General features: G+C 41.5%; 5 protein-coding genes across 6 annotated transcripts; 3 read left to right on the top strand and 2 right to left on the bottom strand.

The window, feature by feature from the left end:
* Positions 1-24,224: 24,224 nt before the first annotated feature.
* On the bottom strand, positions 24,225-47,760 carry LOC131947851 (retinoic acid receptor gamma-like). Its single transcript, XM_059309222.1, has 3 exons — positions 47,725-47,760; positions 27,505-29,855; positions 24,225-25,158 (listed from the first exon to the last, which is right to left on the bottom strand). The coding sequence occupies exons 2-3, from the start codon at positions 29,688-29,690 to the stop codon at positions 24,972-24,974; spliced, it is 2,373 nt and encodes a 790-aa protein (XP_059165205.1). The 5' UTR covers positions 29,691-29,855; positions 47,725-47,760; the 3' UTR covers positions 24,225-24,971.
* On the top strand, positions 32,465-70,499 carry LOC131947823 (coiled-coil domain-containing protein 1-like). The gene is made up of 5 exons (XM_059309160.1): positions 32,465-32,567; positions 33,887-35,041; positions 41,349-41,593; positions 69,613-69,882; positions 70,488-70,499. The coding sequence occupies exons 1-5, from the start codon at positions 32,465-32,467 to the stop codon at positions 70,497-70,499; spliced, it is 1,785 nt and encodes a 594-aa protein (XP_059165143.1).
* Positions 70,500-70,551: 52 nt separating this feature from the next.
* On the top strand, positions 70,552-79,233 carry LOC131947824 (uncharacterized). Its single transcript, XM_059309161.1, has 3 exons — positions 70,552-70,610; positions 74,309-75,004; positions 78,096-79,233. The coding sequence occupies exons 2-3, from the start codon at positions 74,318-74,320 to the stop codon at positions 79,131-79,133; spliced, it is 1,725 nt and encodes a 574-aa protein (XP_059165144.1). The 5' UTR covers positions 70,552-70,610; positions 74,309-74,317; the 3' UTR covers positions 79,134-79,233.
* Positions 79,234-80,079: 846 nt separating this feature from the next.
* LOC131947845 (ras-related protein ced-10) lies at positions 80,080-87,394 on the top strand. 2 transcript variants are annotated; one of them, XM_059309210.1, is made up of 8 exons: positions 80,080-80,517; positions 82,987-83,084; positions 83,589-83,660; positions 84,047-84,142; positions 84,251-84,272; positions 85,108-85,170; positions 85,853-85,954; positions 86,291-87,394. In XM_059309210.1, exons 2-8 carry the CDS (start codon positions 83,023-83,025, stop codon positions 86,465-86,467), a joined length of 594 nt encoding a protein of 197 aa, XP_059165193.1. In that variant the 5' UTR covers positions 80,080-80,517; positions 82,987-83,022; the 3' UTR covers positions 86,468-87,394. The 2 variants fall into 2 exon arrangements, with proteins under 2 accessions (XP_059165193.1, XP_059165192.1); XM_059309209.1 differs by lacking the exon at positions 84,251-84,272 and having other exon boundaries at positions 80,082-80,517; positions 84,047-84,164.
* A 2,140-nt stretch (positions 87,395-89,534) lies between these two features.
* LOC131947825 (rho guanine nucleotide exchange factor 1) lies at positions 89,535-110,204 on the bottom strand. Its single transcript, XM_059309162.1, has 20 exons — positions 110,119-110,204; positions 109,167-109,278; positions 107,905-107,947; positions 107,051-107,076; positions 106,749-106,888; positions 106,333-106,479; positions 105,443-105,522; positions 103,658-103,783; positions 103,145-103,262; positions 101,868-102,046; positions 101,009-101,142; positions 99,774-99,874; positions 98,145-98,232; positions 97,726-97,788; positions 97,171-97,355; positions 94,641-94,819; positions 93,526-93,653; positions 91,356-91,444; positions 90,863-90,968; positions 89,535-89,920 (listed from the first exon to the last, which is right to left on the bottom strand). The coding sequence occupies exons 1-20, from the start codon at positions 110,156-110,158 to the stop codon at positions 89,794-89,796; spliced, it is 2,211 nt and encodes a 736-aa protein (XP_059165145.1). The 5' UTR covers positions 110,159-110,204; the 3' UTR covers positions 89,535-89,793.
* Between the last annotated feature and the right edge of the window lie 33,975 nt (positions 110,205-144,179).

Consider the following 144,179-nt stretch of genomic DNA (forward strand, 5'->3'; position numbering starts at 1 on the left):
GCGCAGCTATAAAGGAATAAATTGAGACCATTGCGCAGCTATAAAGGAATAAATTGAGACCATTGCGCAGCTATAAAGGAATAAATTGAGACCATTGCGCAGCTATAAAGGAATAAATTGAGACCATTGCGCAGCTATAAAGGAATAAATTGAGACCATTGCGCAGCTATAAAGGAATAAATTGAGACCATTGCGCAGCTATAAAGGAATAAATTGAGACCATTGCGCAGCTATAAAGGAATAAATTGAGACCATTGCGCAGCTATAAAGGAATAAATTGAGACCATTGCGCAGCTATAAAGGAATAAATTGAGACCATTGCGCAGCTATAAAGGAATAAATTGAGACCATTGCGCAGCTATAAAGGAATAAATTGAGACCATTGCGCAGCTATAAAGGAATAAATTGAGACCATTGCGCAGCTATAAAGGAATAAATTGAGACCATTGCGCAGCTATAAAGGAATAAATTGAGACCATTGCGCAGCTATAAAGGAATAAATTGAGACCATTGCGCAGCTATAAAGGAATAAATTTAGACCATTGCGCAGCTATAAAGGAATAAATTGAGACCATTGCGCAGCTATAAAGGAATAAATTGAGACCATTGCGCAGCTATAAAGGAATAAATTGAGACCATTGCGCAGCTATAAAGGAATATATTGAGACCATTGCGCAGCTATAAAGGAATAAATTTAGACCATTGCGCAGCTATAAAGGAATAAATTTAGACCATTGCGCAGCTATAAAGGAATAAATTGAGACCATTGCGCAGCTATAAAGGAATAAATTGAGACCATTGCGCAGCTATAAAGGAATAAATTGAGACCATTGCGCAGCTATAAAGGAATAAATTGAGACCATTGCGCAGCTATAAAGGAATAAATTGAGACCATTGCGCAGCTATAAAGGAATAAATTGAGACCATTGCGCAGCTATAAAGGAATAAATTGAGACCATTGCGCAGCTATAAAGGAATAAATTGAGACCATTGCGCAGCTATAAAGGAATAAATTGAGACCATTGCGCAGCTATAAAGGAATAAATTGAGACCATTGCGCAGCTATAAAGGAATAAATTGAGACCATTGCGCAGCTATAAAGGAATAAATTGAGACCATTGCGCAGCTATAAAGGAATAAATTGAGACCATTGCGCAGCTATAAAGGAATAAATTGAGACCATTGCGCAGCTATAAAGGAATAAATTGAGACCATTGCGCAGCTATAAAGGAATAAATTGAGACCATTGCGCAGCTATAAAGGAATAAATTGAGACCATTGCGCAGCTATAAAGGAATAAATTGAGACCATTGCGCAGCTATAAAGGAATAAATTGAGACCATTGCGCAGCTATAAAGGAATAAATTGAGACCATTGCGCAGCTATAAAGGAATAAATTGAGACCATTGCGCAGCTATAAAGGAATAAATTGAGACCATTGCGCAGCTATAAAGGAATAAATTGAGACCATTGCGCAGCTATAAAGGAATAAATTGAGACCATTGCGCAGCTATAAAGGAATAAATTGAGACCATTGCGCAGCTATAAAGGAATAAATTGAGACCATTGCGCAGCTATAAAGGAATAAATTGAGACCATTGCGCAGCTATAAAGGAATAAATTGAGACCATTGCGCAGCTATAAAGGAATAAATTGAGACCATTGCGCAGCTATAAAGGAATAAATTGAGACCATTGCGCAGCTATAAAGGAATAAATTGAGACCATTGCGCAGCTATAAAGGAATAAATTGAGACCATTGCGCAGCTATAAAGGAATAAATTGAGACCATTGCGCAGCTATAAAGGAATAAATTTAGACCATTGCGCAGCTATAAAGGAATAAATTGAGACCATTGCGCAGCTATAAAGGAATAAATTGAGACCATTGCGCAGCTATAAAGGAATAAATTGAGACCATTGCGCAGCTATAAAGGAATATATTGAGACCATTGCGCAGCTATAAAGGAATAAATTTAGACCATTGCGCAGCTATAAAGGAATAAATTTAGACCATTGCGCAGCTATAAAGGAATAAATTGAGACCATTGCGCAGCTATAAAGGAATAAATTGAGACCATAGCACAGCTATAAAGGAATAAATTGAGACCATTGCGCAGCTATAAAGGAATAAATTGAGACCATTGCGCAGCTATAAAGGAATAAATTGAGACCATTGCGCAGCTATAAAGGAATAAATTGAGACCATTGCGCAGCTATAAAGGAATAAATTGAGACCATTGCGCAGCTATAAAGGAATAAATTGAGACCATAGCACAGCTATAAAGGAATAAATTGAGACCATTGCGCAGCTATAAAGGAATAAATTGAGACCATTGCGCAGCTATAAAGGAATAAATTGAGACCATTGCGCAGCTATAAAGGAATAAATTGAGACCATTGCGCAGCTATAAAGGAATAAATTGAGACCATTGCGCAGCTATAAAGGAATAAATTGAGACCATTGCGCAGCTATAAAGGAATAAATTGAGACCATTGCGCAGCTATAAAGGAATAAATTGAGACCATTGCGCAGCTATAAAGGAATAAATTGAGACCATTGCGCAGCTATAAAGGAATAAATTGAGACCATTGCGCAGCTATAAAGGAATAAATTGAGACCATAGCACAGCTATAAAGGAATAAATTGAGACCATAGCACAGCTATAAAGGAATAAATTGAGACCATTGCGCAGCTATAAAGGAATAAATTGAGACCATTGCGCAGCTATAAAGGAATAAATTGAGACCATTGCGCAGCTATAAAGGAATAAATTGAGACCATTGCGCAGCTATAAAGGAATAAATTGAGACCATTGCGCAGCTATAAAGGAATAAATTGAGACCATTGCGCAGCTATAAAGGAATAAATTGAGACCATTGCGCAGCTATAAAGGAATAAATTGAGACCATTGCGCAGCTATAAAGGAATAAATTGAGACCATTGCGCAGCTATAAAGGAATAAATTGAGACCATTGCGCAGCTATAAAGGAATAAATTGAGACCATTGCGCAGCTATAAAGGAATAAATTGAGACCATTGCGCAGCTATAAAGGAATAAATTGAGACCATAGCACAGCTATAAAGGAATAAATTGAGACCATAGCACAGCTATAAAGGAATAAATTGAGACCATTGCGCAGCTATAAAGGAATAAATTGAGACCATTGCGCAGCTATAAAGGAATAAATTGAGACCATTGCGCAGCTATAAAGGAATAAATTGAGACCATTGCGCAGCTATAAAGGAATAAATTGAGACCATTGCGCAGCTATAAAGGAATAAATTGAGACCATTGCGCAGCTATAAAGGAATAAATTGAGACCATTGCGCAGCTATAAAGGAATAAATTGAGACCATTGCGCAGCTATAAAGGAATAAATTGAGACCATTGCGCAGCTATAAAGGAATAAATTGAGACCATTGCGCAGCTATAAAGGAATAAATTGAGACCATTGCGCAGCTATAAAGGAATAAATTGAGACCATTGCGCAGCTATAAAGGAATAAATTGAGACCATTGCGCAGCTATAAAGGAATAAATTGAGACCATTGCGCAGCTATAAAGGAATAAATTGAGACCATTGCGCAGCTATAAAGGAATAAATTGAGACCATTGCGCAGCTATAAAGGAATAAATTGAGACCATTGCGCAGATATTTAGGTCATTGAGTTCTGCATATTTTTCTTGCTCGAAAGCGCTTAAGGGAGTAATATTTTTCGGAGTAGTAACATCTTGTATATATATATATATATATATATATATATATATATATATATATATATATATAATGGGGACCTGTCCAACGTTAGGGATCGTAAAGCTTGCTGGGAATAGTGCACACCATCCCTTCATACGTCATGGTCGACCAACAAATGAACTCTACTGCATCTACGCTATGAATGGTTCGGTTAAAAAGATTCGCATAATGCATTTCATCATTGGTCATATCCCATAAGTCAGACCCTCTACAGACCTGAGGTTGTTGACACCTGGACCAAAACTAGGTCGGAACGAGCCAGGTGCGAGAACCTTGTCACGAGAAGTTCCGAGGGTCGGGCCGATGGTCCTGGAACCTCCCAAATGAATCAGCAATTTGACAAGTCACGAGCCAATCACGAGGTTCGTAGTGTGACCACGTGATCACGTGATGAACCCATGAGCTGGCTGTGACAACAGACGACAGTTCTCTAGCAGACGAGATGACGAAACCTCTATCCCGTGACCTACAGACGTTGGACCAACGATGCCACGTCTAGAACTGATGAAACAACTTTTCCCGTGACCTTTGACCTCACGGCTCTATTCATTCTTTAATTCCACAATCATGTTTATTTTTTGCTAAGTGTGGGTTTTTTCTTCTATGCTCTAGATTTAGATTTGAAATCATTCATTTCATAAGTTAGGTGGCGTGCGATAACAGCCCCGGCTAAAGGGCCAGCGACAAACGGACCCCGGCATTTTGGCTCCCGACAAAATGGGTCCCGGATTATTTTTACATGATTTTATGTTGTATAAAGCATGTTGTTTCAATGTAGCTGTCGTCTAGTGATGACTTGCAAATACGTGGTGTGTGGGGCACAGGTTTAACCCACACATGTGGGAAGTGGTGTGTGGGGAGGGGTCTGTGGGCAGTGGTGTGTGGGGAGGGGTCTGTGCGGAGGGGAATAAGCCATAACGTTACATTTATCATCAATATGTTAGCATGTTCTTAAAAAATCACAGCCTTTAAGTCGTGATCATTTTGACTTAAGTCAAAATGTCGGGAGTCCTTTTTTTGGAACCCTTTTGTCTTAGGCTGTTTCTTGGGGTGCTTTTGTTACAAGCCTATAAATTGTGCAGCTGTTGGTTGTTCATTTACATTTAGTACAGTCACCAACTTAAAAATAGATTGTGTAGGGTTTCTAGTTCATCAACATATTCGCTAACCTCATTATTGTTTTCGCTTTTAAATCAATTCACTCTGTAATTAATGACGCTTGCAGCAATTAGTGAGCTATTTTAAGAAAAATTGTGTTTTAAAATTGTAATGTGTCAGTGTTATGTCAATCTTAAAGCGATGAATGCTTTCAGATTTTTTTTCTTACATTTTTTCGCCGAGTTTCGCCTTTCTCTGTTTACTTGGGCGAATTAATTAAAACTTGGATCCGATTACGTCAGACTTAATGTAAAACCGTAAGCGTGGTCCCGACGTTAGATTGCACGCGCTGGTTGTGAGTTGTGGGAGGGTGGGGTGGGGGTGGGGAATACACGTGCACTGGCCCAACTCTATCTCTCAACTCACCTTTAAGTAAAAAAAAATATTTCGCGTTTTCTAAAAATTAATTATGTTTTTCAATTTGTAATTTATCTTTTATTAAACCGTAAATAAATCTTTCCCTACAATATTTTGTTCACAAATCCTTTTGAATTTCTTTCAATCAGATTTGTAGCATTGGGACCCAGTGTCAATTGTCATGAGGTATACACATAAGGAGTCTTCTTAAAACAGCAACACCGTACACCTCCCACCTTATCCCTCCCACCTTACCCCTCCCACCTTACCCCTCCCACCGTACACCTCCCACCTTACCCCTCACACCTAACCCAACCCCCTACAATCATACCCTCCCACCCCACCCCACCCACCCCCTTTCCGATAAGTCACCCATCCTCCGTGTGATCAACCCACATAGTCCTGTAGCAGAGGAAGGATTTGTACGACCTGGACTCGAACCTACCTCCTTAATCTCACATCATCCAACCCTTCAAGTTAACACCAGTTTCCTTACCTACACAAATTAAACGATCGGCCGTTCAAATCAAGTGGAATCTAAGATCATCAATCCCTGTTGGTAAACGGTAAACGTAGGCCTGGGAAAAAAAGTAGGCCTTATACACGTAGGCCTGATAAACGTTAAACGTAGGTCTGATAAACGTCAAACGTAGGCCTGATAAAGGTCAAACGTAGGCCTGATAAACGTTGACCGTATGTCCACAACAAACTTGACCGCTGTCTGGCGACTGATGCAGTAACCCAATATTTGAGTTACAAACTCGCGGACATAAAGATTATTGAATGTAAACAATGGCTGACAGACGCTGACGTCATTCGGGCTTTGATCAATAACAGCTCGTGGAAACACGAGCGTCGTGACGTCACGTGGAGTGAGTAGCGTGTCCAGGTATAGACAGGTGTCTGCGGGTGTCTAAGTTACAACAGGTGGGATGTGTCTAAGTTACAACAGGTGGGATGTGTCTAAGTAACAACAGGTGGGATGTGTCTAAGTTACAACAGGTGGGATGTGTCTAAGTTACAACAGGTGTGATGTGTCTAAGTTACAACAGGTGGGAGTGATGTGTCTAAGTTACAACAGGTGGGATGTGTCTAAGTTACAACAAGTGTGATGTGTCTAAGTTACAACAGGTGGGATGTGTCTAAGTTACAACAAGTGGGATGTGTCTAAGTTACAACAGGTGTGATGTGTCTAAGTTACAACAGGTGGGATGTGTCTAAGTTACAACAGGTGGGAGTGATGTGTCTAAGTTACAACAGGTGGGAGTGATGTGTCTAAGTTACAACAGGTCGGATGTGTCTAAGTTACAACAGGTGGGGGTGATGTGTCTAAGTTACCACAGGTGGGATGTGTCTAAGTAACAACAGGTGGGATGTGTCTAAGTTACAACAGGTGTGATGTGTCTAAGTTACAACAGGTGTGATGTGTCTAAGTTACAACAGGTGGGAGTGATGTGTCTAAGTTACAACAGGTGGGAGTGATGTGTCTAAGTTACAACAGGTGGGGGTGATGTGTCTAAGTAACAACAGGTGTGATGTGTCTAAGTTACAACAGGTGTGATGTGTCTAAGTTACAACAGGTGGGAGTGATGTGTCTAAGTTACAACAGGTGGGAGTGATGTGTCTAAGTTACAACAGGTGGGGGTGATGTGTCTAAGTAACAACAGGTGTGATGTGTCTAAGTTACAACAGGTGGGATGTGTCTAAGTTACAACAGGTGGGATGTGTCTAAGTTACAACAGGTGTGATGTGTCTAAGTTACAACAGGTGGGAGTGATGTGTCTAAGTTACAACAGGTGTGATGTGTCTAAGTAACAACAGGTGGGATGTGTCTAAGTTACAACAGGTGGGATGTGTCTAAGTTACAACAGGTGTGAGTGATGTGTCTAAGTTACAACAGGTGGAAGCGATGTGTCTAAGTTACAACAGGTGTGATGTGTCTAAGTTACAACAGGTGGGAGTGATGTGTCTAAGTTACAACAGGTGTGATGTGTCTAAGTTTCAACAGGTGGGATGTGTCTAAGTTACAACAGGTGTGAGTGATGTGTCTAAGTTACAACAGGTGGGATGTGTCTAAGTTACAACAGGTGTGAGTGATGTGTCTAAGTTACAACAGGTGTGATGTGTCTAAGTTACAACAGGTGTGATGTGTCTAAGTTACAACAGGTGTGAGTGATGTGTCTAAGTTACAACAGGTGGGATGTGTCTAAGTTACAACATGTGTGATGTGTCTAAGTTACAACAGGTGTGAGTGATGTGTCGAAGTTACAACAGGTGGGATGTGTCTAAGTTACAACAGGTGGGATGTGTCTAAGTTACAACAAGTGTGATGTGTCTAAGTTACAACAGGTGGGATGTGTCTAAGTTACAACAGGTGGGATGTGTCTAAGTTACAACAGGTGGGATGTGTCTAAGTTACAACAGGTGGGAGTGATGTGTCTAAGTTACAACAGGTGGGATGTGTCTAAGTTACAACAAGTGTGATGTGTCTAAGTTACAACAGGTGGGATGTGACTAAGTTACAACAAGTTGGATGTGTCTAAGTTACAACAGGTGGGATGTGTCTAAGTTACAACAGGTGGGGGTGATGTGTCTAAGTTACAACAAGTGGGATGTGTCTAAGTTACAACAGGTGGGGGTGATGTGTCTAAGTTACAACAGGTGGGATGTGTCTAAGTTACAACAAGTGTGATGTGTCTAAGTTACAACAGGTGGGATGTGTCTAAGTTACAACAGGTGGGATGTGTCTAAGTTACAACAGGTAGGATGTGTCTAAGTTACAACAGGTGGGGGTGATGTGTCTAAGTTACAACAGGTGTGAGTGATGTGTCTAAGTTACAACAGGTGGGATGTGTCTAAGTTACAACAAGTGGGATGTGTCTAAGTTACAACAAGTGTGATGTGTCTAAGTTACAACTGGTGTGATGTGTCTAAGTTACAACAGGTGTGATGTGTCTAAGTTACAACAAGTGTGATGTGTCTAAGTTACAACAGGTGGGAGTGATGTGTCTAAGTTACAACAGGTGGGAGTGATGTGTCTAAGTTACAACAGGTGGGATGTGTCTAAGTTACAACAGGTGTGATGTGTCTAAGTTACAACAGGTGGGATGTGTCTAAGTTACAACAGGTGTGATGTGTCTAATTTACAACAGGTGTGATGTGTCTAAGTTACAACAGGTGGGAGTGATGTGTCTAAGTTACAACAGGTGGGATGTGTCTAAGTTTCAACAGGTGGGATGTGTCTAAGTTACAACAGGTGGGATGTGTCTAAGTTACAACAGGTGGGATGTGTCTAAGTTACAACAAGTGTGATGTGTCTAAGTTACAACAGGTGGGAGTGATGTGTCTAAGTTACAACAAGTGTGATGTGTCTAAGTTACAACAGGTGGGAGTGATGTGTCTAAGTTACAACAGGTGTGAGTGATGTGACTAAGTTACAACAGGTGGGATGTGTCTAAGTTACAACAAGTGTGATGTGTCTAAGTTACAACAGGTGTGATGTGTCTAAGTTACAACAGGTGGGATGTGTCTATGTTACAACAGGTGTGATGTGTCTAATTTACAACAGGTGTGATGTGTCTAAGTTACAACAGGTGGGAGTGATGTGTCTAAGTTACAACAGGTGGGATGTGTCTAAGTTTCAACAGGTGGGATGTGTCTAAGTTACAACAGGTGGGAGTGATGTGTCTAAGTTACAACAGGTCGGATGTGTCTAAGTTACAACAGGTGGGGGTGATGTGTCTAAGTTACCACAGGTGGGATGTGTCTAAGTAACAACAGGTGGGATGTGTCTAAGTTACAACAGGTGTGATGTGTCTAAGTTACAACAGGTGTGATGTGTCTAAGTTACAACAGGTGGGAGTGATGTGTCTAAGTTACAACAGGTGGGAGTGATGTGTCTAAGTTACAACAGGTGGGGGTGATGTGTCTAAGTAACAACAGGTGTGATGTGTCTAAGTTACAACAGGTGTGATGTGTCTAAGTTACAACAGGTGGGAGTGATGTGTCTAAGTTACAACAGGTGGGAGTGATGTGTCTAAGTTACAACAGGTGGGGGTGATGTGTCTAAGTAACAACAGGTGTGATGTGTCTAAGTTACAACAGGTGGGATGTGTCTAAGTTACAACAGGTGGGATGTGTCTAAGTTACAACAGGTGTGATGTGTCTAAGTTACAACAGGTGGGAGTGATGTGTCTAAGTTACAACAGGTGTGATGTGTCTAAGTAACAACAGGTGGGATGTGTCTAAGTTACAACAGGTGGGATGTGTCTAAGTTACAACAGGTGTGAGTGATGTGTCTAAGTTACAACAGGTGGAAGCGATGTGTCTAAGTTACAACAGGTGTGATGTGTCTAAGTTACAACAGGTGGGAGTGATGTGTCTAAGTTACAACAGGTGTGATGTGTCTAAGTTTCAACAGGTGGGATGTGTCTAAGTTACAACAGGTGTGAGTGATGTGTCTAAGTTACAACAGGTGGGATGTGTCTAAGTTACAACAGGTGTGAGTGATGTGTCTAAGTTACAACAGGTGTGATGTGTCTAAGTTACAACAGGTGTGATGTGTCTAAGTTACAACAGGTGTGAGTGATGTGTCTAAGTTACAACAGGTGGGATGTGTCTAAGTTACAACATGTGTGATGTGTCTAAGTTACAACAGGTGTGAGTGATGTGTCGAAGTTACAACAGGTGGGATGTGTCTAAGTTACAACAGGTGGGATGTGTCTAAGTTACAACAAGTGTGATGTGTCTAAGTTACAACAGGTGGGATGTGTCTAAGTTACAACAGGTGGGATGTGTCTAAGTTACAACAGGTGGGATGTGTCTAAGTTACAACAGGTGGGAGTGATGTGTCTAAGTTACAACAGGTGGGATGTGTCTAAGTTACAACAAGTGTGATGTGTCTAAGTTACAACAGGTGGGATGTGTCTAAGTTACAACAAGTTGGATGTGTCTAAGTTACAACAGGTGGGATGTGTCTAAGTTACAACAGGTGGGGGTGATGTGTCTAAGTTACAACAAGTGGGATGTGTCTAAGTTACAACAGGTGGGGGTGATGTGTCTAAGTTACAACAGGTGGGATGTGTCTAAGTTACAACAAGTGTGATGTGTCTAAGTTACAACAGGTGGGATGTGTCTAAGTTACAACAGGTGGGATGTGTCTAAGTTACAACAGGTAGGATGTGTCTAAGTTACAACAGGTGGGGGTGATGTGTCTAAGTTACAACAGGTGTGAGTGATGTGTCTAAGTTACAACAGGTGGGATGTGTCTAAGTTACAACAAGTGGGATGTGTCTAAGTTACAACAAGTGTGATGTGTCTAAGTTACAACTGGTGTGATGTGTCTAAGTTACAACAGGTGTGATGTGTCTAAGTTACAACAAGTGTGATGTGTCTAAGTTACAACAGGTGGGAGTGATGTGTCTAAGTTACAACAGGTGGGAGTGATGTGTCTAAGTTACAACAGGTGGGATGTGTCTAAGTTACAACAGGTGTGATGTGTCTAAGTTACAACAGGTGGGATGTGTCTAAGTTACAACAGGTGTGATGTGTCTAATTTACAACAGGTGTGATGTGTCTAAGTTACAACAGGTGGGAGTGATGTGTCTAAGTTACAACAGGTGGGATGTGTCTAAGTTTCAACAGGTGGGATGTGTCTAAGTTACAACAGGTGGGATGTGTCTAAGTTACAACAGGTGGGATGTGTCTAAGTTACAACAAGTGTGATGTGTCTAAGTTACAACAGGTGGGAGTGATGTGTCTAAGTTACAACAAGTGTGATGTGTCTAAGTTACAACAGGTGGGAGTGATGTGTCTAAGTTACAACAGGTGTGAGTGATGTGACTAAGTTACAACAGGTGGGATGTGTCTAAGTTACAACAAGTGTGATGTGTCTAAGTTACAACAGGTGTGATGTGTCTAAGTTACAACAGGTGGGATGTGTCTAAGTTACAACAGGTGTGATGTGTCTAATTTACAACAGGTGTGATGTGTCTAAGTTACAACAGGTGGGAGTGATGTGTCTAAGTTACAACAGGTGGGATGTGTCTAAGTTTCAACAGGTGGGATGTGTCTAAGTTACAACAGGTGGGATGTGTCTAAGTTACAACAGGTGTGAGTGATGTGTCTAAGTTACGGTCATCACGTGACACATTAGGTGTGAGAATACTGGACATGCCATCAGGTCATGTCATCAAGCCATGTCATGTGGTCATGTCATCTGGTCATGTCATCTGGACATATTATTTGTCATGTCTTCGGATATGTCATTTATTTATCTCATCTGGTCATTGTCAACTGTCATATCCCCCTGCCATGTCATCTGGTCATGTCATCTGATATGTCATCTCATTAAAACTGCTCAGTTGAGTGATAATTTTTGTTCATATATTTTTAAAGTCTCCTCTTTTGGTGTTTAATTGCTCTTTTTTTGGCTGCAGAATTTTTGGTTCGTTAATTAATTTTGTGATAAACTCATCTCCATTTTAATTATTAACATAATTAAATTCCCATTTTTTTGTTTCATGTTCGTCTACCTACGTGGATTTAATTTATTTAAATGTAGAGCTGCTCTTTAGTCAGCAAAAAATTGTGTTTTTATAGCAAGATAAGGCACTCGTTGCGATGTTTAGTTTTGTCAACTATACTCTTTGTTTTACTTGGTTTAGTGTGTTCCAACATTTAGATCTGTCAACTGTGTCTATTTTACAACATCGTGCCTAGACAGCTCGCTACCTGCGACCTGTTTGACCTCGCTACCTGTGACCTGTTTGACCTCGCTACCTGTGACCTGTTTGACCTCGCTACCTGTGACCTGTTTGACCTCGCTACCTGTGACCTGTTTGACCTCGCTACCTGTGACCTGTTTGACCTTGCTACCTGTGACCTGTTTGATCTCGCTACCTGTGACCTGTTTGACCTCGCTACCTGTGACCTGTTTGACCTCGCTACCTGTGACCTGTTTGACCTCGCTACATGTGACCTGTTTGACCTCGCTACCTGTGACCTGTTTGACCTCGCTACATGTGACCTGTTTGACCTCTCTTAATTCCCCAGCTTACCAACTGTTGCCATGGCAACCTACAGCCACCCCTACCCCCGGCAGGCCGAGAAAGTTCCAGAGTTCGAGGTGTCCTTCTGTCAGAGTCGTCATGTGACCTCACAGCTAGACAGCTGCTCCAGCTACAGCTGTGGCGCCGGCTATGTGAGTGTGTGTGGTGTGGTGTGGTGTGGTGTGGTGTGGTGTGGTGTAGTGTGGTGTGGTGTGGTGTGGTGTAGTGTGGTGTGGTGTGGTGTGGTGTGGTGTGTGGTGTGGTGTGTGGTGTGGTGTGGTTAGACGTACCCCGTTGTTGATGTTACTACGCTAGGGCAGAACTTGGTGTGGTGGGAATTGTGTGAGGGGGTGTGGTTGTGGATTGTGGGTGTTGTTTGAATTGTGTATATGTGTGTGGTGTGAATGATGTATGTGTATGTGGTGTGAAATGTGTATATTTTTGTATATGACGTTCCTGACGTGTCAATGCCACAATGACATTGACACATATGTCATGTCTGTCAGCAGGAGTGTCAAAATGTCAACATGACCTCATCAACCTTGACCGACTGGACAGGTCAGAGTGTCAGACCTTCTGGAACAATCCACACCCCTGGGTGAGCCAGACATCCATCTCACCTATCACGTGATCTCACCATCTCACCTATCTGGTCACATAATCTCATCACCTCACCTATCTGCTTACAAACGTCAAATCCAATTAACCGCATTCAAATCTTTCCATTTCTTAATCGTATGTGTGTATTCAACACATAAAAACATGTAAAGAAAAGATGGAATTTCTATGTATTTACCACATTTGATATGTGAACATATAAACTTCAGAACTTTATACCACATATAAATATAAACTACATCACAGTTACACCCCTTAGAATATGTTCAGTATATAAATAGACACCCATAACCCATATGATTACATATTCAAACATATAGAAACTTGTAAATGGCCTGAAGTTATTGAAACCAATTTTAAAATTGTCTAAACATGATTAAATTTAATTACGTTGTCATAATTAATGTACCTAATTAGTGTATGCATATGTAAACCATGTCCATCACTGTAACCGCACATCTGCACATCTGCACATCTGCACCGTTTTACCATGTACATCTGCACCATTTTACCATGTACATCCTTATAACCGCACATCTGCACATCTGCACCATTTTGATCTCAGACAGCCCCGCCCACAAGACGTGCAGACGATGTTCCCTCACCAGATCTACAACACGTCGGTGACGTCACGTCATGACGTCATCAACAGCAACCACGGCCTGAGCAAGGTGACGTCACAACACTACTACCCTACTCACTCTCCCTGCTCCCACGGTAGTATGACGTCATGTATGACGTCCAAACGGAAACACGACGAGATGACGTCATGAGTATGAAAAAGACGCGAGACAACTGACGCTGCCCTCAAAATGTCTTGTCACATGCCACATCTGCCCGGCATCTCCACGTCAACAGCGTATGGCATCATCAGGTGACATGGGTAGAAAATTGAACATCAAATGACACGTTGATGACATGTACGATCTGATGACATGCAGATGACATGAACTATTCGATTAAATGATCTGTTAAATGTAAACAGGTGTCCATACCCTGGACTGAGATGTGAACCATGGGGTTTAATACGGCAGTAGGGTTGGGTTCGGGTTCAATGCCAGGGTTAGGACAAGGGTTCTGTATGCCTTGAGCGTACTAAAAACTCGGATTAAACCCGGGGAATGACATGAATTGTTTTAACCCGATGTGTTAACTGATCGTGTCTAAACGATGGCAATTATATTTTTTTTTTTGTTTCATCGAAATTATTCTCTACAAAAAATATGTTTTTTTCTGCCTTTAAATTGGTTTCCTTAACTGTGAAAAAAAAAAAAAAAAAAAAAAAAGGTGCAAAATGCAACTTAATCATTCACGCACAGGAGAATCTCTTCCACTTGCCTGTTTTATTCAACTGCTGCAGTAAATCTTGTAGACTAATTCAGTTGGTGCGTGCTACATTCTGTACGGGATTGACCTCTGACAGACGACCTTGAGAGGTTAAATGTCAACCTCGTGTCGGCTGGGACGTCTGTTGAGAAACTTGCAGGAATGAGCGAGACGTGCACATAACCGGAAGTGATGGGGGAGATTAATGACGTCATTGTCAGCAGTGCATCATAGGGTGGGGGGGGGGGGGAGGCACTTATGTGTCCTCGCTTTACTCTACTGCAGCTTGTAAAATCTACCAACATTTGTTAGCTGCTTGTTCCAAATGTTAGCATCAATAAAACATCAAATTTTCAATGTAACCAATTTCATTTTTTGTTGTATGGGAGTGTGTTGGCCGTCCACACAATGAGTGGGAGTGTAATGGCCGTCCACACAGTGAGTGGGAGTGTATTGGCCGTCCACACAGTGAGTGGGAATGTAATGGCCGTCCACACAGTGAGTGGGAGTGTATTGGCCGTCCACACAGTGAGTGGGAGTGTCGTGAGTGAAAACGTCGTGACCTAAAGCCAAAGGTCAGACCTTATATCGTGACCTTACCTGATCACAGCTAAAGCCCGTTGAGCGCCCCAATTCACTCAGCTGTAATTGGTACCCTAAATAGGGAAATTAGAAGCAGCATACCATACCTTTAAAAAGCTACCGGTGAACTCTACTTTACCTACCCAATAAACGTTATACCCCCGTTTCGAAAAAAAAATTAGAAGATGTATCCGTGCTTCAACATCTGGTGAGCGTATACCAACAACTATTACCACTATACACACAACTATTACCACCGTAACACTATATAAAAAACTATTACCACCGTAACACTATACAAACAACTATTACCACCGTAACACTATACATACAACTAGTACCACTATACACACAACTAGTACCACCGTAACACTATACAAACAACTATTACCACCGTAACGCTATACAAACAACTATTACCACCGTAACACTATACAAACAACTATTTCAACAGTAACACTATACATACAACTATTACCACCGTAACGCTATACAAACAACTATTACCACCGTAACACTATACAAACAACTATTACCACCCCATTTCCCATTCCCACACTAATTCAAGTTTCATCCATCACCACAACACAGAACCAGCCGCGGAATGCCAGAAAACAGATCTGAAGGAATCGCTCAACACAACGTACAATGGAGGGGTGGGGCACTGTCCCTGGGCTCCACCCGGCACCCACACAATGGAGGGGTGGGGCTGTGTCCCTGGCGGCACCCACACAATGGAGGGGTGGGGCACTGTCCCTGGGCTCCACCCGGCACCCACACAATGGAGGGGTGGGGCTGTGTCCCTGGCGGCACCCACACAATGGAGGGGTGGGGCACTGTCCCTAGGCTCCAGCCGGCACCCATGGGGAGGTTGACGTTAGACCACAGCTGTGAAATAGAAAACTAATTAAAATAAAATTTCATGCTCCAGTAAACATTGAAAGGATTACAGGGGCCTTCATATAAGGTGTTCGTCAAATCAATGGATTAAATTATATTACTTTTCCCGAACCTTTGATTAAGCAGTTCTTGAGATTATAATTGACTGATACAAAAAGGGTTATTGAAAACGGGAATCAGAAAAAAAAAAATGTTGGGATCGCTGGATACGTGTGAAGTTTGTGGTGTGGCGACTTTTGGTGGGGCGTCGTCACCCGATCATAGGGGCGTATTGTAGGCCAGCCTTCTATCCCACGGCCAGGGGGGGGGGGGAGGGGGGGTTGGAGGAGACCTTCAGTCTGTGACATACCACTGATTGGGTGACGTCACCTTAGACACCATTGATTAGATGACGTCACACCAAACACTACCATTTGGGTGACGTCACACCAGACACTCTACAGACCGGATGACGTCACACCAGACACTCTACAGACTAGGTGACGTCACACCAGACACTCTACAGACTAGGTGACGTCACACCAGACACACCCCCTGACAACATGACAGCTGTGTGACACTGTTGTTCGAATATTCGTCGAATTTGCCATTGTAATCGATTCTTAATCAATACCTACACAGAAGTCATAATTGTCAATAACCGAAGGATCGATACGGGTTTTCCACGGTGCAAACTAAATAATGCACGAGCAACACACTAGAAGCAACTTGTCCCACGACCTTGAACTTGCTGATACACTTAACTACAGTTAACCCTAACACTTATCCTAGATCCTGGGTCGATACCACTTATAGTATCGATTTGATCAAGACATCAATGAACACTTTGTTACAGTAGAGTACGATTCATTCTTTAGAGAAGTTTCTAGACTAGAATCTGTTCTCGTGTTTGTTTTATATTTATATTGAACGAGGGGGAGGGGGGGAGAGGGGGTTAGGCGGGCACTTTGTAAAATGTATGCAAGAGTGGCTATGTACACAGTGTGACATTTCCTTTATGTAAATAGTTATAGGGGCCTGTATACATATATATTATCAATGGGCTGTGTAGGAATATGTGTATATCCATGAATATGTTGAGTGCTCAAAAATCAATAAGCCACGAATACATTATTAGTAAATGTTAACGTAGCTACATCAAACTGTACTCTAACACTAATTTAAACCTTAAACCTAACTAAACTAAGCAGTTATCTGAGCGCCATACCCCGCCCCACCCTTCTTATAATCTCCACCACATTTTGCCCAGCAAACTATTTCAGTTCACCACACATTAAAATCCGTGTTTTTATTCAGTTCAGACGGCCAACAGAGGACGGCCGACAGTAGACGGCCAACAGCAGACGGCCAACAGCAGACGGCCAGCTTGTGAGCGGTGACGTACATACCACGTGACCCTCTAGGCTGACCCAGATCTCAGCCAGGTCAATGTAAGCAAGGTCACGCTCTGACCTACTTCTTGAATGCGCGGCTTAAAATAGAACACTTTGTCAAAGGGCTGTGTTTACGTTCAACACGGTAGAATAAAACTTGTTCTCTGTTAGCCTAAGCTCAATCTTTTTAAAACCGTCTTCTCCGTTAGCCTAAGCTCAATCTTTTTAAAACCGTCTTCTCCGTTAGCCTAAGCTCAATCTTTTTAAAACCGTCTTCTCCGTTAGCCTAAGCTCAACGTATTTTCCCCAATCAGAGTTTAATTTCGACTTTAAAAAATGGAGCTCAGCAGAAAATCGATAGCCGTGTTGTATTGTTTTCTTGGGGCTTCCTTGTTTATTTATAATCATCAACTCTTGTATTGATTGTAGCGTGGGCATTTCTTGACATCTTCTTAGTGGACATTGTCAGTGTTGGCAGTGGACAGTGTCAGTGTTGACTGTAGACGATGTCATTATTGACATAATGACATAATGACAGTGGAGAAGGGATGTGTCAACATCTTAGGGGTGGTGTTGATGGTGATGTCCATTGTTACATACCAAAACTGACATATGTCACTTATGACATACCAGCACTGACAAATGTCACTTGTCACTGTCTTGTTACATCAGTTCTAACTGACATTTTTGTCAGTCAAGGAAATCTGGCCAGTCCAGGTCTAGTTTTTGTCAGATAAGAAAGTCTTCACGATAAAGGGAAGCTATCTAACATTTCGCCAGCTGTACCAAATTAAAAAAAAAAAAACTTTCCGTCAAAGTTAACCATGAATGAATGGGATGGTATATGAGGTCATTGATTTTAATTTAGTATGGTTTTATTGATTGGGACTGCCTAGAGCGGTGGTGATTAGGGTTGTCTGTATTGTTGTTGACTGAGATGTATTGGGCTAAATGTAAGCAAGATGGCTGCTGATTAGGACACGAGTTCAATATTGGCTTAACCATGTCACCATAGACACGACTCTTATAACACATGGCATCAAATCTGTGGGGGATCGATCCCTCTGAATAACACATGACATCAAATGTCACATGACATCAAATGACACATGACATCAAATGACACATCACATCGTCACTTTCAGAAAGTAACGAAACCTTTAAATGGCCGAATACATCAGGCATTCAATGACCTTGAATGTTTGGAAAAGAAAAACTGCAAGATGTTCCACAATAGCATCAGTAGTATGTTAAACCGGACATACTGTCACGGCCAAAAAAACTTCTGACGTCATATCACGGCCAAAAAACTTATGATGTCATGTGGTAATTGAAAACGTCTGAAGATATGTCAGATCCCAGAAATTCCTAAATTCCCTTAAAGCTGCTCTAAAGGCACCCGTCAAAGCCTGACGATTTGAGACTATTCCAGATTTTGTAATGTGTGTGTGTGTGTGTGTGTGGGTGTGTGTGTTTCTGTGTGTGTGTGTGTGTTGAGCTTGATTGACTGACTAAGAGTTCTTAAATGTTTTTAAAATAAATGTGAAATATTTCTTTTAACAGACCTAATCTCTTTAAGTCTGTCTAAAGTCTGCTGTACCAAGTCACCCTCACAAACACAGACAAATAGACCAACACACTAACAAGCAAACATACAAACACTCGTACAAACATGTGTATAACACCCCTGTCTAGTCTAAGCAAACAACAACAAATGTGTATCACGTGATAGAGGTATTTTATTCAACAGCCAATGAAACAAAACTTTGAGATCTCTAAACTATCACCATAGCAACACAACCCTAACGGCCATTTTGTTTTCTATAAAGAGACGACAGTAGTATTTTAAAGACCTGACATTTCTAACCAAAGAACATTCGAATTGTATTGCAAACACCAATTGATGGGAACAGAGCAGATAAATTTGTTTCAAATTCCTAGAATTTGGGGCAGAACACGCAGCTTCACGATACCGTGGATACAAACTCTCTCGCCCCACCCCCACCCTCCCATCCCCGGGGTGAGAGGTAAGTACACTGTCGCTTCCTGTCTGTCTCACAAGTACCGGAGTTGGGTGGTCTAAAGGGGGAGGGTGCCATAGTCTTCACTATCTCTCTCTCTCTCACTCTCTTTTGATATATATATATATATATATATATATATATATATATATATATATATATATATATATATATATATATATATATATATATATATATATATATATATATATATATATATATATATATATATATATATATATATATATATATATATATATATATATGCGTGTGTGTATCAAGAAAATCAATTTAGACTGCATTGTGATCCAATAAGGCAATAAAAAGGACTTAACCTAGCAAGAAATATTCTCCTACCTCCCCCACCCTCCCCCACCAGCACCCACCATCCATGATCTACTCGGCCTCTTTGTTTACCCTCCCCCCCCCCCCCCGTCTCTTCCATTTAAGCTCTGAGCTAACTGTACGACAAACTCACAAATTGAAACCCGATATGTTTTCTTGACATGTCAAAGTAGTCATTAAGGTGGGGGAGTGTGTGGGGCGGCTACAAATTAAGTTAATTAACTAATTAATGCAAATCGTCGCTGGGCGACAGACATCGTGTCTAAACACACGTCAAGCTGACACACATGGATGACATCACTGCCAAATGACATGTCATTCACCAGACATTCAGCTGTAGGTCAAGGTCACTTACAATTTCACATGTTTACAGCCCACATGTCACAATTAAGATGTTTGTTAATGGGAAAAAATAATTTAATTAAAACATTAATGAGCATACCTCGTAATTCAAAACCGAATATTTTATTTGTCGCGATGGTTTAACATTTAAAACATACCTGCTTCAAAGTCATAAAAACAAAAGTCATAGATATAGGTCTATAATATAAGTCACACTTTTCAATAATACTAGATCCATTTATAGCTTGTGATAACATACGTGATTTATATTTTTATTTTGTAGTCAGGCAATATCGATAAATTTAAAATATATTTTAGTATTTTAATGTAATAAATATATATAACATATAAAAATAAACATTTCCTTCATATACAACCATGAATCTTTAAAATTGTGGTTGATTTTGGAGGCGAAGTAAAAATTTCAAGGTTCAAAAATTTCAAACAAAATCGGACTATGACATACACATAAATAAATAAGTCACACGACGTTAGACTGACAAAATTACTGACAAATATATTTCTACCACCATTTGACAAAACCCATATTTATAACATCAATCATCTTTTAGTATACCCACGAATTATCAGATAAAAATATATAATATAATCAGATAAAAATGTATAATCTAGATACAATGAATTATCAGATAAAAATGTATAATCTAGATACAATGAATTATCAGATAAACTTGAAAATGTGTAAAGTGATAACAAAGTGATAACAAAAATGATCTTCACAGGTTTAAAGCCAATAATAGGCTAAATAAAACAAAATCTTAACGAATCAATAGGCTAATTATAACAAAATCTTAACGAATCAATAGGCTAATTATAACAACATCTTAACGAATCAATAGGCTAATTATAACAACATCTTAACGAATCAATAGGCTAATTATAACACGATCTTAACGAATCAATAGGCCATGAATATTTCAACATTGGAATACATGCCATTGCTTTGTTTATATTATTTATATTATTTATATGTATATCATATGTATATCATATGTATATCATATGTATGATATATATTCACAGCCACATCGTGTGGAGATGTCAGCTTGACCAACGCTAACATGTTGACGCGGTCACGTGATGTGTTGTTGGCAGCATGTGTCTGACATGACAAAAGGGTTTACGATAATAGGCGCCCCATGTTAATCTAACAGAGTTCCCTTTTTATTCCTACTTTTAAAAATCACCTCAAAATGAGCTTAATTTATCTACATCAAGTAAAGTCAAGATTGGTCAAGTCGATAAATTTGAATGTTCTGTCAGAGACTTACGCTACTTGCACCATCACCGTCAGAGCTAAGCCTGATAAATATTTACATAATTTTTTAGCTTAGCTACTTCATGATCTAAAGTTAAGTCTTATTATTAGATCATCAATAGTAATCAAACACGGTTTAATGTTAGTAAAGTTAAAAATCAATGGACATCATTTTAGTTTTACTGCTAATATTCCTCATAAAGGCACTGAATCCAATGTCTTCCCCAATCACTCTCTAATAAAATGTGACAAGCGAAAATTAACACGATTGAAGGAGGGCCGTGTCTAATTGCCCTAATGAGTTGGGTGATTACCATTTATCGATAGGAAATAATGTGTACACAGATATTGGAATGTCTGAAAAAATGTAGTCGCTACACGTAGAGAAACAAAACTTTATAGCTGCATCATTGTGTGGGTCTTAGGGTACACGCTAGCTGGTACTCAGTGCTAGTCACGGTGCTAGCCACGATAATAGGTGCTAGTCACGGTGCTAGGCGCTAGTCACGGTGCTAGTCACGATACAAGGTGCTAGTCACGGTGCTAGTCACGATACAAGGTGCTAGTCACGGTGCTAGGTGCTAGTCACGGTGCTAGGCGCTAGTCACGGTGCTAGGTGCTAGTCACGGTGCTAGTCACGATACAAGGTGCTAGTCACGGTGCTAGTCACGATACAAGGTGCTAGTCACGGTGCTAGGTGCTAGTCACGGTGCTAGGTGCTAGTCACGGCGCTAGTCACGATACAAGGTGCTAGTCACGGTGCTAGGTGCTAGTCACGGTGCTAGGTGCTAGTCACGGCGCTAGTCACGATACAAGGTGCTAGTCACGGTGCTAGTCACGATACAAGGTGCTAGTCACGGTGCTAGGTGCTAGTCACGGTGCTAGGTGCTAGTCACGGTGCTAGGTGCTAGTCACGATACAAGGTGCTAGTCACGGTGCTAGGTGCTAGTCACGGTACTAGGTGCTAGTCACGGTGCTAGTCACGATACAAGGTGCTAGTCACGGTGCTAGGTGCTAGTCACGGTGCTAGTCACGGTACTAGGTGCTAGTCACGATGCTAGGTGCTGTTCATGGTCTAAGTGCTAATCACAATGCTCATAGCTAGTTAAGGCGCTCTGTAAATAAAACCAGGCCCCCATTTATGAATAGCGAATCAGGTAATTTAACACGTGTATAAAACTGACGAATCACCGGTTAGGGCAGGGGGGGGGGGGGGAAGGCAGTGACCGTGGGGCATTTGGCTACCTTTCAACTCGTGTAGCCATAAAGTAGCCACACAGCCGCGTCATCGTGGGTCAAGTCAAACAGTTTATCATTGAATGCGGCACACAAACACGACACAAACACGACACAAACAAGACACAAACACGACACAAACACGACACAAACACGACACAAAACATGACACAAAACGCGACACAAACACGACAAAAACACGACACAAACACGACACAAACACGACACAAACACGACACAAACACGACACAAACACGACACAAACACGACACAAACACGACACAAACACGACACAAACACGACACAAACACGACACAAACACAACAAGACACCGGTTTAAATCCTTGTCAGCGCTACATTCACACGTCATCGGTATCGCCATCTCCACAAAAAGTTATCACACCAAGAGAACAACATTGCTCACATATGCCATGTTACAAGGACAGTTATACATATTATACGTTAATGATTTCGAGATTGAAGTAAACAATTAAATAAAACAGAATTGAGCTTTTCAATAGGCGATTCTAAAAATAGAATCTCAAGTAAACAACCGCACTGTCTTTAAACGAGTGTGAGGTAAAACAAAATATATCACCCAGATTCCTGGCGTCATTTCTAAAACACCTGTTGGGTAAAAAAAAATTATTTCCGGAGGCAAACAGATTTCAACCATTTTCTTTTCCTTACTTCCTCCTCGGCTTGATTTATTTAGGTCAGTGACGTCACTAGAATGGTAGCACTTGATAGGTCACTTGATTTTTTCTGAGTGCGTTCTTACATTTTTAAATAGCAGCGCTTAACCTAGGTGTTTACCTATCTCTATTTAGCTTTCCTTAGCTGAGTAACTTTACCTAGCTGAGTAAATTTACCTAGCTAACTTTACCTAGCTGAGTAACTTTACCTAGCTGAGTAACTTTACCTAGCTAAGTAACTTTACCTAGCTGAGTAACTTTACCTAGCTGAGTAACTTTACCTAGCTGAGTAAATTTACCTAGCTGAGTAACTTTACCTAGCTGAGTAACTTTACCTAGCTGAGTAACTTTACCTAGCTGGATTACTTTACCTAGCTGAGTAACTTTACCTAGCTGAGTAACTTTACCTAGCTAACTTTACCAAGCTGAGTAAATTTACCTTGCTGGGTAAGTTTACTTAGGTCTAGTCTAGGTAAGTCTACCTGGTCGGAGGTAAGTTAACCTTCTACCTGTGCCCCTCACCCCCTCAGGTACCTACCGTCTACAACACACAGCGCCAATGTCACATGACCAGTTTGTTTACATCCAACATTAGAACACGTTGTTGTAAACTTGCAACAAACAAGGTCTGTCGGCTTATTTTAGAAACATGGGTCTTAAACTAGAACAGTGGACAAGGCGATCATACCACGCTAGAGACCTGAGTTCAAATCTGAATGAGACGAAAGCTAGAGTGGCAGTAACTTTAACAGCAGCAAAGGATTCAAACCCTAACCTTGAGCATATAAACTCGAGTCTGTAATGGTTTTGTTACGTAATTTAACCTACGTGTGGCTGTCCATTTAGAAAACAAATCATGCGTGTCACCAGTAATTGGAGCTGTAATGTGTGGGTCACACCCTGCTCAAACAACTAGACCACACCCAACCTACCACACCCAACCTACCACACCCAACCTACCACACCCAACCTACCACACCCAACCTACCACACCCAACCTACCACACCCAACCTACCACACCCAACCTACCACACCCAACCTACCACACCCAACCTACCACACCCAACCTACCACACCCAACCTACCACACCCAACCTACCACCACCCAACCTACCACACCCAACCTACCACACCCACCCCACCACCCACCCGATTAGTTGACAAAAAGATAGCCAGCCGAGTAAAGTAGACAGCAGTTGCTAGCAGTAAACAAACAGGCATCCGTTAAAGCCACTTTAAAAACACGTGCAGGCTTCACAGAGTTCAAGGTCACAGGCGTTGGAATGCTATTTCTAGCCAGACAAAAATCCTGGAGAATAATTTAACCCGGGCTAAAGTAGGCAACATTCCTGTGTGGAGACACGTCGACATGTGTCACGTGATGTCATCTGATGTCATGTGAAGACTTGACCCTTCACGTAAAAAAGGTGACGTCATATGTAGACGACGTTGACAGATTGTGAGTTTTTTTTTTGAGGTGTCGTGTTCAGTGGGGCGTGACGGTCCTACAGTAGGACGTAGCAGGACATGTTGGTCCTATAGCAGGACACGGTGGTCCTATAGCAGGACACGATGGTCCTATAGCAAACAGGTTCGCACTTTACCATGGCGTGATGACCTGAATGAACCAACACGCCATTTTGATGAAGTTTCTGCTCACACGATACCACAGGTCTGCCCGTCGTGTCACGGTGACCCACAACATTGCTAGCCTTGAAGTCGTATCGAGGTTGTTGAAGGATTGGGCTGGGGGGGGGTGGTTTCTGCTCCAACATATCTGACGCCCGCGCTTTAACCAGACGCTTAATGTAGGCTCACACGTTAAGAATGCATGCACGAGCATTTTCCGCTGATAACCGCGTGAGTTTGGCACGTGCAGAATTCACATGGCGTGACAAAAACCGTGTACATGAGGTGGGCGTGGCCCCTGTCACGTGGAGCCTGTTGTCGCGGCTCCCTGGCTTGGTGACGTAGGCTTGACGTCATCTTTGGCTGTGGCGCTGCTGCTGACGTAGATGGTCTTGGTGTCAACCATTTCGCTGAGCAGGGGGCAGTCGGTGTCGTAGTCCCGGTAGATGGCGTTCTTGTGGGCCTTCATGGCCACCTCGTTCAGGGACCTGAGAACAGATACATCAGTAAGTCAATCAATCAATCAATCAATCAACCAATCAATCAATCAATCAATCAATCAATCAATCAATCAATCAATCAATCAATCAATCAATCAATCAATCAATCTATCTATCTATCAATCAATCAATCAATCATTAAATCAATCAATAAATAAATAAATAAATCACTCAATCAATCAAGATCAATAAATCAAAACAATACATTAATTCAATAATCAGTCCTTCCATCAATCCATTAATCATTAATTAATATAACCCTTTATCCAACATTCAATCTATCAAATAATCATGAAATCAATCAAATAATATCACAAATCGATCAACCAACTATTTAATCAAGCAATCCATTAATTATCGATGAAGCACACTTTAATAATTAGAATGTGAATAAAAATGTGAAGGATGACGTAATACCCCATTATATTCATGTCACAACGAACTCGTTTTAAATAAAATTATTTTTTTTTTTTGTCTGAAAATAAAATCCGACGAAGTCAACATGTGCAGCTGTAGACCGAAAGAGATCAAAGTTAGATGATCGATTATACATCATCGATCTTGTTGAACTATGTACGTTACGATTGCGACGACATCCACATATTAAAGTTGTATCGCTGAATACGTGGGTGTAATCTTGTGTATATTGAGAGCGTACTGTTGTTTATTTTACCGATTATAAAGATTGTACTCATTAATCTTTCCCCACGTTTGATTACATGAATCAAAGAATGCGTGGCATTGATTAAAACGCTATTAAATTAATGCCTTGATCATTTCGATCGTAGTGTAAGGTCCTATTGGTAATCTCCCTTGACCATGTTATCTCTGTATCGCTTCTCTCCCCTGTGTGATTGGAACGGCCACTAGCTCTTCCTTCCTTCCTTATACGGAAACCGGCTCAGAAGGTTGACTTCCATTAGCCAGGCAGGCCTCAGTGTAGCAAACTCCGACCACGAGAGTTTCCCAAACTTCGGTCGCTACTTCCGTGGGCTCTCACCGGGCTTTCCTTCCCCACCCACCAGACGAGGGACGTCGTCCTACCGCCTGGTACCCGGCTTGATCGTGTGGGGGCGTTCGGCCATTTTTTTTCTTGAGCCTAGCGCATACAGCAGCTCTACTCGGCCAGATCAAAAACCTCTAGCTGCTGTTGGCTACCACTAGCCATTCCGCACCCACTAGGGGGGTCATGAGCTTGGTCCGACTAGTGGCACTCTCCCGAAGCCACGTGAAGGCCGCAACTTTAAGTCAAGATATCTGGTTAGGGTCGAGAGCAGACCCCTCTTGGTTCCCGGCAGTCTTGCATTTCTCCTACCCCACGCTAATATGTAGGGGACTTGGGAGTCCGACGTGCCAGGCTCTTCAACTTTCCCCAACTCACTGGCCAGTGAACTTCTAAAACCTGACGTACTACAGCACAGCAAGCCATTTTAGTGTCCAGCTTAACATTAAAGTAATGTTGTAGAAGGGTGAAGTTTTGTTGCATAGTATCTTATGTATATATGGGTTAAGTATTCGTGATATAAGAGTGTAGCCTACTGTATATACGGGTAAAGTATACGTGATATAAAAGTGAAGCATATGTATCTATGTATAAAATATACATGATATAAGAGTGCAGCCTATATGTGTAAAGTATACATGATATAAGAGTGCAGCCTAGTGTATCTATGTGTAAATTATACAAGATAAAAATGTGCATCCTACCTCAACTCGACAAGATAAAAATGTGCATCCTACCTCAACTCGACAAGATAAAAATGTGCATCCTACCTCAACTCGACAAGATAAAAATGTGCATCCTACCTCAACTCGACAAGATAAAAATGTGCATCCTACCTCAACTCGACAAGATAAAAATGTGCATCCTACCTCAACTCGACAAGATAAAAATGTGCATCCTACCTCAACTCGACAAGATAAAAATGTGCATCCTACCTCAACTCGACAAGATAAAAATGTGCATCCTACCTCAACTCGACAAGATAAAAATGTGCAGCCTACCTCAACTCGACGAGATAAAAATGTGCATCCTACCTCAACTCGACAAGATAAAAATGTGCAGCCTACCTCAACTCGACAAGATAAAAATGTGCATCCTACCTCAACTCGACGAGATAAAAATGTGCATCCTACCTCAACTCGACAAGATAAAAATGTGCATCCTACCTCAACTCGACAAGATAAAAATGTGCAGCCTACCTCAACTCGACGAGATAAAAATGTGCATCCTACCTCAACTCGACAAGATAAAAATGTGCATCCTACCTCAACTCGACAAGATAAAAATGTGCATCCTACCTCAACTCGACAAGATAAAAATGTGCATCCTACCTTAACTCGACGAGCTTGCCAACGATCATGGGGAAGATGGTGGAGTCCCCCGGCCTGTTGGTCTCCAGGGTGTGCAGCAGACACGACACCAGCAGCCAGTGCATCTTCTCCACGGCCTCGCGGTTCTGTAGGGTGGAACGGTCGGGGAACGTCATGCACACAGTCTTTATCAGCACCATCTCTTCCGGCGTCACATCAAGCGTCGACATCCGGTCAGACAGGCTGAAGGACAGCTCCGTGTAATCCTTCCCGAACAGTTGCAGGATCTCATCCTCGTGGAAGATCCGGCCGTTTGGGTAACAAACGACGTGGAGATCAGAGTTGTAGCCCCTGAATGCTCCAAGGTACCAGAACTCGAACCAGCTGCCCCGGACCAGCGAGGCCTGGTCGGAGAGGGCGAGTTCTTTAAACCCCGGTACGTTCTTGGCGTAGTTGATGTAGTTCCTCAGCCACTTCTCCGTCATCTCCAGGTCCGTCATCACCAGAGAGGCGTCCTCCATCTCGTATGTCTTCTCCCCCAGGATCTGACGGTCCCTCATCAGATGGCTGTCTAGAGGGTACTTGTACTCCTGGCCACGGTTCTCCTTGTGAAGCTTCAAGAACATCTTCTCCTGCTCCCAGAGTTCTTCTATCGGCACCCGCGTGGAGTTCTTGACGTACTTATCGTGGCACTTGACCAGGTCAGCGAGCAGGACCTCGTATTTCTCTTTCTCCAAGCGATGAGTTTCTCTCTGCCGGAACTCCTCCACCTCCATGGCGTACTCCGTCCTGGTCTTGTGGGAGTAGCGGCCAGTTTTGATGGCGTCCCTTGACATGCCCATCTCCACACACCTGCGGTACCGGCAGAAGCTGCACGCGTTCCTCTTCTTGCCGTACACCTGGCACTCCTTGTTCTTCGTGCAGTAGTACGACGCTCCGCGCTTCAGACTCCGGCGGAAGAATTCGTTGCATGCCTCGCAAGTGTTGACACCAAAATGGAGGCCCGACGCCTTGTTCCCGCATACTCGGCAGGGGGGCAGGTTCTGGGCGCCCCGAGTTTGTTTGCCGGTTTTTGTTTTCGCTGAGTTACTGGACTTGGAAGATTCGTGCTTAGATGGGCTGCTCTTGGTCTCAGGTTTGACGAGGTTGGCTGGGGGCGATGACAGCTGAGGGGAAGTTGATGAGGAGGACGAGGAGTGCTCGTAGATTTGACCGTTGTTGTCGTGGTATGAGGGACGGCGGGTGGAGGGTGGGGGGCCCCGCGAGGGTGAGGGGGGGCCCCGCGGGGGTGAGGGGGCGATGATGGTCTGGTCGTCGCTACAGTCGCTGTAATCTGTGTCCTCGTACTTGACGTCATAATCCTCCTGTTTGACGTCATTTTCCTCTTGTTTGACGTCATCTTTGTAGCACGAGCTGTCTATCGAGTTGGCAGTGCTGGTGCTGTCTCTGGCCTCCAGACTGGTCTCACGGCTATCACGTGATCTGTGGTTTACGTCACGAGGTTCTACGTCATCCCTGACGTCACGGTGTGTGGTCATGTAATTGGCCTCTGGACTAAATGACGAATGATAGCTGTCTGAAAATGTGTGTTTGTGTGGGGAATAGAACCTCGACCCTAGGGGTGAAGTCTGCTGGTCAAAGTGGCCATGCCCGGGGGTGGGCTCGTGGTTTCTCAGCGAAAGGTTGTGGTGGTTGTTGTTGTTGTTGTGGTTGTTGTTGTAGTAGCGATCCTCCTCTGGCGATGAGCTGTGTTTGCGTTGGTCGTGTCTGTGGTAGCCGGGCCGACTGGATAAAACCTCGACGGGCCGGCCGCTGGGGTGGTGGGGGTGGGGGTTTGTGGCCCTCTGGTACCAGGCGGGGGGATTCTGGTTCTGGTCAAGATGACCCACGTCGTGCGGGGAGAACTGGTCAAGCGAGAAGTCCGAGGTTCCAGCCCGGGGTTTACCGAGGCCGTTGGTGTAGGCCCGTGAGGCAGGGAACGACAACTCTTCTAGCTGCCCGTGACGGTAGTCTCCCTCGTTTGTCCTTGACCGTGTGGGGAGGGCGCTGTAATGGCGGCCAGATGAGTGGTTGTCACGTGGTCTGTACGTGACGTCAGCGGTGTGTGCGGGGTACGAGCGGGTGTGTAGGTTGTTGTACACATCAAGCTGACCACTGGACACAGGAAAATTGTTTCTTAGCATCGTCACACCTCTGTGTGCATACATCACGCTCTAATTAGTCCCGTCAACAACAGTCATTAACACACTAATTGGCCTAATTACCCCCAGGAATGGGGTTTCCGAGACATTGTTAAATTATTGAACGTGTTTATAGGTCTATGTCCATCTAGCAAGGCAAGCCCGAGCAGAAGTGGAGTTTTAGGGTCAGAGCTGAAAAGAAAATAAAACAATTTAGAAGACCGTTGATAAAATTTGATATTTAATCCGGCTATTTGTAACCCGTGGCTGATTAGCCAGGGACCCGTGAAAAGATTTGGGGTCCCTTAACCCCAAGACTAAGGCAAGTTTTTGCGGGATGAAAAGTAGAGGAAATATGTGACGCGTTTTAATACACTTCTGTAAAATATTTAATTACATTTTCAAGTTTTATTTTACTTCTTTACCATGATATTTAAAATAAGGTTTGCTATTTATTTTTCTACAACATATTTTTATTTATTTCACGGGTAAATATATGTTAGGATATAAGCTATAAATTTAAACCATAACGGATGTTGACAGAAACTAAATCGATGCAAATGCTAACATGACCACAACTGATGCGTCATTGAAACTGGAAATGTTCACAATAACGTGTTTCGTTTCATGATTCAATTTTTAAAAAACAAATTGTTAACGAGTCGTTATTTTAAACTGTTTTATTTATTGCATCAACAGCAGCTTGTTGCGTTTGTAAAGATTTTTTTTTTTTTTTACACATGGGCTAAATCACACATCTCTCTCCCCAATACTAGCGATTCAAAAAGTAGTTTTTAAAGATTTCAGTTTTTCCCATGGGTTCGAATTGTTTACTTAAACAGCTAGTGGACCTCGGTGTCCAGTTGTTTGTTCACATTGCTGTTAGGCCACTGGTTTGAATAAAAACTAAATCTGCTACTACCCACTTCTAAGCGCCTCTACCCGCCACTATCAGCCTCTACCCGCCACTATCAGCCTCTACCCGCCACTATCAGCCTCTACCCGCCACTATCAGCCTCTACCCGCCACTGCCCGCATCCCATGAATAAAAACAACTGTAATTGCAGGAACTTAGACTGGTGTATAGTACAGGTGGTTATAATTAAACATTCAGCTGAATCTAAAAAAATGTTAGCGCATGCTCGCTATACAAACAATTTAGAACAGACAATTCAAAGTTTTCAATGTGAGCCGTCAGTTGTCCACTACATGAGTCAGTCAAAGTTTTCAATGTGAGCCGTTAGTTGTCCACTACATGAGTCAGTCAAAGTTTTCAATGTGAGCCGTTAGTTGTCCACTACATGAGTCAGTCAAAGTTTTCAATGTGAGCCGTCAGTTGTCCACTACATGAGTCAGTCAAAGTTTTCAATGTGAGCCGTTAGTTGTCCACTACATGTGCCAACGTTTTCAATGTGAGCCGTTAGTTGTCCACTACATGAAAGTTTTCAATGTGAGCCGTTAGTTGTCCACTACATGAGCCAAAGTTTTCAATGTGAGCCGTCAGTTGTCCACTACATGAGCCAAAGTTTTCAATGTGAGCCGTTAGTTGTCCACTACATGAAAGTTTTCAATGTGAGCCATTAGTTGTCCACTACATGAAAGTTTTCAATGTGAGCCGTTAGTTGTCCACTACATGAAAGTTTTCAATGTGAGCCGTCAGTTGTCCACTACATGAGCCAAAGTTTTCAATGTGAGCCGTTAGTTGTCCACTACATGAGCCAAAGTTTTCAATGTGAGCCGTCAGTTGTCCACTACATGAGCCAAAGTTTTCAATGTGAGCCGTTAGTTGTCCACTACATGTGCCAAAGTTTTCAATGTGAGCCGTCAGTTGTCCACTACATGAGCCAAAGTTTTCAATGTGAGCCGTTAGTTGTCCACTACATGAGTCAAAGTTTTCAATGTGAGCCGTCAGTTGTCCACTACATGAGTCAGTCAAAGTTTTCAATGTGAGCCGTTAGTTGTCCACTACATGAGTCAAAGTTTTCAATGTGAGCCGTTAGTTGTCCACTACATGAGTCAAAGTTTTCAATGTGAGCCGTTAGTTGTCCACTACATGTGCCAAAGTTTTCAATGTGAGCCGTCAGTTGTCCACTACATGAGTCAGTCAAAGTTTTCAATGTGAGCCGTTAGTTGTCCACTACATGAGTCAAAGTTTTCAATGTGAGCCGTTAGTTGTCTACTACATGAGTCAAAGTTTTCAATGTGAGCCGTTAGTTGTCCACTACATGAGTCAAAGTTTTCAATGTGAGCCGTTAGTTGTCTACTACATGAGTCAAAGTTTTCAATGTGAGCCGTTAGTTGTCCACTACATGTGCCAAAGTTTTCAATGTGAGCCGTCAGTTGTCCACTACATGAAAGTTTTCAATGTGAGCCGTTAGTTGTCCACTACATGAGTCAGTCAAAGTTTTCAATGTGAGCCGTTAGTTGTCTACTACATGAGCCAAAGTTTTCAATGTGAGCCGTCAGTTGTCCACTACATGAGCCAACGTTTTCAATGTGAGCCGTTAGTTGTCTACTACATGAAAGTTTTCAATGTGAGCCGTTAGTTGTCTACTACATGAGCCAAAGTTTTCAATGTGAGCCGTCAGTTGTCTACTACATGAGCCAAAGTTTTCAATGTGAGCCGTTAGTTGTCCACTACATGAAAGTTTTCAATGTGAGCCGTTAGTTGTCCACTACATGAAAGTTTTCAATGTGAGCCGTTAGTTGTCTACTACATGAGCCAAAGTTTTCAATGTGAGCCGTTAGTTGTCTACTACATGAGCCAAAGTTTTCAATGTGAGCCGTCAGTTGTCTACTACATGAGCCAAAGTTTTCAATGTGAGCCGTTAGTTGTCTACTACATGAGCCAAAGTTTTCAATGTGAGCCGTCAGTTGTCTACTACATGAGCCAAAGTTTTCAATGTGAGCCGTTAGTTGTCTACTACATGAGTCAGCCAAAGTTTTCAATGTGAGCCGTCAGTTGTCCACTACATGTGCCAACGTTTTCAATGTGAGCCGTTAGTTGTCTACTACATGAGTCAGTCAATCCACCGTTTTAAAACTCTAGTGACAGTTCTTCTCCTGTCAAGGTTTATTTATGATCGATAAATTAATTGATGATCGATAATCTCCCAATTCCTGGCCCAATCACAGGTGCTCGTTAGTTGGAGAGGTCATCTAATTATCTAATTGGCCAGAAGTCTGAGACTATGTAGCCTGGTCCCCTCTCTACCCCCTTCACATATAATCAACACCTTTGTTAGGGTTAAGGTAGGGAATGAAGGCACTAAAAATGTTCGAGTCACTTCCTTGAATTATCTTCGATATCTAGGTGCGTATGCACTTGACTTTTGGATTTATTTCCGTCAGCCATCTTCCCCCCCCCCCCCCCCACCCAGGAGCAGCCTGGGCTTAGTAGACGTTGAAAATATTTGGGGGGGGGGCTGTATATATATAATATATATATATATATATATATATATATATATATATATATATATATATATATATATATATATATATATATATATATATATACATACATATAACTTATTGATGTCATATACCTTTGCAGCAAGCCCATAAAATTTGGGGTTTTAATTTTTGTATAATATGTAAATTATAATTTTAAAATTACCTGAAGTTGCATGTAAACTAACAGTGTAGACCCATATATCAGCTAGACTACATTATTATTCTCTTCCTCACAAGAAAAAAAGGAGAGGGGGGGTGGGGGGTTGGAACATTTTTATCGTTCCTGCTTAGACCGTATTCAGGACACTGACATTTTTCCTGGACACGTTCACGGCACACAAAAAAAAAATTAAAATAAAAAAATAGTTTTAATAACAAGTTTTTATATAATTGGGCAATCCGATTTCCAAAATAAAGTATTTTCGCTAAATATATAATAATAAACCTAAATTTAAATAACTAAAAAGAAAAGCGTGGGTTGCTTCTAAAATTATGTATTTTAGTAAAGGTATTCTTTTTTTTTAAAGGTGGGTGTTTATTATTCATTTATAGAAAATATTTTTTTTATTTTTTCTTCTTTTTCGTTCATAATTATTATCAAAACTTAAAACGTATGTTATAATTTTTTAACACTGAAAACGTAAACTATAATAGAATGGCATGACTAAAACCAAATGAACGCAATATCTATCTAAAAGAGGGGAAATTAAGCCCAGTATATGGTAAACTTAAATGAAGTTTTAAAACTAATTAATCATCCAATGAAGACACATTTGATGCTTCCTTTGATGCTACATTTGATGCTACATTTGATGCTACATTTGATGCTACATTTGATGCTACATTTGATGCTACATTTGATGCTACATTTGATGCTACAGTTGATGCTACATTTGATGCTACATTTGATGCTACATTTGATGCTACATTTGATGCTACAGTTGATGCTACAGTTGATACTACATTTGATGCTACATTTGATGCTACAGTTGATGCTACATTTGATGCTACATTTGATGCTACATTTGATGCTACATTTGATGCTACATTTGATGCTACATTTGATGCTACATTTGATGCTACATTTGATGCTACATTTGATGCTACAGTTGATGCTACATTTGATGCTACATTTGATGCTACATTTGATGCTACATTTGATGCTACATTTGATGCTACAGTTGATGCTACATTTGATGCTACATTTGATGCTACAGTTGATGCTACATTTGATGCTACATTTGATGCTACATTTGATGCTACATTTGATGCTACATTTGATGCTACAGTTGATGCTACATTTGATGCTACATTTGATGCTACATTTGATGATACAGTTGATGCTACATTTGATGCTACATTTGATGCTACAGTTGATGCTACATTTGATGCTACATTTGATGCTACAGTTGATGCTACATTTGATGCTACATTTGATGCTACATTTGATGCTACATTTGATGCTACATTTGATGCTACAGTTGATGCTACATTTGATGCTACATTTGATGCTACATTTGATGCTACATTTGATGCTACATTTGATGCTACAGTTGATGCTACATTTGATGCTACATTTGATGCTACAGTTGATGCTACATTTGATGCTACATTTGATGCTACAGTTGATGCTACATTTGATGCTACATTTGATGCTACATTTGATGCTACAGTTGATGCTACATTTGATGCTACATTTGGTGCTACATTTGATGCTACAGTTGATGCTACATTTGATGCTACATTTGATGCTACATTTGATGCTACATTTGATGCTACATTTGATGCTACAGTTGATGCTACATTTGATGCTACATTTGATGCTACATTTGATGCTACATTTGATGCTACATTTGATGCTACATTTGATGAAATCTTTTTGGACCTGGACCCACATCAAGGGGCAAGTTTAAAGGAAATAGGTTCGTTAGTAGTAGTCGAAATTTCGCTCGGCTGTTTCTACCCAAGACTGATAACAAATCACGTGTAAACAAGGTAAATAAAAACTTGTAAAAACTAAAGTAAAACTGCTTTAAAATAAAAACAAATGACAAAGGTAAAACGACAGCACGTCTAATCTGTTAAGAACTTAATCTATGGTGAAGTGTTTAACTAAAGATTCCAGTTAATTTTTGTGTCTGATCTCACGTTGGCTGGTCAGGCAACCAGGCCTTCTATCACTACGTCATTCTTTACGTCACTATGTCATTCTTTACGTCACTATGTCATTCTTTACGTCACTTCTTAAGTACAACTACATACATTCTCTACATCCTAGCGTATATGTTGGGATGGTATAAAAGTCTGCCTACATTGATTCATGTCAAGTTTCTGATGAACAAAACTTGGAGTCTGCCTACCATGATTTATGTCAAGTTTCTGATGAACAAAACTTGGAGTCTGCCTACAATGATTTATGTCAAGTTTCTGATGTGTACAGCTAGAGGCTTACATCTTGTGACTTACTATTGGCCTATTTTTCTGTGTCCGTAAGGACAAGGTCGCCAGTTCAGTGCAAGTAGGTTAAGTCTCATACTTGTATGGTTAAAGTCTCATACTTGTATGGTTAAAGTCTTATACTTGTATGAGTAAAGTCTTATACTTGTATGGTTAAAGTCTCATACTTGTATGGTTAAAGTCTCATACTTGTATGGTTAAAGTCTCATACTTGTATGGTTAAAGTCTCATACTTGTATGAGTAAAGTCTTATACTTGTATGAGTAAAGTCTTATACTTGTATGGTTAAAGTTTCATACTTGTATGGTTAAAGTCTCATACTTGTATGGTTAAAGTCTCATACTTGTATGAGTAAAGTCTCATACTTGTATGGTTAAAGTCTTATACTTGTATGGCTAAAGTTTTATACTTGTATGGTTAAAGTCTCATACTTGTATGAGTAAAGTCTTATACTTGTATGGTTAAAGTCTCATACTTGTATGGTTAAAGTCTCATACTTGTATGGTTAAAGTCTCATACTTGTATGGTTAAAGTTTTATACTTGTATGGTTAAAGTCTCATACTTGTATTTGTATGGTTAAAGTCTCATACTTGTATGGTTAAAGTCTTATACTTGTATGAGTAAAGTCTTATACTTGTATGGTTAAAATCCTCCACTGGACGTATGGTTAAAATGTTCCACTGTACGTATGGTTAAAATGTTCCATTGTACGTATGGTGAACTAGTTGCGCCCTATCTTCACTTATTCTTATTTCTTCTTTAACAGGAATGTAGCATGTTAATGTAACACATATGGTTACCAGCCAAGGAGGGATAAGAATAAAGTTTTAATTCATTGAGTTGCGGACCCTGTGGGCAGAGGCGTAGCGACCCTTCCCGGCGCCCGGGGACAAACTTTCAATTGGGCGCCCCCTCGGGAGCAAATTTTTAATTTGCACCCCCCCCCCCCCTCAAACTTTTTATTTGCACCCCTCACCCTCAAACTTTCGATTTGCACCCCACCCCCCCTCAAACTGCAAAAATACAACGAAAATGACATTTTAATTTGTTTTTACAACCCATTTTGGCGCCCCCTAAGGTCGGCGCCCGGGGACATATGTACCCCCCTGCCCCCCCCCCCCCATCGCTACGCCTCTGCCTGTGGGACCGCAACTGAACTGTTGATGTAGTTGTTTTGCATGCTCTTCTGTGAGCGACTTTATTTGTGTCCCATGTCATGTGACATGGGATTATGGGTAGTTTCGTGCCTAGCCGTGTCAGTCACACGCAAGGCTGCTGTCTGTGGACACGGAGAGTGACGGTACCAAGAGGTAGACATAACAATGTAGACCTAATGAAGGTAATGTGGATTTATAAATTATGTTTATTGTTAGAATACTTATTTGTGTATTCCTGCTAGTGCTGCATGTGCACACTAGTTAGGTTGAGTATTTATTTAAGTATTTATTATTGTACTACTTATTGGTACTTGTTGGCAGTACTGTGTACTGGCCGAAACATATTTTATTGCACCCGTGTATGTTTGTAGCCTACACGTGGTATTATCATTGATGTAACTTTATGTGTACATTTGTTTTAGGGCTACAGTTCCTTTTTGTTTCATTATTCATCTCTAATCGTCGTACTACTGTTGTTCTACATCGCCATCATGGCTTGATGTACTGTTGAATGAAGTCAATTAGTGGACAACAGCGTCGCTTCAATTTGTCCTAAATCTCAGGGTCAGCCCGTCTTAACCACAACACCTCAGTGGGTAAAAGCATCCCCACTGAGTGAGGGTTACATTAATCATAAGCCAACATATCTACAACATCTAAACATTGTTCTAGAATGTTCGTATGGTCTAACCTTCACATTTCGGATATCTGCTCGGTGTGACTGTTTATCTGACCTTGAAAAACTTTGATAGCACATGATGTTTACTTTTCTAAATTCCAGAATTTTCCCAGAATGCCCAGACTACCTACCAACCCTGTGAGGGGTAAACTGTGGGTACCTCCAACAACCCCACCCCCACCTCCGACAACCCCACCCCCACCTCCGACAACCCCACCCCCACCTCCAACAACCCCACCCCCACCTCCAACAACCCCACCCCCACCTCCAACAACCCCACCCCCACCTCCAACAACCCCACCCCCACCTCCGACAACCCCACCCCCACCTCCAACAACCCCACCCCCACCCATCAGGATTCTAGTGTCATTTTAAGTGTCATTGGACACCTCTCCCAGCCCTACTAACGGTAAAAATGTTTGCCTTAACCTGAGTTGAAAACTTGTCAAATATTGTATGTGAAGGCTCCGTTCAGCTAACCGACCAAAACGGAAGTCGGGTAACTCAATCTTCTCACGTGACCAACATCTTGTTCGTGTAATGAGTGCAAGTTGGGCATAATTAAACACTGACGAATCTTTTTATTGTTTCCTTAACATTTCATAACACATGATTTTTGTGTGTTTGTCTGTTTGTGTGTTTGTTGGTTGGAATCGTGTGTTCGCTATTTTATGTTTGACAAAGTGAATCGAGTCAAAGCACTGGATAAACGCTGGATTTAACTTCAATCACATCCACAATCTGTTACCAAGTCACAGATACCAGACCACAATCTTTCACAGATACCAGACCACAATCTTTCACAGATACCAGACCACAATCTTTCACAGATACCAGACCACAATCTTTCACAGATACCAGACCACTACACGCGTCTAACCTGCACTCAACAATATTTTATTGACATAGAGAGCAGAGAGTATCACAGACCTAACCTAATTAATGGAAAATATAATTAAAATTAAAGAAATTCCTTTAAGTCCCGGCAACCCTTACACTATGACTAAACCAAACCCTAAACCAAACCCTAAACCAAACCCTAAACCCAACCCTAAACCAAACCCTAAACCAAACCCTAAACCAAACCCTAAACCAAACCCTAAACCAAACCCTAAATCAAACCCTAAACCAAACCCTAAACCAAACCCTAAACCTAAACCATAAACCTAAACCTTAAACCCAACCCTAAACCCAACCCTAAACCTAATCCTAAACCCAACCCTAAACCAAACCCTAAACCCAACCCTAAACCCAACCCTAAACCCAACCCTAAACCCAACCCTAAACCCAACCCTAAACCAAACCCTAAACCCAACCCTAAACCCAACCCTAAACCCAACCCTAAACCCAACCCTAAACCAAACCCTAAACCCAACCCTAAACCCAACCCTAAATTAAACCCTAAACCAAACCTTAAACCCAACCCTAAACCAAACCCTAAACCAAACCCTAAACCAAACCCTAAACCAAACCCTAAACCAAACCCTAAACCAAACCCTAAACCAAACCTTAAACCCAACCCTAAACCAAACCCTAAATTAAACCCTAAACCAAACCTTAAACCAAACCCTAAACCAAACCTTAAACGAAACCCTAAACCCAACCCTAAACCCAACCCTAAACCCAACCCTAAACCCAACCCTAAACCCAACCCTAAACCAAACCCTAAATCCAACCCTAAACCCAACCCTAAATTAAACCCTAAACCAAACCTTAAACCCAACCCTAAACCAAACCCTAAACCAAACCCTAAACCAAACCCTAAACCAAACCCTAAACCAAACCTTAAACCCAACCCTAAACCAAACCCTAAATTAAACCCTAAACCAAACCCTAAACCAAACCCTAAACCAAACCCTAAACCAAACCTTAAACCCAACCCTAAACCAAACCCTAAATTAAACCCTAAACCAAACCTTAAACCAAACCCTAAACCAAACCTTAAACGAAACCCTAAACCCAACCCTAAACCAAACCCTAAACCCAACCCTAAACCCAACCCTAAACCCAACCCTAAACCCAACCCTAAACCAAACCCTAAATCCAACCCTAAACCAAATCTTGCAATATTTCGCTTCACAGTTGCACAATTAAAAAACTATTTAAATGGGTTGCTTTTTATTACTGTTTTTGTTACTTTCTAAACTATTGTGCTTCATCAACTGTTTTAATTAAAATTCTAATTAAAATCGTTTTATTTTTTTTAATGTTTTGCAGTTCAAATTACTTAAAATTAACTCAAATTAAAAGGTGTTAAATTATTTAATTATATAGCCTGGTTTAAATGTGTAGACACGCCTTAGGTAAATGTTGAGGTACACAGGCGCACAGGTAAACGGTGTTGTGGAGAACTGGAATTGGTAGGCCTAGTTAGAGCATTAATTAGAACAAGCCAATCAGGCTGTCGGTTAAAATAAGTGGGCGTGGTTTATGGGGGTCAACTTAGCCAATGTGTGGGAATAAATGGCGGCTATGGAATCAAGCTTTCACGACATACGTTACATATATATGGTGGATGGTAGCGTTTACTCAATATTTAGACACACACACATTCATTGATACATCACACACACACTCATTGATACATCACACACACACATTCTCTCATTGATACACCAAACACACACACTCATTGATACATCACACACACACAATACACTTAGCGGCTTCTCTTTATATCGTCAATAACATTGTTATTTCTATTTATACATTTCTTAATTAGTGATATTAATGACATCATCAATGCAATAAGTTTTACACCAACACAACAGCTTGTAAAATCCTCAACATCTGACCCCACCCTCCCCTACCCTCACCCCGAGCTTGGGAAAAAGTGAAATTAACGAGGTATTAAACCTAGGCCAGAAAGACATTGTTAAACCTAATAACCGGAATTTTCTTGTGGCTGGTGGTCAAACCAAAAGGTCGGGGGCGGGGGGGGGGGGGGGGAGGTCTGATTAATAATTAGACCTAAATAATAATGACAACAACAAAAAATAAAAGGTTCAGTTCTATTGGTGCTCCGTCGTATTTTGTATTGGTCGGTTCTGTAATGACCAATTTCATATTTAACTAGATTGATGCTAAAACATTCTTGCCTCGTCATCGAAAAGTTTGAAGTAAACTCTGGTAAAAATAGGTCAAAACGAAGTTACAAGATTGTAAAAAAAAAAGCTTATAACATGCGAAACGTGGGCTTTGTACATTTCGTAACACCTCGCACACACACACACACACAAACTACCCTTATAAATACCCCCCCACACACACACACACACATACACACCACAATACAGACTCGCATCAATGAAGATCCCACTCTCAAAGCCTATGTCCACAAGTACAAACACACCAAAAGTTAAATGTTTGGGGTGTGGAGAGTTTGGCCGATAATTTCTTTGTTACCAACATGTCTCCAAATATTTGACCAACTCCAGACAATACACATCATGCTCCAACAATTTCAATCATTTTTCCCGACTGAGAAAACTCTAATTCTCACACCATTTCGTCTAATTGATCAGGATGGGAAAGTTGAAAAAAATATCTGAAAAAAACTTTTATTTCAACTTTTTATGGCTTAGAGCTTCTGTTGAACCACCTGATAGAACTGGTTCTGTCTAGTTGATCAGTGATTACCTTTCAGGCACCTAATGAACTCTTTTATTCTTCTGTATTTCTTTCTACTCCCTGCTGACTTTGACAATTTCTAAACCACCTTTTTTTTTAAATTCCCCTACCCCACCCACTTCCCCATCGTTCTTATCATTTCATTTATCTTTTCATGTGTTTCTTAGCTCACCCGGTTTTTCTTGACCCTAGTGGCTAGCATGACGTCCCGTGTCTGGTGACCCGTATGGCTTGACCCCTGTGGCCTGACCCGTGTGGCTTGACCCCTGTGGCCTGACCCGTGTGGTTTGACCCGTGTGGCTTAGATCCTAGTGACGTCTTCAACTCAGATTCTAGTGACGTCTTCAACTCAGATCCTAGTGACGTCTTCAACTCAGATTCTAGTGACGTCTTCAACTCAGATTCTAGTGACGTCTTCAACTCAGATCCTAGTGACGTCTTCAACTCAGATTCTAGTGACGTCTTCAACTCAGATTCTAGTGACGTCTTCAACTCAGATTCTAGTGACGTCTTCAACTTAGATTCTAGTAACGTCTCACAAGAAAATTCCGTGGATTAGAAGATTCTAGTAAAGCTATATAACAGGAGAAATCTTGTATCTGAGCTAGTTGTCTTCCCCTTCTATTTAAACATATTCACATCAATTGTATTGGTATTTAGTTTTATCAACCAAACTTTTAGATCTATACAACCCTGAACGAAGTAACTAGAACTACTTGTCTATTTATAAACATCAACTGACGTTGGAGCCTTCGATGTTTTATCATAGAAGCAACAATAGAAATAAGTAATTTACGGGATTAAGTTAACTAGCCAGCTATTAAGCTGAGGATTAAGTTAATCCTTTAAAATTGCGGTAATTTGTGTCAGTGACGCAAGAGTTTTTAAGCTAATGTAAGTTTGTGTTTGTTGGTCTGTAAGTTTGTATTAGTTGGTCTGTAAGTTTGTGTTTGTTGGTCTGTAAGTTTGTATTAGTTGGTCTGTAAGTTTGTGTTTGTTGGTCTGTAAGTTTGTGTTTGTTGGTCTGTAAGTTTGTGTTTGTTGGTCTGTAAGTTTGTGTTTGTTGGTCTGTAAGTTTGTGTTTGTTGAGAAGAAATATGTCTTAAGGTAGTAGAGACAGTGTAAGCGTGTGCGTGTGTCTGTGTTCGTGTGTGTGTGTGTGTGTTCGTGTGTGTGTGTGTTCGTGTGTGTGTGTGTGTTCGTGTGTGTGTGTGTGTTCGTGTGTGTGTGTGTTCGTGTGTGTGTGTGTGTGTTCGTGTGTGTGTGTGTTCGTGTGTGTGTGTGTGTTCGTGTGTGTGTGTGTGTTCGTGTGTGTGTGTGTTCGTGTGTGCATGTGTGTGTGTTCGTGTGCTGTGCTCTCAGTGGTTGATGCCAGTGCTGGCGTTTGCTCCTGCATGTGTGTCTGTGTGTCTGTGTGTCTGTGTCTCTGTGTGTCTCTGTGTGTGTCTGTGTGTCTGTGTGTCTCTTCCCTCAGAGTGTCTGTATGGGTGACGGTGTCTCTGCTTGTCTCTGTGTCTATGTCTGTATGTGTCTATAAATAAATGTCTCTGTGTCTCTATGTGTCTATATAGGTGTCTATGTCTCTGTCCGTGCGTGTCGCTGCCTATGTGTCTCAACGTGTGTCTCTATGTATCTGTGTTTATGTGTGTCCCTATGTATCTGTGTATCTGTGTGTCCCTATGTATCTGTGTATCTGTGAGGCCCTGTGTATCTGTGTCCCTATGTATCTGTGTTTATGTGTGTCCCTATGTATCTGTGTATCTGTGTGTCCCTATGTATCTGTGTATCTGTGAGGCCCTGTGTATCTGTGTATCTGTGAGGCCCTGTGTATCTGTGTCCCTATGTATCTGTGTATCTGTGTGTCCCTATGTATCTGTGTATCTGTGAGGCCGTGTGTATCTGTGTCCCTATGTATCTGTGTATCTGTGTATCTGTGTGTCTCTATGTATCTGTGTATCTGTGTGTCCCTATGTATCTGTGTATCTGTGTGTCCCTATGTATCTGTGTGTCCCTATGTATCTGTGTATCTGTGTGTCCCTGTGTGTCCCTATGTATCTGTGTATCTGTGTATCTGTGTGTCTCTATGTATCTGTGTATCTGTGTGTCCCTATGTATCTGCGTGTCCCTATGTATCTGTGTATCTGTGTGTCCCTATGTATCTGTGTATCTGTGTATCTGTGTGTCTCTATGTATCTGTGTGTCCCTATGTATCTGTGTGTCTCTATGTATCTGTGTATCTGTGTGTCCCTATGTATCTGTGTATCTGTGTATCTGTGTGTCTCTATGTATCTGTGTATCTGTGTGTCTCTATGTATCTGTGTATCTGTGTGTCCCTATGTATCTGTGTATCTGTGTGTCTCTATGTATCTGTGTATCTGTGTGTCCCTATGTATCTGTGTATCTATGTTTCCCTATGTATCTGTGTATCTGTGTGTCCCTATGTATCTGTGTATCTGTGTGTCCCTTTGTATCTGTGTGTCCCTATGTATCTGTGTATCTGTGTGTCCCTATGTATCTGTGTATCTGTGTGTCTCTATGTATCTGTGTATCTGTGTGTCTCTATGTATCTGTGTATCTGTGTTTCCCTATGTATCTGTGTATCTGTGTGTCCCTATGTATCTGTTTATCTGTGTGTCCCTATGTATCTGTGTATCTGTGTGTCTCTATGTATCTGTGTGTCTCTATGTATCTGTGTATCTGTGTGTCCCTATGTATCTGTGTATCTGTGTGTCCCTATGTATCTGTGTATCTGTGTGTCTCTATGTATCTGTGTATCTGTGTTTCCCTATGTATCTGTGTATCTGTGTGTCCCTATGTATCTGTGTATCTGTGTGTTCCTATGTATCTGTGTATCTGTGAGGCCCTGTGTATCTGTGTCCCTATGTATCTGTGTATCTGTGTGTCCCTATGTATCTGTGTATCTGTGTGTCCCTATGTATCTGTGTATCTGTGTGTCCCTATGTATCTGTGTATCTGTGTGTCCCTATGTATCTGTGTATCTGTGTGTCCCTATGTATCTGTGTATCTGTGTGTTCCTATGTATCTGTGTATCTGTGAGGCCCTGTGTATCTGTGTCCCTATGTATCTGTGTATCTGTGTGTCCCTATGTATCTGTGTATCTGTGTGTCCCTATGTATCTGTGTATCTGTGTGTCCCTATGTATCTGTGTATCTGTGTGTCCCTATGTATCTGTGTATCTGTGTGTCCCTATGTATCTGTGTATCTGTGAGTCCCTATGTATCTGTGTATCTGTGTGTCCCTTTGTATCTGTGTATCTGTGTGTCCCTATGTATCTGTGTATCTGTGTGTCCCTATGTATCTGTGTATCTGTGTGTCCCTATGTATCTGTGTGACGTACCTCTCTACACGTCAGGCACCAACACACCAAGATAACGGGGACATAAACCAGATCATCAGACGACATGAGGTGTTACTGTGTCAATGTGTTAACATGTCAATGTGTTAACATGTCAATGTTTTATCGTGTCAGTGTTTAACCATGTCAATGTTTTATAGTCAATGTTTTATAGTCATTGTTTTATAGTCAATGTTTTATAGTCAATGTTTTATAGTCAATGTTTTATTGTCAACGTGTCAATGTTTTATCGTGCCAATGTTTTATCGTCAATGTTTTATAGTCAATGTTTAATTCAATGTTCTATCGTCAATGTTTTATCGTTAAAGGTTATATTTCATGAATGTTTGTTTAGGACCATCCTACCGATCCTATTTAAATACCAGTTGGGACATACACACACATACACACACACATACACACACGACGATAGCTTCAAGATCTGCTCTCATTTTAATGGTAGATTTTATGTCGTTGTTCGACTTTGAAATTGGGGCAGGTTTTTTTTTATTTTAGGGGGGGGGGTGAACTTTGGTCCGAGATGTTCTCTGTTAGGGCTAGATTAGGGAGGGTGGGGGGGGTGAATGTGTCGGAATGTGCACAGTTTGTACAACCTCAACTCAGTAGTGTGTAATGTGCACAGTTTTTACAACCTCAACTCAGTAGTGTGTAATGTGCACAGTTTTTACAACCTCAACTCAGTAGTGTGTAATGTGCACAGTTTTTACAACCTCAACTCAGTAGTGTGTAATGTGCACAGTTTTTACAACCTCAACTCAGTAGTGTGTAAGGTACACCGCTAGATGCCATCTTCAAATATTGTGGGATTACAAGCTATGAGCTTTGCTAATGTGATTTTATGATCGATATTATCCGGATATTGTCCGGTTGTTGTCCGGATATTGTCCGGTTGTTGTCCGGATGTTGTCCGGATGTTGTCCGGATATTGTCCGGATATTGTTCGGATATTGTCTGGTTGTTATACTATCGTTTGATGATCTGATGATCTCTTGATCAGATTCTTCATCAGACTTGTCTCGCATCTTGTACCAAACCTTTTCTAGGTGTGTGAGTGTGTGTGAGAGTGCGTGCGTGTGTGTGTTTGTGTGTGTGAGTGTTTGTGTGTGTGAGTATGTGTGTGTGTATGTGTGTGTGTGAGTATGTGTGCATGCGTGTGTGTGAGTACGTGTGTGTGTGAGTGTTTGTGTGTGTAAGTATGTGTGTGTGTGAGTATGTGTGTGTGTGAGTGTGTGTTTGTGTGTGTGAGTGTTTGTGTGTGTGAGTATGTGTGTGTGTATGTGTGTGTGTGAGTATGTGTGCATGCGTGTGTGTGAGTACGTGTGTGTGTGAGTGTTTGTGTGTGTAAGTATGTGTGTGTGTGAGTATGTGTGTGTGTGAGTGTGTGTGTGAGTGTGTGTGTGAGTGTGAGTGTGTGTGTGAGTGTGTGTGTGAGTGTGTGTGTGTGTGTGTGTGTGTGTGTGTACATATGAAGGCGATGACGAGGTTCTAGCGATCATTCACGTGAGCTACAGCTACCAATTATGTCACCAAATCTAACAACCACGGCTGAAATAAAACCCTGACCATATCATTTCTACTCACTTCTGTAAAGAGCAAACCTCTCACATTTTAATTGCCCTCAATGTAAAGAGCAAACCTCTCACATTTTAATTGCCCTCAATGTAAAGAGCAAACCTCTCACAATTTATACAGTACACATTTTAATTGCCCTCAATGTAAAGAGCAAACCTCTCACAAACTATAGAGTACACATTTTAATTGCCCTCAATGTTAAGAGCAAACCTCTCACAAACTATAGAGTACACATTTTAATTGCCCTCAATGTTCAAATAAATATAGGCTATCTATCGATAATGTATTTTTTTCTTAACAAAATACAACATGCGAGAAGGCCAACTGAAATTATAAACTTAAACAAGATTCTTTATAGCATCACTGTTTTAAATAATCTAAAGCGGTTGTTTTTTTTTTGCTCAGTTATTTAAAATAGTGGTGAATTATAATATATTTCAACAAAATTAATTTATATTCTTTTTACTACATGTGTAAACAGATACTTGTTATTAAAACCCTTTTTAAAATTTATTTTTTATACTCTAAATTTCTAATTTCAAAGAATTTCAAGCAAAAAACAATCGCGAACCAAATGAACACAATGTGAGTATACTAGAGCGGAAAATTACTTTATACAATAAACCGGGAGTGATCTCCCCTAAACTTTCTCGAATATTCTTATAAAACAACAGGGGATGGGAACTCTGGATATAGACATGATTTTTAATCCATTTTAAATACTTAAACTTTTTAAAATAGAATAAAATCTCGTGGAAAATGAATTGCACATCAAGTGAACGCCAAATAAAGATGGGCATAGTAGTGCGCAATATTATTAGTTCTTTATAAATTTACACAGACACACACACAGACACACAGACATACGGACAAGATTGCAGAATTATGTTTTTCCGTATCAGTAAGGTGTAAAATGTCGAGATTTGTTAAAAATCTCGATTTTTTTTTTGCACGATTACAAGATTTTCTCTATAGGCCCCTACTTCGTATATACCAGAAAGTAGAAAAGGTAATTTATTCTTAAGACATTAATTAAACACCAGATTAAGTCAAATCTTATATCACATTGTATTGTTATCGAGTCTTAACCTACATGCTAGGTTTGAGGTAAATCGGTCCGGGTGGCCGAAATTTCGACAGTTTCGACCGATGAGTTAGCACGACAAACGCACGCCATGCAGGGGAAGCTAGTCAGATAAAAGTTTGTTCACATATACACGTTATAGTTTGTTCACATATACACGTTATAGTTTGTTCACATATACACATTTTCCTTTGTTGAAATACACAGAAAGCGTTGATTATTCCGGCATGAATTGAAATGTAGTAACGACAACTCTGACACACGGAGCTTATAGAATTTACACCACTCACTTAAGGTACATTCGATTATCTACCCTTATTAGGTCTCACACATTCGATTACCCACCCTTGCTTGCTCTCAAAGATTAGAACTCAGATTAACATAATATGATTTCTCTCTCGCACTGAAAGATTACAATTATAACGGAATCACAGCCAACAAGAGACCTATTTTAAATCACCCCCCCCCTCCCTGAATTCAAATCGGGGGTGGTGGGGGGTTGATTAGGGTCAAAGGTGTTAATCTTCACTCTGATTTAATTCGTCTCCCACAGAGGTAAAGTCTTGGAAAAATAAATGACCTAATTTGCATGAATAAAGTCATATAAATGACCTAGTTTGAGTCAATGCAGTTCTATCAATAACCATACTTGCATAAACAAAATCCTTTAAATGAACAGATTTGCGTGAATAATGTCCTGCAAATGACCAGATGCACGTCAATAAATGGCCTGCAAATGACCAGATTTGCGTGAATATGTTGTCCCCACTATGTATCTTACACTGTATGTTCGAATGCCTCGATACATAAAGGAAATGTTGGCTAACCGTTAGATGGTTTCTGACGACAACGTCGCTCTTGAAACCACAAATAATAATCTCAAATTGTGAGCTATTGTAAGCGAACACTAGGAGTAAATATTGAAATCAATACCCACCTAATATGGCATACTAAAATAGTGTTGGCTACACATGTGTTCAAACATTCACGAAATGATGGCAACGCCTTTTAAATTATTTATATTTGAAAGAAAAATTAGGTTAAAATCTGATCGCATATTTTGTCGTGTTTCACAAAGTTTTAAAAATATGTTCAAAGATTGCCACGTCTAAAAAAAACCATAATACTGTAGTGTAGGCCTAATGTAAGTCATGCTACAAATATCTAAATTGAAACACGTTTCTAAATCGATTCAAAACCAGCTTATAAAATACCGAAGTTTGATTCTATGAGATAATCTAGATTTGTAACAATGTAAATATAGGATTAGTGAGATTGACAGCGAACGGCTTTGTAACATAACACGTAATGTAGTTCTAGGATTAACGAGGTCACGTGGCTCCCTCCTCCACACAACAGATGCTGTGTCATGGCGTGTTACACAACGGTGACCTAGATAGTCGGGGTCACACATCAGCTGCACATGGAGCAGATTCGTTGCACGATGGACGGTCTCGTACACAACAACTCCAGGGTCGGTAACTCACATTTCTGCAGGAGTAATGCAGGGGACACAATCACATTCATACAGGGGACACAATCACATTCATACAGGGGACACAATCACATTCATACAGGGGACACAATCACATTTCTATAGGAGTTGCAACTCACTTTCTATTTCTCTCTCACTATATATAGCCCTGTATATATACTCATATATATACGCCCATAAATAAAAATAAATATATATATATATAGGCTCTATATATATATATATATATATATATATATATATATATATATATATATATATATATATATATATATATATATATATATATTTATATATATTTATATATATATATATATTATAATTTATAGGCGTATATATGTACATAAGGCCAGTTTATACAATGGTTTTGCCTGAGTATTGGTAGGCCTCTGTACAGCGTGTATTGACTTAGCTACTAAAGTAGATTAGTTGGATGACCAAGGCCCATTATCTGGTCACAATTAGACGGGATTAATTAAATCCAACTCTAGCGCTAGTTCATGACGTAGTGCCAACAACGGTATCAATTAATTAAGTACCTGGAGAGATTAGCCATCTGTCCACACTGACCCGTTCTAAATTCGTCCAGTTAACTAGCACTGACCCGTTCTAAATCCGTTCCGTTAACTAGCTACCATCCCGTCATACAATACGAGATGATGTTACCTAACATTAGAGAATCGCTGTCGTAACAAAACACTAACACACACACACATTTTTTAACACGTAACCATCGCCTTAGCCTTAAGCAAGTTAATCCTAATCCGAATCTTCAATGTGAAACAGTTTAGTCAATACAACTTTTAGAAATAAAATTACTGAAGGCCCTTAAACGATTAGACAAGCATGTTAATGTTATGATGGTCTTTACTGCCAATAGTCAACATAAATGTTTTATCAAATATAACCATTCTAAATTTCACTAAATGACATAGGCCTATAACATCAAAGTAAGTTTTTTAAAAATTATAGGAATAATTAATATTTTATTCTTAAAATCTAAACATAATAAGTTCTCGTTACTTGCCTGTTTAATGACAACTCATTAAATTCTCAAATGTATAATGGATAATCCATTCTTGTGTAACTCGTTTTGTTATATAATCCTTGAGTTACAATCCGTCTGTTGTATACTCCACGCACATATCCACACGAATATATTGAGTAACACAGGTAGAGCACCGTATGATAAGCCTACGTCACACTACACAATTTCAACTTTGACCTTTTCGAATCTCGACATGGACTGGCCACGACAGCCACACGCAGGGGCGCTAACTCCGGCACTCACATCCCAATCAGTTCAATCACTTGCCTCTAGGGGGTCGGCGCTGCTCGTGTGAGAATGACCCCCTGCGACTGGGGTCGTTAGTCAAGTAGATAAAGTAGAACTGCTGCAAGTGTGGCCGTACCCAGCGGTAGAACACAGACTGTGTGAACACGCGCTGATAGCTGGCGAACGATCGACGCGTTATGTAGGCCGTGGAACGATGTCAGACCGTTGTTTACTGGGGGCGGGGAGGGCGGGGCGTGTTGGTACTACCTGTTGTGGTTACGTCACACACAGGTCATGGCTATCTAGGTAGAGCTCAGGTGAACACACACGATACACACACGTTTACACTGTCAACATACACACAACATACACACAACATACACACAACATACAAACAACATACACACAACATACACAATACACACATACACACAAAATACAAACATACACAAAACATACCACAATATACACAACATACACACAACATACACACAACATACAAACAACATACACACAACATACAAACAACATACACACAACATACACACAACATACACACAACATACACACAACATACACACAACATACACACAACATACACACAACATTCATACAACATTCACACAACATACACACAACATACACACACGATACATGCACACGTACATTGTAAACATACACACACACTCAACATACACGTTTACAGTAAAAACATGGACACCATATACATGCTCAGCACACGAGAACACACGTACAAACATAATATAACTTTCAACTACCTACCACGGCTATACGCTCACTACAACATACAATCCTACATTCAACACCCAATCATACAATCCTACATTTAACACCCAATCGTCTATTGAACACACCTTTGAATAACTCACTCAATACAAAACACACCCACATACAAATGTGCACACTCAACAGCAGCTGTTACACGCAGCAACAATAAACACAAGCCGCTATAAACATCTTCAAAGTAACACGACGACAATCACCAACACAACACGACGACAATCACCAACACAACACGACGACAATCACCAACACAACACGACGACAATCACCAACACAACACGACGACAATCACCAACACAACACGACGACAACCACGAACACAAGAACACACCAACACACCACGACTACAATCACCAACACACACACACACAGATACCTACAGAGACTCACAAACCGAGACACACACACCACAACTAGCCTAGCACGCAAAAACCTTTTCAAAAAATCGAAATCCTAGACAATAGCAAAAGCTAAATTATACATAGGATAATTGACTCAGTATAATCTAGGGACCAATCTTGAATGGAAAGAAACAAAAATGATACTCTCGTATTTTCGCTGCATTAGAACTAGTGTGAGCGGTGTAAGGGAAGAAATTGAACAGTGAGTCGTTAAAATTGTCTAGCGCTGTTACTTAATGAGTTAAAACCTTCAACTGTACAATGCCATCTTGTGAGGTATCGATCGGGGACTAACGAACGTCTAGGAAATGGACGGTTCTAAAACGGTCGATGTTCGACCGATATGGTCTAGTTTTGTTTTATGGTTCGACCGTTGGGGTACTGTGACAATACGAACTGAGGGGGTCAGTGTCTGGCTTCATTGGGTCAATGGCAGGGGTCAATGGCAGGGGTCGTTCTCATCGGTGCATTTGAAGGGTAGATGTGTGGCGTTGATGTGTGGGGTAGATGTGAAGGGTCGGTGTGTGGGATACATGTGTGGGGTAGATAAGTGAGGTAAGTGTGAGAGAAGATGTGAGGAGTGTTTTTTTCGGGTGCCAACACATCATATCTACTACACAATCCAGCCCCCCCCCCCCCCCAAAAAAAAAAAAGAAAATCTCGATTTATCCACTTACCCACCCCACACTCACTGTCCTTTGTCACACCCAACCAACACCAACAATTACTCACACCCACACACCCCATCCCTTAATAAGTAAGACTTTTTTTTTTTTAATGCATCTTAGCTTCCCTTCTTCGCATAACATTATGAATTGTCTCCCATAGCCCCACATTAAAACATCATGAATTGTCTCCCATAGCCCCACACTAAAACATCATGAATTGTCTCCCATAGCCCCACACTAAAACATCATGAATTGTCTCCCATAGCCCCACACTAAAACATCATGAATTGTCTCCCATAGCCCCACACTAAAACATCATGAATTGTCTCCCATAGCCCCACACTAAAACATCATGAATTGTCTCCCATAGCCCCACACTAAAACATCATGAATTGTCTCCCATAGCCCCACACTAAAACATCATGAATTGTCTCCCATAGCCCCACACTAAAACATCATGAATTGTCTCCCATAGCCCCACACTAAAACATCATGAATTGTCTCCCATAGCCCCACACTAAAACATCATGAATTGTCTCCCATAGCCCCACACTAAAACATCATGAATTGTCTCCCATAGCCCCACACTAAAACATCATGAATTGTCTCCCATAGCCCCACATTAAAACATCATGAATTGTCTCCCATAGCCCCACACTAAAACATCATGAATTGTCTCCCATAGCCCCACACTAAAACATCATGAATTGTCTCCCCTAGTCCCACATCATCACCCTTTTCTCTACCAGCGATGACATCTAAAAAAAAAACCACAGCATCGATATTGTCTTGCTAGTTAAATATTCAACAGAATTTCTTAAATGACAAACAAAGAAGATGAAAGTGAACACTCCAATTATTTTTTTATGAACAAACATTGTCATTGGAAACCACATTTTTTAAAAACTTACATGCGATTAAAAACATTTGTCTTACACATATTGTTTGTCTGCTACAATTGTAGCCATACGTCATGCTACTTGCTACAGGTGTAGGCATACGCCATGCTACCTGCTACAAGTGTAGCCATACGTCATACTACCTGCTAAAGGTGTAGCCATACGTCATGCAACCTGCTACAGGTGTAGCCATACGTCATGCTACCTGCTACAGGTGTAGCCATACGTCATGCAACCTGCTACAGGTGTAGCCATACGTCATGCTACCTGCTACAGGTGTAGCCATCACGTCATACTACCTGCTACAGGTGTAGCCATACGTCATGCAACCTGCTACAGGTGTAGCCATACGTCATACTATCTGCTACAGGTGTAGCTATACGTCATGCAACCTGCTACAGGTGTAGCCATCACGTCATGCTACCTGCTACAGGTGTAGCCATACGTCATGCTACCTGCTACAGGTGTAGCCATACGTCATACTATCTGCTACAGGTGTAGCCATACGTCATACTATCTGCTACAGGTGTAGCCATACGTCATGCAACCTGCTACAGGTGTAGCCATACGTCATGCAACCTGCTACAGGTGTAGCCTGACGTCATGCAACCTGCTACAGGTGTAGCCATCACGTCATACTATCTGCTACAGGTGTAGCCATACGTCATGCAACCTGCTACAGGTGTAGCCATCACGTCATACTATCTGCTACAGGTGTAGCCATACGTCATGCAACCTGCTACAGGTGTAGCCATACGTCATGCTACCGGCTACAGGTGTAGCCTTACGTCATGCTACCTGCTACAGGTGTAGCCTTACGTCATACTACTTGCTACAGGTGTAGCCTGACATCTACCACACCTTTTCTTAACGGTAAAGTACAATACCCCAACCAGATGAAGTTTTCCAGATGATAGCTGAAGTAGAGTTCATCTGTTTATGCGACGCCGTCTAATGCAGCGGTCATGTCGGCGTGCTGGCCCCAACAACCAACGTTATATATAGACATTCGTGCAGCAGTCTCCGCTCTACCACACGACCACACAATCCAACATTGGACTAGATGACCTCTCTCTGTTGTCAGATAGATTCATCCGTCCATCCATCCATCCATCCATCCATCCATCCGTCCATCCATCCATCCGTCCATCCATCCATCCATCCATCCATCCATCCATCCATCCATCCATCCATCCATCCATCCATCCATCCATCCATCCATCCATCCATCCATCCATCCATCCATCCATCCGTCCGTCCATCCATCCGTCCATCCGTCCGTCCGTCCGTCCGTCCGTCCGTCCGTCCGTCCGTCCATCCATCCATCCATCCATCCATCCATCCATCCATCCATCCATCCATCCATCCATCCATCCATCCATCCATCCATCCACCCACCCACCCAGCTTGTGTGACGTCACGGAGAAGTAAATCACAAGTTAGATTCGAGCCCTCGGTTTAACTATCCGGGCTTATCTCTAGCCATTTCAGTCTCCCTGCCTACATAATTAGCCTCGTTTTGGTTTCATTCACGACCAACCTTATCAGCTGCTGGATGACGTCATGTGTGTCTGTCCTGTGAATGGGACAGCTGAACACACGGTGAGGTGCTCGATTTCCTGAGGTCTAGCACACAGAAAGTCTCAGAAAAAAAAGTCACAGTTTTTGCTAGGAAAAAAAAGTCACAGAAAAAAGGTCACAATAGAAACATTTTATCGGAAAAAAAGTCACAAAATTCTTTTAGAATATTTTGATATTTTTGTTAAAAATTGTAAAATTGCGTATGTTTATTGTTGTGGGTTGTATTTTTCAATAGCATAAGTTATTTATAGACGTTAAAAGCATTATGGTTTATATCAATTGTAAGTAAAAATACTCTAAGATAATTTACACAATCTCAACTTGTGTTACGGATTTAGTTAAATACGCGGTAGAAAAGTTAGTTATAACAACTTTTCAACGATTTCCGGTAGCCGGAAGTGGAACTCATTCTATTTTTGGTTTTTCAAAAGCCTATAACTTGATTACTGTTTCAGATAGATAAATGAAATTTCACATGGAAGTAAACGATCTAATTATCTGCCTTCTGTCAAGTTTTGAGTAATTTCCGTTAACCGGAAGTAATAATTTATGCTATTGCCGATTTCTCAAAAAAAAAAACGAGTGTGATTTTATAAAATACTTTTAATATTCCGCACCATTTAACACAAAATGTTTGGGGTATTCTTAGTTCGCAATTCTTTTTTCTACGAGATTCAATTCTATTTTAAAAAGTTTAAGCAATTAAAAATGGATTAAAAAATCATGTCTATATCTCGAGTTGCCTCCCCCCGTAGTGTTATATAAGAATATTCGAGAAAGTTTAGGGGAGGTCACTCCCGGTTTATTTACTTCCTTTGTGTAAAATATCCCTAGATGGCCTATACTGGGTAGACTCGGGGATGTCCTTTAGACTCGAACCTTGGCTACGTCACCGACCATGTGATTCTACTATCCAACTGTAAAAACAATAGGATATTTATTTCTTAATTTTTTAGAAAAAATTAAATTACCATTTTATATTTATGAGCCAGGTATTTTTGCAACATGATGAAAAAAAAAAGATATTGTATAACAAGGGCTCGGGCTCTAGCACCACACCGACACAAGGGAGACACACACCGATACAAGGGAGACACACACCGACACAAGGGAGACACACACACCGACACAAGGGAGACACACACCGACACAAGGAAGACACACACCGACACAAGGGAGACACACACCGACACAAGGCAGACACACACCGACACAAGGAAGACACACACCGACACAAGGAAGACACACACCGATACAAGGGAGACACACACCGACACAAGGGAGACACACACTGACACAAGGAAGACACACACACACCGATACAAGGAAGACACACACCGACACAAGGGAGACACACACCGACACAAGGAAGACACACACCGACACAAGGGAGACACACACTGACACAAGGAAGACACACACCGATACAAGGGAGACACACACACCGACACAAGGAAGACACACACCGACACAAGGAAGACACACACCGATACAAGGGAGACACACACCGACACAAGGAAGACACACACCGATACAAGGGAGACACACACACCGATACAAGGGAGACACACACCGACACAAGGAAGACACACACCGACACAAGGAAGACACACACCGATACAAGGAAGACACACACCGACACAAGGAAGACACACACCGACACAAGGAAGACACACACCGATACAAGGGAGACACACACACCGACACAAGGAAGACACACACCGACACAAGGAAGACACACACACACCGATACAAGGAAGACACACACCGACACAAGGGAGACACACACCGATACAAGGAAGACACACACACACCGATACAAGGAAGACACACACCGACACAAGGGAGACACACACCGACACAAGGAAGACACACACCGATACAAGGGAGACACACACCGACACAAGGAAGACACACACACCGACACAAGGAAGACACACACCGACACAAGGAAGACACACACCGATACAAGGGAGACAAACACCGACACAAGGAAGACACACACCGACACAAGGAAGACACACACACCGACACAAGGAAGACACACACCGACACAAGGAAGACACACACCGATACAAGGGAGACACACACCGACACAAGGAAGACACACACACCGACACAAGGAAGACACACACCGACACAAGGAAGACACACACCGATACAAGGGAGACAAACACCGACACAAGGAAGACACACACACACCGATACAAGGAACACACACACCGACACAAGGGAGACACACACCGATACAAGGGAGACACACACCGACACAAGGGAGACACACACCGACACAAGGGAGACACACACCGATACAAGGGAGACACACACCGACACAAGGGAGACACACACCGATACAAGGGAGACACACACCGACACAAGGAAGACACACACCGATACAAGGGAGACACACACGGATATTTATTTCAAATTTTTTATTCCCATTTTCCTGTTTTAAAAAAAAAAAAACAGCTTATAATTGTAATCAGATATGGTTTATAGATCTAACATTCCAAATTGGCTGGAATATTGATCTGTAAATATTATCCTAACCTAAACTCTAGCCACATCCCGTTCTAATTGCTGCATCTGACAGTGGACTGTAACTACGACATCATTAATTATTTAAATCTTGACATTGATGCTTTTGTTTAATGTTGGTTTAACTCAAAATATCCTATCTTTAGGAAGCTTAATTAACGATCGAAATTTTCCTAATTAACGATCGGGTATCTGCAGTTGCACGTCAATGTTAGCAGACAATATTTGATGACGTGTTTTCACATCTGCTAGTTTTGTTAGCTGTCAAGTTTACAGTAGATATACTTTTTTGGTGTTGCTTATATTTTAAAATAGAATGGCTTACGGTAAAAACAACAATGGAACTTTAAATGTGTCCTACTACACTACAAACTATCTTTGTTCTAAACGAATTACATCATTTCATCAAGAGGTCATCTTTTATCCACATGTCAGGACACAGGGATGTGGCTATGTTACGTGTTAGTTGTCTCGAGACTTGAAATCTTGTCGTTATATATGCACAAACAGTGCAGTCATGAAATATCATGGACAAATCCGCACAACGTGCAGTGTAAAAGCGGCACAGACCACTCTAGTAGTCAAAGTGCTAACAATATTCGAGATGTGTCGTATCAACGAATCCAATCATCACATAGTTACACCTACGTCATCTTCATTCACCGACGTCATCTTCATACACCTACGTCATCTTCATTCACCGACGTCATCTTCATACACCGACGTCATCTTCATTCACCGACGTCATCTTCATACACCTACGTCATCTTCACACACCGACGTCATCTTCACACACCGACGTCATCTTCATACACCGTCATCTTCATACACCTACGTCATCTTCATACACCGAAGTCATCTTCATTCACCGACGTCATCTTCATACACCGACGTCATCTTCATACACCTACGTCATCTTCACACACCGAAGTCATCTTCATACACCGACATCTTCATTCTTTGACGTCATCTTCATACACCGAAGTTATCTTCATTCACCGACGTCATCTTCATACACCGACGTCATCTTCATTCACCGACGTCATCTTCATACACCTACGTCATCTTCACACACCGACGTCATCTTCACACACCGACGTCATCTTCATACACCGACATCTTCATTTTTTGACGTCATCTTCATACACCGAAGTCATCTTCATTCACCGACGTCATCTTCATACACCGACGTCATCTTCATACACCGACGTCATCTTCATACACCGACGTATCATTCAAATACTCGTGCTTGTAGCTGGTAAGACAATTATAATCAGTTCAATAAAAACATAACGAGACCACTGAAACTCAATTACTTCCCTTTGTTTAAATGTTGCAGGACGAATTCGATTGGATGCGATCTAGTTAAAAATAGATTCAAGGTTGAGTCAACATTCAATCAACCGATCAATGTAGCGCAGTGTCACTCTCTTCAAGATGTGATGTTTTGATCAATGTAGCCCAATGTCACTCTCTTGAAGATGTGATGTTTTTAACTTGACAAGGTCCAAATATAAATCAGGTGGGTGGCGTCTGGTTTAACCTGACAAGTTTAACCTGAAAAGTTTAACCTGACAAGTTTAACCTGACAAGTTTAACCTGACAAGTTTAACCTGACAAGTTTAACCTGACAAGTTTAACCTGACAAGTTTAACCTGACAAGTTTAACCTGACAAGTTTAACCATAAAACCTAAGGCTGGCAACATGCGGAAGTTGGTGTAGTCACGTGATTCATGAGAAAATAAAGAAAAAATTTGACCCCCGACCCCATCACAACGATACATAACAAGACCCCTTTAGCGACCCCAACACAACGATACATAACAAGACCCCTTTATCGACCCCAACACAACGATATATAACAAGACCCCTTTAGCAGTAAAGACCCCTATATCAACAACTTACAAGACCCCTCTACCAGTATAAAAAAATTGTAGCGGTATTTTACTCCGCATACAACCCGCTGTCGATTGTTTAACCAACTTAAAGTACACGTCTAAAATTAGCCTCACTGTTGAGTTTCACATAACCCAAAGTTTCTCTACACGAATTAATTGCCAGTTTTTTGTCACAATTTCGCTGTTCTGTGTTTAGCAACACTAATTATATTTGTGCATGTCAGTCATAGAAACGACTGCCATTAGAAATCCCGTGTGGAGATGGTGTAGAGATGGTGTAGAGATGGTGTAAATCTACCCAGTGTGAATTGATTGGTTGTATGCCGTCATTTCCAGCCAATTAAAATAGTGGAGGTACGATAATCTTCTATTCAAACCTCATGCAACATTATATGCACGCTTCAGGTGTCAACATAATTGTTGTGCAATGTTGTTTTTTTTGAAGCATTACAGAACGATCAATAAAAACAGGAATATCAAGACCATAGATTATCGATATATATACATATATATATATATATATATATATATATATATATATATATATATATATATATATATATATATATATATATATATACATATTTCTAATGAACGAGCCCAAATCTCCTAACTGCTTGTTTGTCACAGTAAGATTATCATTTCCCCCACCCCCACAGGGAGACTAGCTGTTTATCCCCGGGGAGCAATTGTGTTTCACCCCCCCCCCCCCCTCCGTCCTAGAGCTGTTTATCCCCGGGGAGCGAACCAGCAGCCGACCGCGTGTTAACATTGATCGCTTTAACTGGACCAAAGTACCCCCCCCCCCCCCATACACCCCCGACCCCCGCCACAACACACACCACCAATCTCCGCAGGCTAAACAACATCTCTGATCGTTCTTTCATGTCTTTACCTGCCCACGCATTGCATATCGACAAAAAGTCGATTGTGAATTCAAGATTATTTTTGTGTACACGTTTTACAGATGGTTTACAGTACACTGAGCTGCTATTTTTTAGAACCATAAAACATCGCATACTTTTGCACATAAGAGTAATGGTCAGTTCTATACCCAGCCCACCTTACGTTCTCTAACATCAGGCAGGCTTCTAACAGATCTGAACCAGGATCCGAACACCATGTTTAAGGTTAGTTGCTCTACCCACCGAGCACGCCGTCCCATCTGAACGTTTCGTGTGATGTCAAATTGTAAACAGATCAACACGCAAACTATTGTTTCGAACCTGAAGGTCTAAGGCAGATGAAGTAGATTTCACCAGTTTTTGTGACGTCATTCCAGTTGTACTCAGGGACTTCAGCCCAGGACTCGAACTCGAGACTTTCCAATTAGTAGTCGAACGTTCTACCACTCAACCATGTCCTTCCTTATTTTGACCAGATGAACACATTAAATGTGTTTTGAAAAAGGAACACACACGTGTGTTTAAAACAAATGAAAAACCAAATGTGGTTTGAAAGCTAAACAGCGAGGCGCACAAAAGGACAAACAGACAAACAGACGATGGAGTGACGTTCATTACCCAGGTTTCACGCTGTTGTTTACACTTTCCCTTGACATCCATCACAATACGACCCCCCCCCCCCCCGATCTGTTGTGACACGTCATATTTTTAGCGAGGCTCTACACAGTACACAGGGCGAGATACCAGGACCTAAAAACGGTTGACCTTTGATAGGCCTTAAAGCCGTGGGTTTTTGACCTACATGGAAGAGTTATCGAACCTGGGACGCCATGTTTATAATCAGGCTGCTAGGGAGACGTATACAAAAAGTGTGTGGGTTGCTTACACACGTCGGTGTGTGGTGAAATGTGTGGGTTGTTTACACACGTCGGTGTGTGGTGAAATGTGTGGGTTGTTTACACACGTCGGTGTGTGGTGAAATGTGTGGGTTGTTTACACACGTCGGTGTGTGGTGGAATGTGTGGGTAGTTTACACACGTCATTGTGTGGAAGTTTGTCACTGCTTTGGTTGCTAAAATAGGTTAAAGCTTATCAAAGTATTACAACTTTTGACTCTTGATCTCCAAAAATAGATTTAAAAATAGATGTCTAGCAAAATAAATTTCTGTTTAGTTTCTTTGTTCGGTGTAGTGGAAATACTGTAAAGGATTAAAATTTGCATTTTAAACTTTTGAGAATTTTGGAGTGGTAGTAGCCCACTTGAGTGTGGGGTAGCCCACTTGAGTGTGGTGGTAGCCCACTTGAGTGTGGTGGTAGCCAGCTTGAGTGTGGGGTAGCCCACTCGGCCCAGTGTGGCAGTAGCCCACTTGAGTGTGGTGGTAGCCAGCTTGAGTGTGGGGTAGCCCACTCGGCCCAGTGTGGCAGTAGCCCACTTGAGTGTGGTGGTAGCCAGCTTGAGTGTGGGGTAGCCCACTCGGCCCAGTGTGGCAGTAGCCCACTTGAGTGTGGGGTAGCCCACTCGGCCCAGTGTGGTGGCGATGTTTTGTAGCCAGTATCGGCGCCAGGTTATTGCAAAGTCTATCCACCATTAGTCAACAAAACACAAAGAGGTAGGCTGAAACTCATTTGTGGTCTGAAATAATCCTGTTTTAAAATACCTCATTTATGCCCGACGAATGTGAATAGTTTCATGGAAGTGGTTTAAAGATTTGCCTTTTTTTTCATACTAAAACTTGTACAGTTTTTTTTTTCTCTTTACGCAACAGTGTGTGTTAGTTAATGTGGAACAATCACTGCTGCAATTGATTTGGTTTTTGTTTCCAAAAAACCACTAGTCTATCAAGGTGCACAATTTTTTGTTGTGTCAGATTGTGATCAAACGCTTTGACATTAGGAAAGTCTTCCTTCTACACACAACCACACAGTACACACAACCACACAATCACACAGTACACACAACCACACAACCTCACAGTACACACAACCACCACACAACCACACATTAGAACAACCACACAACCACACAACCACACAAGCAAACAGTACAAACAACCACACAGTACACACAACCACACAACCACACAGTACACACATTACACACAGTACACATTACCACACAACAAAACAGTACAAACAACCACACAACCACACAGTACACACAGTACACACAACCACACAACCACACAGTACACACAACCACACAACCACACAGTACACACAACCACACAACCACACAGTACACACAACCACACAACCACACATTACACACAGTACACATTACCACACAGTACACACAAAAAGAGAACTACATAAAAGTGTAGCTATTGTATTTTCTTTATGCTTCACTGATTCTTGTCTTAAAACAATCCTAATATGTCGAAGATTATTAAACAAACTAGAGATAATATCCGACCTTGACATTGGTGACTACCAGCTGACTTAGATACAATCCACGACCTTGGCATTGGTCGTTAATAAACTTGATACTAAATATATTTTGATTTTAGGAATACCGTCCCAAGTTGAAGTCACCTGAACTTGTACCTCTATCCAGTCCAACCCAAATCCCTTGAGGATCGCTAAGGTTTGAACGTTTTGTTTGAAAAATAGCAACATATGCTTCACAATTTGATTGAGAAATAGTTGGGAATATTAGTGTATTGATTGCAAGGAGCCCCCTTCTCTCCCCCCCCCCTCTACCCCCGGGGTTGTACACGGATTTGTCCACGGTAATGTTCATTAAAATCTTTGTACCTGATTGTTAAATTATGTGCCCGGACATAATGATAGTTGGGGATTAGGGATAGGATTAGGATTAAGCCTAACTCACGTAGGCGACTGTTGCAGACCCCTGCTGTGTGGAGTCTATACTCAGGCGACCAGCCCCCCCCACCCACTCGTGTACTCAATGACTCACCACTCCCCCCCCCCCCCCACACACGTCCACACTTTGCTTCGAACATGGGACCACTGTGGTGTGGTGTGGGACCCACTGTGGTGTGGGACCCACTGTGGTGTGGGACTGGTGGACCCACGTGTGGGTGTGGTTGATGTGTGGGTTATGTTGGCTAGAGATGAGAGACCAGAGGCGTGGGTGTGGGGGGGGGGGGTGGGGGGTATGTCAGCCCGAACAAGGGACGAGTAGCAACGTCGCAATTTATATACATCTAGGTATATATATATATATATATATATATATATATATATATATATATATATATATATACACACTCATGCATATAAGTATATGACTTGAATTATTAGAAACCTTCAATCAGGGTTGCTCAAGAGATGTTTACAGTAAATGAATGTAACTTTGATACGTGGTGCCACGTCCGCTGACTTGAGCTGACTTGAGATGACTTGAGATGACTTGTTGAGTCTGACTGACGGCAGTCAATAGATCATGTCCCATCCAGTCATCTAAAGCTGTCGCCTGACTGATCGCGTGTGACGTATGACGTGTGACGTGTCACGTGCTCTGCTGTACGACAGATGTGGCCAACGATCAAACAAAAATCTTTTCTTTCATCAGTCAGGGATTTGCTGCAGCATTATGTCCCCATTCAAGGTTTAGCTTTACATGTAATTAAATAACTGTCATCTAACTTAGCATACGTCGCGTCGTAATATTAAGTTTAAAAAATGTGATAACTTTAATTCTGTATCATTAGTTGATCGTTCGAGGGGAGGGGAGGTGTTCACCTTAGTAGGTGAATATTAGGTTGACAGATGTTGATTGACTGATGTAGGTTGACTGATGGTGGTTGACTGATGTTGGTTGAGCGATGTTGTTGACTGATGTTGACTGATGTTGGTTGGCTGGTGTAGGTTGACTAATACATGATGACTTATGCAGGTTGACTGATGTTGGTTGACTGATGTTGGTTGGCTGGTGTAGGTTGACTGATGTTGGTTGACTGATGTTGACTGATGTTGGTTGACTGATGTTGACTGATGTTGGTTGACTGATGTTGACTGATGTTGGTTGACTGATGTTGACTGATGTTGGTTGACTGATGTTGGTTGACTGATGTTGACTGATGTTGGTTGGCTGGTGTAGGTTGACTAATACATGATGACTTATGCAGGTTGACTGATGTTAGTTGACTGATGTTGGTTGACTGATGTTGACTGATGTTGGTTGACTGATGTTGACTGATGTTGGTTGACTGATGTTGACTGATGTTGGTTGACTGATGTTGACTGATGTTGGTTGACTGATGTTGACTGATGTTGGTTGACTGATGTTGGTTGACTGATGTTGACTGATGTTGGTTGGCTGGTGTAGGTTGACTAATACATGATGACTTATGCAGGTTGACTGATGTTAGTTGACTGATGTTGGTTGAATGATGTTGGTTGACTAATACATGATGACTTATGCAGGTTGACTGATGTTAGTTGACTGATGTTAGTTGACTGATGTTGGTTGACTGATGTTGGTTGACTGATGTTGGTTGACTGATGTTGGTTGGCTGATGTTGACTGATGTTGGTTGACTGATGTTGACTGATGTTGGTTGACTGATGTTGACTGATGTTGGTTGACTGATGTTGACTGATGTTGGTTGACTGATGTTGGTTGACTGATGTTGGTTGACTGATGTTGACTGATGTTGGTTGGCTGGTGTAGGTTGACTAATACATGATGACTTATGCAGGTTGACTGATGTTAGTTGACTGAAGTTAGTTGACTGATGTTAGTTGACTGATGTTAGTTGACTGATGTTGGTTGACTGATGTTAGTTGACCGATGTTGGTTGACTGATGTTAGTTGACTGATGTTAGTTGACTGATGTTGGTTGACTGATGTTGGTTGACTGATGTTGGTTGACTGATGTTAGTTGACTGATGTTGGTTGACTAATGTTGACTTATGCAGGTTGACTGATGTTGACTGATGTTGGTTGACTGATTGTGACAAGATGGGTTGGAATAAATGACGTCACGGTTTAGGGTTAGAGCCAACCAAGTACACAGACACCCTGACACAACCACACAACCACACAACCACACAACCACACAACCACACAACCACACAACCACACAACCACACAACCACACAACCTGAGTTCATATAAGGTTGGTGTTGAACACATCTGCAGACACGAAACACAGAAATAAACGCATGTCAATACATTGTGTGTGTGCTTGCTGTCAATAAATTGTGTGCGTGTGTGTGTTCAAAAGCTGAATGGAAATATCAATTATTTATTACATTGTAATCTCCTACTTCAGAGAACAGTATGGATCCCCATAAAAATAGGGTTCTCCATCGAATGAGTAAGGCTAGCAAATAAAAATTTATGTTCGATTACTGTATTGATGACGCACATTAATCCGCTAAACGAGTTATAGATCTTGTGTGGGTTAAAGGTGTGTGTAATTGTGTGTGTGTGTGCTAAAATTGTGTCGATAGCACGTGCGTGTGTTTGTGTGCGTGTGTTTGTGTGCGTGTGTGTGTGTGCGTGTGTGTGTGTGCGTGTGTCACTTTCATTCAGCATCAATCGAATCCAATAAATGTTTTTGAGACTATTTTCTGCGTGAAAAAACAAACATCACCAACGTTAAAGTGATGTCATCATTTGTATGTGGTTATACGTCACTACAGAATTCTTGTAGTGTAATACATCCTACAGACCTATTTTTAGAATCTTGGCTTTTATAACTTTGTATAACATTTAATAGTGATGCTATTTGTATGTGGTAGTTAGACACGAAGGTATGTGTTAAATGTGGGCTGTGTAATTGTTGACATATTTGTGATATTTAAAATCTCTGTAAAGTATTGAGTTGACAAACACATGTACTCTACTTCACCTGGCTGATGGGCCGGCTGGTCTGAAATCACGTGACTTGGGAAGTGTTCAAACCGTAGGTGAACCCAGGCCGTGACGTCACAGGAAGCTCGGACGTCTAAAGTACATGTCCTTGACCCGGCCCAACAGTCAGTATGTATGTGTGTTTGTGTGTTTGTGTGTGTGTGTTTGTGTGTGTGTAGTGTGTGTGTGTTTGTGTGTGTGTGTAGTGTGTGTGTAGTTTGTGTGTGTTTGTGTGTGTGTAGTGTGTGTGTAGTTTGTGTGTGTTTACACATCCCCCCCACCTCTGACTCCCCCACCCCACCCCCCAACATTAGGCGACCGTAGCTCGACCGTCTGTACACATCACAAGCCTCACCTTTAGCTAGCCCCGACCAAAACGAGGCTGTGCAAATATTTTTCTTCTCGCCCCGGCCTAACCCCCCCCCCCCACTTTGACCCCCCCCCCCCCACACTTTGACCCCCTTATTTTGACCCCTTGCTTTGACCCCTCGCCAAAATAAACGCCACAATTACGCAGTCTGCCTACTACGTCATCCTACTTGGTGATGGTCAGATATTTTCCTCCCAACTTTTGGAAAGCCAAACAAAAATCTGCGCAACAACAGACTTGCCACATAAACACAGCGACGTCTTCTCACACAAACTGTTGTGGTGATATTTTGTTTAAATACGTAATGTGTACTGGCTTTGTTACACTTTGTTTAAATACGTCATGTGTACTGGCTTTGTTACACTTTGTTTAAATACGTAATGTGCACTGGCTTTGTTACACTTTGTTTAAATACGTCATGTGTACTGGCTTTGTTACACTTTGTTTAAATACGTCATGTGTACTGGCTTTGTTACACTTTGTTTAAATACGTCATGTGTACTGGCTTTGTTACACTTTGTTTAAATACGTAATGTGTACTAGCTTTGTTTCACTTTGTTTAAATACGTACTGTGTACTGGCTTTGTTACACTTTGTTTAAATACGTAATGTGCACTGGCTTTGTTACACTTTGTTTAAATACGTAATGTGTACTGGCTTTATTTCACTTTGTTTAAATACGTAATGTGTACTGGCTTTGTTACACTTTGTTTAAATACGTAATGTGCACTGGCTTTGTTACACTTTGTTTAAATACGTAATGTGTATTGGCTTTGTTACACTTTGTTTAAATACGTAATGTGTACTGGCTTTGTTACACTTTGTTACACTTTGTTACACTTTGTTACACTTTGTTACACTTTGTTACACTTTGTTACACTTTGTTACACTTTGTTGAACTTTGTTAGATGGGGGTCATGTCTGACGTCAGTTAGGGGCTCGTATTGAATTCAATGGTCGCTGTCTATAAGTTATACAACGGTTGGGCTACATATCGTGGCTACATGTGTTGTGGACTATAAGTCGTATTGAATTCAATGGTCGCTGTCTATAAGTTATACAACGGTTGGGCTACATATCGTGGCTACATGTGTTGTGGACTATAAGTCGTATTGAATTCAATGGTTGCTGTCTGTAAGTTATACAACGGTTGGGCTACATATCGTGGCTACATGTGTTGTGGACTATAAGTCGTATTGAATTCAATGGTTGCTGTCTGTAAGTTATACAACGGTTGGGCTACATATCGTGGCTACATGTGTTGTGGACTATAAGTCGTATTGAATTCAATGGTTGCTGTCTGTAAGTTATACAACGGTTGGGCTACATATCGTGGCTACATGTGTTGTGGACTATAAGTCGTATTGAATTCAATGGTTGCTGTCTGTAAGTTATACAACGGCTGGGCTACATATCGTGGCTACATGTGTTGTGGACTATAAGTCGTATTGAATTCAATGGTTGCTGTCTGTAAGTTATACAACGGTTGGGCTACATATCGTGGCTACATATCGTATGCTACATGTTGTGGGCTATATGTTGTGGGCTACATATTGTGGGCTATATGTTGTGGGCTACATATTGTGGGCTATATGTTGTGGATTACATATTGTGGGCTATATGTTGTGGATTACATATTGTGGGCTATATGTTGTGGATTACATATTGTAAGCTATATGTTGTGGGTTACATATTGTGGGCTATATGTTGTGGGCTACATATTGTGGGCTACACCCCTCACCCCCCCCCCACCTTTCCAGGTAGCTGGACTTCTTAAGCTCACTTGTCACTAACGATTCTAAAAACAGAGCAAGTTAAAAACTGGCATATGTCAACTTGACCCCCACAATACCTACAACATTTAAAGTGACATCTTCAGAAAGGACTGACCCAAGTAGCAACACGCCTACAATTGTGACATGTCACACAGGTTGAAGTGACAGTGATCTTCTCCTGTCACGTGATTATGACCTACATTTTGACCCGTGGGTCGTACAAGTTTCTCACCTGTATCTCGTGACGTCAGGGTCGTCTGCACCAAATCATCCTGTGTCTGGTACCAGAACTTTTCTTATCAGACTTTTTTATTTTCATTTGACATTTGTCGAAAATGCTTGTAAAAATGTGACATTTCACTTGTGACATATCCAAAGTGCTTGTTAAAATTTTACATTCTTTAACTTTAAAAACATCCAAAGTGCTTCCAATAAATACTTCCCTAAATTTAGTCATGTTCAAGTCACCTAAAATTTCTAGGAAGAAAAAAATCTAAAATCCTCATTAAACGTTATTCTGGTTTTTTAAAATTCAGTACCTTTTTATCCGATTACGTCATCCAAAGTATTAGAATTTCCAACCGTCTCTCACTAGTCCACTCTGTATCACGCCCACCACCCCCACCCCACCCCCTCCTGCCCCCAGCCTACAAGAGCCGAAAGAGCCGACGTATCCTAAAACTTCCGTTTATGTGGATTTCTTTACTAGATGCGGCCGATTGACAAGTTCCGTGACAATTTTTTTTTTCTTACCAATAAAGCTTCAACTAAAATTATTTTACAGTTATGGGGAGGTAATAAAAAATAAATCTTGCCATCGTTACAATACTACAGTTGCGCCCCTTTCGCTAAGGATCGTTATTAGCCAAATATTGATTTGTAGCTAGAAAAGAATGAATGAATCGTGCTGGGTTTATTTTAGCACAATGTTTCAGTAACTAACTGGTGTAAGTAGGTGTTTAGCAGGTTATAGGAGGTGTGTAAAGGTGTGTATAGGTGTGTAAAGGTGTGTGAAGGTGTGTAAAGGTGTGTAAATTTGTGTGGAGGTGTGTAAAGGTGTGTATAGGTGTGTAAAGGTGTGTGTAAAGGTGTGTAAATTTGTGTGGAGGTGTGTAAAGGTGTGTATAGGTGTGTAAAGGTGTGTGAAGGTGTGTAAAGGTGTGTAAAGTTGTGTGACGGTGTGTACAGGGGTGAAGACCGTCTTGTCGGTTATTATTCGGTTATATATCGGTTATATATCGGTTATATATTAGTTATATATCGGTTATATATAGGTTATATATTGGTTATATATCGGCCAAATATCGGTTTAGCAAAAGAAGAGGGGGGAAGGGTAAATGATTATTGACGTGTGAAAGTACTGTTACAAGTATATTGAAAATCGAAACGGAATGGTTGTTTACAGTTTTTACATTAGTGAACAAGTCCATAAGATAAATACAAAATGTTGGCGGGGTGGTGTGACGGTGGGGGGAGGGGGGGGGGTACAGGCGAGGCATCACAAATGTCTGACAATATAAGACTGACAAATGGCTCCCTAAAATAATGTAACTCTCACTTCTGACATTAGGCTTACTTCTAACATTAGGCTTACGTCTGACATTAGGCTTACGTCTGACATTAGGCTTACGTCTGACATTAGGCTTACGTCTGACATTAGGCTTACGTCTGACATTAGGCTTACGTCTGACATTAGGCTTACGTCTGACATTAGGCTTACGTCTGACATTAGGCTTACGTCTGACATTAGGCTTACGTCTGACATTAGGCTTACGTCTGACATTAGGCTTACGTCTGACATTAGGCTTACGTCTGACATTAGGCTTACGTCTGACATTAGGCTTACGTCTGACATTAGGCTTACGTCTGACATTAGGCTTACGTCTGACATTAGGCTTACGTCTGACATTAGGCTTACGTCTGACATTAGGCTTACGTCTGACATTAGGCTTACGTCTGACATTAGGCTTACGTCTGACATTAGGCTTACGTCTGACATTAGGCTTACGTCTGACATTAGGCTTACGTCTGACATTAGGCTTACGATGACGATTGCCCAACTCTGGTTACACGTAGGCCTAAATTGACAAACGTGTTTATAAGTATCATGATGACAAGAGTGACGATGACAAGTGTGACGATGACAAGTGTGACGATGACAAGTGTGACGATGACAAGTATGATGAAGACAAGTATGATGATGACAAGTATGATGTTGACAAGTATGATGATGACAAGTATGACGATGACAAGTATGATGATGACAAGTATGATGATGACAAGTATGATATTGACAAGTATGATGTTGACAAGTATGATGATGACAAGATGTGCCCTAAGCCTTATGGAATAGACCTTTCTGCAATCCCACAGGTACGTTCGTATATATTATTTATATAGGGTGTTGTCACGATTTACTTGGTCATATATATATATATATATATATATATATATATATATATATATATATATATATATATATGTGTGTGTGTGTGTATATATATATATTTAGGTATATATATATATATATATATATATATATATATATATATATATAAACAATTTTTTTAAGTTAATTACATAGTAGTTGATTTCTATATACTTATAGATAATTATTAATTGTCTCCTATTTGTACATTATTACATAAAAGCGTTTTATTCAAACATTTTTTTTTTGCGTTTGTTTAGCTTGTCCTTACCCAATGTGCTAGCATGTATAGATAGATTGGGTAGGCTCAAGTCGCTAGACTGATCGTTAGTGAGCGACTTCTAACTGTGGGGTTGGGGTAGTTTATGTAAGGGAGGGTTAGTGTTATCGCATGTTACCTTGTTATAGTGTTGGCTAGGTTTTAGCTATAACATGAGTATAACGTTTAGTACATACGGCTTTTTTCCGGGATGCAATTAGCCTACTTTAATTCGCTATGCTTGCAAAAAAAATGTTTTTTTCATAGTGCTCCAGATATTTTCTTGACCAGGTCAATAATTAATTAGCTCAAACACTGATGCTCTTAATTTAAATCAATCAAAGTAATTAACTGATATCCTATAAGCTAGCAGACTCTGGTCCCACTTCACTGTATGACTCGGTCCTGACAAAAGTAAGTCTTTCATTTTGTAATGGTTTTATTTAACAATGGTTAACGTAATTTTTTTTTTTTTTTTGTAAACAAATATTTGCTAAATTAAAGTATGAATACAATTTAAAATAACTACTTTGTTGTTAAATATTTTGAAAATATTCTTCAAAATGTACTAGAAAATTACTATGATATTGAGCAGAGTTTCTTCCAGGCATCTCTTCGAGCCCCCCCGAAAATTTTTTACCGCCCCCCCGAACGAAATGGAATTTATATAATTTATATAGAAAATATATACTTTTAACAGTGTCCGCCCCCCCGAAGAAAGTTTACCGCCCCCCCCCCCGAAGATTTCAAGTGCCCCCCCCCCGGAGAAAAAAGTCTGCAAGAAACACTGATATTGAGAAACTTAGCAGTGAAAAGTAACAGTACCTAATTTAAAAATGAAAGCGAATTAACTTCAAACAGAACCAAATTTTTCTCAATATCTGTCTGTCAGATGTACAACATTTCGAAATCTGCCGGCTTTAGCTCCAGGTCAGCCGGCCTTAGCTCAAGGTTAGCCGGCTTTAGCTAAAGGTCAGCCGGATTTAGCTCCAGGTCAGCCGGCTTTAGGCCAGATCAGCCGACATTAGCTGCAGGTCATCCGGCCTAAGCTCCAGATCAGCTGGATTTAGCTCCAGGTCAGTCGCTTTTAGCGCCAGGTCCGGCGACTTCAGCTCCAGGTCAGCCAGCTTTAGCTCAAGGTCAGCCGGCTTTAGGCACATTCAGCCGGTTTCAGCCAACCAGATTTAACTCCAGGCAACCGGCGACTATGTGGACGATAATGCTGTTAGCGGCCATGTTGCTATTCCTACAACTTTGATGTCAAACTTATCTGTATAATAGTTGTAAATCTTGTCTGTCTATAATTTGTCTAACTTATCTGTGTGAAATGTGTCAAACCTGTATGTGTGAAATCCTTGAACTCTAGAAACATGCTTTCTGATTAGTGATTTAATAATTAGAACGTGGTTAGTCGAGATTGTTTGGTCTAAAATAATAGGAGGAAGTGATGTTTTAAATGATGTGTTAGATTAGTAGTGATAACTTAACATTGGGGTTTCGTAATGACCTATTTAAACTGTGAGGTTTGTAATGACCTATTTAAAATATGGAGTTTTGTAATGACCTAGTTAAACAATGGAGTTTTGTAATGACCTAGTTAAACAATGGAGTTTTGTAATGACCTAGTATAAACAGTTGGGTTTTGCAATGATCCAGCTGAAAACATACAAAGACGCGTTCACTGCCATATTTTACCCCCCCCCCCCCCACCCACCCCCAACATACACACCAACTGAAGAATATCTATTCGGTCTAATTACATATATCTAATATATATCATGTGTGGTTGTAATAACCGATTTCTAAGATTCCAAAATGTTTATAGCATCAAATTTTATTGGAGGAGAGAGAAAGGCTGTTGTTAGAAATGTATCAAAGCTGTTGGTATTTTGAAATGTTATATAACTTACTTTATATTTGGTGGTAGAGGTCATATATTTGTGTGATATATGTAAACTACTGTAATATAATGTTAATTTCTGACCACAGCTGGTAAATATATCCCAAGACAGAGAACTCTCCAGAACGTCAGTTGAGAGTATACAAATCTAAAGACAAACGTACAAACCTGCAGACAAACGTACAAACCTGCAGACAAACGTACAAACCTGCAGACAAACGTACAAACCTGCAGACAAACGTACAAACCTGCAGACAAACGTACAAACCTGCAGACAAACGTACAAACCTGCAGACAAACGTACAAACCTGCAGACAAACGTACAAACCTACAGACAAACGTACAAACCTACAGACAAACGTACAAACCTACAGACAAACGTACAAGTAAGGATCAGCTATACCTCCTGTTTTTGTTGCCTGCACTTATTACTTTCTGTTTGTGACGTAGGAATGTCTCGTCAATCAATTGTGTTTATTATTGTGTTTATTATTGTGTTTATTATTGTGTTTATTATTGTGTTTATTATGGTGTTTATTGTTGTGTTTATTATTGTGTTTATTATTGTGTTTATTGCTGTGTTTATTATTATGTTTATTATTGTGATTATTATTGTGATTATTATTGTGTTTATTATTTTTATTACTGTGTTTATTATTGTGTTTTTATTGTGTTTATTATTGTGATTATTATTGCGATTATTATTGTGATTATTATTGTGTTTATTACTGTGTTTATTGTTGTGTTTATTACTGTGTTTATTATTGTGTTTATTATTGTGTTTATTATTGTGTTTATTATTGTGTTTATTATTGTGTTTATTATTGTGTTTGTTAGTATGTTTATTATTGTGTTTATTATTGTGTTTATTGGTTTAACAACGTATTCGTTAAATTAGCATTTTAATTTTTGTCATGTAATTTAATTGATAATCATTTTATTACATTTAAAACGTGGGACTGAAATCAGGACAATAACACTTATCTTCAAACCGTGTTTCTATCAAAGACAACAACTGACGTGTTTATATCAAAGACAACAACTGACATGTTTATATCAAAGACAACAACTGACGTGTTTATATCAAAGACAACAACTGACATGTTTATATCAAAGACAACAACTGACGTGTTTATATCAAAGACAACTGACGTGTTTATATCAAAGACAACAACTGACGTGTTTATATCAAAGACAACAACTGACATGTTTATATCAAAGACAACAACTGACGTGTTTATATCAAAGACAACAACTGACATGTTTATATCAAAGACAACAACTGACGTGTTTATATCAAAGACAACTGACGTGTTTATATCAAAGACAACAACTGACGTGTTTATATCAAAGACAACAACTGACATGTTTATATCAAAGACAACAACTGACGTGTTTATATCAAAGACAACAACTGACATGTTTATATCAAAGAAACAACTGACGTGTTTATATCAAAGACAACAATTGACATGTTTATATCAAAGACAACAACTGACATGTTTATATCAAAGACAACAACTGACGTGTTTATATCAAAGACAACTGACGTGTTTATATCAAAGACAACAACTGACGTGTTTATATCAAAGACAACAACTGACATGTTTATATCAAAGACAACAACTGACGTGTTTATATCAAAGACAACAACTGACATGTTTATATCAAAGAAACAACTGACGTGTTTATATCAAAGACAACAACTGACGTGTTTATATCAAAGACAACAACTGACGTGTTTATATCAAAAACAACAACTGATGTGTTTATATCAAAGACAACAACTGACGTGTTTATATCAAAGACAACAACTGACGTGTTTATATCAAAGACAACTGACGTGTTTATATCAAAGACAACAACTGACGTGTTTATATCAAAGACAACAACTGACGTGTTTATATCAAAGACAACAACTGACATGTTTATATCAAAGAAACAACTGACGTGTTTATATCAAAGACAACAACTGACATGTTTATATCAAAGACAACAACTGACGTGTTTATATCAAAGACAACAACTGACGTGTTTATATCAAAGACAACAACTGACATGTTTATATCAAAGACAACAACTGACGTGTTTATATCAAAGACAACAACTGACGTGTTTATATCAAAGACAACAACTGACGTGTTTATATCAAAGACAACAACTGACATGTTTATATCAAAGACAACAACTGACGTGCTCACTGTGGTTTCAGGTTTGGAAGATGAAAGAATTGCTGACGCTGCTGTTGTTGTCTGCAGCTGTGAGAGCTGAGTCCGGCTGCCAGTACACCGGCTGGACGCTCAGCTTCGACAAGGAGGGTGAGTCCAGGTGCTCCGGCTACAATCACGTGATCAGGGGGTTCTACAGGAGCAACCCCTCGGGGGGCCATGACGAGATAACCCTGTTGGAGAAGGCGATGTGCTGTAGCCCGTCTGGGTTCTGGTCACTCTTCGACACCCAGATCTTCTACGCTGACTGGTACCCGGTGCTAGACGGCCAGTACACCTGGGCTACCTGCCCCAATGGTTTCTTTTTGAACGGGATGTTCAGGAGCGCCGGCAACCCGGCAGGTCTACACGATATCGAATACGCCAGATGTTCCAAGCCCTCCAACCACCCGTATTACACCGGAGAGTGCTATGACCAGGACATCAAAATATGTTTTGACCACCAGAACCTGTGCCAGTGTAAAGATGAGTACTACGTCACGGGAATCTACAAGTCCGACTGCGACCAGCTGCACTGTCTAGAGAAGCTCAAGTGTTGTCGTATGGCTGACGGTAGAGATGTCCTGGACGGGGAGGCTAAGGTGAAAACTTTGGTAATGGATCTGAGCATGGCGGACATTGCAAATCTGGCCAACATGCTGGGTTATGGGTGGTGTGACAGTTGTCGTGCAACATGCTGGGTTATGGGTGGTGTGACAGTTGTCGTGCAACATGCTGGGTTATGGGTGGTGTGACAGTTGTCGTGCAACATGCTGGGTTATGGGTGGTGTGACAGTTGTCATCTGGCCAACATGCTGGGTTATGGGTGGTGTGACAGTTGTCATCTGGCCAACATGCTGGGTTATGGGTGGTGTGACAGTTGTCATCTGGCTAACATGCTGGGTTATGGGTGGTGTGACAGTTGTCATCTGGCCAACATGCTGGGTTATGGGTGGTGTGACAGTTGTCGTGCAACATGCTGGGTTATGGGTGGTGTGACAGTTGTCGTGCAACATGCTGGGTTATGGGTGGTGTGACAGTTGTCATCTGACCAACATGCTGGGTTATGGGTGGTGTGACAGTTGTCATCTGGCCAACATGCTGGGTTATGGGTGGTGTGACAGTTGTCATCTGGCCAACATGCTGGGTTATGGGTGGTGTGACAGTTGTCATCTGGCCAACATGCTGGGTTATGGGTGGTGTGACAGTTGTCATCTGGCCAACATGCTGGGTTATGGGTGGTGTGACAGTTGTCATCTGGCCAACATGCTGGGTTATGGGTGGTGTGACAGTTGTCGTGCAACATGCTGGGTTATGGGTGGTGTGACAGTTGTCGTGCAACATGCTGGGTTATGGGTGGTGTGACAGTTGTCATCTGGCCAACATGCTGGGTTATGGGTGGTGTGACAGTTGTCATCTGGCCAACATGCTGGGTTATGGGTGGTGTGACAGTTGTCATCTGGCTAACATGCTGGGTTATGGGTGGTGTGACAGTTGTCATCTGGCCAACATCCTGGGTTATGGGTGGTGTGACAGTTGTCGTGCAACATGCTGGGTTATGGGTGGTGTGACAGTTGTCATCTGGCCAACATGCTGGGTTATGGGTGGTGTGACAGTTGTCATCTGGCCAACATGCTGGGTTATGGGTGGTGTGACAGTTGTCATCTGGCCAACATGCTGGGTTATGGGTGGTGTGACAGTTGTCATCTGGCCAACATGCTGGGTTATGGGTGGTGTGACAGTTGTCATCTGGCCAACATGCTGGGTTATGGGTGGTGTGACAGTTGTCATCTGGCCAACATGCTGGGTTATGGGTGGTGTGACAGTTGTCGTGCAACATGCTGGGTTATGGGTGGTGTGACAGTTGTCGTGCAACATGCTGGGTTATGGGTGGTGTGACAGTTGTCGTGCAACATGCTGGGTTATGGGTGGTGTGACAGTTGTCGTGCAACATGCTGGGTTATGGGTGGTGTGACAGTTGTCATCTGGCCAACATGCTGGGTTATGGGTGGTGTGACAGTTGTCATCTGGCCAACATGCTGGGTTATGGGTGGTGTGACAGTTGTCGTGCAACATGCTGGGTTATGGGTGGTGTGACAGTTGTCGTGCAACATGCTGGGTTATGGGTGGTGTGACAGTTGTCGTGCAACATGCTGGGTTATGGGTGGTGTGACAGTTGTTATCTGGCCAACATGCTGGGTTATGGGTGGTGTGACAGTTATCATCTGGCCAACATGCTGGGTGATGGGTGGTGTGACAGTTGTCGTGCAACATGCTGGGTTATGGGTGGTGTGACAGTTGTCGTGCAACATGCTGGGTTATGGGTGGTGTGACAGTTGTCGTGCAACATGCTGGGTTATGGGTGGTGTGACAGTTGTCATCTGGCCAACATGCTGGGTTATGGGTGGTGTGACAGTTGTCATCTGGCCAACATGCTGGGTTATGGGTGGTGTGACAGTTGTCATCTGGCTAACATGCTGGGTTATGGGTGGTGTGACAGTTGTCATCTGGCCAACATGCTGGGTTATGGGTGGTGTGACAGTTGTCGTGCAACATGCTGGGTTATGGGTGGTGTGACAGTTGTCATCTGGCCAACATGCTGGGTTATGGGTGGTGTGACAGTTGTCATCTGGCCAACATGCTGGGTTATGGGTGGTGTGACAGTTGTCGTGCAACATGCTGGGTTATGGGTGGTGTGACAGTTGTCATCTGGCCAACATGCTGGGTTATGGGTGGTGTGACAGTTGTCATCTGGCCAACATGCTGGGTTATGGGTGGTGTGACAGTTGTCATCTGGCCAACATGCTGGGTTATGGGTGGTGTGACAGTTGTCGTGCAACATGCTGGGTTATGGGTGGTGTGACAGTTGTCGTGCAACATGCTGGGTTATGGGTGGTGTGACAGTTGTCGTACAACATGCTGGGTTATGGGTGGTGTGACAGTTGTCGTGAAACATGCTGGGTTATGGGTGGTGTGACAGTTGTCGTACAACATGCTGGGTTATGGGTGGTGTGACAGTTGTCGTGCAACGTTTGTTGGTGATGTGACCTACTTAGGTCTAGTAATGTTTTATTTTGACATTGTTATAATACCATATATGGTCGATGGTGCAACAACCGGGTTTTTTCCACTGTCTTACTAAGAGAGTCTAAGACTCAGAAATTTTCCATCAAGATCTGATTGATTGATTCAGACCAGATGACCACCCCAACCAATGGCCACATGAGTTGAGGGTAACCTCCCCTGTTGCCTAATTCTATAACTGGATCGCCCACAGGCGGCACGAGGCAGTCCATCTTGACCGGCAGTCCACCTTGACCAGGCCGTCCATTTTGTCCGGCAGTCCATTCTGACCATTTGAACGTGAGAGAACTTAAGTCCTGAGTGTGCTATGCATTCCTAAGTTGTTTAAGTGTTCTACTGTTATATTACTTGTCGCCAAGTGATTCTTGATGCTATAGCAGTGTTATGTGACCTGTGGCTATTTTTATAAAGAGTTAGAATCTGTGATAGTATTTTTTCTTACGCTTTGTAAGTTGGGTTTTGTTATTTTCTAAACTAAATATTTTATCTTGTTTAACCTTGTGTTCTGCCACAACTGTGTTCACTTATTAAAGGTTGTATGCAGATTGAATGAGTTGTTAACTTCAATAGTTTCACTAGTTTTCCCTAGACCTCGAAATCGAGCCCTAGTGAGTTGTTGAGTTAGTTTTCATTCAGTTAGGCTTTAGGTCATTTGCATATAACCCCAAGAAAGAATCCGGGGGCGTTCATCATCTATCTGGCTTGTAGATAGGTGTCCGTTACAGTGAAGATTGTAGACGTCAAGGGGACAAATGGGTGGCTGATACGGCCGGACCTTGTGACGGCTACAAGAGTGACCAAAGACTGGCCATGGACTACAAAGACTGGAGTTTTGGAATGATGGACATCAAATACGGTGAACCCATCATTGAGGAACTGATACCACAGTCCATAGACACCGGCACCTTCATCAACAACGACGCGTCGGAAGCCACCAAGACAATCACCCGCGCTGAGACCATCGTCCGCACGGTGACCCACACCACCACCAGTTCATGGAAGGACAGCAGCGAGCTAGACATGACGTTTGGCTACAACCCGCCACCTATCGGCGGAATGACCAGCAGCGTGGCTTACAAGTTCAACTACGAAACGTCTTCCACGACCCTGGACGAAACCAAGAACCAACAGAGTCAGACTTTCACCGTGAGCACATCTAAGACTTTAAAGCCTTACAGTGCCGTCAAGTGGGACCTGATACTATCTAAGACAAGAAGCACCGCCACCTACACCGCCACCATCATCACCAAGTTCAGCACGGAGCTACAAGGTTTCCTTCGATGGGGAGGCGGGGCAAGCGAGCCCGACACCAACTACCACTACAAGTACCGAGGCAGCGAAGACAGACCCACCTTCAACTACAGGTTCGGCAACTCTTCCATGCCGTTCTACACTGCCCTGAAGCGTGAGTGTAACACCAACTCCCTACCCTGGCTGTGGAATGATATGGCCACCGCCTACCCCGGGGCCAGAGATCTGATTGGCTACCTGAGTGATGAGAAGAGATACGTCTTCATCCTGACTGGCAAGTTTGAAGACGTGGTCGGCACCCAGGTGCAAGTACGCTGGGACGAGATACCCCTGCCACCCACGGGAACAGAACAGGAAGTTGCAAAAACTGGAACTTTTGTAGCAAGAGCTGGTCCCAAGGATAAGCCAGCTACATCAGTGCCAGCACCCAAGGTGGACATTCGAAAATCTCAGGTCAAGCTGGGGAGGTACAGGTCTAACTCCACCATGGTCTAGAACAGCTGTCATGGCAATACTAGGTCTAATTCATCTTATGTCTAGAACAGCTGTAATGGCAATGAAATATTCAGAATGAATAAAACCTAACCTGTACGTTTGAATTGTTTTGCTTCAATGTTTATCTCATAATTTAAACACCTTGTTGTGACTACAAGTCAGTAAACATTCCATTATACGGTAAAGGTCACCGGTCAGGACTCTAGAGTTCCTGGATGAACTTCAATTTTTTACCGCCCCCCCCCCCGAACGAAATGAAATTTATATAATTTATATAGAAAATATATATGCTTTTAACAGTGTCCGCCCCCCCGAAGAAAGTTTACCGCCCCCCCCCCCCCCCGAAGATTTCAAGTGCCCCCCCGGAGAAAAAAGTCTGGAAGAAACACTGTAAGGGATGAATTAGGTTTTAGATTTAGATTATCTATGTTATATGTTACTAACTCTAGCCAATGTAAAGAATAAAATATAATCACAATTTTCTTAGTATTTTGAAAAAATTGCTTTTTAAATCTATAGCAATCTTTAGTATGCGTTCATTGGGTGATAGTTCAAAGAATCAATGGGGGTTTTCTTTCAATTCGCTTAGTAAAAAACCGTTCAACGTTAAAAACAACAATCCTAAATGACGCCAGCTAACAATTGAATTCTTAAAAAGTTAAAAAGTATTTTTTATCATATCTGCTGTAGGACTTTTATTCAAAAATTCTCAAAGCTAGTGGCGGAAGCCCCCCCCCCCCCCCCCCCCCGAATTTTATTTTACGGCACTAAAAAAATACTTAGGAAAAAAAATGATCTACGTTGTTTATTCGTAGTCGAATTTCGTACCATATAATTAGCTGCCCCCCCCCCCCAGCGGCAGGATAGTTCACCCACCCCATGTATATACCAATAGACATGTTGACATGAGTAAGATTGTGTAGCGGTAGTGCTTTAAACCCAATTAAATTGTGTTACCGCCACTATGACGTCTGTCACCACTTAAGCTAAAAATAGCACAAGACGGCGTAAATGAATTCCCGGATTAAAGTTTCTTAGTCTGGAGTTAGTCGAAGTTGATTGGTCGTCAGGGATCTCTTGAACACACCAATACGACTTGTGTACGACACGGACATACACGGGTACACAGTTGTCTCTTACACAGTCAGTCTGCTACACACAGTCAGTCTGCTACACACGGTCTCTACCACACACAGTCTACTAGACAGAGTTTGTCTACTACACGGAGTTAGTCTACTAGACGGAATTTAATCTACTAGACAGAGTTTGTCTGCTATAGACTGTCAGAAGGCAATGTGCAATTAGATGACCGGTGCTGCTACTCAGAGATCAACATCCTTTTATTAGACACCAGTGGCTAGACAGAGCTACCTTCAACGGTCAGGTATGTTAATGAGTTGATTAGTACACACACATTAAGAAATGAGGCTTAAGACAGCGCATGATTAACTTACTTGACATTTTATTATAAGCGATACATATATAAAATATCATATTGATGTTTTAATAGTGTAAATTAGGCATGTATATATGCATAAAAATCTAAGCCTTAGTTTTGCTGTCTGACTTTATACAACTATCAAGTACTGATGAAACTGTACATAAGGCCAACTGTACACAAGGCCAACTGTACACTGGGCCAACTGTACACTGGGCCAACTGTACACTGGGCCAACTGTACACTGGGCCAACTGTACACTGGGCCAACTGTACACTGGGCCAACTGTACACTGGGCCAACTGTACACTGGGCCAACTGTACACTGGGCCAACTGTACACTGGGCCAACTGTACACTGGGCCAACTGTACCCTGGGCCAACTGTACCCTGGGCCAACTGTACACTGGGCCAACTGTACACTGGGCCAACTGTACACTGGGCCAACTGTACACTGGGCCAACTGTACACTGGGCCAACTGTACACTGGGCCAACTGTACACTGGGCCAACTGTACACAGGGCCAACTGTACACAGGGCCAACTGTACACTGGGCCAACTGTACACTGGGCCAACTGTACACTGGGCCAACTGTACACTGGGCCAACTGTACACTGGGCCAACTGTACACTGGGCCAACTGTACACTGGGCCAACTGTACACTGGGCCAACTGTACACTGGGCCAACTGTACACAAGGTCATCTGTACACACGGCCCATGTACACACGGCCAACTGTACACACGGCCCATGTACACACGGCCAACTGTACACACGGCCCATGTACACACGGCCAACTGTACACACGGCCCATGTACACACGGCCAACTGTACACACGTGCAGGCTGTACACACGTGTCAGCTGTACACGTAGATTTATAATTTACTTCTGTTTACTAAGTTGAGCTTAAAACTTTCTAAGAATTAAATTAACTCATCCAGTGTGTGTAAGCATGCCTGTATGTGTATGTGTGTTTGTATGAGTGTAGTATTCATGTGTGGGAATGTTTGTGTGTGAGAGAGTTCGTATCTGTATGTGTGTAGGAGTGGGTGTATGTGTGTGTTTGAGTTTGAGTTTGAGTACGTGTGTGAGGGAGTGTATGGCAGGGGCGGAACTACAGTGCCGCCAGACCCCGCAATGCGGGGGGGCCCACACCATTTAGGGGCCCATAGCCGACCATAATACATTTTTTATAGTTAAAGAAATAATTTTCTTGCATTTTTGACTTGACGGTAAAAGCTTTTGTATATAACAAACAGATCTACTACAGTAGTGATGTTATACAGTAGTTAACACATGGTGTTGCGTAACAACAAAAAAATATGCCTAAGCTGTAGTGTGAAAGATAGGCAATCGATCAAACCACTTCCATGACTTATTTCCCTTTTTTAGAAAGTCAAATATGTGTGTTTTTTAAGAAACTTTAAATAGATTTGCACTAAACAAATTAAAAAGCAATTACCTCTCTTAATTAATATTAAAAAAACATAATAAAGAATGACATTGAATAAAAAGAAAATGTATTAAAAACTAATAATATAAATAAAAAAAAACTTTAAAATAAACATAAGGTGAGAAACCATTACACATACAAAGCTTTCATGCTTCATATTCTTTTGAATGCAAAGTAGCAATGAAATTTTGTTAGACATTGAAATAGAGAATTTCAAACCAGACTAATAGCACTCACAAAAATTTAAAAAAAAAAAAAATAAAATAAAAAAAATAAAAAAAAAAAAGTAGATGTATCATGTTTTAATTGTAAAATATAAACTAAGAATTTTTTATATTTTCAAATTTCGAACAAGCTCGTATTGAGTATTCTATGTTCGTATTTTCCAATACTGTTAATATATATATATATATATATATATATATATATATATATATATATATATATATATATATATATATATATATATATATATATATATATATATATATATATATATAAATAACTATGGGGCCCAAAAGTTTTTTTTGCGGGGTGGCCCAATTTTTCTAGTTCCGCCACTGGTGTATGGCTGTATATATGTGTGAAATTGAGTGTAAGCCACATGTGTCTGTATGAGTGTTTGCATGTGTGGGTATGTGTCTGAGTGTGTGCATGTGTGTGTGTGTGCGTGTGAGTGTGTGAATGTGTGTGTGTGTGTGAGTCAGATCCGCAGGAAACAGGTTCTCACTCATCCGATGAAGATCAAATCCCCCAGTGAACAAATCAATTGTGTAGCAACCAGGGGGAGATACTCTCGATCATCTGATCTTTGAACTACACGGTGTTTAAATATAGCAACACACACATCGCACTCACGCGACACACATTTCAATAGGTTCATTACAAGACAGCTTTGATATGATTGTGGGGGTTTTTTCATGCAACCAAGAACATACTGGATAACATGACACTTTGTTCACAGAATTATATCAACACAGACCCGTCACAATATCAACACATGATGTCACAGAACGAAACACCGCTGCCCAGGTGTAAAAAATGTTTAGTGGTCGGTGACAGGTGAGTACACCACATCACCACATCACCACAACATCACAACATCACATCACCACAACACCACATCACCTCAACATCATCTCATCACCACAACATCACCACAACATAACCACATCACCACATCACCAAATCAACAAAACATCACCACATCACCACAACATTACAACACCACCACAACATCAAATCACATCACCACATCACCACATCACCACAACATCATCACATAACCACATCACCATAACATTACACACCACTGCATCATCACAACATCACATCACATTGCCACAACACACACACCACAACATCACATAGCCAAATCACCACAACATCACATCACCACAACATCACATCATCTCAACATCACATCACCACAACATCACATCATCTCAACATCACATCACCACATCACCACAACACCACAACATCACAAGACCACAGCATCACAACACCATAAATACAACAACACCTCCCCATGACAACACTATACGTCCTATCCCTATATTTCAGCGGTGTAGGCAAGTCTCCCTTACTCCACACTTACTTCACTGGCATGTTCCCCACAGAAACTGCACCGTTCCAGTAAGTCAAAGAATTGCTTATACGTTTGCATCATAATCTATTTCAGGAACACAAGCAACGTTTTCTACTCGTTACAATCATTTGTTGAACCTGATTCCTCGTTCACTCATTAAGGTCGAAACGTCTGAGCTACATTTCGACCAGTTTAACGAACCTATTTGTTTTGTTGTTTAAAAAACTATCAATGTTCTTTGAATGCATCAACAAGTTTTACTCTTAATTTCAAGATTTAAAACGAATTATTTTAAAATGTGGTCTACTATCACTGGTAAAATATGTCAACATATGATTAACTTTTAACGTTTAAACGGTGTTGATAAAATATGAAAGTTATGACATATTGTACAAGTAATAGTTACATAATTATGTTGATATATCGCTTGCAGGTTCCAGAAAACGCCATATGAGGTGAAGTTTCTAGAAAAACACATTTGTCTCGACCTATGGGATTCATCAGGGTGTGACGACTACGACCGTCTGAGGTTTCTGGAATATGAGGGGGTGGTAGGTTTAAGTAGGTTTCTGGAATATGAGGGGGTGGTAGGTTTAAGTAGGTTTCTGGAATATGAGGGGGTGGTAGGTTTAAGTAGATTTCTGGAATATGAGGGGGTGGTAGGTTTAAGTAGGTTTCTGGAATATGAGGGGGTGGTAGGTTTAAGTAGGTTTCTGGAATATGAGGGGGTGGTAGGTTTAAGTAGGTTTCTGGAATATGAGGGGGTGGTAGTTTTAAGTAGGTTTCTGGAATATGAGGGTGTGGTAGGTTTAAGTAGGTTTCTGGAATATGAGGGGGTGGTAGGTTTAAGTAGGTTTCTGGAATATGAGGGGGTGGTAGGTTTAAGTAGGTTTCTGGAATATGAGGGGGTGGTAGGTTTAAGTAGGTTTCTGGAATATGAGGGGGTGGTAGGTTTAAGTAGGTTTCTGGAATATGAGGGGGTGGTAGGTTTAAGTAGGTTTCTGGAATATGAGGGGGTGGTAGGTTTAAGTAGGTTTCTGGAATATGAGGGGGTGGTAGGTTTAAGTAGGTTTCTGGAATATGAGGGGGTGGTAGGTTCATGTTTAAGTAGGTTTCTGGGATATGAGGGGGTGGTAGGTTTAAGTAGGTTTCTGGAATATGAAGGGGTGGTAGGTACCTGACCAAACTAGTGTATTGTGGTGTATCTTATTTTAACTAGTAACCTGACCAAACTAGTGTATTGTGGTGTATCTTATTTTAACTAGTAACCTGACCAAACTAGTCTATTGTGGTGTATCTTATTTTAACTATCACTAAATCTGTTCATTAACGCTGTCCATTGGATTAGGATGTTGTCGTGATCTGTTTATTTGACTTATGATGTTAACGTGATCTGTCTATTTGACTTATGATGTTGTCGTGATCTATTTGATTAGGATGTTGGCGTGACCTATTTGACTTAGGATGTTATCAAGATCCTTCTATTTTATTTAGGATGTTGTTATAATCTGCTTCGCTATAAATAACAGAGACAGTGCCGACAACGTCAGGTCTAAGGTGAGTACATCGGCAGTCCTAGCACGTGCACAAACGACTCACGACACCACACATCACAAGACTCACCACACCACACATCACAGTACTCACGACACCACACATCACAGTACTCACGACACCACACATCACAGTACTCACGACACCACACATCACAGTACTCACGACACCACACATCACAGTACTCACGACACCACACATCACAGTACTCACGACACCACACATCACAGTACTCACGACACCACACATCATTGTACTCACGACACCACACCACACACAACACTGCACACATCCCCACACACCACACACATTAAGCACATCACAGTACTCACGACACCACACATCACAGCACAACACACAACATTGAACACCACCCTCACACACCACACACATTAAACACATCACAGTACTTACGACACCACTCACCCATCACCACACCACATCCCCACACACCACACACCTAAACTGGGGGTGGGGGACGGGGTGATAGGTGACAGATGATAGGGACAAGTTGACCAAACCACGCCCACTTTTGAATGACAAGTTGACCTAACCACGCCCACTTTTGACTGACAAGTTGACCTAAACCCGCCTACTTTTGACTAACAAGTTGACCAAACCACGCTTACATTTGAATTACAAGTTGACCAAACCACGCCCACTTTTGATTGACGTGTACTTCCAGTGGTTTCCTGAGGTCCGCTCACACGCTAGACACGCCCACGTCATACTGGTCGGCACCAAACTAGACCTTAGGCTGCAGGCTGACGTCATCAGTCTTGGACAGGTAGAGAGATTTTGTCAGGTGGTACTAGGTAGCTACAGGCTACATGCCTATGTTCATGCTCTATAAACTCCAGTAGCAATTGCTGCTAATTTTCCTGCTACGGTTAACCATCCTCTTAATGTCTTCAGTGGTAGCCCATCTATAGGCAACATAAACAACTCAGTATTTCATCGACGTTGGCCTTGTATAGCTAAAGCATTTTTTATTGCAAAAAATAAAAGCAGTTTTTAAAAAAAATTCATTGTCTTTAAAATTATTTTGTCAATGAATTAACAATTTTATAATTTAGAAAAAAGATCAATCCAAACGTCGATTAATGTATTTTTGTTATTTCAGTTTGTATCGAAGAAAGAAGGGAAATCACTCGCTAAAACAATTCGAGCTTTGAAATATTTCGAGTGCTCTGCCTTACACAACCTTGGTTTGAGGGAGGTGATCGAATACCTAGCCAAGGCGAGTTTACGACGGAGAAAAAAACAAATGAAATACCCGACACACTGTGCTGTTTTGTAGTCGAGTCTTATAGCATTGTGCACTATATACTCAAAGTTTGTAGCAAACGGAGACTTAAGACAAGTAGTTTCATCATAGCAAGCAGAACTATGAATGTACTCTAAGTCTAACCTGAAAAAAATCCCCACAAAGACTAATTCCTTACACCACAAACCACACTGACATAAACAACCACATTAGCATAAAAAACACTGTCACACCAACAACCACATTAGCATTAAAAAAATACAACACTGTCACACCAACAACCACATTAGCATTAAAAAAATACAACACTGTCACACCAACAACCACATTAGCATTAAAAAAATACAACACTGTCACACCAACAACCACATTAGCATTAAAAAAATACAACACTGTCATACCAACAACCACATTAGCATTAAAAAAATACAACACTGTCATACCAACAACCACAGTTGTACCAACAACAACATTCACATTAGCAACGAGTCATACAACCACAGCAACAACCACAGTCACAACAAAAGTCAAAGTCACAAACGAAAGTAAAAGCAAATCAAGTCAGAAATGAACATACTCGAGATATGTTAATATTTTTGTTTTATTTTACGCTATATGTTCCCCATACAGGTAGCAAACAATTATGTCTCATATACCTTGTACAAAGAAAGTATTGTAATTATGCATAAGTCTATCAACGTTTAATAAAATCTAGGTGTGTGTGTATGTGAGGGAGAGAGATAGAATATCGGAATGTTTGTGTATTTGTTCGTTTTTTTATAAAATAATTTGTAAAACACTCTAGTCCAATAAAACAATGTCACATGTGTAATACAAGACACTACTCCAGTGCATGACACATTGAGAGTAGACTATAATATTATAAACAGATGCTGTTGTTTTATTGTATATATAATCAGCCAACTTTTGCTGTTGTTTACTCATGCTTCAGAAATAAAACTTTGTAAATAACGTGTAAGAATATCTTTACTCTGTTTTCTTCTCCAACAAGAAAAGTGTCAGAACTCTCTTTAATTCAGGCGAGATGTCACAGCGAGTTAGTTGTATAAAAAGGAAGTGTTTTTTTTCTTCTTTCTACATGAACCACAGCGAGTTTGCAAATCCACCTTGTTTCTGTAGGTATCACTTCACCATTGAAGAAGTGGGCAGTGTGTTAATGAGTCCACAAGAAATGATTTGAACATAGTGATACACACGTAATATGCACATAATGATACATGCAATACGCATGATAGACACCAACCCTGAGTGATGAAAAACATTAGTTTTTTTACTTTCTCGCACATATAACCAGAACATATACAACATATTCTTTCTGCCACCTCTTTCATAAGGTGGGCAAAGAGACAGCGAAACCTTTCCCCTTCCTAAAAAGGTGAAAACAAAAAATAAAAATCCTTTATAATTTGAAGCTGATCAAAATATAATAAACAAATTTGATTTCTTTAACTTTAACATGTTTAAGCAAAGAATGATTTTATTGATTATATTTATATTGAGGAAAGTAAGCTTGTTATATATATATATGTGCTATATTCAACGGTGGATGTTTGATTACTAAATGAGCTGTATTCTTTGTGGATTTGACTATTGTAAATAAAGTTGTGAAATGAAACAGCCGTTCATCAACTATCTTTGACAGAAAGAACTCCCAATAACATCTAGTTGTCGCCACCACAACATAGATTGTTACATAGGTGTCAAAAATAGTCGCCACCACAACATAGATTGTTACATAGGTGTCAAAAATAGTCGCCACCACAACATAGATTGTTACATAGGTGTCAAAAATAGTCGCCACCACAACATAGATTGTTACATAGGTGTCAAAAATAGTCGCCACCACAACATAGATTGTTACATAGGTGTCAAAAATAGTCGCCACCACAACATAGATTGTTACATAGGTGTCAAAAATAGTCGCCACCACAACATAGATTGTTACATAGGTGTCAAAAATAGTCGCCACCACAACATAGATTGTTACATAGGTGTCAAAAATAGTCGCCACCACAACATAGATTGTTACATAGGTGTCAAAAATAGTCGCCACCACAACATAGATTGTTACATAGGTGTCAAAAGTGGCCAACGTTTGTTACAGGAGGTAATAGGCTTGCTAGGTGGAATATTTACACACGAGTTAGAACCCCTGGTATGTTTTACAGGCTTGCCAGGTGGAATATTTACACACGAGTTAGAACCCCTGGTATGTTTTACAGGCTTGCCAGGTGGAATATTTACACACGAGTTAGAACCCCTGGTATTTTTTACAGGCTTGCCAGGTGGAATATTTACACACGAGTTAGAACCCCTGGTATGTTTTACAGGCTTGCCAGGTGGAATATTTACACACGAGTTAGAACCCCTGGTATGTTTTACAGGCTTGCTAGGTGGAATATTTACACACGAGTTAGAACCCCTGGTATGTTTTACAGGCTTGCTAGGTGGAATATTTACACACGAGTTAGAACCCCTGGTATGTTTTACAGGCTTGCCAGGTGGAATATTTACACAAGAGTTAGAACCCCTGGTATTTTTTACAGGCTTGCTAGGTGGAATATTTACACACGAGTTAGAACCCCTGGTATGTTTTACAGGCTTGCCAGGTGGAATATTTACACACGAGTTAGAACCCCTGGTATTTTTTACAGGCTTGCTAGGTGGAATATTTACACACGAGTTAGAACCCCTGGTATGTTTTACAAACTAACTTCCTGAATGACATGTACCAATCCAGACATGCTGATGAGAATTTTAATTTTATATTTTCTGATGTTGACCTACTTTCAAATCTTGTTAATTGTTTATTAATTTTGTTTATTATTGTGTCTTTCATATATTGGAAGTTCAAATTGTTATTCTACACTGTACGCTCACATACATTTTTAAAAAAATTCATAGTAGACTTGATGACATCTGTACAATGTCATCAAATACCTTAATCAAATTAATGTCTGTATAATATGTCATCAAATCATCAACTACCTTAATCAAATTAATGTGTGTGCAATATGTCACCAAGTCATCAACTACCTTAATGATTAATGTCATAATCCAAACCAAAATCCCATGAGAAAGCAGACATTAGTTTTTTAATGTTTTAGAGCAGATTTAAAAACAATTTTTTTCTTGTTTTCCAGGTGCTCTGTAGACTTCTTGTTTCATATTTGACAGCTGTTTTTTGACATTTGACTGCTGTCTTGTGACATTTGACTGCTGTTTTGTGACATTTGACTGCTGTTTTGTGACATCTGACTGCTGTTTTGTGACATTTGACTACTGTTTTGTGACATTTGGCTGCTTTTTTGTGACATCTGACTGCTGTTTTGTGACATTTAGCTGCTGTCTTGAACCACTAGACTGCTGTCTTGAACCTCTTCATCGCTGTCTTGAACCACTTCTTGATACCAGAGCTGTGTCGTGACTTCCTCCACTGAGGTGTTGTTAATTAGCTGGCACCACCTAATTAGCCAATCAAAAGTAAAGTTTTACAAACGTTTTCTGATAGGCCTAATTATATATTATTTAACTCAACTGTTAGTGTATAATTACTTAGGTTAAAAACTAATCAATCAATTTGGACTAAACAATGCTACCAAAGAGTTGACAAATAAATCAAACAAATATAAAAAATAATTTACAGCAAGAAGCTTTAAATGCACTGAAAATAAGAAAATAAAACTAATTTGCAATCTTTAATCAAAGGTTTTGTCACTAAAATATGTAAAACATCTCATGAGCAGCCAAAGCTTTTATTAAAGAAAGCAAATTAATTTCATTATCTTATTTTCAGTACATTTTAAAACTTGTTGCTATAAAGGTTTTTTATATTTGTTTTATTTCTAAGTGTTTTATTTTCTACTTTTTAATGATTTCTAATTTATGAAGTCGACAAGACAAAAAATATTTGTTTTAAAAACCACCAGTAGCTCGCAATATGTGCAAGATGTTTATCAGCCGCGTGAAAGCAGCCGTCCGTGACCGTACTATACACTACAGACCAACAGTTTTGTTACCTCCCCTTAGTTTCAAATAGTTTAAAAAACCTTATTATCTTCACTAAATAGCCTTCACTAGACCGACCAGCTATTGTAAAAATTCTCGTGATCACATTCTAGCTAGTTATCTCCCCTTCTGTTATCAAATATAGTAATCTATTCAGTGATTTAATTATGTTATCTCCCCTTAATTTCAAAACCATCTAATTAATTTTATATGACTAATTAAACATCTATTTGAATTTAAAAAATAGATAGACTTGTATGGTCATTGAAGTGGAAAGTATCTAGAAAGATTGAATGAAATTGATGCATTAGAAGTGGGTCAAAATTACGTTCCAAGATTTGCCACAAACTCACAAACAGACATTGCAAACGAAATAAAAGCTTGTAAAAATGTGTTTACTTCTGACAGAGTTCTGTAGAAGGTGCTGAGAACTCAAATAGCTGAGGACTTCTTTCAGATACTTCACTTCTCCCAGATGTAGATACTACAAAGAAACTTGTGCTATCTGGGGAAATACAGATCAATAATCACCCACAATCAAACAGGTAAAATCTTATCTAAATTTAACAGATGAATAATCACCCACAATCAAACAGGTAAAATCTCATCTAAATTTAACAGATGAATAATCACCGACAATCAAACAGGTAAAATCTCATCTAAATTTAACAGATCAATAATCACCCACAATCAAACAGGTAAAATCTTATCTAAATTTAACAGATGAATAATCACCCACAATCAAACAGGTAAAATCTCATCTAAATTTAACAGATGAATAATCACCCAAAATCAAACATGTAAAATCTTATCTAAATTTAACCCCTTTCCTAAATAACTGTAATAAAATTGTCTGTAACAAAGCTACAATTGCTGAAACTTTGAGACGTACCTGAAGCTAAAGTCTGGGCAAATAAATGATTCCTCTCCAGCACTGGATGGATGACTTGCTCACCTGACACATGTGACTTGAGGACATACCTGTCGTACAGGTGGAGTAGAGTGGTCAGTGGAGCGGAGGTGATGGCTAAGTTGTTAACTACTTTTTATAAATCTTGATTCAAACATGGGATCACTTTAACCTGGGATTCTTTAACCTACCCCCACCACTCACCCTGCCTACCCCCACCACTCACCCTGCCTACCCCCACCACTCACCCTCCCTACCCCCACCACTCACCCTGCCTACCCCCACCACTCACCCTCCCTACCCCCACCACTCACCCTGCCTACCCCCACCACTCACCCTGCCTACCCCCACCACTCACCCTCCCTACCCCCACCACTCACCCTGCCTACCCCCACCACTCACCCTCCCTACCCCCACCACTCACCCTGCCTACCCCCACCACTCACCCTCCCTACCCCCACCACTCACCCTCCCTACCCCCACCACTCACCCTCCCTACCCCCACCACTCACCCTCCCTACCCCCACCACTCACCCTGCCTACCCCCACCACTCACCCTCCCTACCCCCACCACTCACCCTCCCTACCCCCACCACTCACCCTCCCTACCCCCCCCCCCCCCCCCCACTCACCCTGCCTACCCCCACCACTCACCCTGCCTACCCCCACCACTCACCCTCCCTACCCCCACCACTCACCCTCCCTACCCCCACCACTCACCCTCCCTACCCCCACCACTCACCCTGCCTACCCCCACCACTCACCCTGCCTACCCCCACCACTCACCCTCCCTACCCCCACCACTCACCCTGCCTACCCCCACCACTCACCCTCCCTACCCCCACCACTCACCCTCCCTACCCCCACCACTCACCCTGCCTACCCCCACCACTCACCCTCCCTACCCCCACCACTCACCCTCCCTACCCCCACCACTCACCCTGCCTACCCCCACCACTCACCCTGCCTACCCCCACCACTCACCCTCCCTACCCCCACCACTCACCCTCCCTACCCCCACCACTCACCCTGCCTACCCCCACCACTCACCCTGCCTACCCCCACCACTCACCCTCCCTACCCCCACCACTCACCCTCCCTACCCCCACCACTCACCCTCCCTACCCCCACCACTCACCCTGCCTACCCCCACCACTCACCCTCCCTACCCCCCCCCCCCCACTCACCCTGCCTACCCCCACCACTCACCCTGCCTACCCCCACCACTCACCCTCCCTACCCCCACCACTCACCCTCCCTACCCCCACCACTCACCCTCCCTACCCCCACCACTCACCCTCCCTAGCCCCACCACTCACCCTCCCTACCCCCACCACTCACCCTCCCTACCCCCACCACTCACCCTCCCTACCCCCACCACTCACCCTCCCGAACCCCCACCACTCACCCTGCCTACCCCCACCACTCACCCTGCCTACCCCCACCACTCACCCTCCCTACCCCCACCACTCACCCTGCCTACCCCCACCACTCACCCTCCCTACCCCCACCACTCACCCTGCCTACCCCCACCACTCACCCTCCCTACCCCCACCACTCACCCTCCCTACCCCCACCACTCACCCTGCCTACCCCCACCACTCACCCTGCCTACCCCCACCACTCACCCTCCCTACCCCCACCACTCACCCTCCCTACCCCCACCACTCACCCTCCCTACCCCCACCACTCACCCTCCCTACCCCCACCACTCACCCTACCTACCCCCAACCTGCCTACCCCCACCACTCACCCTCCCTACCCCCACCACTCACCCTGCCTACCCCCACCACTCACCCTGCCTACCCCACCACTCACCCTCCCTACCCCCACCACTCACCCTCCCTACCCCCACCACTCACCCTCCCTACCCCCCCCCCCCACTCACCCTCCCTACCCCCACCACTCACCCTGCCTACCCCCACCACTCACCCTCCCTACCCCCACCACTCACCCTCCCTACCCCCACCACTCACCCTGCCTACCCCCACCACTCACCCTCCCTACCCCCCCCACTCACCCTCCCTACCCCCACCACTCACCCTGCCTACCCCCACCACTCACCCTCCCTACCCCCACCACTCACCCTGCCTACCCCCACCACTCACCCTGCCTACCCCCACCACTCACCCTCCCTACCCCCACCACTCACCCTCCCTCCTCTGTGTGAAGCAGCACCAGTCTGTCCTGGAACAACATGACCCACAATTCCACTGGGTGTCCACTCACAAGACTCCAGGTCAAGCTGCCCTCAAAAACCAGATCTGTGGCCTGCAGGCTCTGAAACACAAGCTCTCTCTTACAACTAGATGTAAAGTTTGTTTCTATTGTTGTTTAGAAAAAAGACCAACAAGGCACTACAAAAAAGACCAACAGAGCACTACAAAAAAGACCAACAAAGCACTACAAAAAGACCAACAAAGCACTACAAAAAAGACCAACAAGGCACTACAAAAAAGACCAACAAAGCACTACAAAAAAGACCAACAAAGCACTACAAAAAGACCAACAAAGCACTACAAAAAAGACCAACAAGGCACTACAAAAAAGACCAACAAAGCACTACAAAAAAGACCAACAAAGCACTACAAAAAAGACCAACAGAGCACTACAAAAAAGACCAACAAAGCACTACAAAAAAAGACCAACAAAGCACTACAAAAAAGACCAACAAAGCACTACAAAAAAGACCAACAAAGCACTACAAAAAAGACCAACAGAGCACTACAAAAAAGACCAACAGAGCACTACAAAAAAGACCAACAAAGCACTACAAAAAAGACCAACAAAGCACTACAAAAAGACCAACAAAGCACTACAAAAAAGACCAACAAAGCACTACAAAAAAGGCCAACAAAGCACTACAAAAAAGGCCAACAGAGCACTACAAAAAAGACCAACAAAGCACTACAAAAAGACCAACAAAGCACTACAAAAAAGACCAACAAGGCACTACAAAAAAGACAAACAAAGCACTACAAAAAAGACCAACAAAGCACTACAAAAAAGACCAACAGAGCACTACAAAAAAGACCAACAAAGCACTACAAAAAAGACCAACAAAGCACTACAAAAAAGACCAACAAAGCACTACAAAAAAGACCAACAAAGCACTACAAAAAAGACCAACAAAGCACTACAAAAAAGACCAACAAAGCACTACAAAAAAGACCAACAAAGCACTACAAAAAAGACCAACAAAGCACTACAAAAAGACCAACAAAGCACTACAAAAAAGACCAACAAAGCACTACAAAAAAGACCAACTTGGATAAGCGTCAGGGCTGGGTCTGCCATCAGCTCCACCTGGAAGTGAATCATCTGGTCTTGTATGACCTTCACCTTCTGGGTGTGTGTGCCACAGGTGGGGTCAAGATTCACCTGGCTCAGTATCTGTAGACAATGTTTCATGGCAGTCTGCAGTTCTGTAGCCTGGGTATGTGAGGCTGGAAAATATTTACTTTAGTTCTTTACACTGAGTAGCCTATATGATACTGGAAAATATTGTATTTACTGCAAGCTTTTCTAATGTAACTATAATGACTGAAGCTGTGTTCTTGGATTATAAAAATAGCTTAATAAAGGTTTGTTATTGTGCTAAAGTATGGCTTAATGAAGATTTATAATTGGGTTATAAATGTGGTATAATTAAGGTTAAAATAGGGCTATAAATGTGGTTTAATGAAGGTTTATAATAGGGCTATAAATGTGGTTTAATAAAGGTTTATAATTGGGCTATAAATGTTGTTTACTTAAAGTTTATAATTGGGCTATAAATGTGGTTTAATAAAGGTTTATAATTGGGCTATAAATGTGGTTTAATGAAGGTTTATAATTGGGATATAAATGTGGTTTAATAAAGGTTTATAATTGAGCTATAAATGTGGTTTAATGAATGTTTATAATTGGGCTATAAATGTTGCTAAATTAAGGTTTATAATTGGACTATAAATGTGGCTAAATTAAGGTTTATAATTGGACTAGAACTGTGGCTAAATTAAGGTTTATAATTGGACTATAAATGTGGCTAAATTAAGGTTTATAATTGGACTATAAATGTGGCTAAATTAAGGTTTATAATTGGACTAGAACTGTGGCTAAATTAAGGTTTATAATTGGACTATAAATGTGGCTAAATTAAGGTTTATAATTGGACTATAAATGTGGCTAAATTAAGGTTTACCACCCCGGTGGAAACTCAGTCACATGTTGGAATAGGACGTTAATGAACAGAAGTCTCAAGGAGGACAAGAAGGCGACTTGTAGGAAAAATCTACCGGCTGTAGTAAATGCATACAATAGCTGTATTTATTTAAGTAGACGTTACAGCCCATATTGCCTTTTCTTCGGTCATCCTCCAGGGCTGCTCATCGATTTTGCTTTTGGGGTCGTTGTGGGAGGGAAGAAACAGTGAACACCGACACAATATATACAAAGACTAAAAACCCAACTGAAGTCGGCATATGGACGAGCAGCTGAAATGGCGTCCAAAGCGGCTGACCGAAACAAAGCCATGTATGATATTTCCGCGCGCGATTATGTTGGATGCAAACCAATTTACAATATCTGTATTACCTAATCAAGATTACACTTTGTGTTACCTAATCAAGATTATCGTTTGTGTTACCTAATCAAGATTATACTTTGTGTTACCTAATCAAGATTATCGTTTGTGTTACCTAATCAAGATTATCGTTTGTGTTACCTAATCAAGATTATACTTTGTGTTACCTAATCAAGATTATACTTTGTGTTACCTAATCAAGATTATACTTTGTGTTACCTAATCAAGATTATACTTTGTGTTACCTAATCAAGATTATACTTTGTGTTACCTAATCAAGATTATACTTTGTGTTACCTAATCAAGATTATCGTTTGTGTTACCTAATCAAGATTATACTTTGTGTTACCTAATCAAGATTATCGTTTGTGTTACCTAATCAAGATTATACTTTGTGTTACCGAATCAAGATTATCGTTTGTGTTACCTAATCAAGATTATACTTTGTGTTACCTAATCAAGATTATCGTTTGTGTTACCTAATCAAGATTATCGTTTGTGTTACCTAATCAAGATTATCGTTTGTGTTACCTAATCAAGATTATACTTAGTGTTACCTAATCAAGATTATCGTTTGTGTTACCTAATCAAGATTATACTTTGTGTTACCTAATCAAGATTATACTTTGTGTTACCTAATCAAGATTATACTTTGTGTTACCTAATCAAGATTATCGTTTGTGTTACCTAATCAAGATTATACTTTGTGTTACCTAATCAAGATTATCGTTTGTGTTACCTAATCAAGATTATACTTTGTGTTACCGAATCAAGATTATCGTTTGTGTTACCTAATCAAGATTATACTTTGTGTTACCTAATCAAGATTATTGTTTGTGTTACCTAATCAAGATTATCGTTTGTGTTACCTAATCAAGATTATACTTTGTGTTACCTAATCAAGATTATCGTTTGTGTTACCTAATCAAGATTATACTTTGTGTTACCTAATCAAGATTATCGTTTGTGTTACCTAATCAAGATTATCGTTTGTGTTACCTAATCAAGATTATCGTTTGTGTTACCTAATCAAGATTATACTTTGTGTTACCTAATCAAGATTATACTTTGTGTTACCTAATCAAGATTATCGTTTGTGTTACCTAATCAAGATTATACTTTGTGTTACCTAATCAAGATTATACTTTGTGTTACCTAATCAAGATTATCGTTTGTGTTACCTAATCAAGATTATACTTTATGTTACCTAATCAAGATTTTTCAGTTAGTTACCTAATAAAGATTGTAGAGGGGAGTCAGTTTTGGGCAGGGGGTAGTTGAACATCTGGTCAAGCATATCAGTAGCCTGCATCAGTTCATCACTGTCATCCATCAGTCCATCACTGTCATCCATCAGTCCATCAGTGACATCATATGGTCCATCTATTACATCCAGATCCATATCTGATGTTTTTTGTCTGATGAAAAAATTCAAATCATCCTTGGTTTGCTCCATTATGCAGAATACATATTGTAGACTACATAAATAGATAAACAGAATGCATCTTCTAGACTACCTAAATAGATCAGAATACATCTTCTAGACTACATAAATAGATAAAGAGAATATATCTTCTAGACAAAAATAGTTGGATAAACTTGAGACATTCATTGTTGTAGCAAATATTAAACGTATCACTTTTAAACTGATCTAACATGTATGAGATACGTGAGCCATGCATCTAGGACAAAGAACAAATATTAAACTTATCACTTTCCCATTGATCTAAAACGTATGAGATATGTGAGCCATGATTCCAGGGCAAAGACAGTTAAGATATGGCTTACTTAGTGTTGAAACTTTTTTTAAGTTTCATTTTTTCTGACTGTTCATTGATCAAGCCACACCACCTAAGGGAAATAACCAAGTAATTACAACTCAAAAATAAGGTAACCACAATTATAGAACATTGTTAGATTTATTAAATAAGTTTAAGTTGTATTGCTAAAGAAAATCAAAAGTTAGCTATCAGAATTTTTTTAAATGTTAGATTAGGTAAATAAAGTTATGTCATGTGACAATGATATACAAAACCTAACCGGTCACGTGAGACAATGATATACAAAACTAACCGGTCACGTGAGACAATGATATACAAAACCTAAACTGTCACGTGAGACAATGATATACAAAACTAACCAGTCACGTGAGACAATGATATACAAAACTAACCGGTCACGTGAGACAATGATATACAAAAACTAACCGGTCACGTGACTGTTGTGATTCAGTTTTTAGCTCAAACAAAAGGGGCCTCAACTGCGACATGTACACTAGAAAAAATGTGGTTTTGTCTGAGGAATGTACATCATAAAATATGTGGTTTTGTCTGAGGAATGTACATCATAAAATATGTGATTTTGTCTGGGGAATGTACATCATAAAATATGTGGTTTTGTCTGGGGAATGTACAACAGAAAAAATGTGGTTTTGTCTGAGGAATGTACATCATAAAAAATGTGGTTTTGTCTGAGGAATGTACATCATAAAATATGTGGTTTTGTCTGGGGAATGTACATCATAAAATATGTGGTTTTGTCTGGGGAATGTACAACATAAAAAATGTGGTTTTGTCTGAGGAATGTACATCATAAAAAATGTGGTTTTGTCTGAGGAATGTACATCATAAAAAATGTTTCGTCTGAGGAATGTACATCATAAAAAATGTGGTTTTGTCTGGGGAATGTACAACAGAAAAAATGTGGTTTTGTCTGAGGAATGTACATCATAAAAAATGTGGTTTTGTCTGAGGAATGTACATCATAAAAAATGTGGTTTCGTCTGAGGAATGTACATCATAAAAAAATGTGGTTTTGTCTGAGGAATGTACATCATAAAATATGTGGTTTTGTCTGAGGAATGTACAACAGAAAAAATGTGGTTTGGATTGGGGAATGTACACCAGAAAAAATGAGGAGAATACAATGGGATGTTGTTTGTAAACTAAACCTGTGTTTTGTTTAGGGGAATACACCAGATTTTGGTTTATAAATTTAAAGTGGTTTTGTCTGAGAAGTAAACAAAAATATTTACACTTAATAAAATCCTAGCTTTCACTAAGTATGATGAAGTTCCCATATAGATCAAAATTGTATCAAAAAGTATATCTTGAGGGTATGCAATCATGAGTACATTGATTGTTATAGGACATGTATTGATAACAGCTTAAACATGACATGTAAGCACTAGATACAGTTAGAAAAAATTTCATAAAAAACGTTTTAACATCAAGCTTTTAAGTAATAATGCACTAAAAATTAGTAAATAAAATATACAATACTATTTAAATAACTATATGGAATTGTGTGAGTCACTTTAATATCTTTGGATGCCTTTACTAATATTTAGGAAGAGACCTACGCTTTTCTTTATAGCTATTTAAATAGTAGTGTATAATTTATTTTCTACTTTTTAGTGCATTATTACATAAAAGCTTGTTATTAAAACTTTTTTTTTTGGAATTTTTTTTCAGTACTTTGAATTTTCAAAATTTACAATAGAGTTGCATGACTAAAAACCATGCGCACCAAATGAACGTGATGACGTGTCTAATAGTGCGGAATAGTTTGATGAGAAAGCCTACTAATTTGGACACAATTTTAATTTATTCATAAAAAATTAATCAGGCCAAACCATTAAGTCAAATTTAATGTCATGTTGCATTGTCTTCATGTCTTGACCCACGTGCCATCGTTGAAACAAATCTGTCAGTTAGAAGTGTCCAAAATTTTGTTTGGGCGTTTCTATCTAGACTTACGACAGACAGAGACAGAGAGTTAAATAAAAGCTTGTAAAAAGCAACACAATTCAATTAAAAGAAAGAAAATGGCCAAACCTGCAGCTGATACCTTGGCCAAAAGTTTTTCGGCCACCAACACAGGATAATATAAGGTCTTGAGGCCATTGACTATATCTTGATGACATTTCAATAAATACCTGTAAATACACAACATTTACCTGTAAATACACAACATTTACCTGTAAATACACAACATTTACCTGTAAATACACAACATTAACCTGTAAATACACAACATTTACCTGTAAATACACAACATTTACCTGTAAATACACAACATTTACCTGTAAATACACAACATTTACCTGTAAATACACAACATTTACCTGTAAATACACAACATTTACCTGTAAATACACAACATTTACCTGTAAATACACAACATTTACCTGTAAATACACAACATTTACCTGTAAATACACAACATTTACCTGTAAATACACAACATTTACCTGTAAATACACAACATTAACCTGTAAATACACAACATTTACCTGTAAATACACAACATTTACCTGTAAATACACAACATTTACCTGTAAATACACAACATTTACCTGTAAATACACAACATTTACCTGTAAATACACAACATTTACCTGTAAATACACAACATTTACCTGTAAATACACAACATTTACCTGTAATTACACAAAAGATACCTTTATTTACTTAACATAAAAAACATACATTTTAATTGCACAACACATACCTGCAATTATACAATACATAAATGTAATTATACAAAACATACATTGTAATTACACAACACATAACAGCGATTACACACTATGTACCTACACTAACAGTTTGAATCTGAAATCTCCAAACAAAAAAAACCTTCACATATTACAGTTGGACAGTTAACGCAGTGTGGGAGGAATTAAAGTGGTCCTGCTGGACTTCTAAACACAGGACATGATAGGACCCAACAGGACATGATAGGACCCACAGAACATGATAGGACCCACAGAACATGATAGGACCCAACAGGACCTAAGAGGACATGTTAGGAGCCAACAGGACATGATAAAACACAGCAGGACACAAGAGGACATGATAGGACCCACAGGACATGATAGGACCCAACAGGACATGATGGGACACAGCAGGACATGATAGGACCCAACAGGACATGATAGGACCCAACAGGACATGATAGGACCCAACAGGACATGATAGGACCCAGCAGGACCCAAGAGGACATGATAGGACCCAACAGGACATGACAGGACCCAACAGGACACAAGAGGACATGAGTGACCACCCACTTGTCTCTATACACCTGCAGCAGGACCATCTTGTCCCCCATCAACAGAGCCAGTAGCTCCAGTGGCTGGTGTGTGTGACGTATCCATGTCATGTGACCATCATGTGTTAAGTTCTCCCTCACTAGGTCCAGGGTCTGTAGAGAAAAAGAAAATGCCCTACACACTGATATCAATTTTAACTATTTATTAAAGAAAGATAATTACTTAGGTTTAAAGAAGGAAAAATAAAGAGTTGATGTTTTCAGGCAAAAAATACGCTTCTGTCTGGAAAACTAATGATAAGCATTACTTTCCATGAGTTCTTATTCATAGAAAACGAAATTACATCCATTTTTCTACAAAAATCATGGATGGGATTAGTCTGAGTATAAATACTTTAATGTTAGTTAATTTTAAAATGTGGCGACATAAACATTTAGACGCGGCCGTTGAACGGCATTCCGCAGTGTTAAAAAAAAAAGCTGTTTTGCGAAATGTTTTATAAAAAAAATTCTATAATATACAAAATCAATCTAATGTGAAAACTACAAGAAGTAAATACAATGAAAAATGGCCGCTCTAGCGTTATCATGACCTAGATTTAAGATTAAAAACTTGGATTCCAAAAACAACGAATTAAATAGAGACAATTTATTGGAAGCTGGGCGCGTTGTTACGGTATGGCAGGCCGACCTGTCAACCGTTGAGAGCATCGTTACGGTCTCAAAGAGTTAAGAAACACATGAGCTCTACTTCACCTGTTCTATGGATCTTTAGGTCTAAAAGGGGAACTAATGTTACTTTACATTTTTAAAATGGTAGATATAGCCAGCTGGTTGAGACAACCAACTATTTAAATCAGAAGATGACAACTCCTTGCCTTTATATGAGATAACTCTGGAACATTGCCAGCATCAATGTCACGTCTCTCCAATCTATTTTTGATTTCTCTCAGCTTGGTGAAGGATGTTAAATCAGGCAATTGACTGTTGACCAGTGCAACAATTTCTTTACATCGCTGGACAGCGCATTCAAGGTACTTGGACTCATCTGTAGAGGCTGTAGACAGACAACTGGAATTTCTGATAGGGGCTGTTTATAGAACACACACAGACCAACATATAGAACAGACACAGACCAACATATAGAACAGACACAGACCAACATATAGAACAGACACAGACCAACATATAGAACAGACACAGACCAACATATAGAACAGACACAGACCAACATATAGAACAGACACAGACCAACATATAGAACAGACACAGACCAACATATAGAACAGACACAGACCAACATATAGAACAGACACAGACCAACATATAGAACAGACACAGACCAACATATAGAACAGACACAGACCAACATATAGAACAGACACAGACCAACATATAGAACAGACACAGACCAACATATAGAACAGACACAGACCAACATATAGAACAGACACAGACCAACATATAGAACAGACACAGACCAACATATAGAACAGACACAGACCAACATATAGAACAGACACAGACCAACATATAGAACAGACACAGACCAACATATAGAACAGACACAGACCAACATATAGAACAGACACAGACCAACATATAGAGCAGACACAGACCAACATATAGAACAGACACAGACCAACATATAGAACAGACACAGACCAACATATAGAACAGACACAGACCAACATATAGAACAGACACAGACCAACATATAGAACAGACACAGACCAACATATAGAACAGACACAGACCAACATATAGAGCAGACACAGACCAACATATAGAACAGACACAGACCAACATATAGAACAGACACAGACCAACATATAGAACAGACACAGACCAACATATAGAACAGACACAGACCAACATATAGAACAGACACAGACCAACATATAGAACAGACACAGACCAACATATAGAGCAGACACAGACCAACATATAGAACAGACACAGACCAACATATAGAACAGACACAGACCAACATATAGAACAGACACAGACCAACATATAGAACAGACACAGACCAACATATAGAACAGACACAGACCAACATATAGAACAGACACAGACCAACATATAGAACAGTCACAGACCAACATATAGAACAGTCACAGACCAACTTGTGGGTGGAGCAATCCATACTTACACTGTGTGTACTTGATTAAAGTGCTTATCAGAAGATGGTACTTGGTCAATCTCTGCATCTGACAAGCCAGCATATCTTTGAGCTGTCTGCGTTGGCATCTTGGGTTCAATTCAATTTGCTTCAATTACATGAAAATAATACATTTTATTTTTATGTAACTTTTCAAAAGTGCATAACATTATGTCATTTTAGTTCCTGAAAGATGTCTGGAAATTTAGCAATCCTTCTTATTTTTTTATTTAGTCTTGGAATTTATATAAACAATGTGTGTTTATGTCTATGTAAGTCTTTCGCTTTATGTATATATACAACTAAATATAAATATATATATTATATATATTTACAAATATAAAGAAAAAGAGAGCGACTAAGAGAGAAATGTATCTATGTAGACACAGTGTTTCACCCTAAGTGAGCTAGGACGGTCACATGTGACGTTAAATCTCTGTCTATCAGTACTACTCTAATTAACCAATTAACGAATGAGTTACAGCTGCATCTTGCCATCCCTACCTGAATGAACTCTTGAAGCTTTTTATCTGTTTTCACCAAGATATTCAGATCCTCCAAAGCAAATTGTTGATCTTTGATGAACTCGAGGGATATTTGGCCCAACTTTTCACCTGAAGTGCCTTCAAACTTTACGTAAACATAAAATAGCACATTGACATAATTCAAGTCATATTGTATTAGTTACAAGTTGACTAAAAAAACATATTACAGTACAGTATCTACAGATCAACGTTACATCACAGTCTATTCACAGTTCTCATAATTAACTTCCAATAAAATGTTCATACATTTTAGCACATGATAGATGGTTACTTGAAACTTTGGTAAGAAGAGATATTTACTATAACACTTTTATAATAGTGTGCTAGAAAAATAAGACCTAGATCAGCAACTTTTCCATGTTCAATTATCTTAAAATTAAAAAACAAAAAGTAACCAAAACTCTAATTATCTAATTTACTAATTATCAGACAACAAAGTGATTCTTGTCTAGATTCCAATACTTGAATTAACTTCCCTTATGGAAATGTTTTCATTAAGGGAAAAAACAATTATGTTTTAAGTTTTAAGTAGGCCTACTCACTTAATGATTAATGACCTAATTAATGTCTAAGTCAATTTATTATATATAATTCTTATAAACTTATAAACTAATATTAATATAGACTATAGATAGATAGGGCCTATCTACTTCAATTAGCCAAGTGAGAATCTAATGATTTGATGTTGAATCAATTTATTTATTTGATATAGATCTATTTCCATTGTCACATTGTGGCTGGCTTTCTTTATGGTTTTGGAACTATAGATTTCTAGATTCTAGATCCATCTAAAATCTAAATCTAGAACTAGATCTAGATCTAGAGTTGTAACTTAAATTTTACTTAAATGGAGGCGAGCGAGTTGACGAGATTCCTTCCATAATGTTGTTGTCATGGAATAAAAACGTGTTTTTTTAGATTTAGACAGTAAAAAAAAATAAAAAATAAAAACTTAAGCCTAAAATTAATTTAGAAATTTTATATTCTTAGAATAAATGCTATAAAAGTTGCAAATCCAGAGAACTTGAAAATAATTTGTTGAGTTTAAGGCTACATTTCTATTTATTTTCATCAAGCCTAAGTTATAACCGGATGTTTCACTTTCGTAAGACAAATATTGATTGGCTGAACAGTAACTTAGTAATCGATAACTATTTGTTTACAAAACTTTGCAGATCAAGTTTTTAAATTACAATGCAAATTTAAAACCCCATGACCTAGTTTTCTATTTTTAGCTTACAATGTGTACAATAAAATCTATGGCAGCCTATCCAATAGCAGGATGCCATGTTTATGTCGCCATTACACGTGAAAACCAAATTGTTTTTGCTTTTTTTTTAATTTTTATTTAGTTACCGAAAATATTATAAACATCAAATACATCCAAACTTTAGTAAAGTCCGAAAAAAACCAGACAGGCAGGATTTTATAACCATATTAATTGTAACTACGCCGTGCATGATTTTTTAATGAATTTATACACCTCTCAAATACCTTTGAGACTTTTCTCGCTGGTGTCCATTAATGCCTAGCCTGAGGTCTATCTTGGTCTTGAAACTTAAGACTATCTTCAGCTAAGCCGCTGCTGATGATTGAATAATAGACACATTCTCTAGCCTAGTAAGATCTACTAATAGAAATAAACTAAATCTAGTATAGATCTAGATCACTTCGACTAGATCTAGACTCTAGATCTAGAATATAGAATCTAGTTACAAGTTAAAATACAACTAAGATTCCTAACCAAATTGTACAAGACACAGCCTACTTCCGGTTGTCTACCATCGGTGTTGACTGAATCTCTGATGGCCGTGACAAAAGCTCCTAGTGACAGCAAAAACAACAAAAATTTGGTTACCAGAGATTTGAGTTTTTATTGGAATAATACAAATGTAAAATTATTTGACATATTTTAGTGTTAACTGCCTGCTGCAACTGTATAAACAGTTGCTGCCGTTTTGTTAGCAGCCTACTGTCCTGACGTCAACAGCCTACTGTCTTGACGTCAAAAGTCTATTGTCCTGACGTCTAACAGTCTACTGTCCTGATGTGACGTCAACCGCCTACTGTCCTGACGTCAACCGCCTACTGTCCTGACGTCAACCGCCTACTGTCCTGACGTCAACCGCCTACTGTCCTGACGTCAACAGCCTACTGTCCTGACGTCAACCGCCTACTGTCCTGACGTCAACCGCCTACTGTCATGATGTGACGTCAACCGCCTACTGTCCTGACGTCAACCGCCTACTGTCCTGACGTCAACAGCCTACTGTCCTGACGTCAACCGCCTACTGTCCTGACGTCAACCGCCTACTGTCATGATGTGACGTCAACCGCCTACTGTCCTGACGTCAACCGCCTACTGTCCTGACGTCAACAGCCTACTGTCCTGACGTCAACCGCCTACTGTCCTGACGTCAACCGCCTACTGTCATGATGTGACGTCAACCGCCTACTGTCCTGACGTCAACCGCCAACTGTCCTGACGTCCACCGCCTACTGTCCTGACGTCAACCGCCTACTGTCATGATGTGACGTCAACCGCCAACTGTCCTGACGTCCACCGCCAACTGTCCTGACGTCCACCGCCTACTGTCCTGACGTCAACCGCCTACTGTCCTGACGTCCACCTACCGTGCCACGTCATCAGCTCCTGCAGGCGAGGGAAAAGTTTCCTGGCCAAACCAGCGACGACGTCCTGTTGTCTCAGCATGGGTTGACGGAACAGTCGGTCTAGGGCCCTCAAGCATTTGACGTGGGTCCTCTCTGTTTCCAGGATCTCTGGGGGTCAAGGTTATCAAGGCTCATCATTGGTCAACGTAAATACACATCATTGGTCAAAGTAAATACACATCATAGGTCAAAGTAAATGCACATCATTGGTCAACGTAAATACACATCATTGGTCAAAGTAAATACACATCATTGGTCAACGTAAATACACATCATTGGTCAAAGTAAATACACATCATTGGTCAACGTAAATACACATCATTGATCAACTTGACTCAGTCAGGACTGATTGGTACACAAAACAAAAAGCGACTGACCTTTGATGACCTCTCGACGCTTGACCTCCATGGGTTCAAGGTTGGGTTTGATTGAGTAGAGTGACGTCATTTGGGGATAATCGTCGTTATCTGAATCATCTTGTTCAGACTTCCGTTCCATAGTAGGTACTCGACTTTTACTTTAAGTAGAAGAAATCTACACGTATGTATGTGTATGCATGTATGTAAATATATATATATATATATATATATATATATATATATATATATATATATATATATATAAAGATATGGCATATCGTTCTTATCTAGATTGTATAAAAGAGGAAATCTATACTTACTGGACAGAGTTATATGCGGTATGTACCTGAAAAGCAGAACAGCTATAAAGTATTCATATGCACCTGGATTAGGCATCTATGGAAACGTGAAATGAAAATCTGACTTCCCTGTTGTACGCTCACAATTCTCACAATACACAACGTTAAGACAACAGCGTGACATCAACATTTAAGACAGCTGTATGACAACATGTAGCTCATACATACCTGGAGTTATCTAACACCGCAAGTATCTGCAACCTAAGTACACATATTGTTTTACATCTAGGACAATGGACACGGATCACTGACTTTAACTACCCTTAATTCTTTTTTTAACAAACTTTCTCGGCCAACCGTACCTATTTTAAAAGTTTTATTTAACGCCCCAAAAGGTAAATAAAGTATATATATATATATATATATATATATATATATATATATATATATATATATGTATATATATATATATATATATATCTATATATATATATATATATATATATATATATATATATATATATATATATATATATATATATATATATATATATATATATATATATATATATATAATATCAAGACAGATAGAGGACAGAAAATGGTAGATAAATAGATGGATATCGATATAGGTATAAAGGTGTTTTGCGGTGTCTATAATTGGTTCACCCAATATTTGTTACACCTAACCATCATTCAATACATTTGGTCGATGGGGGGGGGGGGGGGGGAATGTTATACTCATGTTCCAACATTAAAAACACCTCCACGGGAATTTTACGTTTTGAGAATGTGTATTAATTCCCCGTTGAATTCGAACTAAAAACACACTGACAGCACAAGTTTGATTAAAATGTAATCAAACCAAATCTTACTTCCGGTTTTTTTCTGCCCACCGGATACAAGCTTGGCTCCGACCTGGAAACGTAAAAGATATTCAACTATAGCTGCAGCTAGTAAAATATGTTCAACTATAGCTGCAGCTAGTAAAATATATTCAACTATAGCTGCAGCTAGTAAAATATATTCAACTGTAGCTAGTAAAATATATTCAACTATAGCTGCAGCTAGTAAAATATATTCAACTGTAGCTAGTAAAATATATTCAACTATAGCTGCAGCTAGTAAAATATATTCAACTGTAGCTAGTAAAATATATTCAACTATAGCTGCAGCTAGTAAAATATATTCAACTGTAGCTAGTAAAATATATTCAACTATAGATGCAGCTAGTAAAATATATTCAACTATAGATGCAGCTAGTAAAATAGATTCAACTATAGCAGCAGTTAGTAAAATATATTCAACTGTAGCTAGTAAAATATATTCAACTATAGATGCAGCTAGTAAAATATATTCAACTATAGCTGCGGCTAGTAAAATATGTTCAACTATAGCTGCAGCTAGTAAAATGTATTCAAGTATAGCTGCGGCTAGTAAAATATATTCAACTATAGCTGCAGTTAGTAAAATATATTCAACTATAGCTGCAGTTAGTAAAATATATTCAACTATAGCAGCAGTTAGTAAAATATATTCAACTATAGCAGCAGTTAGTAAAATATATTAAAGTATAGCTGCAGCTAGTAAAATATATTCAACTATAGCTGCAGTTGGTAAAATATATTCAACTATAGCTTCAGCTAGTAAATTATATTCAACTATAGCTGCAACTAGTAAAATATATTCAACTATAGCTGCAGCTAGTAAAATATATTCAACTATAGCTGCAACTAGTAAAATATATTCAACTATAGCTGCAACTAGTAAAATATATTCAACTATAGCTGCAGCTAGTAAAATATATACAACTATAGCTGCAGTTAGTAAAATATATTCAACTATAGCTGTAGTTAGTAAAATATATTAAAGTATAGCTGTAGCTAGTAAAATATATTCAACTATAGCTGCAGCTAGTAAAATATATTCAACTATAGCTGCAGTTAGTAAAATATATTCAACTATAGATGCAGTTAGTAAAATTTATTCAGCTTTTATTTTCTACACATGCACCTGAAGATGCAGCTAATGTGCTACACATAAATTAAACGATGTAGCTAATGTGCTACACATAAATGAAACGATGTAGCAAATGTGCTACACATAAATGAAACGATGTAGCTAATGTGCTACTTACCGTGCACGCTGACTTGCGCTGAGTTTCCCAGATGTTCTCGATCCCACAGCTTTAGTCCGTGACTCATACAAGCTGACCAGGTAACTGACCGATTGTACCAGGGGGCTATAGCCTGGGGGTGGTAGACGTGATAGGTCAACAGCAACAACCACAGCAACAACAACAGTAGCAACAACAGCAACAGTAGCAACAACAACAGTAGCAACAACAACAGTAGCATCAACAACAACAACAACAACAACAGTAGCAATAACAACAGTAGCAACAACAACAGTAGCAACAACAACAGAAACAACAACAACAACAACAGCAACAGTAGCAACAACAACAACAGCAGCAACAACAACAGTAGCAACAACAACAGAAACAACAACAGTAGCAACAGCAGCAACAACAACAGAAGAAACAATAACAGAAACAGTAACAACAGCAACAACAACAACAACAGCGGAAACAACAACAGTAGCAACAACAGTAGCGACAACAACCAACCAACAGAGAACTACAACAACCTAGTGTGAGTAGTGTGACCAACTACTGGTGTAAAATCAAGACCACCAGTCCACTAGACACTGAGTGGTGGCGTGGCTAAGTACTCCAACACTTCACAGCTTGCTAAAAAAAACTTGGGATTTTTATTCACTTCGACTAGAATCCGGGATACCCTGATACTTCCTTTTGTTGGTGCAAAAGTTGCGGATGTTGCAAAACAAATCATTAGCACGTCAAGAAAATGTAATTAAATTGGTTAGCGAATAATCGCTTAAATGATCTGGACAGTTAGCTTGACAATTGATGTTACCGTCAATTCATTACCCCGTACCCCACCCCCTAAGTCACGTTAGTGAAAGTAAAGGCAGCTGAGCATAGTACTCACTACATATCCTTTATATGCCGAGGTCACAGAAACTGGTAGTTCTATAAATAGTAATTTGAAAAATGTAAAAGTTACCTTGACCTTGAGCTGCACCGATGAAGTCATAATACTGCATGGTTGGCTGACGATTCGGGTGGAGGGTTGGTAGACTGGGTGGAGGGTTGGTGGACTGTGGGTGGAGGGTTGGTGGTGGGCTGGTGGACTGTGGGTGGAGGGTTGGTGGACTGTGGGTGGAGGGTTGGTGGACTGTGGGTGGAGGGTTGGTGGACTGTGGGTGGAGGGTTGGTGGACTGTGGGTGGAGGGTTGGTGGACTGTGGGTGGAGGGTTGGTGGACTGTGGGTGGAGGGTTGGTGGACTGTGGGTGGAGGGTTGGTAGACTGTAGGTGGAGGGTTGGTAGACTATGGGTGGAGGGTTGGTGGACTGTGGGTGGAGGGTTGGTGGACTGTGGGTGGAGGGTTGGTGGACTGTGGGTGGAGGGTTGGTGGAGGGTTGGTAGACTGTGGGTGGAGGGTTGGTAGACTGTGGGTGGAGGGTTGGTGGCGGGCTGGTGGACTGTGGGTGGAGGGTTGGTGGACTGTGGGTGGAGGGTTGGTAGACTGTGGGTGGAGGGTTGGTGGCGGGCTGGTGGACTGTGGGTGGAGGGTTGGTGGACTGTGGGTGGAGGGTTGGTGGCGGGCTGGTGGACTGTGGGTGGAGGGTTGGTGGACTGTGGGTGGAGGGCTGGTGGACTGTGGGTGGAGGGTTGGTGGACTGTGGGTGGAGGGTTGGTGGCGGGCTGGTGGACTGTGGGTGGAGGGTTGGTGGCGGGCTGGTGGACTGTGGGTGGAGGGTTGGTGGCGGGTTGGTGGACTGTGGGTGGAGGGTTGGTGGCGGGTTGGTGGACTGTGGGTGGAGGGTTGGTGGCGGGCTGGTGGACTGTGGGTGGAGGGTTGGTGGCGGGTTGGTGGACTGTGGGTGGAGGGTTGGTGGCGGGTTGGTGGACTGTGGGTGGAGGGTTGGTGGCGGGCTGGTGGACTGTGGGTGGAGGGTTGGTGGACTGTGGGTGGAGGGTTGGTGGCGGGCTGGTGGACTGTGGGTGGAGGGTTGGTGGCGGGCTGGTGGACTGTGGGTGGAGGGTTGGTGGCGGGCTGGTGGACTGTGGGTGGAGGGTTGGTGGCGGGCTGGTGGACTGTGGGTGGAGGGTTGGTGGCGGGTTGGTGGACTGTGGGTGGAGGGTTGGTGGCGGGTTGGTGGACTGTGGGTGGAGGGTTGGTGGCGGGCTGGTGGACTGTGGGTGGAGGGTTGGTGGCGGGCTGGTGGACTGTGGGTGGAGGGTTGGTGGCGGGCTGGTGGACTGTGGGTGGAGGGTTGGTGGCGGGTTGGTGGACTGTGGGTGGAGGGTTGGTGGCGGGTTGGTGGACTGTGGGTGGAGGGTTGGTGGCGGGCTGGTGGACTGTGGGTGGAGGGTTGGTGGCGGGTTGGTGGACTGTGGGTGGAGGGTTGGTGGCGGGTTGGTGGACTGTGGGTGGAGGGTTGGTGGCGGGCTGGTGGACTGTGGGTGGAGGGTTGGTGGACTGTGGGTGGAGGGTTGGTGGCGGGCTGGTGGACTGTGGGTGGAGGGTTGGTGGACTGTGGGTGGAGGGTTGGTGGACTGTGGGTGGAGGGTTGGTAGACTGTGGGTGGAGGGTTGGTGGCGGGCTGGTGGACTGTGGGTGGAGGGTTGGTAGAGGGTTGGTGGACTGTGGGTGGAGGGTTGGTGGACTGTGGGTGGAGGGTTGGTGGACTGTGGGTGGAGGGTTGGTGGACTGTGGGTGGAGGGTTGGTAGACTGTGGGTGGAGGGTTGGTGGCGGGCTGGTGGACTGTGGGTGGAGGGTTGGTAGAGGGTTGGTGGACTGTGGGTGGAGGGTTGGTGGACTGTGGGTGGAGGGTTGGTGGACTGTGGGTGGAGGGTTGGTGGAGGGTTGGTAGACTGTGGGTGGAGGGTTGGTGGAGGGTTGGTAGACTGTGGGTGGAGGGTTGGTGGAGGGTTGGTAGACTGTGGGTGGAGGGTTGGTGGAGGGTTGGTGGAGGGTTGGTGGAGGGTTGGTGGAGGGTTGGTGGCGGGCTGGTGGACTGTGGGTGGAGGGTTGGTAGACTGTGGGTGGAGGGTTGGTGGACTGTGGGTGGAGGGTTGGTGGACTGTGGGTGGAGGGTTGGTAGACTGTGGGTGGAGGGTTGGTGGACTGTGGGTGGAGGGTTGGTAGACTGTGGGTGGAGGGTTGGTGGACTGTGGGTGGAGGGTTGGTGGACTGTGGGTGGAGGGTTGGTAGACTGTGGGTGGAGGGTTGGTGGACTGTGGGTGGAGGGTTGGTGGACTGTGGGTGGAGGGTTGGTGGACTGTGGGTGGAGGGTTGGTGGACTGTGGGTGGAGGGTTGGTGGACTGTGGGTGGAGGGTTGGTGGACTGTGGGTGGAGGGTTGGTGGACTGTGGGTGGAGGGTTGGTAGACTGTGGGTGGAGGGTTGGTGGACTGTGGGTGGAGGGTTGGTGGACTGTGGGTGGAGGGTTGGTAGACTGTGGGTGGAGGGTTGGTAGACTGTGGGTGGAGGGTTGGTGGACTGTGGGTGGAGGGTTGGTAGACTGTGGGTGGAGGGTTGGTAGACTGTGGGTGGAGGGTTGGTGGACTGTGGGTGGAGGGTTGGTGGACTGTGGGTGGAGGGTTGGTGGAGGGTTGGTAGACTGTGGGTGGAGGGTTGGTGGACTGTGGGTGGAGGGTTGGTGGACTGTGGGTGGAGGGTTGGTGGACTGTGGGTGGAGGGTTGGTGGAGGGTTGGTAGACTGTGGGTGGAGGGTTGGTGGAGGGTTGGTGGAGGGTTGGTGGAGGGTTGGTGGCGGGCTGGTGGACTGTGGGTGGAGGGTTGGTGGAGGGTTGGTGGACTGTGGGTGGAGGGTTGGTGGACTGTGGGTGGAGGGTTGGTGGAGGGTTGGTAGACTGTGGGCTGATCTATCTCACAATACTCGCACCTAATGAGGGCAAGCAATCTCGTGAGACACTAATTATAGTTGTGGTAGTTGTAGTTCCAGCTATAGTTGTGGTAGTTGTAGTTCCAGCTATAGTTGTGGTAGTTGTAGTTCCAGCTATAGTTGTGGTAGTTGTAGTTCCAGCTATAGTTGTGGTAGTTGTAGTTCCAGCTCTATTTGTGTCAGTTGTAGTTCTAGCTGCAGTTGGGTGTAGAAATCTAATTCAAACAAGTCAAGCAGGTATTGCTGTAATTACAATCCCGATGAGCCTAACCAAGCAGGTATAATTGTAATTAAAACTCTACTAAACAAATCAAGCAGGTATGATTGTAAAGAAATCAAGCAGGTATGATTGTAATTAAAACTCCACCAAACAAATCAAGCAGGTATAATTGTAATTAAAACTCCACCAAACAAATCAAGCAGGTATGATTGTAAACAAATCAAGCAGGTATGATTGTACAGAAATCCTCTTGAGGCAAACGATGCAGGAAGTGATATAAAGTAAACAAAGCATTCGTGACCTAATGACCTCACTCTAGAGATCTATTTGATGACTTCAGATGCCCTGCTAGTAAGGTGTGGCTGGGATTTGAACTCCAGCTCTACATTTGGACAGCCTTATCACAGCATTCTTACCACACGGTAATCGAATGGTCTGGTGTGTATCGATTTATCGATTATATTAAGTCCGTAGCGTATACAACCAATCACATACCTGTGTTTTAGAATACCAGTTTCACCGTACTATTTTTAGTGTCAACACATACACATGTACACCTGAAGTATAGCCTATATGGCGACATATTAGCAACACATACACATGTGCAGTGTATATAACGTATGTGTCTCCGTTTTCACAAGACCTACACATGTGTAAGCGAGGTCATTGGAGTGTAATAGTACACATGCTACGAGATTTGAAATCGGCATTTCCCGATTGCTACGACTCAGTCTAAGAATATAGCCCGGCCTTCCCCGCCTTACATAACATTCCATTGAAAGCAGACACGCAACAGCTATTGTAAGGCACCCAAGCGTGACGTAAAAAAATGTCAGAGTACCTAGTCACACACTTCACATGCACACACTGCAAACACAATGCACACACACACACACACACTTCACATGCACACTTCACACACACACATACACACACACTTAACACACATGAATAGTCAGATGGGAAGTCTGTACTGATTAGTACTTTGTACGTGTGTAGAATACTGGTGTCACCACTTGTTAGACGATCTAGTGTCACCATTGGTGAGACGGTCTAGTGTCACCACTGGTGAACTGATCTAGTGTCACCACTGGTGAGATGTTACCACGTGAAAACCAGACCAGGTAACGACTTACCTGTGCTGACCCGCCGCTTCCAGACCTCCAGGATACCCACCTGATGTCACATGGGGCTAAATTAGCTGCATGACGTCACGTGGGGCTAAATTAGCTGCATGACGTAAGGTGGTATTTTAGAGAGGAAGATCTGCTTGATGTGATTTGTAAACTACTTGATGTACAGTTGTAAATTACAAGAGGTTGCAACAACTTGGTAATTCCGAAATTTTTAAATTGCTGTCAGATCTCCAAACCAACCAAAGTCTCGATGTGTTTTTAAGGCCGACGCTATGTTAGTGGCATAGATTAGATGGTGTGTCCTTATTTTATACGTTTTTCTTGGACATGTATGTATAGTTTCAGTCTAGTTTAGACGTTTGTGTCTTGGTTTATTTAGTCTTGAGGCTATCAGCGATACAGTTGAATGCAGAGGTCGGGCTTATCAATCACTGGTGATTAGTTTGGGTATAATGAGAAATAGGGCTTGATGATAGGGTAGTGTTGCGGACCAGGGTAACAGGTAGGTGTTTGAGTTGTGTTGCCATTAGCAACACGTATGACCGATTTACATCGGCAGCTATTCACTATCTGCCCACTTCAATTTACTAAACATCAAATCGCAGGTTTACAAAGGATGTGGGTACTGCTAAAATATTTCTCTCCTTACGATTTTAAAACCCAGTGGCGTCCTACTGTTCCATGACCCATAGGCCAACTACAATGAAAGAATTATCATTGGGGTATATTTAGCAGTGAGTCAAACATCTACTTAATTAAGTTGCAATAATTAAGTTGTTGTGCTGTCTCTAACGTGCATGTAAACAGGAAGTAGATTATGTTAGTTGGAGACTTCAGATACAGAAGATTAGACAAGAACCGGAAAAAGTTTCAGTCGAAAACTTGGGGGCGGTGTCGAGTTTAAATAAACGCTGTTTTATTTTATGTCATACTTTTTTTATTTGGGGAAAAAAGTATGACATTTAGACCATGGTATAGAAACCGTTTTCGGAGCCTTTACTGAGACAGCATCTTACATCAGTGGATGGTCTGTGTATTTGCCTTGCTATTTTTGAGGTAGTACATATTTCCGCACCATCAACATTAGCATCATTAACTAGTTTAAAACCACACGGGTGTGTGTGGAGAAAAACATAAATTGACCAGTGCAGCAGCTCTAAAATTGAAAAAGTTCCAAGTTTTTTTTCTTTCTTGGTTTGTTGTTTCTTGTCTATACATCCCTGTACCCCAACCACCTACATCCCTGTACCCCAACCACCTACATCCCTGTACCCCAACCACCTACATCCCTGTACCCTAACCACCTACATCCCTGTACCCCAACCACCTACATCCCTGTACCCCAACCACCTACATCCCTGTACCCCAACCACCTACATCCCTGTACCCCAACCACCTACATCCCTGTACCCCAACCACCTACATCCCTGTACCCTAACCACCTACATCCCTGTACCCTAACCACCTACATCCCTGTACCCTAACCACCTACATCCCTGTACCCTAACCACCTACATCCCTGTACCCTAACCACCTACATCCCTGTACCCTAACCACCTACATCCCTGTACCCTAACCACCTACATCCCTGTACCCTAACCACCTACATCCCTGTACCCCAGCCACCTACATCCCTGTACACCAGCCACCTACTGAGTAAATTCACCCTGAGAGGACACTTGCTTGCTTTAGCCTTTAGTCGTCTGTACATAGATACTAAACTTAACAATCCATTTTGTCAATTCCCCCCATGTACCTATGGTACCTATGGACCAGCTTTGACCAGTCGACTAGACAGAAATCTCTTATGACCAGTACTTCTATGGATAAAGAGAAAAAATACGTCATAAGAAATTACACTTCTCCGGACTAATCCCCCCCCCCCCCCCCATAATGGAGATAAGCACGTGTTTCGCCTGTTTGGTTACTGACTAAATGGAGGAGTGCCCTAATGACGTGTCACGTGATCACACGATGGAATCGTATAATCAAAGCGACAAGCAGTTAACGCTCGACTCTGGCGTTTCGTAAACATGGTAACCAATGGAATCAACACATCGCAGTTGAAGTAGAGTTCATATGTGTCTTGGCCTAAGCATTGTAAAGGACGGTGTGGACCTCAGCTAGGGGAGATGTGTGGTTGTGTGTGTAGAGAGATTATAAAAGTGAAAATTTCCTCTTCTAATCCACATCCTTATCCATCATTATTTGCCCCAAACAAAAAATTGTACCCAATCACATGAAGACAATTTAAAACAAAACAATTGAATTTTATTATACATTGTATCATAAAAAAAGATAAAAGCGAGAAATATGAATGACTTTTTTTGCGAAAAATAAAAATCTGAATCACCCGAGACCATTCCATGTTAATTCTGAACCTGAATGTGAGCGACACCATCTTGTCAAGTGACCAGGTGTTGACCTCAAGTTAAACTGGACACACATGTCGAGCTCTACACACTACACAGCCTACAGCTGTACTCCATGTGAACAGACAATCTTACCTGTACATGAGAGTCGAGGATGTTCATACAGGTGAGATGTGAGTATAAGAGGTTTTTAATGTACAGAACAGTAGACACTTCTCTATGTTTTCTGTTGATCTGTTTTATTAACAGTCAATGTTTATTTATACCAAACTAAAAAAAACTAATTTCAATCAGTTAGACGATACTTTAATCACCGAGTTTTGAGACAGTTTTGGGCAGCAAGACTAGAACTTTCTGGAACAACATCCCACACGTGTCTTTTACTTCTAGTCTCCCCTGATTGTGTGTGTGTGTGTGTCGGTATATTGTATGACAGGTACCCTATGTTTATACATAGTTGTCGCCCTTGGTTGTGTGTGTTGTTGTGGGATGATAAGTGTTCACGTGGAGACTGTCTGTTGACGTGTGAGTGAATGTGTGTTGGTGTGTAGCAGTTGGTCAGATGGTGGACGGGGAGAGGACGTAGAGTGGACGTGTGTGCTGGGGTGATGAGTATCGAGCACACCTACATCAACAGGTATCAACAACAGGTACATCAACAGTTACCCCGACAGCTACAGCAATCGGCATAGAAAAAGGTCCAAAAAAGTACATTGCTTAAAAACTAAAGTTTCTAATAAAATGTCCTTTCTGTTTATTTAGTCAAGTTTGCAAATTGACTAAATAAATAGCTAAAGACACACATCAATGAAGCGCTTATCCCGAGTCATGCGTTGAGTTATGCTCGCATCGAACACATTTTTTTTTAACCTTCTATCACCGATTGACAGGGGGGGGGGGAGGGATAACCCATCGTTGTGTCACATTATATTTAATTCGTGTCCTATATTATATATATATATATATATATATATATATATATATATATATATATATATATATATATATATATATATATATATATATATATATATATATATATAGGGGCAGATAGACATTGTCAAAAGAAATGAGACACAATCCGACCTGTGCCATATTATTCCTTACCACAGGAGTCAACAACACTGTAGACACGCCCACAAGAATCACGTGACAGCAAATGACCCTGGGCTGGAATTACCGATCAGCTGACGCAGGCATAATCTGGCACGAGTCTGTGACGTCACGGCACCATGCTAGGTACAGATGAATCATCCAACCCTGAACCAGCCAACCCTGAACCAGCCAACCCTGAACTAACCCACCCTACATCCGTGACACAATGTAAACAGAAAGCCGGGTAAAGAAATCTCTTATCTAAAACTTACGTCACCAACAGGGCTTGATCAGTACCTAGTTTCTCTGATATCGGCGAATGGAGGAATCGTGTCGTCCTCACTCGAGTCAGATACCAGTTATAGCTGGATGAACTCTGGTACTTCTTACGGACAGCGAGCCTATAGCCGATATATATATATATATATATATATATATATATATATATATATATATATATATATATATATATATATATATATATATATTTATCGATTCTCCTTTAAAGTACCATATAAAAATATTAAATAATAATAATGTTATCAAAGGGAGACAATCAAGTTTTTTAAACACTGAAGAAATATTAATTGAGTTGTCTCCCATGCACTGTTAAAGTTCACCATGCCCATAGTTGTTAGTCGTGTATTTTCTCAGACAATCGTAGCTCATTTCTTTTCTGCACTAAGGGGTGGGAGGGTAACGTTATGGCTGGGAGGGGTGGTGTTACGTAAGCGATTACTAGGACGACCGAAATGCACTCCCACTTCTTCTTTACCCTGACTCCATCAACCCCCCCCCCCCCAGACACACTCAGAGGTTATTGCCAAGATATTACAGTAACTTACCGAGTAAGTCAAGATTTATAACGAATTGATTGTTTTTTTCTTGACATTGTCTAGTACTTGAATTCTTTCAGACACTAACTGAAATAGTTGCGCTACATATTTCATCAAGGCCACTAGAATATACATTGTGATCCCTCCACTCTTTCTTTTGAGATCTGTCGCTGTCATTTCAAAAACGTTCTACATAGGTTTATTAAAACCTATAAAACATCAGAAAATACAAATAGTCCTGTCTAACCAAATTTTAAGCTGAAACCTACAACATACAAGTTCTCAATCTACAGCTTAATTACACAGTTTGATACATTATTACATTCACTTTTTTTGTGAATGTTTGGTGAAAGCAACATCCTACAGCACATCCAACAGTCACATGCTTCAGTCACATCTTACAGTCAGATGCCATAAGTCAACCAGTCACAACTTACAGTCAGAAGCCATAAGTCAACCAGTCACATCTTACAGTCAGATGCCATAAGTCAACCAGTCACAACTTACAGTCAGAAGCCATAAGTCAACCAGTCACATCCCAGTTTCTCTACTCTCTACAACATAAACTTGACTGGTTGAAGCAGCACTAGAGTTAGCTCTGGAGGCGTTAAATAAAAACATCGTGTGTTGGCCAACTGGTCGTCATCAACCACCTAGTACTAAACCACTTTTAGAAACCACCTAGTATCGAACCGCTCCTGCATAAACCACCTATGTTCATTCAACTTCCAAACCACACAATTATACACGCAATATACAAACGTACTCCCCAAAATTATTCCCTGTACATCCCACCCTTATATACCAAACCTCAGTTAACACATCATTGAAAACCTATCTCTATAAAGCCCACCCATTTAAAACCCATCAAAATCCCACCCCTATAAACCCACCTCTGTTTAAAAAACCACCTACCCAGTATCGAGTCCACCTCAAGAGGTTTCAGCCTACAGTAGATCGATAACCTATCCTATCGAATGATTTGTTTCGATTAAAGAACAAATGTTCGAGGAAAGTCTGCCTGCCTGCCCACAAATCCAATTACCATCCGTCCTGGCCAAGTGGAGGGTCCCCCCCACCCCACCCTTGCCCCCACCCTTGCCCCCACACTTGCCCCCCACACTTGCCCCCACCCTTGCCCCCACACTTGCCCCCACCCTTGCCCCCACTTGCCCCCACACTTGCCCCCACACTTGTCCATCCACTGGTCATCTCCCTCGTGAAACCCTCGACCCCATCGTGGTCTTTAAGACAGTATTATCCAATCCTTTACATCCACCGTAACATCCACCATCACATCCACCATCACATCCACCATTACATCCACCATCACATCCACCATCACATCCACCATCACATCCACCATCACATCCACCATTTCATCCACCATCACATCCACCATCACATCCACCATCACATCCACCATCACATCCACCATCACATCCACCATCACATCCACCATCACATCCACCATCACATCCACCATCACATCCACCATCACATCCACCATCACATCCACCATCACATCCATCATCACATCCACCATCACATCCACCATCACATCCACCATCACACCCACCATCACATCCACCATCACATCCACCATCACATCCACCATCACATCCACCATCACATCCACCATCACATCCATCATCACATCCACCATCACATCCACCATCATATCCACCATCATATCCACCATCACATCCACCATCACATCCATCATCACATCCACCATCACATCCATCATCACATCCACCATCACATCCACCATCACATCCACCATCACATCCACCATCACATCCACCATCACATCCACCATCACATCCACCATTTCATCCACCATCACATCCACCATCACATCCACCATCACATCCACCATCACATCCACCATCACATCCACCATCACATCCACCATCACATCCACCATCACATCCACCATCACATCCACCATCACATCCACCATCACATCCACCATCACATCCATCATCACATCCACCATCACATCCACCATCACATCCACCATCACACCCACCATCACATCCACCATCACATCCACCATCACATCCACCATCACATCCACCATCACATCCATCATCACATCCACCATCACATCCACCATCATATCCACCATCATATCCACCATCACATCCACCATCACATCCATCATCACATCCACCATCACATCCATCATCACATCCACCATCACATCCACCATCACATCCACCATCACATCCATCATCACATCCACCATCACATCCACCATCACATCCACCATCACATCCACCATGACATCCACCATGACATCCATCATCACATCCACCATCACATCCACCATGATATCCACCACCCATCCTCTACACAGACCCCCCCCCCCGCCCCAATCAGAAAGTCGGTGGGAACCTCCCCCTCCCCCTAAGATAGTCGGTGGGACCCCCCTCCACACACATCCTGAAAGTCGGTGGATAACTCCCCCCACCCACAGAAAGTCGTCAGGGTACCCCCCCCTCCCAGTGGTGGGGACTAGACAGGAGCCCGCAGTGCTCAAAACGTCAACTGCAGACTTAAGGGCCATGTCAGGTTTAAGGGGAGGTAATTGGCCTGTCAAAGAAGGTCCAGCGTGGCTTACCGCCCCTGTCTGCCCATGACAATCAGTTGTATTCACCAAATCGCTGGCCCACCCCACCCCCACCCCGGCCCACCCCCACCCTGTGTCTTTTAAGACCTTGTTGGGAGCTGGTGTTGAGACCATACACAACCTTGAAAATATGGTTGCCATGGCAACGACGGCCATCTTGAAAATTAAAATAAACAAATTTCCTAAACTAACATATTAATTGGCCATACAATCATTGATCCTTCATTAACTGGCTAGGGTTTGTAACAGAAAACACTCTAAATACTCTATTTGTATTGACAGTGTGATAATGTCACTTCCGTTGTTGGTAGACTCAAGGTCACAGTTTAAATGAACCAATCAACGGGCGTGTATCAGGGGACACGTGCAGTTTATCAACAGTTTGGTGGAATGTGTGACTGCTTGGGGGGAGGGGGGGGGGCACTGATTCTACCTATGTCGTCTGGTGTGACATAGGTAGACATAGCATTAATTCTTCTAAAATTGTATTGCTATAATGGAGTACGACAAAACTGTGCTATTCTTTTGTTTTTCAACAAGTGGTTCGCAGATAACCCAAACTTCTAAAGCCACCATTATTTACGAGATACCCACATCGACTGTTAAGTTTATACTTTTGTTTACATTCGTTCAGGCATCTTTTTTTTAATTAGCTGCACTCTTCACCAGATAAAAATAGACTTGTTAAGTAACACTAACACTGCAAAATCAAATTTGGAAAGAAAAAACTTAGCCAGAAATAAATTCAACGATTTCCTGTGTCACCCTGTCGAGGTGCAAACGCTGGTCTAATTAACGCAGTCATTAAATCAGGGGGTGGGGAGCAGTGGATTTAATCAGAGGACAGACTAACAACGAGGTTTTCGAAAAGGACAACGGCTAAACCAATGATAGAGTCAAAGCCAATCAGTGTGTCCTGGTTACCTCCCCTGTATCAGTGTGTCCTGGTTACCTCCCCTGAATGTGTCCTGGTTACCTCCCCTGTATCAGTGTGTCCTGGTTACCTCCCCTGAATGTGTCCAGGTTACCTCCCCTGTATCAGTGTGTCCTGGTTACCTCCCCTGAATGTGTCCTGGTTACCTCCCCTGAATGTGTCCTGGTTACCTCCCCTGAATGTGTCCTGGTTACCTCCCCTGTAGCAGTGTGTCCAGGTTACCTCCCCTGTATCAGTGTGTCTTGATTACCTCCCCTGTATGTGTCTTGGTTACTTCCCCTGTATCAGTGTGTCATGGTTACTTCCCCTGTATCAGTGTGTCATGGTTAGCTCCCCTGTATCAATGTGTCATGGTTACCTCCCCTGTATCAGTGTGTCCTGGTTACCTCCCCTGTATCAATGTGTCCTGGTTACCTCCCCTGTGTGTCTTGGTTACCTCCCCTGTATCAGTGTGTCTTGATTACCTCCCCTGTATGTGTCTTGGTTACTTCCCCTGTATCAGTGTGTCCTGGTTACCTCCCCTGTATCAATGTGTCCTGGTTACCTCCCCTGTATGTGTAATGGTTACCTCCCCTGTATCAGTGTGTCCTAGTTACCTCCCCTGTATCAGTGTGTCCTGGTTACCTCCCCTGTATCAGTGTGTCATGGTTACCTCCCCTGTATCAGTGTGTCATGGTTACCTCCCCTGTGTGTCCTGGTTACCTCCCTGTATGTGTCCTGGTTATCTCCCCTGTATCAATGTGTCCTGGTTACCTCCCCTGTGTGTCCTGGTTACCTCCCCTGTATGTGTCCTGGTTATCTCCCCTGTATCAGTGTGTCATGGTTACCTCCCCTGTGTGTCCTGGTTACCTCCCTGTATGTGTCCTGGTTGTCTCCCCTGTATCAATGTGTCCTGGTTACCTCCCCTGTGTGTCCTGGTTACCTCCCCTGTATGTGTCCTGGTTATCTCCCCTGTATCAGTGTGTCATGGTTACCTCCCCTGTATCAGTGTGTCCTGGTTACCTCCCTGTATGTGTCAAGGTTGTCTCCCCTGTATCAATGTGTCCTGGTTACCTCCCCTGTGTGTCCTGGTTACCTCCCCTGTGTGTCCTGATTATCTCCCCTGTATCAATGTGTCCTGGTTACCTCCCCTGTGTGTCCTGGTTATCTCCCCTGTATCAGTGTGTCCTGGTTACCTCCCCTGTGTGTCATGGTTACCTCCCCTGTATCAGTGAGTCATGGTTACCTCCCTGTATGTGTACTGGTTACCTCCCCTGTATCAATGTGTCCTGGTTACCTCCCCTGTATCAGTGTGTCCTGGTTACCTCCCCTGTATAAGTGTGTCATGGTTACCTCCCCTGTATGTGTCCTGATTACCTCCCCTGTATAAGTGTGTCATGGTTACCTCCCCTGTATAAGTGTGTCCTGGTTACCTCCCCTGTATGTGTCCTGGTTACCTCCCCTGTATAAGTGTGTCATTATTACCTCCCCTGTATGTGTCCTGGTTACTTCCCCTGTATCAGTGTGTCATGGTTACCTCCCCTATATAAGTGTGTCCTGGTTACCTCCCCTGTATGTGTCATGGTTACCTCCCCTGTATAAGTGTGTCATTATTACCTCCCCTGTATGTGTCCTGGTTACTTCCCCTGTATCAGTGTGTCCTGGTTACCTCCCCTGTATCAATGTGTCCTGGTTACCTCCCCTGTATCAGTGTGTCATGGTTACCTCCACTGTATCAGTGTGTCATGGTTACCTCCCCTGTATCAGTGTGTCATGGTTACCTCCCCTGTATCAGTGTGTCATGGTTACCTCCCCTGTATCAGTGTGTCATGGTTACCTCCCCTGTATCAGTGTGTCATGGTTACCTCCCCTGTATCAGTGTGTCATGGTTACCTCCACTGTATCAGTGTGTCATGGTTACCTCCCCTGTATCAGTGTGTCCTGGTAACCTCTTGTGTATCAGTGTGTCATGGTTACCTCCCCTGTATCAGTGTGTCATGGTTACCTCCCCTGTGTGTCCTGGTTACCTCCCTGTATGTGTCCTGGTTATCTCCCCTGTATCAGTGTGTCATGGTTACCTCCCCTGTGTGTCCTGGTTACCTCCCTGTATGTGTCCTGGTTATCTCCCCTGTATCAATGTGTCCTGGTTACCTCCCCTGTGTGTCCTGGTTATCTCCCCTGTATCAATGTGTCCTGGTTACCTCCCCTGTGTGTCCTGGTTACCTCCCCTGTATGTGTCCTGGTTATCTCCCCTGTATCAGTGTGTCATGGTTACCTCCCCTGTGTGTCCTGGTTACCTCCCTGTATGTGTCCTGGTTATCTCCCCTGTATCAATGTGTCCTGGTTACCTCCCCTGTGTGTCCTGGTTATCTCCCCTGTATCAGTGTGTCCTGGTTACCTCCCCTGTGTGTCATGGTTACCTCCCCTGTATCAGTGAGTCATGGTTACCTCCCTGTATGTGTACTTGTTACCTCCCCTGTATCAATGTGTCCTGGTTACCTCCCCTGTATCAGTGTGTCATGGTTACCTCCCCTGTATAAGTGTGTCATGGTTACCTCCCCTGTATGTGTCCTGATTACCTCCCCTGTATAAGTGTGTCATGGTTACCTCCCCTGTATAAGTGTGTCCTGGTTACCTCCCCTGTATGTGTCCTGGTTACCTCCCCTGTATAAGTGTGTCATTATTACCTCCCCTGTATGTGTCCTGGTTACTTCCCCTGTATCAGTGTGTCATGGTTACCTCCCCTGTATAAGTGTGTCCTGGTTACCTCCCCTGTATGTGTCATGGTTACCTCCCCTGTATAAGTGTGTCATTATTACCTCCCCTGTATGTGTCCTGGTTACTTCCCCTGTATCAGTGTGTCTTGATTACCTCCCCTGTATCGATGTGTCCTGGTTACTTCCCCTGTATCAGTGTGTCCTGGTTACCTCCCCTGTATCAATGTGTCCTGGTTACCTCCCCTGTATCAGTGTGTCATGGTTACCTCCACTGTATCAGTGTGTCATGGTTACCTCCCCTGTATCAGTGTGTCATGGTTACCTCCCCTGTATCAGTGTGTCATGGTTACCTCCCCTGTATCAGTGTGTCATGGTTACCTCCCCTGTATCAGTGTGTCATGGTTACCTCCCCTGTATCAGTGTGTCATGGTTACCTCCACTGTATCAATGTGTCCTGGTTACCTCCCCTGTATCAGTGTGTCATGGTTACCTCCACTGTATCAGTGTGTCATGGTTACCTCCCCTGTATCAGTGTGTCATGGTTACCTCCCCTGTATCAGTGTGTCATGGTTACCTCCACTGTATCAGTGTGTCATGGTTACCTCCAGTGTATCAAAGCGGCTCAGGATTGACTGTATACGACGGACTTGCTGAGGACGATCAGTGCGAGCAGGAGACCTGGGATCCCATCTGGATATACCCTTCTGTCTTACAAGGACTTTATTCTTTCTTTGTTTCTCTTTATAACGTCAGAACACCAAGTACCATTTTTTACGTCATTGACATGTAGCATCTATTGACTGTGTGTGTGTATGTTTTTGTGGTGTGTGTATGCTGTGTGTGTGTATTGTGTGCTTGAAAGACAGGTACCCTCCCTTTGGTGTATAGTTGTATCCCTTGGTTGAGTGTGTTTACATGGAGCGAGAAGTGTGCACGTTAGGTGTGTCAGTTAACAGAGTGTGTGTTAGGGTGTGTGGCGGTTGGTTGGCGTGTGTGGTTTTGGAGGAAGACGTGGACGAGTGTGTTAAGTATTGTGTATAGTAATTTGTGTCCTATTTTTGTTTTTGTTAAATCATTGGAGTACTCTCTTTAGTGACGGGTTTAGGGGCGGATAATTTAGTTTGAAACGATTTTAAGCTTAGGGGAGGTAGCTAAGAGGAGGCTGCTTTCACGGGGGGGGGGGGGTTAGGGGTTGGAGGGAAAGGTAGGGGGGGAGTTATCGGCCTTTAACGACTTATTGATAGTGTTTTAAAGCAAATATTTTCAGTGACAGCAGTGGTACTGTCGAATTCACAAATTATGAATTACCGAAAAGTAGAAAATAAAACAACTAAATAGCGGCGTATGATACGCCGCGGGTCGGCTCGTTTATAATAAACTTCTGAGATAATACCCGAGATAAATGTAATGAACTCGTTAAAAGTTTCAAAACATTTCTTTAATCGCCTTTAACGAATAAAAGCAAAACTAAAGTTCACTTTTGAACCTGACGGTCTATGGCGCACGTGAAGTAGAGTGTGGATCGACACTATGCCCAGCCGCCTTTACTTTATCTAACATGTGCTAGGTACCCATCAGAGCTGGATGGACTCATGGACTTTGTACTTACTTGAACCCGGATTCTGCAGTCTAGCGCCATATAATGAATAAAAAATATAATTATAATGTAATAATAATACACCATAATTCGAGCCGAAATTCACTTTTCATTGTATTTTGTATGCGCTTGTGACGTAATATGTTGTGAACTTTTGAAATTAGTTTTCCTGAACTGAATGAACGCGTGTCGTATTATTCTCTATCGAAATGAAGGTTTCTGTGTCAAAGTTTTGGAGCTTACATCTCCCACTTGGCCTGTGCATGGGTTAGTCGTCTGCTACTGTTTCCTTTGATATCCAAATGAGAAGTTGTCCCGCCCGCCGATAACCCTGCTGTCTTGTCGCCAGGAGAAAAATGATCGAATTCCTTTTGAACTTTTCTCGCTGAAGCAGCAGCCGAGAAGCCTGGAGCGTCTAGGCAAACAAAGCGCCGTCTTGGAAACCAAATTGCAATCTGGTTTCGAGGTTTCTTGACAAGTTTTGATGACGTTTTTTAATCATGGCCGTCCACACAAAATAGCATCGGGAATTCCCACTGGCTGGTGTGTTAATGTGTGTTGATGTGTGTTGATGTGTGTTGATGTGTGTTGCGGAGGTTTTTTTTTTCCACATTGAACTTCATTTTTAGACAACAAAAGGAATTTAGTTTCAAACAAACTCACATTTTGAACAGAGAAATATGCTTTTTATCTCTAATTGTATACGTAATAAACTGGGAGCGATCTCCCCTAAACTTTCTCGAATATTCTTTTATTAAAAAAAAAAACCAAGGGATGGGAACTCGGGATATAGACATGAATATTAATCCATTTTAAATACTAAAACTTTTTAAAATAGAATAAAATCTCGTAGAAAAAAAAATTGCACACCAAGTGAACGCCAAATAAAATATGCATAATAGTGCGGAATATTATTAGTACTTTATAAATTTACATTCGCTTTATTGAGAAATCGGAAATAACGTAAATTAGTACTTCCGGTCAACGGAAATTACTCAAAATGTTCACAAAAGGTAGAGAATTAGATCTTTTACTTAATTGTGAAATTTCATTTATCTATCTGAAATAGTACTCAAGTTATAGGCTTTTTAAAAATTCAAAGTAGAAAAAGTACCAATTCCGGTTATCGGAAATCGCTCAAAAGTTTATCAGGATCTACGATTTTTATAAAATACTTATATATGAAATTTCATCAACCTAGCGTTAACGGTACTCAAGTTATCGTGTTTACACACAGACACACACACACACAGACATACGGACAGAATTGCAAAGTCCAGTTTTTACGACTCGATAACGCATAAAACGCCAAAACGTTTATATATTTGTATTTTTTGCCTGATTAAAATAAGTTCTCTATACTCCGGATGTGATGAAGGACTGAGGAGTGAAACGGTGAAAACTGTCAAAATTTCATGTTATTTTTGTGCACGATTACAAGACTTTCTCTATACTTCGTATATACGAGAAAGTAAAAATGTTAGTCCGTATAAGATGTAGGCGTCTACTGCCTAAAGTGCTGACATATATTATTTAAACCGTCGAGTTGATCCAGATATTTCATTAATCTCTGCTAATCTGAATCTGCTAATCTTAATTTTATCTTCGGAACAAGTAGGCCTACACCATAAACTATACATAAACTATACAAAACACGTTTTAACTTTTTAAAATTAAAAACTGCTCTAGCTGGATTATCTATAACTGATAAGCTGTGGGGGGGGGGGGGCTTTGTATCCTTAGGGCTACATGGATAGTGCTTCAAGCTCCACGAAGAAAGGGCAAACAGATCTGCGCTGCATGGCGATGGAGGGCTTTTGACTCAAACAGCTGAGTGGACGTCTAAACCACGTGATGTCAAATCATCAGATATGGTGGCCGGGGGGGGGGGGGGGGGGAAGAAGCCAATGATTATGTCATTATTGGAAAGTTTGTAAGCTCATTACCTGGTACCTTCCACCTGTTGACCCCTCACAGTCTTAAGACGTTTGTCTCACAGGGTAGGTCATGTGGTGTAGTAAGGGCAAGGTCATTTCACGTGGTGTAGTAAGGTCAAGGTCATTCCACGTGGTGCAGTAAGGTCAAGGTCATTTCACGTGGTGTAGTAAAGTCAAGGTCAAGCCTCGGTCCACTAGCCAACACACCGTCACAAAACATGGTACACCAGCTACACACTACACACTCAGTCCTGGATGATCGAACCTACATGTCGTGCCCAGCTCCCCCACCCAGTCACCCCGTCACGCCCACCCCGTCACCCCCCACTCCGTCACCCCCGTCACCCCCACCCCGTCATCCCCACCCCGTCACCCCCACCCCGACACCCCCACACCGACACCCCCACCCCGTCACCCCCCACCCCATCACCACCCCTACCCCGTCACCCCCCACCCCGTCACCCTCACCCCGTCACCCCCACCTTGTCACCCCCACCCCGTCACCCCCCACCCCGTCGACCCCACCCCGTCACCCCCACCCCACGCTACGCACGCAATAAACGTTAGCGTTTTATCATTGAATGCCCCCGTGCAGGTTAATTATTCCAATTTTTATGCGTCATAACTCTAAATGAGCCACTTTCAGCTCTTTGCACGTGAAGAACATTTAACTCTGGGCATTACGACAATCTGAGCACCCGGTCCAAGTTCTCAATTAGGTATAAATACACACACACACACGTATATATATATATATATATATATATATATATATATATATATATATATATATATATATATATATATATATATATATATATATATATATATATATATATATATATATATATATATATATATATATATATATATATATATATATATATATATATATATATATATATACATATATATATATATACATATATATATATATATATATGTATATATATATATATATATGTATATATATATATATAATGTTAAATATATATATATATGTATATATATGTAAATATTATATATGTATATATATATATATATATATATATATATATATATATATATATATATATATATATATATATATATATATATATATATATATATATACAAGCATACATGTATGGGCATACGTGTGGGTATGTGTGGAGATGTGTACTGATAGATTGGTAATCAATTATTTCTTAAGAAATCGATGTCCTTTTATCTTGGACTTGACCCCACTATTAACAAATTCTACTTCCTTCAAGTCTTTCATGTCGCACTATCCTAGACGCCGCTCATGTGATGACTCCACGTCGTATGACCTGATGAAATGTCTGACGTCAGATATCCATTTGGCTAAACATACGTTTTGACACCTAATCCAGCCTAGACGCCGTATGGCGACTCACCTTTATATCCTGACATTGTTACAACACTGACTCAAGTATTCACTGGCGACTGTTACTCCAAAATCAGCATGACTGCTGACTCCAAACTAAACATTACTGCTGACTCCAAACTAAGCATGACTGCTGACTCCAAACTAAGCTTGATTGTTGACTCCAAACTAAGCATGACTGCAGACTCCAAACTAAGCATGACTGCTGACTCCAAACTAAGCATGACTGCTGACTCCAAACTAAGCATGACTGCTGACTCGAAACTAAGCATGACTGCTGACTCCAAACTAAGCATGACTGCTGACTTCAAACTAAGCATGACTGCTGACTTCAAACTAAGCATGACTGCTGACTCCAAACTAAGCATGACTGCTGACTTCAAACTAAGCATGACTGCTGACTTCAAACTAAGCATGACTGCTGACTCCAAACTAAGCATGACTGCTGACTTCAAACTAAGCATGACTGCTGACTTCAAACTAAGCATGACTGCTGACTTCAAACTAAGCATGACTGCTGACTCCAAACTAAGCATGACTGCTGACTTCAAACTAAGCATGACTGCTGACTTCAAACTAAGCATGACTGCTGACTCCAAACTAAGCATGACTGCTGACTTCAAACTAAGCATGACTGCTGACTCCTGACTCTTTGATCTTTGTGACGTGACGACCTAGCCAAACACCAAACAATTCACCATTAGTGACCTAATGACCTACCCAAACACCAAACAATTCACCATTAGTGACCTAATGACCTTACTGAACACTTAACAATTTACCATTAGTGAACTATTGACCTAACCAAACACCCAACAATTTATCATTAGTGACCTATTGACCTACCCAACACCAAACAATTCACCATTAGTGACCTAATGACCTTACAGAACACCAAACAATTCACCATTAGTGACCTATTGACCTAACGAACACCAAACAATTCACCAGCTACCAGAAGTCGATGTGACGTGTCCAAGATCTGGTTCACTCTTTAATCTCCATATATTAGCCCTAAGACATGAAATATTCTCCTTTGATTTGTTGCTTTGTTTCACCATTAGTTGGTATCTGATTTGTTAGTGAATTCCTTCTTGAAGTACAGCTCTTGATATCAGAAGTTACAGACGATAATGTATTCGTGTCAGGTTCGGTGGTTGGACATCACCCCCCCCCCAATCGCACACACACAAACACACGCACACACACGGACAATACGGCCTACGACATGGTATATTAACACCTAACACCACACCCAACACCACACCTGACCCAACACCACACCACACCCAACACCACACCCAACACTACACCCAACACCACACCACATCCAACACCACACCCAACACCACACCTGACCCAACACCACACCACACCTAACACCACACCCAACACCACACCCAACACTACACCCAACACCCAACACCACACCTAACACCACACCCAACACCACACCCAACACCACACCCAACACCACACCCAACACTACACCCAACACCCAACACCACACACAACACCACACACAACACCACACCCAACACCACACCCAACACCACACACAACACCACACACAACACCACACCCAACACCACACCCAACACCACACCCAACACCACACCCAACACCACACCCAACACTACACCCAACACCACACCGCACCCAACACCACACCCAACACCCAACACCACACCCAACACCACACCCAACACCACACACCCAACACCACACCCAACACCACACCCAACACCCAACACCCAACACCGCACCCAACACCCAACACCCAACACCACACCCAACACCCAACACCACACCCAACACCCAACACCACACCCAACACCACACCTGACCCAACACCACACCCAACACCACACCGCACCCAACACCACACCCAACACCCAACACCACACCCAACACCACACCCAACACCACACACCCAACACCACACCCAACACCACACCCAACACCTAACACCCAACACCACACCCAACACCCAACACCCAACACCACACCCAACACCCAACACCACACCCAACACCCAACACCACACCCAACACCACACCTGACCCAACACCACACCTAACACCCAACACCACACCACACCCAACACCACACCCAACACCACACCCAACACCACACCTAACACCACACCCAACACCACACCTAACACCACACCCAACACCACACCTGACCCAACACCACACCCAACACCACACCTAACACCACACCCAACACCACACCCAACACCACACCCAACACCACACCTGACCCAACACCACACCCAACACCACACCTAACACCCAACACCACACCCAACACCACACCTAACACCACACCCAACACCACACCCAACACCACACCCAACACCACACCTGACCCAACACCACACCCAACACCACACCTGACCCAACACCACACCTAACACCCAACACCACACCCAACACCACACCTGACCCAACACCACACCTAACACCCAACACCACACCACACCCAACACCACACCCAACACCACACCCAACACCACACCCAACACCACACCCAACACCACACCTAACACCACACCTAACACCACACCTAACACCCAACACCACACCCAACACCACACCTGACCCAACACCACACCTAACACCCAACACCACACCACACCCAACACCACACCCAACACCACACCCAACACCACACCTAACACCACACCCAACACCACACCTAACACCCAACACCACAACCAACACCACACCTGACACATTTGAAAAGCAGATTTTTAAATATGCCGTTAATATGAAGAATAGGCATTTTGAAGCAGAAGACAGACTTTGGACTGTTGGGCAGACTTTATACCGACTGACAGAGTATACTCTAACAGACAGACTGAATACTGACAGCAGAACTGTAGCCTAACAGATAGACTTTATTCCTACAGAAAATTGTAGCCTAACAGATAGACTTTATTCCTACAGAAAATTGTAGCCTAACAGATAGACTTTATTCCGACAGAAGAACAACTTGCTTTAGCCTAACAGACCGACTCCGCTAGCGATAAGTTCACTGCTAAGCTCTAATAGATAACCCCGGCCCCCTATTAAAGCTGACTTAGAGAGACAGCCAGTCCCATTGGCTTACTCGAACAACCCAATTTCTCTCGCATTAGACTGACCGGCTAGCCAGAGCTCGCATTAGACTGACCGGCTAGCATTAGACTGACCGCCTAGCATTAGACTGACCGCCTAGCCAGAGCTCGCATTAGACTGACCGTCTAGCCAGAGATTGTATTAGACTGACCGCCTAGCCAGAGATTGTATTAGACTGACCGTCTAGCCAGAGATTGTATTAGACTGACCGCCTAGCCAGAGATTGTATTAGACTGACCGTCTAGCCAGAGATTGTATTAGACTGACCGTCTAGCCAGAGATTGTATTAGACTGACCGCCTAGCCAGAGATTTTATTAGACTGACCGTCTAGCCAGAGATTGTATTAGACTGACCGTCTCGCATTAGACTGACCGTCTAGCCAGAGATTGTATTAGACTGACCGTCTCGCATTAGACTGACCGTCTAGCCAGAGATTGTATTAGACTGACCGCCTCGCATTAGACTGACCGTCTAGCCAGAGATTGTATTAGACTGACCGTCTAGCCAGAGATTGTATTAGACTGACCGTCTAGCCAGAGATTGTTTTAGACTGACCGCCTCGCATTAGACTGACCGTCTAGCCAGAGATTGTATTAGACTGACCGCCTAGCCAGAGATTGTATTAGACTGACCGTCTAGCCAGAGATTGTATTAGACTGACCGTCTAGCCAGAGATTGTATTATACTGACCGTCTAGCCAGAGATTGTATTAGACTGACCGTCTAGCCAGAGATTGTATTATACTGACCGTCTAGCCAGAGATTGTATTAGACTGACCGTCTAGCCAGAGATTGTATTATACTGACCGTCTAGCCAGAGATTGTATTAGACTGACCGTCTCGCATTAGACTGACCGTCTAGCCAGAGATTGTATTAGACTGACCGCCTCGCATTAGACTGACCGTCTAGCCAGAGATTGTATTAGACTGACCGTCTAGCCAGAGATTGTATTAGACTGACCGTCTAGCCAGAGATTGTATTAGACTGTCCGTCTAGCCAGAGATTGTATTATACTGACCGTCTAGCCAGAGATTGTATTAGACTGACCGTCTAGTCAGAGATTGTATTAGACTGACCGCCTCGCATTAGACTGACCGTCTAGCCAGAGATTGTATTAGACTGACCGTCTAGCCAGAGATTGTTTTAGACTGACCGCCTCGCATTAGACTGACCGTCTAGCCAGAGATTGTATTAGACCCAGGGCTAAGATTTTCTCAACTTGAGCAAGCTATATGTTGGTGACCAACACGAACACCCCACCCCCCACCCCCTCCCTGTCCACGACACACACTAATGAAAGAAGAAAACGTTTTTTAAACTAGGACCTCAATACCTTGAGTAAATAGTTTTAAAATCTACTATAGAACGTTTGGATCACGGCTTAAGTTAAGAAATATTTTTAAAATAAAGTAGAAATATGTTTTGCTTAATTGCTTGAAATATTTGGGATATTTTACTTAGTTATTTAGTTACAATTCAATATATTCGAACACTTAATTCCTAATTAAAAAATTAATTAAAATGTAATGTTTATCACAACATCTAACATACCCGACTGTCTAGTCTGTGTTATTGGCATTGCGTCCATTTTAAACAGCAAATAATGATTTTCTATTTCAAAAATAAAAACCGGTATCATTACATTTTACTGATTTTTTAAAAAAGAAACCAATTATTTTTATTTTTAAATTTAAAATACAGGTCATTGCTGTCGTAAAATATCCAGATGTACAAACACAATACCGAAAAGACATCTTTAAAATAAACACAGTATTTTTTTTTTAAATACGAAAATAAACACCCTTCGACCTTGACCTTTGGTAGAGAGGAGGGAGTATGTGGCTTAAGAGGAAACCCATTCCGATCCTCTCTCCATGGAAATAACTCTTTGAGTTACCTGCACCAGTTTTTTGATGGGGACAGATTGAATTCTCCCGTGACGTGGGCTTCAGCCTTACTTTGGTATCTTTTTTTTTCTCAGACCCGTGGCATAAAACGAGCCAAGTTTCTCCACCTAGCATAGTCGTATTTCCAATTTGGCCGTCAAGCTTTATTTCATTTGGCCAGAGTTTTTTCTTATTGTTCGGGTAATGAAGATGTAATCCGGATACCGGACAAACCCCAATATTTCGTCCCCTCCACCCATATTTCGTCCCCTCCACTCAAAGAGACTGCCTATAACGTTGAAAGATCTTCAGCGAAAATACGTAGACGTAAATTCCGAATTTGGCGAGTTTAGCCAAACTGATCTGGCACGTAGGATTACATTTACGCTCATAGATAAGGCACTAATTCTGTTAGGTGGACACCCCGAGTTTGCTATCCATAACAATCTAAGACTTTTCTCTCAAGTCTAGCGCTACAGTAGTGAATTAGGGGAAGATTTGTATTTTACTGTCGAACTTTACATCGCTATTGGTGATCTAGATGTAGCTTGTAGACAATTTCTCTTGCTAGTTGATCAGTCGCAGTTGGCTGTCAGGGTTTAAACTATGATTAAATGTAAACAAGCCCTGAAACACAAACATAAACAAAAATCTCGACTTGATATTGTTACAGTGTTGCATCGGCCTTGTCCTGTATCGGCCTTGTTCTGTATCGGCCTTGGGATGCTTGGTCCATATATAATATCGGCCTTGTAATGTACCGGTCCTGTGTTATATCGGCCCAGCATTATATGGGCGAAGTATGAAATCGGCCCTGTATTATATCTGTCATGTGTTGTATCGGCCTTGTTTTGTATCGGCCTTGTTTTGTATCGGCCTTGTTTTGTATCGGCCTTGTTTTGTATCGGCCTTGTTTTGTATCGGCCTTGTTTTGTATCGGCCTTGTTTTGTATCGGCCTTGTTTTGTATCGGCCATGTTTGTATCGGCCATTGTTTTGTATCGGCCATGTTTTGTATCGGCCATGTTTTGTATCGGCCATGTTTTGTATCGGCCATGTTTTGTATCGGCCTTGTGTTGTATCGGCCTTGTGTTGACTCACCAAAGACCAATGGGTAGACAGAAAAAAAATATCCATAAAAACTTTTTTTTTCAATGACATATTGATAATCTTTAGCATGGCATTTTTTGTTTTTAAAAAATAAAAACCCAGGAACAATTTCATAAAATACGCCTTCATTTTCTGCCACGATCGTATGTCGACCAAAGTATTTCTTTATGCCGCACTTTTAAATTTTATTTAGCTGCAGCCTTTAAAAATTTAAAAGGCGAAAAAATCTTGGAGAAAGAACATCAACTTAAATTAATTACCGCGGCTTAAAGTTGTGGTTCTGACTACATGTAAAGATGCACTTTAGTGAAACATACAGGCTGTATAGCATGAAATTGGTCGTCGATAAATCTATGGGGAGTTTTACATCATAACCTACCTGGGCTACTGCTTAACCCCCCCCCCCTCCACATTAATGTTCTATTTTTAGCTCCAATGGTTGATGTAACAGACTGTAATCACTGCTTAATGACGTCACAACAACTGACCGATGCTATGTCACAATTACATTGACTGACCAGACCTACATCATCACAACATAGACTAGACCTACATCAACACAACATAACCTAGACCTACATCAACACAACATAGACCTACATCACCACAACATAGACTAGACCTACATCAACACAACATAACCTAGACCTACATCAACACAACATAACCTAGACCTACATCAACACAACATAACCTAGACCTACATCAACACAACATAACCTAGACCTACATCAACACAACATAACCTAGACCTATATCAACACAACATAACCTAGACCTACATCAACACAACATAACCTAGACCTACATCAACACAACATAGACTAGACCTACATCAACACAACATAACCTAGACCTACATCAACACAACATAACCTAGACCTACATCAACATAACATAGACCTACATCACCACAACATAGACTAGACCTACATCAACACAACATAACCTAGAATTACATCAACACAACATAACCAAGAATTACATCAACACAACATAGACCTACATCACCACAACATAGACTAGACCTACATCATCACAACATAGACTAGACCTACATCAACACAACATAGACTAGACCTACATCAACATAACATAGACCTACATCACCACAACATAGACTAGACCTACATCATCACAACATAGACTAGACCTACATCACAACATAGACCTACATCACCACAACATAGACCTACATCACCACAACATAGACCTACATCATCACAACATAGACTAGACCTACATCACAACATAGACCTACATCACCACAACATAGACTAGACCTACATCACCACAACATAGACCTACATCATCACAACATAGACTAGACCTACATCACCACAACATAGACCTACATCATCACAACATAGACCTACATCACCACAACATAGACCTACATCACCACAACATAGACCTACATCATCACAACATAGACCTACATCACCACAACATAGACTAGACCTACATCACCACAACATAGACCTACATCACCACAACATAGACTAGACCTACATCATCACAACATAGACTAGACCAACATCACCACAACATAGACCTATATCACCACAACATAGACTAGACCTACATCATCACAACATAGACCTACATCACCACAACATAGACCTACACCACCACAACATAGACTAGACCTACATCACCACAACATAGACTAGACCTACATCACCACAACATAGACTAGACCTACATCATCACAACAAAGACTAGACCTACATCACCACAACATAGACTAGACCTACATCAACACAACATAGACTAGACCGATATTATCACAACATAGACCTACATCACCACAACATAGACTAGACCTACATCACCACAACATAGACTAGACCTACATCATCACAACAAAGACTAGACCTACATCATCACAACATAGACTAGACCTACATCAACACAACATAGACTAGACCTACATCATCACAACATAGACCTACATCACCACAACATAGACCTACATCACCACAACATAGACCTACATCATCACAACAAAGACTAGACCTACATCATCACAACATAGACTAGACCTACATCATCACAACATAGACTAGACCTACATCAACACAACATAGACTAGACCTACATCATCACAACATAGACCTACATCACCACAACATAGACTAGACCTACATCAACACAACATAGACTAGACCTACATCATCACAACATAGACCTACATCAACACAACATAGACTAGACCTACATCACCACAACATAGACCTACATCAACACAACATAGACCAGACCTACATCACCACAACATAGACCTACACCACCACAACATAGACTAGACCTACATCACCACAACATAGACTAGACCTACATCACTACGACATAGACTAGACCTACATCATCACAACATAGACCTACATCACCACAACATAGACCAACATCACCACAACATAGACTACATCATCACAACATAGACCTACACCACCACAACATAGAACTTCATCACCACAACATAGACCTACATCATCACAACATAGACCTACATCACCACAACATAGACCTACATCACCACAACATAGACCAACATCACCACAACATAGACCTACATCACCACAATATAACTTCCACCAGTGCAGTAAAAAATCTCCCACCCTATTACCTGGCATTGTACAGCTGCCACAAGCACGCCCAGCCAAAATCCGAGCAAGATTGCTCAACTGGACGCTGCTATTGGGGAAACAAATGACGCCGAGTCTAAGACAGGATTACTATGAGGATGGGCTGTTGTTTTTTTCCTCAACTCTTCCTAGTCTTGACCTTTATTGGACTAGCCTCATCCAACCCCAAGTTTTGTATTTTCAGTTGCGTTTTCCCTTTCTAATTTTAGCACATTTTGTTAGCCTGATTCCTCACTGGTCCTCTCGGAATGTTTGTTTGAGATGCCGGAAGTGAATTCCAGAGAGAAATAATGAGCAGTGTAATGGCGATTTTATTGACGTGTAGTCTGTAGATATTTGTACTCGGGGGTTGGGGTGGGGGGGGGGGGGGGTGATGGTGGGGGTGAGATGTAAACTCCTACATGATGTCTGTAGATATATTTCTACTCGTTGGCTGAGCTGTATGCTAGTACATACACGTATACATGTATGTACACGATTGAAATATACACTAACAAAACATGTACGCAACTTGCACAAATTTCTGATTGTGTTTACGTTGCCACACCAAAAACGTTTTTTAGTTCTTCCAGCTCGTCAGCCAAGAGTTCCACCTCACACATTGCCCCCCTCCACCCTCACACACATCATCCCCCCTCCCACGCATTGCCCAATGCGTTTCCAATAACTGCTCATCCTATGGTACTGCCATCCTTCTTGTACGTGGGACAGTCCCGGTAATGACCACACCACACCACACCACTCTACTCAACTGCTCACCCTTAAGATAGACTGTGCGTGTCCGTTTGTCTCTCATCCCCCCCCCCCCCCCCCCACTGGATTGCCACCACCCGTCTCATTGGATTAGCCCCATATAAACGACAAATAAAACCAGAACTTGGATTCCCTGGACTTTTCTATTAGCTTTAGGCAGAGAACGTTTGAATGTATACAAATGTATTTTCTACGTGAGAACTACAGTCCGACAGTTTAGACACCTAGGGGGGGGGGGGGGGGTCTTAGCCATTACTTTAAAATAACAATAATAAAAAAAACTTTTATTTAAAAAAAAAACTGCATTTTTAGAAAATCAAGTATAAATAAAGCGGGAGTGATCTCTCCTAAACTTTCTCGAATATTCTTATATAACACAACGGGGAATGGCAATTCGGGATAAAGACATGATTTTAATCAATTTTTAATTACTTAAACTTTTGAAAATAGAATAAAATATAGTAGAAAAGAGAATTGCACACCAAATGAACGACTAAAAAAAATCGTGTATTATGATGCGGAATATTAGTACTTAATAAATTAATATATGTTTTTTGAGAAATCGGAAATTACGTTAAGTACTACTTCCGGTAAACGGAAATTACTCAAAATTCGAAAGAAGGCAGAGAATTAGATCTTTTACTTATATGTGAACTTTTGTCGATTCGAAACAGTACTCAGATTATAGGCTTTTGAAAAATTGAAAGTAGAATAAGTTCCGATTCCGGTTAACAGAAATCGCTGAAAAGTTGATACAGAACTACAAATTTGATATAATACTTACATATGAAATTTCATCAACCTAGCTGTAACGGTACTCAAGTTATCGTGTTAACAGACACACATTCACACACAGACACACACAGACACACACACACACAGACATAGACATACGGAAAAAATTGCAAAACTAAGTTTTTCCGACTCAGGGAGGTGTTTGAGTTTTGTGAAAATCTCGATTTAGACTTTTTGCAAGATTACAACAATTCCTCTATAGGGCCTACTTCGTATACGAGAAAGTAAAAAGAATGTTTTTTTTTTACGTGGATGAAACAAAAGTCCAGATAAACTGTTGCAACCTTTGGGAATTTTCCCTTCGTAATTTAAAACACAAAAATAAAATCTAAACAGTTTACCTTGTGAATCAAACACAGGAAACTTGCGATCCAAGGAAACGTTTTTATACAATTATCATGTTAATCAGATGTTAATCAGATGTTAATTAGATGTTAATTAGATCAACGAAGCAGAGCATGCATGTGAAAAGATAATTTTTTATTTTGTTTGTCAATAAATCCTGCACGCTCCAGTGTAGAGAGGCGAGCGAAGAACCTGTTAAAATAGATCATCAGTTGTTGACAAACTCAACCCGTTCGTCTCGTTTGGAGAACAAAATCTCGCGGGATTACACGAGAAGAGAATTTCAATCAGATAAAAGATTTATCATCTATCAATAAACGCCACTAAATATAAATATATCATGTGTATGTTTTAAAAAAAAGAATTATATTCTACGTTAATTTTGGTTATTGAGAGATTTATCTAGACAAGTGCCGGATGTGTGTTGGGGGTGGGGGTGGGGGAGAGAAACTTTGGCAAGTTCCTGGTGGGGGGGGGGGGGGAGAGAAACTTTGGCAAGTTCCTGGTGGGGGTGGGGAGAGAAACTTTGGCAAGTTCCTGGTGGGGGTGGGGGAGAGAAAGTTCCAGAAATTCCTGCCACATCCCAAGTCTATCTCTGCCCAAAGCCTGTAGGAGCCCCCCCCCCCCCCACTCCTGAGAATATTCTGGCATTGCTTGAAGGCTGAACGGGGCGGGTCAGTGGTAGACGTGCGTGGGGTTTTAAACTGCTACCATTGTGTGATAAATTGTGGGCTCAATTGTGGGGGGGGGGGGGGGGGAGATAAGGAAGGGATAGTGGTGGCGATTGGTAGTGTGGGTGTGGTGGTTGGGGGGTGTAGTGGTTGGGGGGTGTGGTGGTTGGGGGGTGTAGTGGTTGGAGGGTGTAATGGTTGGGGGTGTAGTAGTTGGGGGTGTGGCGGTTGGGGAGCGGTGGTTGGGGTTGTAGTGTTTTGGGGGTGTAGTGGTTGGGGTTGTAGTGGTTTGGGTGTGTGGTGGTTGGTGGTGTGGCGGGGGTGTTGTGGCGAAACTAAAACACACAGCGCCATCTATTGTAGTTGAAGCCATTTGTCAGCACCTTCTGTCTGACACTAGGGACTTCCGTCTTGCACGTCTTGACATTACGATGGCGCCTAACATAAGTACTCACCACCTGTTGTAGCACAACTGCATGATGGAGTTGTCTGGGGTACTCACCTACACCCACATCCAGGTGTACTCACACTAGACTTCCATGTTAAACATTAGCCAAACATCCCACTGATTCACCGTAATTAAGGTTAGCTTTAAGCCAGCACCAGGCAGGTCCATACAGTAAAACCACAGCTAAACTTTAGTGGTCCTAACACAAGATGTCTTACCGTACTGACGTCAGAACTAGCTGTTGATGTTTCTCCAATCAGATCGGTATCGATCACAATTTAAGCCTGTGATCTGATCGTCATATTATTTTAATGTTGTCTACATATGTCTAATGTCTTATGTCTGATGTCTGATTTCTGATGGACAAGCACGTTTGAATGGCGTCAATATATGGCGTCTACATATTATGTGCTTTATGTGTGGCTGTATGTAGCTAGGACACATGCTGCAACTCGATGCCACACTTGACAACCATGTTTAGAGTCATCCCCCCCCCCCCACCTCCAACCTGATAACAACCCCCTCCAACCTTACACCTCCACCCCAGCTGCCGTCGATACGTCATGGTCACGCAAGTGCCGCAACTCTTGCAAGAGAAATCACAGTGGCACCATAAACAACAAGGAATGTGTTGTGATAATTTAGCCCAGACGATCAATCGGGGCCCATCTGACCAAATAAAATATCCCAGTTGGGGCCCCATCTGACCAAATAAAATCTCCCAGTTAGGGCCCCATCTGACCAAATAAAATATCCCAGTTGGGGCCCCATCTGACCAAATAAAATATCCCAGTTGGGGCCCCATCTGACCAAATAAAATCTCCCAGTTAGGGCCCCATCTGACCAAATAAAATATCCCAGTTGGGGCCCCATCTGACCAAATAAAATATCCCAGTTGGGGCCCCATCTGACCAAATAAAATCTCCCAGTTAGGGCCCCATCTGACCAAATAAAATCTCCCAGTTAGGGCCCCATCTGACCAAATAAAATATCCCAGTTAGGGCCCCATCTGACCAAATAAAATCTCCCAGTTAGGGCCCCATCTGACCAAATCAAATCCCTCAGTTCAGGCCGTGCTCACAGAAAAGATCCACAGCGTCAAGAAAACAGAAAATTCAATGAAGCAATTTTTGCTCGACCCCAGTAAAACAATTTTTGCCTGGCTTTAGTGTGCCCAGACCCACCCCCTAGCCCCACCCCACAATTATAAACGCCATAAAAAGCTGTATCGCGCCCCGCCAGAATAACACACAACAACCCGCCGATTATAATTCAAATTTTTATTTCCCAATCGCCTCTCTATATCTGGCTCCTCCATCCCCTCCCCACCCTTCTATCCCTACAGCCCCATAAAGGATATTTTCCCAAAAAGATTTTAATTAGAAATTGGAAAAAAATAATTAACTTAGAAAAAAACTGTCCTATAAATAGAAAAAAAAATCTGTATCAAAATAGCTGGATCGCTTACGCCAACTTTTTGAGGTGAATTACGAGCGTATGTATTTAAACGATGTCAGAGAAAAAAATAACGTATAAAATTTTTATTTTTGTTTCCATTCTAATTAAAAGCTTCCAAACATGTCTAAAGAAGAATCGCTTTAATTAGTTCAACAGTTTATAGTTTTAATTAATTAGTTCAACTGTTAAAGATTTTAATTAACTTACATTACAGTTTTCTTTCGATTACTTTGTGAAAATTTCATAATCCTTTGATTCGAAACCAAATTCACCCATCGTCGACGTTAGATAACTATTCATCTTCTTTCCCCTTTTCTTCTTCTTCTTCGTTCCTAATTGTAATGAAGGATGGGAATATAAGTATTACGTGAGAACGTGTTATGTGCCATATAAGCCGTTAACTCAAATTTCAGCCAACTTAAAACATTATTTTCTTTCACAGTCTTTGTCCAACCAAGAACGAGCTGCAAGAAAGAAGTTTTGATTTTGATTTTCCTCTTCTAGGTATCGAGCCTGATCAGCCCGGGGGTTGGGACTCGGGCAGACCCTGAGTTTTACCATCCCGACAACGCCGCCCCCCCCCCCCCCCCCCACACACACAACGCACGTTGTAAGTTTCTTTAAAATTCCCGTCTGGGTGATCAAAAACAAGAGATTAATTACCAGCGTGACTAAAACAAAGAGATTAATTACCAGCGTGACTAAAACAAAGAGATTAATTACCAGCGTGACTAAAACAAAGAGATTAATTACCAGCGTGACTAAAACAAAGAGATTAATTACCAGCGTGACAAAAACAAAGAGATTAATTACCAGCGTGACTAAAACAAAGAGATTAATTACCAGCGTGACTAAAACAAAGAGATTAATTACCAGCGTGACAAAAACAAAGAGATTAATTACCAGCGTGACTAAAACAAAGAGATTAATTACCAGCGTGACTAAAACAAAGAGATTAATTACCAGCGTGACTAAAACAAAGAGATTAATTACCAGCGTGACTAAAACAAAGAGATTAATTACCAGCGTGACTAAAACAAAGAGATTAATTACCAGCGTGACTAA

The sequence above is a fragment of the Physella acuta genome, unplaced genomic scaffold, assembly GCF_028476545.2.
Source record: "Physella acuta isolate Inbredline_101_S28 unplaced genomic scaffold, ASM2847654v3 ptg000608l, whole genome shotgun sequence".
NCBI lineage: Eukaryota > Metazoa > Mollusca > Gastropoda > Physidae > Physella > Physella acuta.

Coding starts and splice junctions, on each gene's coding strand:
- LOC131947851 (XM_059309222.1), bottom strand. CDS start 29,690: ATGTATGCACACAGAGGTGTGACGATGCTAAGAAACAATTTTCCTGTG. Junction 25,159..27,504: donor GGCAAGCTCGTCGAGTTAAG/GTAGGATGCACA, acceptor ATCTGTTCTCAG/GTCCCTGAACGAGGTGGCCA.
- LOC131947823 (XM_059309160.1), top strand. CDS start 32,465: ATGAGCCAAAGTTTTCAATGTGAGCCGTTAGTTGTCTACTACATGAGC. Junction 35,042..41,348: donor GGCAAGTTTAAAGGAAATAG/GTTCGTTAGTAG, acceptor CGTGTGGCTTAG/ATCCTAGTGACGTCTTCAAC. Junction 41,594..69,612: donor ACGTCTCACAAGAAAATTCC/GTGGATTAGAAG, acceptor CGTGTTTATAAG/TATCATGATGACAAGAGTGA.
- LOC131947824 (XM_059309161.1), top strand. CDS start 74,318: ATGAAAGAATTGCTGACGCTGCTGTTGTTGTCTGCAGCTGTGAGAGCT. Junction 75,005..78,095: donor GTTGTCGTGCAACATGCTGG/GTTATGGGTGGT, acceptor TCTGGCTTGTAG/ATAGGTGTCCGTTACAGTGA.
- LOC131947845 (XM_059309210.1), top strand. CDS start 83,023: ATGATGTCACAGAACGAAACACCGCTGCCCAGGTGTAAAAAATGTTTA. Junction 83,085..83,588: donor TGTTTAGTGGTCGGTGACAG/GTGAGTACACCA, acceptor CCTATATTTCAG/CGGTGTAGGCAAGTCTCCCT. Junction 85,955..86,290: donor ACGTCATCAGTCTTGGACAG/GTAGAGAGATTT, acceptor TTGTTATTTCAG/TTTGTATCGAAGAAAGAAGG.
- LOC131947825 (XM_059309162.1), bottom strand. CDS start 110,158: ATGCAGTATTATGACTTCATCGGTGCAGCTCAAGGTCAAG. Junction 101,143..101,867: donor CAGAGTTATCTCATATAAAG/GCAAGGAGTTGT, acceptor TTTTCTCTACAG/ACCCTGGACCTAGTGAGGGA. Junction 97,789..98,144: donor TCACAACAGTCACGTGACCG/GTTAGTTTTTGT, acceptor TATTTCCCTTAG/GTGGTGTGGCTTGATCAATG.